Here is a 121,896-nt window from a genome sequence, read left to right as displayed (position 1 = left end):
CTACTTTTGGTGTTTGAAATGACCATGCGTGTCTCTCAAGTGTCCTAGTCCTGCCTCCTCTGGGTGTCATTGCCGAACCCAACAAGCAAGATACGAACTCCACTCCGCCCACACCTTTGAAATCCAATCCCCCTGTCTTCTGTTTCACACCACAAGACACCCACAAAATTCTGCCAACAACCTTCTAAATTTCAAAATATCAATTAATAATTTCCTCCCTTAGCTTCTAGGCATCCTAATAAGAGAATAATAACGGTGTGTCATTCATCATTGGATACTCATTACACATGGGTAAACTCCAATCCCATCAACGCTTGTTGTTTTTGTTCAGCAAAACAGTCGAACTTGTCAATCAGGCTATCAAAGGGATTGTTTAAAAACGTTTTTGACATTGTTTGTGTGGTAAATTAAGTACATATGGATTGGATACCCATCTTGTGATTTTTTGCTTGTACTTTGGTGGTAAAACTATGGTTCCTGATTTGGTACTTTTATTTATTTTTAGTTATTTGATGGAATACTTTGTTTATGTCGGTTATAGATAGTTCACCCCTTTTGATTTGAGTGGAGAATTACAATTAATGGAAGAACGGGTATTGGTCGTTGTCAATATCTTTTCTCCATCAGAAGATAGAAGATAGAAGATAGAAGAGAGAAGAGTGATGAAGAATTGCCCATATCATTCTCTCAATCTTTATTGAGAGGTTTTATAATAATTCTCTTCTTGTAAGTGTCGGTGCGTAGGGTCGTAATAGTAAATTGTAGGTTGACAAGCTAAATAAATTTGATTGTCAACGCGAAGGGTCGTATTTGTTTATGTTGCGAATCAAGTACAGATGGATACCCATCTTCAGCTTCTGCTGCTTGTTCTTTAGCTGTGCATATGGAATTAAAGGTGGCATGGCATTGCCCAAACCCACCTTTTTCTCTTATTTTCCGGCGTGGGATTTTGAGCAGCAATGGAGACAAAAGGGAAAAAAGAAATTAACCGTTGGGTCACGGTCAAAACAAAAAAACAAGGTTAATTCTAATAAAAGTCCTTAAACTAGTGCTAGACTTCAAAATCAATTCTTAAATTCCTAAACATTCTAATTAAATCCTCAAAGTATTAATATTGTGTTAATTAAGTATAAGCAATTTGTTTTTTGGTCAATTTTTCAACTAAACTGACTAATCTATAAATAATAACAGACCAATTTTTATATTCTAAACCAATATGACTGAATTTGAATGAAATAACCAACAAAGCCATATGTCCAATTGAAAAATCGATCAAACTATATAGAATCAAGTCGAATTATCTGAGGGTGTCATTTTATCAATTTAAACTGTATAGAAACTGATTATTATTATTTTTTTGTCAATTTCATGAGTCGAATCATGCCCTCGATATCATGATTAAGAGACGAGATAAACATCACATAAAATAAAGATGTTGGATTAAACTAAATGGTTATAAAAAGTAAAATAAGAAATGGAAAAACAAAGAATGAAGTTGCGGTAAGAAAAAGACTCAAGAGGGTGGGATATTTGAAGCAGAGGAAGAGTGGGGGAATGTGCCATCTCACGTGTTGAAGTTGTAGTAAAGGACATCATCTCCCCCTAAAAGACATTAAACTTTTAGAAGCCAAAACTAGCCGGTGCTGGCTACCACTGTTGGCCTCAATCTTCCCCCCCAAATACAAATCTCCATATTCTATTTAATGGGGTTCTCGTAATGCGTTATGTTTGCTTTTTTGGTTGGTTGGAAGTGTACATTCAACTTTTCAAGGATTTGGATCCTTCATCCTACCACTGCACCTTTCCTATATTACGCTAACTCCCACCCTACTTCGGCTCTGGGGATTCACTTCAACAAGCCCACACTTCCACTTCAAAACGAAGTTTAATAATATAGAGAAAATTATGGCCATTAAGCTTTAACTTCAACTTTAGTTTTGGGTTTGATGTAAGTAAATTGTTATATCATTCACAGTCGGGTGATATGATAGTTTGATGCTGGCTTGGAGCTTTATTTTGTATATGGATTTTGTTATCGAACTTTAAAACGCTTCAATTTTAGTCATTATACTTTAATTTGATTATCAATTTGGTCATTGTTAGTTAATCATTCTTCGTCATCGTACGATATTTACAAGAAAATTCAAACAATGATAAGTATTCTTTTAAGAAGATGAACATACCTCGAAACTAGTATCATCGGAAGGTCCTTGAAGGAGATCAAAGCATTAGATAGCCGAACACTTAGATAGAGTTCCGTTTATTTTAACTGAATTTCATAGGGGGGAAAACAATCATAGGAGAATAAATATGAGTGAAATAGGAAAGCTTTATTATTGGTATGATAGACGAAGATTGACCGAAAATAATCAAATTGATATATAAACTAAAGTTTCACACCATTAACGATTGAATGACTCAATGCTTACATTGAATGTCAAAGTAAAGTTCACTACTAAATTTGAAGTAACTGAAAGTTACTAGTAAAATCAATATACAATCTAATGTCCAGTGATATTTAGTATAGTTCACACAAAAACTAAAAGATGAAAGTTTGTATTACTTAATTCCTTTATTATATTAGTAGGAAGGTATCAGTAGGTAGCATAGTCATGTATGCATATGGTGTATATGGATGAGTATATGTGTGTTGGCATAGAGCTGCAAGGAATTGTTAGTATTATAATGTAATAATATTCATTGGGTTTAGGGTATGGCAGAAAGTAGGTGGAAAAAATAAGAAATGCTGCATCTTTCTATATGATATATGTCAAACACTAGGGTTGCGGTTTGGGGTTTGAAAGCAGCTCTACTCCCCACCTCGACCACAGTGCTCTCCCACTGTCTTTTACTTGCTAACCTTAATCTTCTTAACTTTACTTTTCCATATACGCCTCTATCATGACCCATTAATTTGATATATGTATTCTTGTTGTCTAATGCAGTTGCTGTTTCTATCCTTTCCTATTCCTCTTATCTCTTGTTTTTGGATTCTTTTTTCTGTGTTCGATATTCATTAAAAAAATTAGATTAAATTTAAAACCGAGTCAAATCAGATCTCATTTCAAAAATATTGTTGTCATGATTCTTTCAGACACGGATGAAACTTTAGAGAGGAAAATATAAATAGTGACAATATATGTGCCATAATCTAATTCTCAAATGAGATGATTTGTATTGTGTTTAATGGGAGACACATGGAACACTTGACGTCTTCACGAAGGTTGAACGTTTTTTCCATTACATAGGGAATGCATGAGCGTCTATGGGTGCATACGACACACGAAAAAATGACAAAAGACGAAAAGTGCTCTTTGTGTCTTTCCCAAGTCGTATAAAAAATTACCACTTCTCTGTGAATTTTTCTATGTTACTATTCAAATCACTATCTTTAAAAGAATAATTTTGACAGTAAAATATGTGAGGAATTTTTAATTTTACCCTTATAAGTTATAACGAGGAAGGGAAACAAAAAAATGACAGTCTACCCTACAGTAATCTTGCCACTTTTCGATGTGTAAAAGTTTCGTTGACTATTTGTATCTATTAAGGGATTATACATACTTTACCCGCACAAAAATGTAACCTGGTTTTGTATATAGAAAAATAACCGAGTGGTATAGTAAAAATGGAAGAGTAACATTACTACTCAATTGTTTTTCTTTGTAATTCTTTACCTTCTATGTTTGTTTTATAATTTAAATTATTTTTCAATAATATTATCTATAAAATTTCAGTATGATTTTCTTTAAAAATAGTAAATATTAGAGTAAATACAAGGTAATATATGTTTAAAGATAATTCTCAACCGTTGACATTGAACGATTGTACCCCTACCATCCCTAGTGCTCGAACCCGAGACTTCAAAAAATAATAACAATTTTTTACCACTAAAGTCATTAGGTTCGTGCTACATAGTTAGATGGTATAATAACACTCTTTTGTTTTTCAATAATTTTCCAAAGTGTTGTTGGCCTTTTATGCTCTAATAGTAAATTTTATGTTCCCAAATATTATTCAGTTCAAGTTGAAAATACTTTCAATATAAAAAAAACTATATATATTTTAATAAAATGCCCCTCTTTTTGTTTTTTTTTTTCTTCTTTTGTATGAGTTTTTAAACTATTTTTATTTTTATTTATGATTAAATCGAGAATAAAAAGTCTAGTCAATTTGATCTCTGGTCTAAATCTTTCGAAATATAATTTTATTTTAGTTTATATTATATAAAAAGTTTAATCTCAAATATAGAGAAAGACTCTAAACAATTGAAAATGAAGTCCAAACCTGTTGAATGCAATATTTTCAATATTAATGTACGAATTGATTGTTAGATTTTATTTTTCAAATCAATATTGAATAATAATATTCAATATGACGATTATTCATAAGTTGACAGAACAGATAGACCTGGTTATTATGATCAACTGTCAGTTGATTCTAACATGTCACAAAGGACATGTAAGATGTTATATCAAAAGATCATGGTTTTCTTTAGAGAGGTAAGATTCTATGTTCGAAAATATTCCTTTTAGGCCTTCATTAAATTGATATCTTCTCGAGATATTGATATAGAAAAAGATGCGAAAATAATGCAACAAATAAATTAATAATTTTCTCTAATATTGATAGATATTGGTATGTGTATGTATATCAATTCAATTATTTTTTTAAAACATAAAATTAACTGACCCTATTCTCATATGTAATGGGATAAGGGGAGGTAGAGTAGTAGGTTGTCTCTAACGCCAGATTGAGAGCAGCTTCTGTGGAAGACCTCCATTATGAATTGCCCTCTGTGGGACTCGATCCCACGACCACAATGTTAAGAGCCTTGTGCTCTACTAACCGAGTATATAAGATAAATATACATATATTATACACACATAATTTAATGCCCCAAATTTTAATGTTTATATTCAATCAATTGAATTTGATTTTCTCGATTTGATTTTGATTTTTACAAATTTTATGAGAATATAAATTTGAAAGTAATTGATTTTTAATAAAATTTGTTTTTCAAAATAAGATCGTATATTTTAGACAAAATCAAATATTAATTATAGTTTAGTAATTGAATGATAACAATAATTGATTATCCATTTTGGCAGTGACAGTAAATTCATGCACCCAACCCCACAACCATTCTCCTTCTTCTTCAAACCCTCCACACTTGATTTCTCCATTTCTTTTTCTCCAACGCCGTTACATGCATTAAAGTATTCATCTTCCATGAGATGTCGTGCTAGCTATCTTGTTTAGAGGAATCCTAAAGCTGCTGTCCTTGTTCTCGTACCATTTTCTGCTTGGATTGTCATTATCATCAATATATATCGTACTTCTTGCAGCGGAGATCTGTCTGTTTTTTGTTTAGATGAGGATTTGAAGAGTGATTTCCTTGTTGTTAATGGCAGCTTGTGATTTGGTAGGTGAGAATGGAAGAGGTAGAAGAAACAATATCATCAACATCAACGAAGAAAACCCAGTGAGAAGCAGCGCCATGAGGAAGAGAATTGCTTCTGAGATTGCCGATAACCAGAGGTTCCCTCGCCGGACTCATCTTGATTCTTCCGATAACAACATGGCGTGCTCTTTCATGGCGGCTAATAACCCTAATCCACTCTTCAACTGCTCCACTATGAGTATGGATAATAATACTACTATTATCAATTCTCATAATTTCTCCGCCTTGACGTCAGCCGGGCCACCTGCTCTTTTATCTACAACACCCTCTAATTTTTCTGCTGTCGTCGACACCGTCTCCTCCTCTAGTCCTCGGCCTCCCGCCGTGTGTGTGTTCTCGGGTTTGCCTTTGTTTCCACCAACAGACCGAAATCGAAACGGAAACGCCAACATTTCCGCCGCTGTTACCGCCGCGTCCGCGAATAATTCCGTCCCTGTTTCTTTAACTCCGATCTCGAATTCTATGGATGATAATTCGGCGACGGCGTGGATAGATGGCGTTATACGGGACCTTATCCACACCTCAGCTAATGTTTCCATTCCTCAGCTTATTCACAACGTGCGGGATATTATTTACCCTTGCAACCCGAACCTCGCTGCTCTACTCGAATACAGGCTCCGTTCTTTAATGGATCCACTTGAACGGAGGAGAAAGGAGGCGCCGTCATTGCATCTGCCGGAGGTAACGTTGCCGAGGCACCATGGTCAACAACAAGGCTCCTCTGGGTTGACGCTTACCTTGGATTCCGCCGTAGATAATCTTCCTAATTGCTCCTTCACCGATTCCGGTGCTATGAATCAATACTTCAGTTGGGGAATAACACCAGTTCCGATATCTTCTAACAATGAGATTAGCAGTAGCCCATCGGCAACGACTACACCGCCGGTTCCATCGTTAAACCAACACCACCTTGCCGAGGAGCAGCCGTTGGTACAAGAAAACGCTTCCCCAGTCGAGAAGACAACGACTTCGACGCCGACGTCCACCGTTCAAGCAGTCCAAGCATGCGGCAGTAGAGACCGGAAAGAGGAGCTACGGCAACAGAAGAGAGATGAAGAAGGGTTGCACCTCTTGACGTTGCTACTCCAATGCGCCGAGGCGGTTTCGGATAATAACTTCGAGGATGCAAATAGGATGCTGTTAGAGCTCTCGCAACTGTCGACGCCGTATGGAACGTCGGCTCAGCGCGTGGCAGCGTATTTCTCGGAGGCTATCTCCGCGAGGCTGGTCAGTTCGTGTCTGGGAATATGCGGTGGACTTCCGTCGATTCCGGCGAGCCATACTCAAAAGATGGTGTCAGCTTTTCAGGTGTTCAATGGGATAAGTCCATTCGTTAAGTTCTCCCATTTTACAGCAAATCAAGCCATACAAGAAGCGTTCGAGAGGGAGGAGAGAGTGCACATTATAGATCTTGACATAATGCAAGGCTTGCAATGGCCTGGACTGTTTCACATTCTTGCTTCGAGACATGGCGGGCCACCGCACATCCGTCTCACGGGGCTAGGAGCCTCCTTAGAGGCCCTGGAAGCTACCGGTAAACGTTTATCTGATTTTGCAGACAAACTGGGGATTCCTTTCGAATTTTGCCCGGTAGCTGATAAGGTGGGGAACTTGGAAGCCGACAGGCTCAACATCAGCAAGACGGAGGCAGTGGCGGTTCACTGGTTGCAGCACTCGCTCTACGATATTACTGGTTCTGATACCAATATGCTATGGCTGCTTCAGAGGTGATTAACATTTTACGATTTATATTTGAAGTTTCATAATTACATGATTAATGCACATTCATTATGATTATACACATACATTAAGGCCGGAGGATCATGCATACACACACACACTCATGTCTTCTTCTGGGATCACTCACATAAATAGAAGCTATTTTGTTTGCATGTATTCAATGTCTGAAGCATATAACTGGCCTGTCCTTGTGACAAAATCTCTGTCATTTTAAGCGGTGTTTTGTATATAATTTAGCATAAATTACAACTTTTATTAAACAGTTAATTCATCATGTTATTTACTTATTGAAGATTTTTTTTTGTAATTTAATATATTTTTCCTTATTAAGTAATTAACCACGTAAATAGATTATAGAAATTAAGATTACTTACGAAGTTTTAGTAGGTGACAAAGGCCAGCAGTACCTTGTTATTTTGATATTACATTGAATTTCTCTATGCCTGTGATCTTTTTAAAGTATTTTTCCCGTAATTTTGTATGAAGTTCGTCTACTGTTATTTGTTATGTAATGTCTAACACTAAAATTATGCAATGAAATTAGTATAATTCAATAACTCAATTTAAGAATATTAGAATTTAAAATGCTATAATTTGATTAAAATTAATAATTTGTAATTTAACATAAATTTTGTTTTCAGGTTGTTAATTTAATGATTAAAATTTTAATTATCTTAATTTATAACATTTAAAAATTTAGAATAGCGTTGATGTATATATATATATAATGTAAAGTATTGTAATAATAATAACATTAGCAATTAATCGATGAATATATATGACCTAACAAGAGCTGTTGTGTTGATGATGAATATAATACCAACGTGTGTTTGGGATTCAGATTGGCGCCCAAAGTAGTGACGGTAGTAGAACAAGACTTGAGCCACGGCGGGTCATTCTTGGGAAGGTTTGTGGAAGCCATACATTATTACTCCGCCCTGTTCGATTCACTCGGAGCAAGCTACGGCGAGGAGAGCGAGGAGCGGCACGTGGTGGAGCAGCAGCTACTTTCGAAAGAGATACGAAACGTGCTTGCACTAGGTGGCCCTTCCAGGACCAGCGAGGAGGTCAAGTTCCATAACTGGAGGGAGAAGCTGCAGCAAGCGGGGTTCAAGCCAATCTCCCTTGCCGGTAACGCCGTCACACAGGCCACGTTGCTCTTGGGAATGTTCCCCTCCGACGGTTACACCCTGGTTGAAGACAACGGTGCACTCAAGCTCGGCTGGAAAGACCTTTGTTTGCTTACCGCTTCTGCTTGGAAACCCTTTCATGCGACCACTACCGCCGCTGCTGCCACGACGCTACACCGCTAGCTTGTTTTCTCCTTTTTTTTTTTCCCACTATGTTTCTTCTTAATTTTCTCTGCCCTTTGGCCATTTATATGTTTGTATGTCTTTAACTTGTTAACGGTGCTAATGCTTGAAGGGATCCACTCTGTTGTGCCCCTTTACGTTCACATTTTGTATTATTATTATGAGATTACCATATGGTTTTTCTCTTTTGCTAAATGAATCAGAGAGGTCGTTGTTTGTTTAGTTTAGTAATTAGTAGTAGTATTTATTACTGCTTTCAATTCAAGCTATTAGTGAACGAAAACATATGAGGCTTCCCCTCCACCATTCTAATTTTATTTCACCTACTAAAATTTCTCGAGTGCTTGGAGGATTTTTAACATAATTTTTATCTCATCGAGTTAAATTCAACATGCAACAATGAAGCATCTATTTTTGACATTTCGTTCTTGGAATAATAACTGGAGGTAATTTTATTCGATCTTTAATTGCTTTTATACTTGTGTATGTTTACAAATGGCACATTAGAGTTTGGACTCTTTAATGAATCGGATCCCTAAATTAGAGAAAAAAATTGAAATTTATTTCATTCATTACAAAATTCTTATTATTATTTTCATTAAAAACATCGAACTTTTTACCATTCAAGCATTGATCCTATGCTTTATCATTTCATGATGTAAAATGGAATGCACATGACAACAACTAAATAAATGGAGATAGGCGTTTCAACCTTGTTTTCTTATTTAGAAAAGATGTAGAAAACACCAAAGGTTATAAAATGTTCTAACCTGCTCACTTTGGCTTAAAAATAGGTTCAATTGTCAAACCAGAAACAATCAACGAGTTGAAAAGAAACGATAATTGTAGTCATAATTGTCAAACGAGTAAGATCCATTGGTTAGACAATTGACAATTGATGGAAGATGTAAAAAGTTTATTAAGAAAAAGGGCAGGAAAACATGTGCACACATTCTCTTAACCCGTAGTTCCCAATTATGGCACCCTTTTGACTATTATCTGCATGACAAGTCTCACTACCCCCCTTATTGCTGTTTCAACCTTTCCATCTATAAACCGAAACACATTTAGAACATGATACTATGTGTGGCAAAACGACAACCATGTTTTTGCCAAAATTCAAAAATGCCATTTTACCCATTTCTCCTCTCTTCACTTACAAATATCATTCAATGCGCGGTAATCCGACGAGTGTTAGTTCGGTTGGTATTGTTACTATTGCTACAACCTAGAGAGACAGTAAGGTGAAATATGTTTAAACGTGTAATGTTCTCTAATTGAAGGGTTAATTAGTGAAATAGACAAAAAATAATAATGAAATAGTAAAATCCAAAAAGAAAAAAGAAAAAAATGAAGGGCATAATAGTAATACCACATTCAGTTGCCACCAGCAAGTCAGCAACCATGGATGCATGTATTTTCTTGAACTGAGAATGGCCATTGAAATTGAAAACCCTTGGAACAGATGCAAATCAAGCCCTTCTCTATGTATGTTAATTCACAAAGGCAGATAATGAATGTTCACTCTCTCTGTGTGTATTCTTCAACAATCACTTCAATACCCCAAATCCATCTTCCCCTATCAACTGTAGCCACCCCCAGAGGTTTTGGAGTCCTTTCTTTTATTTACTGAAAGTTTCAGAATACATACATATATATTGCACCCTTCGAGGTCATCGCAGCTACACTTTTTGTTGCTAGCTAATACCCTTCAAAACTCTATAGCTCGGTGTCGGAATTCTCACCGGCCCTCAAATTTTCCAAGGATTCGAAGTGTCAACCCCACCACTGGCTTATTATGGATTTACATTGCATTCATTCAGAAAATGATTTTCACGGTTCAGAAATTTCTTCCAGTAAACCTTATATTTGGGAATTCCCAGCTCAAGCCAAGGTTTCATATTTCCATTATAGTGCAACACTGAAGCTTTCTTGATGCTTTGAATACTAATCCCATAGTCGTGCCCAAGGCCTGATATAATCCACTCGCTGTCAAGAGCGTAGATTAGGTCCTGAAAAGTAAGCATGCTTGCCAGAACAGATGATTCCTCCTTCACGCTCACCTGTTGTCACCGTAAGAAATGAAAGTCAACGCTGTGAGTTTTCCTAGTTTAATTATTGCAGCTCTGCATCGTTCTATGTCAAATGGATTTAGGTTAGAGGTTGAGTACAGTCGTGCAAAATTAATGTCATTTTTAAACAGTGTTGCAAATGTAATTGAACTGATATGAGATATTATCTACGTAACATTCACTGACCTTTTTCACCAACTCCCAGTAGGTTTCAGAAATGCCTAGCTCTCTCCACCTGACCAGATCAATTACGTTCAATCCAGACATCCACGAGCATGAATTTTCGTTGAAGCTGCTTTTTCCCAAATAACTCTTCAGCTGACCCAATCTCACAGAGCAAATTTGGACAGCACCCATCGGTTTCTGTCCCATGTTAAGTTTCCAGAGTGTTGACAAGTCTTGCCGGACAACAACATCATCGTCCAAAACCACTACTTTTTCCAAGTGTTTGAATACCCCGGGAAGAAGATAATGAGAATGAGAAAAAATGGATATGTATTGTGTTCTATTATGCATTGCTGGTGTTTTACCACTGTTGTGAAAGGAAACTCGAAACTCCAGAGGTGAGTTCAGGTGAGATAGAGTTGTTTTATCGGAGTAATCCAGAATAAGCTGTTCAATATTCAACACCTGAACCACAGCATCCTTGAATGTATTCCTGAGGAACCAGTATTTCATTGCATAGTAATTCTGTCCATCAGTCAGCACGTGAAAAACCTGGTTCGTACTGTCCTGAAATATTGCAGGATAACCAGTCAGTCCCGCCGCTAAAATTCTGACGTAGAACAATGAAATGATATCAAAGAAAGACTAAAACACACCTTTGCATGCATAACAGTTGAGTTTATTACAACTGATGATGCAATGACGTTACTTGAGAATATAACATAGTGTTGTAATGTTGGATCATAGAATTTTTCTGTCAGCTCTTTATTGAATGAATCGTCTTTGAAATATTCTACAGTTAGTCTCATATACAGGCAGTGATGGCTCTTGGGCATCGTCTGGACTGCAAGTTGGTAGAGGAAGGCACTCTGCTTCATGTGGAAATTAGCTTCATCCTCGGTTAGGTCAAATATTTGTCTCAATTTCTTGTCAACATTATTACAATCTGCAGTGACTGATTTGGCTCTGGCTATTGTAGCTTCTATTCTTTCCGACTTCTTTTGAATCCTGATACGAACCAAATAAAATAGACTTGGTGCTGAAGCATCAAATATAAACATTCTGGTGATTCAAAAGAACACAAGATTACTGTGACCGCTATTTACTCAACCAATCTACCAAAAGGACTGACTTAGGGGAGAGAGAGAGAGAGCTTTTTTTTTTGGGTGGGGGTTGATGGTGGAAGAAAACTGCATGACAAGCCAGAATGATATTTAGGCCGCTAATTGAGAATTCCTAATAACAATTTCAGTTAAACTGCCTATCGTAAAATCTAGATATGGCACATATGGCATTAAAATATAAGGCAAGATATGGCACCCAATTACTAAAAGATTGATCTAAGTAAGCTACAAGATAGAGCCTCTACTCCTGCATCAGGACAAAAGCAGCATAAAGGAGAGAAAATGAACAAACAGATCTGACTACAAAAGAACAAATTGTCCATATATTGCATCTGTGTAAAACTTAATGTCCATTTTTTACTATTCCCGGATTCAATAAAATGTCCAGTTTCCCTAAATGAAAATACATTTTTCCAATGTTTCCTTTTGGTGAAATACTAACTTAAGGTGGCTCCTCTAGTTTTTCCAGCACTTGAAGGGTAAAAGTTGGGAAGGACAATTACCTCATTCCTAAAGCTTCATTCTATAGTGGAATTTCAAATTGAAATGGAGTACAGCATTTCATTGCAAACTAACATTTCTAGTTAGTAAATGAATCAGTATCCTCATGGTATCAAACCGGGAGTAGTTGGTCTTATTCATGGAATTCTATGTAGTGAATGACGCACCATAACTTACCCTGGAGGAAGATCCGCATCTGTAGTACTTTCACTAAGGACACGCTCTAGTTCTTGAATATTTAGTTTCAGTTCTCGAGACAACTTGTTCTGGGCTGGCATTTTTGCAACACTGGGAAAATATGCCCTGGCTACAAAAAGCTGGTCCTTCAATTTCTTCATTGTGGAATCTTTCATGTCTTCCCTATTTTCTTCTTTCCAAATGCAGTAGCTCCCATATTTCAACTCACATAATCCCACACTTACATCAATGCCACCTTTAATTCCTGCTTTACCACTATCTTTACTAATCTGCGAGAGAGTCAAATTATTTAGAGATGCTATATAGTACTAAAAGAATTTACTAAATAGCATGTAACAAACTTTTGAGAAAATGCATACATTCTTATTGCTGAGTGGTTGCAGCACAACTTGAGGCGGAATTGGAATACCTGTTGAATATTAAAAAAAATGTTCCAACCAAAATTTAATATAAGGAAATGGTTAATTATTAAAGGCACAGTTAAGAAAACCGAGCTCAACCATACCTTTCTTCTTCTGACTTTTACGTGTGGCATTTGTACTGCTGGTTTCATTTTTAGCTTCATGTACAATGTGTTTAAGAATATCCTAAAGTGAAATAAAGAGAGTTAAAAGCGAACATGACTGAACATGACATATAATCATGATCAAACGAACACAAAAGAGGTAATTTTGAGAGCCTAATCAGGAGTCACAAGGCACTTGGAATATGTGTACCTTAATAACATAACACATAAAAGTTCAGCACTATTATTAAGGTGGTTAATTGCTAACTGTAAAAACAGGTTAAGGTATTCACATTAGATTACAAATTAATGGATAAAAGGAGGAGATGCTACTACAAACATGTGTTAATGCGTAAGTGACAAAAATTAGGGGATCAACTACTAAAATGATGTAGACTACAAAATGAGTTTTTATCCAATCTCTTAATCCCAAATAATTAGGGAACATATGATTAACCACAAGTTTTTTAGCACAAACCCAAGAGAATATACCAGAAAATATAGATGTACCCTTAGGCCATATATTTTTATCTTCACACCCAACAGATGCAGAATATGGCAGACACTACTACTAATGGCTGCAAAATTTAAATTTCTCCAAATTATTAGATGAATCAAAATTTCAGACACTAGAAGCAAAGTAAAGAATCTCTACCCAGAGTTAATACGCCAAATCATAGTTTTTGCTCATTATGCTGTTTGATTTGAAAAAAAAAATTCTTATTTCCTGCCCATTGAGCAAAAAGCTCTAAATTGACCCTGAATATTGGGTTTCAAAAAGGTTGGTATGGCCTAACCCATACTTTAAGCATAAGCAAGTCTTAGATAAAATGATAAACTTACAGTTCTTCTGTTGGGATTCCATTTATGGAATTCAGTATATCTTGGTTTTGCCCCAAACCAATACATTTAATTCTTTGTTTCATCTTTGCTTAGATTCTTTTGTTTAGGCATTAATAGTTATCAAAGATAAAAAAAAGAGCCAGTGATTAGTTTGAAATAGAAGTGTAACATGAACAAAAATGAAAGACTCTTCATGAACTTTTTGGCATGTGAAATTTCAATTCAAGTGAGACTTTGAAAGAACTTGGGTGAAGAACAATGATAAGCAATGAAGTTACAGCGTCATAATATGAGATGCAAGCTCTCACCAAAATTAGAAAATACTTTCTCTGCACAATTCAATGACATCATATTGTCTTTCACCTTTATTGAACTCCCATTCATTCTTATTTTCTTTTCGAATAGAGAACCAAACATAAATCTATTTTATTTGAAATATGACTGAAATATTGAGGTTCTTGATCATACGGTTAAAAAGTTTGTTCATTTCATTTTGTCCTTACACAATAAAGATACCAATCAAGTGGTGAAAAAAGGTTCTATTCTACCTTGTCTTATCTGTCTCAAATTAACTGAACAAGGATTTAACTTCATTTTCCATACTCACTTCTCTTAGTATCATTCATGGATTACAGAACACAATATAATAATACCAGTGCTACATCGGTTCCTTGACCATAGCATCTATAGTCTTGATGAAAAAGGAAATTGTGCGAGGACAGGGGATAGGTAAATTTTGAAACTAGAAGTTTAGATGCCTGCATGTATTTTTTGTCTTAAGCCTCAGTAATTGGTAAGAGACTAATTTTCAGTACTTAAGCCAAAAGAAAACATGTCCAAATTTTCTGCAAATCAGTCTCTATAAATGTATATCCCCAAACAATCTACAGCTAGCACAAGAATATAGCAACTTGACCATCATCTTATAATTCTGTAGCAAAAAAAAAAACTCAAGCTTCATCAACACCAATTATATATGCTAAAAATTCAAAGCATCATATTTCAGAAACAATACACACATTAAGGAGCATCATGAAAAACCAACCTTAGGTAGAGTAGGTCCTAATTTTCTCACAAGGTTATCTACATGTCTTGTACGATCCCCCTATAAGAAAATTCAAAGCACTGATTATTACGACTAAATAGTTTCATCGGAAGATAAAAATTGATTAGCTCATTTACTACTTTAACTTGATGTTTCATTATTTTCTGGATTAAATAATGCATTTGCATTAGAATCAGGAAAAATAAACTACTTACCGAAGGTGAATTGTGTGGAAGAGGCACAAACCCTGCAGGCATAGATAAAGCGCAAATGAAAACGAGTAGAACATAGATGAGTGAGTACAATTAGAGATCTGGTTCAAATTGCTAAAGAAAAAGACTGAGTGAAATCTAGATCTACAAATCCGACTCACGATTGCATACAATGACCTAGTAGGAAACAATTCTAAAAGGATAATAGATTTGATAAAAGGCACCTGGAGAGTGAAATCCATTGTGTAGGCCAAGCAAGAATCCAAGGTGAACCAGCATTGATAAGACCACAAGGAAGAGAACGCCAAAGGCCAGACCTCTCCATCGCCGCTTCGCGGGACCAACTCCACCACCACCTTTCATTTCCTTCCTTTCCTCACCTTCAATGCTGCGATGATTCTTGTTGTAATTTGGAAAATTGGACAAAATAACGATATTATTTACGAATTTCAGTGGAGATGCAGAGACATGGCAAGGCAGCTGCTTTTCTTCGTCAATCCAGTTGCCTCCGCTCTCTAACGGCTAACGGAAACCGCTATTATTGAGATTCCTGTATCTGTGGCAGCTTCTCTTGTGATTTGTGGTTGAGATTAAGCCGGTGGTGCTACGGTTGCTGAATCTTCCTCGTCACTCGTCAGTCTCGTGTACGCATCGCATTAGTACCAACTGTAATAATAGGCCCAAATAGGCTCGAGTTTTCAAAATATAAGAGATACTCACTCAGTGCAGCAAAAGAGGGGGGGGGGGTGTTGGCGCAATGTCAATGACAAGTGGCGACGAAACTAGCTGTACGTGGGAGATGTACATTACCACATTTGCCACCATTATCTCCCTTTTATAATCTGTATTTGATGGCGATGTTACCATGTATGTACGACCCTAATTTTAAACTTGTATGTTTGTTAAATAAGGAGAAAGTTGTTGCTTCAACTTATCAGCCCAAATAGATAACTGAATACAAATTAGTTAGAGATTATGACTAATTTATCCTTTAAAAATTTAATTAGAACAAAATTTTACTTGTACTAAGTATCAAAGCACATCTTAGAATATAAACTCCACCCGACATCATCTAGTCAATCAGATTAAATCCTGAAGATGTAGATCTCAGATTACATTTATAATAAACATATACTACGATCTAGCAGTACTAGTAGAAGTAGAGTGGGAACAGTAAGCTGTAAATTGTTTGTTGGTAGAAAATGTCATTCATTGTCCTTTAAACCTAATATGAAGATCTGGTCCATAATCTTCTGCTTCTGGGGATGGCAACGGGTCGGGTTCGGGCTGGGTATTGGTCTCCCATCCACGTTCCCATTTAAAAAAATCGTACCCGTTTCTGCTTAAAAAATCACGGGAATTTAAACGGGATCCCCATCGGGTAATCGGGGAAAATCACGGGGAAACGAGTATCTTCGTTTAGCATAAACGGTTATTTAAACGGGTATCGGGCCGGGTATCAGGCCGGGTATATATATTTAAATTAAATACATAAATATTATATGTATTTTTTAATTTAAATTAAATTTATTAATATTATATATATATAATTATTATTTTTAATATTTATTAGGTCGAGTAATCGGGATAGGGATTACCAAACCCGTCCCCGTTTAGCATAAACGGTTTTTCTCCGTCCCCAAACCCAACCCGTTTAATTCAATTTTTGATTTTTCCCGCCGAGTTCAAGTTTTTTTGCCATCCCTATCTGCTTCTGCTTCTGCTATGTTTATAGGCATAAAGTCCAAGAGAAGAGCCATCAATGTTCAAACCAGCACTTTCATTTAATCTTTACCATAATTATATGTGATGCTACCGTATGCTCTACGTCGTGAGGCCTAACGCATGTTGTTGATTTCTCAATAGTTAAGGGAAATGTTGTTCTTTCTTGAGATTATAAGTTTAAGTAATTGCATTGTAATCGCTCTGAATTATTAAAAAATTATAATCAAATATTACATTCTAATCGCTCGGAACTATTAAAAAATTGACACAATTAACTCTAAAGATAATACTGTTGATTTAAGACATTATGAGAAAAAATATTCAATTTAAAATTATATTGATTATTAAAGAGATTCGGTGCGATTAATCTAAAAACTAATTAATAATAAAAAGATTATTTATGATTATAATCTACCAATAAATAAAAAGGGTAATTACAAATTTTTATCACTTAATTTTCTTTTATCTCCTATTATGAACATTAAAATTTAAAAATAAATACTTATTAATATTTTAATTTGATCTTATTTTGCTTACTCAAGTATTAAATTAGAGATGAGAAAATGGCATGGTAGCCATGTATGTTGACATTGAATGTTATTTGTTCATATTAGATTCAAGTGTCATCCATGTCATTTACACATTTTTAAATTTTACTTTTTTCTCTAAAGATAAAAATTTTATAACTTAATCATTATGTCACGTTAATGCTGAAATCACCATTTTTTAATGTATTTACCGACCACTTAAGACACTAACAAACTCGTCTCAACATATTGTATCATTCTATCAATTTATTTTTTTTAATCACTTTGAAACTCAAAACTCAACCAAAAACCTAAAATTTGTGAAACTTTAAATCACTTCAATCTACACTTTCTAGCATCCAATTAACGTGGAATTAAGATACGCGTAACTTTTCTGGCCAGGTTTTGGGCGTGCTAGCAGCGACTTCACCAGGATGTGGAGAGGCGGGGCTTGCTGAGATACATGCTTTCATTGTCGGACTCCGACTTGCACAAGAGAGTCCTTTGACTCAAGTGATCTTTGAGAAGAATTTGGCTATGCTGTTTAATAAGGTTACTCGCACAGTGACTGATTTGTCTACTTTAAATTTCCATCTTCATGATGCGTGCCAGATTTTGACAAGTAATGTGGATTATGTCGTTCAGCTTATTTCTCGTGATTGTAATAATGTGGTGTAAGAGTTAGCCTCCTAGGTTCTTCGGTTTGGGATTTGTTGTAATTTGACTCGGTTTGTCTCAAGATAATTTCTATGGTTGTATTGACTGATAATAGTTTATGGTAATATATTTTGGGTACTCTTTTTCCCTAATAAGGGTTTTTAATGAGGCATGTTTATTTTAAAAATATATATATATACAATACACTGGGAAAAACTGCCGAGATAATGCATGCGGGAAACGTTAATTCCCAAAATAATCTACTAAGACTATTATTTCCCCAAATGGGGTGTTTGCTACATATAACATGTAAAGGTTGGGATCTCTCGGCGTCATTAGGGAAAGGGTTTAGGTTGTCTCGATGTCTTCAGCTTACATTGGTTCAAAGGATCTCTTGGCGTCTTCAACATAAGAATTTCCATGCATGAAATGGAATGCTCGGTGTCTTATATGCAAATTATACGTTGTTTGGCAGCCATGGCTTGCATTCATTCAAAGGATTTGTCGGCGTCTTTAACACAGAATATCCATGCATGAAATGGATTGCTCACCGTCTTCTAGGTTCGTTCAAAGGATGTCTCGGCGTCCTCATTGATAAAAATTCCAATCAAACTTGGATTTTCTCGACCTCGACGTGAGCAGCTGATGCTGCTGAAGCTGGTGTATGTGGGGCATGTCGACATGAGCAGAGAAGGTGCAGGATCTTGCATGCATGCATGCATTGGGATCTCTCGGCGTCTTCTTCATATTTAATGGGAGATGTCTCGGCGTCTTGTGCATGCAGGATCTCTCAGCGTCTTCTTCAGCCTTGGGGGTGGAGTTCTCGGCGTCTTCTTCATCAGCATTGCATGCACGGGCCGCCAATAATTCAATGCAATGGACGTTTATAAGAGGGTTCGATTATGGAATTCATATGAGTTAGTTTGAACACCAATAATTAAATGTCAATAATTAATCGAATTAATCATAATGTCAAAGAAAAATTTATATAAAAGCGTATATTTTATTAATGCAAAAAGCATTAGGGCCCAAGATAACATTAAACAAAAGTATACATAAAAGCATTAATTTTATAAAGTAGCACTACTAAACAAAAGCATTAAGAAAGGTAACAGGAACTATATTTATTATATAAAAGTGAATCATGCACGCAATAATGTAAACGAAAATGTTGCATGGTGTAGGGGATGAATCGGAAATCACTCCATGATATGCGACATGTGAAGCAATAATGGTGTTGTTAATGCACTGAATATGATTTATAAATAGGAGTCAATGGTGTTTGGGAGAGTGAGTGTGAGTTCGAGGAGAAGTTAGCAGAGAAGAGAAGAAAAACTTATATGTTCGAGAGTTATTTCGGGAAAAAAGGAGAAAAAAAGTTCGAGCAAATGAAGAAATAAATTGAATATTTAGTAAGTTTTATTTATTGCTCCATTATTTTTTATTTTTAAATAGAAATTAATTAGATAAATTTTTTTTATTTTAAAGAATGAACTATATTTATGATTTTGTTATTAAGTAATAACTCGAGTATGTTAGTGGTTGGTGATTATTAATTATCCATTAACATCTCGATAAGTTGGTGGTTGCAGGTTATTAATTATCCATTATAATTATGAATGTAATTTATTCTGAATATCTATATTTTTACGTGTAGAGAAAATGAGCAACAAATTTTTCACGATTGTCCATTTAATGGGCATATGATGGAAAATGAGGTCGGAGTTATTTTTCAGTCTGAAGCACCTATAAATATGATGCTTAAAAGGGACATCACATTTGTAGAGATGAAGGCGAGGATAGAAAGAAAAATTTGTGCTACTATTGATGGTTTGAGGTATAGATTTATAGTATGTCCCAATCCGGTCAGGTATGCTACAATACCAGTTAAAGAAGATGATGATATAATAGCTATGGTTGAATTACATGACTCAACAAATATTCCAATTATTGAGTTATTTGTTGAGTTGTGTAATATATCTAATGTGCCTGGGTCATCGAGAAATGCAGTTGGAACTTCATCTCAAATGGGTTTCGAGAGACAGTTCGATAACCCGACATATAGGTCGATGAACAACTTTGTGGCGATGTTGAAAAGTGCAAATGAAGTTGGTGGAACATCTGGAGCCGCACAGTATGACGCTGAAAACCGATGGGAAGAAATACTTGAAGATTCCGGTGAAGATGAAGAAACTGAGGAACCTCATTTGGCTAAGGATGACGTCATGTTCGATGGTGATGAAACTGATATCAATATTGGTGAATATCTGACACCGTATCAACCTACCCCTCATATGCAGGAGATTGATTATGAAGCAATGAGGGCACCTGAATTCCCAGAGATGCCACATTTAACTTCAGGCTACATGATTGAATCGTCCGATAACTCTGGTGAATTATCAACTTTACATTTGATGTTAATCTTAAACATAAACTCTTTCACGTTATTGTGCGCCAACCCCGTTCTTTCTATTTTATGCCTCCATCTGTATACCAATCAAAATAAAATTATGTAATTATTTTTCATTTACAAAATATTCTTTATTTAATTTAAGATAAAATTACCTTCCGGCAAGAGGAAAGTCAACTGCAGTTCGGCTAATCGGTGTTAACCATGGAATTCTGTACCACGCCCACGATTGTAATAACATCGTGCATCCACTGATTTCAGTCGTATACGCATCATTTACAAGTAATGACGCCTTGCACATCTCGCGATACAAGAACGCCAATATTGCTGATCCCCAGCTATACTGACGGGTCATAAAGAAGTTCTCCAAAAACGGAAGATATTGTATATGGACAAGATTACTGGATTTATCCGGCATCAAGATTCCGCTGATCTACCGTAATATATATGCTCAAGTTGCATATATAATGTCTTGTTCACTACAATGAGGATCGAGCTTAAACTCATTTGACAATCAGGATAATCTCAGTTGTGACCCTTTTGCTATATCTTTGTCTGGTACCTTCCCAAGGTAACGCTCACATATTGCAAACACGTCAAGATCGATATTTCCCACCACTTCCATTCCATTTATAGGAACCCCGAGTTGTAAAGCCACATCCTCCAAAGTGATTGTATATTCACCACATGGAAGATGAAAAGTATGAGTTTCTGGTCTCCACCGTTCAATTAATGCATTTATCAAACCGGAGATCAACCGAAATTCTCTTACAAAAACAACATCATAAAAACCAACTATTTTCAAATTATCAACAATACATTGATCTGGTATCTCACAGTTGATAAGTTGAGGATGAAGGACTTGTTGTTCATCATCCTGCAAATTGTTAATCCATGTAATTAGAATTAATTCACCGTTCTCAAATAAAAAAAATAAGTCGATCATATTACCAGTTCTCCCAAATGACTCGATATATGTCGACCATCTAGCCTCAAAAGAACATTTTCTTCTGCCATGTTTCAACAAATCTAGACAAAAAATTTAAATATTACACTCAAATATTACATTGTTTTATTCAAATAATCAATTGCATGTTATCTACTTTAATAAAAAAATAAAAATAAACATCAAATATAAAACGATCAACCTTTGCAAGTGGAGCTTAAATCGGTTATTACTTCATTTTCGTCTGTCTATTACTCATCAGTCTCACATGAATTTTCAAGCCTTACTTTCTAATTTACTCCAATAACCTTTTCCTAATTACAAATTGGTTCTTAATATTTTAAAACTTTGTAATATAATCTCTAAATTTATAAATTCTTTCAAATTGAACCAATTAAGCATATTAATACTAAATTCCAGCATAGTATACCAACTTTTAATAATTTACATCTTATTCCTTAAATTTCTCAAAGTTTGCAAAATGGTCCCTATAACTTTACAATGGTCCAAAATGGTCCAAAGCTTATTTCAAATTATGTAACAACATATACATCATTATTTCGACGTATGTAATAACATATAATCATAAAATTAGTAAATGTTGAAATGAATATTATTAGATCCATATGAAACACCAAACCTATAAAACAAGAAGAAAATGAGATATAGGGCTTAGTTTAAATTACCTCAAATTTTTGAGGACGATGATGGATATGCCTCACTCTTTTTGCTTCGATGTCCTCCCTCTCACTCACTCTCTTTGCTTGCCAAGCTTTTGTAATGATAATCTAACAATGAAGAAAGACGCTGAGCCGAACACTCTTATAAACATGTTTCCAACACATCTCGTGCATGCATTATTATGAAGAAGACGTCGAGACATCCTCCTACCATGTGAAGAAGACGCCGAGTACTCCACCCCAATTTGAAGAAGACGCCGAGTAATCCTTTAATGATTCACATGCATTCTTCACGATTCAGCAAACGCCTAGGCCCCATACAGCTCTCTGCTCGCCCCGTGATATTTCCCTACTCACCCGTGAATTCCCACAGCCCCACATGCAGAGCTCCCACTGCCAACCAGGGCCACATGCACAGCTCCCACTCTTAACAACACTATAAGACGTCGAGAGATCCGTTAGTGAATCCCATACCTCTGAAGACGTCGAGAAATCTTAGTTTTCTGTAGCAAACACCCCATTTGGGGAAATAATAGCATTACAACATTATTTTGGGAATTAACTTTCCCCATTTGCATTAACCTGACAGTTTAGCCCAATTCACTTATTCTTTTTTTCAATTTCCCCAAGAATATATTTTATTGTCAAGAAATAAAAATAAAATGTGAAATTTTTCACACACAAAGAATCATTTTTAGAGTATTTCATATATTTTATATAAAAAAATGTCCAATCATAATGTTATTAAGTATTTAATGATAAAATGATTAAAATAGAAGTAAATCTAAAGTTAAGTGAGTAAATTAAAAAAATTGATTTTAGTGACTAAAATAAGAATGAAGAGAAAGTTGAGAGATATAGTTTGTAATTTACTCTAATAAAAAAGGGAAAGGGCTGTGGTGGAGACATGTCTCTTCGACTTTGAGATTAATATTTAGGGTAAACTATAAATCTAGTACCTAAATTATTATTTTTATTTTGTTTTAGTATTTAAATTTTCATTTGTTTTAAAACCATATATAATGTTTAGTTTATATTTCATTTTAGTCCCTGTAATTAAAAAATTTAACAGAATTATTGCAACATAGTATTTTTATGAGTAAATGACATCATTCATCACTTAATTATCTTCTTACTCCTATTTTGATCATTAAAGTTTAAAAACTTTCAATTTAACTGCTCAACTTTCAAATTACTCATGATTTAATCACTCTAATTTATTTGATTAATAATTTTTGTGACATGACATTTTTAATATTATTATTTTAATAAATAATTAAAATAAAAAAAATTAAACTTGAAAGTTATAATGATTAAATTAAGAGTAAATTGAATGTTAAGTAATTAAATTAAAAAATTTAAGCTTCAGTGATCAAAATAAGAATGAAAAGATAATTAAGTAATTAATGATGTAATTTACCCATATAAATATCATTGTAGTAGTTCCTTTAAATTTTTAACGTTGAGATACCAAAACGAAACATAAAATAAATATTAGATATAATTTTAGAACAAATAAAAGTTTAGATGTCAAAACAAGATAAAAGTTTAGGTGTCAAAACAAGATAAAAGTTTAGATACTAAACATATAACTTACATTAATATTTAAGTGTAAAATCAAGGGATTGCGGATGGAGAAGAAGCGGTTGTAGATTGAAGGCAGGGATCCAATTTTGAAGTGTGCAAAAGTAAGGGTTCTCTTTCCCTCAACGATTTCTCTTGCTTTTCTCTGAGGTATTCCCTATGTGCAAGCTTTTTCTTCCTTATCAATTCCATATGTTTTCTTGTATGAGATGGGTTTTTTTTATAATTTATTTTTGGTTCTCGAGGCTCCAGCCCAGGTAGATTCCTTGTGTTCTCATCTGTTCAAGCGTCATGGCTTCAAAGCGGATTTTGAAGGAACTCAAGGATTTGCAGAAGGATCCACCTACTTCTTGCAGTGCAGGTATCATCTCAATTTCTATATATTTAATACTTGCTTTTTATTATTTGCAGTTGAGTTTTATGTTCTGTGTTTTGGGTTATTTATGGTCAGGCCACCCTTTAATTTTCCCCAATTGCGTCATTTGTTTTAGCTTATGAATGAATGGATTAAATTCCTAACAAGTTTTTTCTGCAAATTGCTTCGTAATTATATATTTGCACACACAAGCTTGCTTTTATCCGATCTCGGTGCTTATCTCTGAAACTTTCTTCTCATGAATGCTGGTGTATCTGAAAGTTATCTGAAACTTTCTTCGTAATGATTGGGATGCGATGTGCTGCTGTTATTATGGTATAAATGTTTATTTCCATCTGCTTAGAAAATTGAGTGCTTGCGTTGATTCTTGGGTATAGTTAAGTGGCTTTTAAGCCGTGACCCACTCTCAGGTTTGAGGATGTTTCCGGATTACGAGTCATTGCCATTATTTGCGAATCATTATTGTTGAGGGATCTTCAAATTCCTTTAGGGAAGGCTGTGAAGTGCCGTCCCTCTAACAACTGATCGAACCCCCAACAATCGGTACTGTATTTGTGGGGTGTCTGTGCTCAGTTTAAGCCTCGGGATTTGGTCTACTGTACTCCTGAAGAGGGTGTTACAAGTGCCCTTTTGGGTGGTTGAGATAGCCACAGGCGACCCACCAAGGAAACTACATTGTTTTGCACTTGGTGGGGTTTGAACTCTTGTTCTAAGTCAGATAGGAGATTTGTTGGGTAATATGGTACCACTTGTGAATATTATTGTGCGCCTGTAGTAAGTTTGTGAGGATGCATTCTTCCTCTTCTTTTAGTTAATAAAAGGATAGTGGTTAATGGTCATATGTAGGAATGGACCGAAGGGCGGCGGGTGGGGCAATCACCCCCTGAAAATTTAAAATTACCTTATATTTTAGATTTTTTCTATGTATTTTCTATTGAAAATCTGTTTTCATCCCCTGGAACTTTATAAGTTTGTCATCTCCGAAATTTTTAGAAGTTCGTCCCCCTAACATAAATTTTGTGTCCCTCCCTGGTCATATGCATCGATGGATGTTATTTAATAACCTTTGACTGCTTTGCATTGTCTGTAATAGGTCCTGTAGCAGAAGACATGTTTCATTGGCAGGCAACAATTATGGGCCCCTCTGATAGCCCTTATGCAGGAGGTGTATTTTGGTTAATATTCATTTTCCTCCTGATTATCCGTTCAAGCCTCCTAAGGTATTATACCGTACCTCTTCGTGGTATGTTTGAAAAGACAGTTTTTAGTGGTAATATACTCTTTTAATGGTGATGCCAATTTTTTTTGTTTAGGTTGTGTTTAAGACCAAGGTCTTCCATCCTAACATTAACAGCAATGGGAGCATTTGTCTTGATATCCTAAAAGAACAATGGAGCCCTGCACTAACGATTTCCAAGGTTTGACCATGCCCCATTTAACATTATGTGGTAATTCTAGTACGTTATACAACTTGCATTTCTATGAGAAGATAAAATGAAAATGGCACTTTGCAACAGTTTTGTTCTTCAATGGGTAAAATGACTGTCTATTGGTTGTAGGTCAGACTTGTGCTTCAATGAGTCTCGATGCATTCGCATAAACTTGAACCAATCACTGCTTTTATTTTTGTGAGTTTGGTTTTATGTCTGGAGATTGATTGATAAACATCATAATCCATGACCCAAAGACTGACCTTCATCAAATTCAAATGAATCGCACTGGGAATATATATACACCTTATACCACTTTCGATGATGAACTGTTCTATCAGTATCACTAGTCCTTTCTTGCTTTGACTCTGCACCGCTGTTGCTGCTTATTGGAATTTTAAGTAAATTTGGTCAAAATCAATAGAGTTTGTTTCAAAATAGAATTCCTTGTAGAAATACTAACTCGAGTGCAAATCAGGTTCTGCTGTCTATCTGCTCACTGTTGACTGATCCTAACCCTGATGACCCTCTTGTTCCGGAGATCGCTCACATGTATAAGAATGATCGGGCCAAGTATGAAACTACTGCACGCAGCTGGACCCAGAAGTATGCAATGGGTTGATGGTGGTTAGCATGTAATACTCGCGGGTTTTGTACGTCATCGGGTGTTTTATCTTTCTTATATCTTGTTCTGGGAACAGGGATTGTGTTTTCCTAAAGGAATTTGTTATGGTGTTTATACATTTCGACATTGGAGATACAAGAACAGGGCACCTTGCATTCCAAGTAAAACAAAACTTGTTATGATCGTGCTGAATGTTCTGGCTATTGTTATGAAAGCATTTTGTGCCAATTTAAATTTATAATTTCCGTTCTTACAAGAATGGAAATGGACAATCTCTCTCTATCTGTATACGTCTTCTTCTGCTGCTGCTGGCAATGCCAGGTGACATCAATGAGCAACAGGTCTGTGTATGAATGAATGATGTAGTTTTTGGTTGTGGTTATGGTTGCATGGCACTAATCTGAAATGCGAAAGGTTTTTGGGTAAATCTAAAATCTTCATATGGAATTGTACGCATAAAAGTTTGGATCATGGAAGCAGGATTAGTGATGAAGTTTGAGTTCTAAAATAAGACTCTAATAACTCAAAATTTTAGTAATTAGTGGATTGATTTTTAAGTTTTAGTTGAACCTTCTAACTCTATATGGTATATGCATGCCACATAAAAAATTTGAAGATATATTGTATATAGTTATAGAAAAATCGTTTAAATTAAAATCAGTTAGTATAATAGCATTGTAAACATTTAAAATTAAATTCAAATAAAAACTCGAATAACTTGATTCGAAACAAAAAAATTCAAATAAAAATTAAAGTTATAAAATATGATTTTTAAACAATCAAATACTCGTAGTCATACCTAAACAGGATGGTGCGGTGCAATTTATATGAATATGAGAATATGGAGGCCAAGTAATTGTATTGTAATGTTCAGCTGTCACACTTTTACTTTTGCATTTAGTGCAACAGCTGGTTGTACCCATGTCCCAACCAACGCCAACTGCCCCCATCTACGTCGTGCCAGCTTATCCCGATATTCTTTCCCATGTGAAACATTTCGGCTAATCAATCAATTTTGTGAATGGAAGTTGAACAACATGAACCCCACCCACATGGATCCCTATTCCTACGTTACCACATTGCTTTAGCCCTTTCTCAACATTCAACAAAACGACACCAATGGTGTGGAACCATACCTTGTTTTCTATATATAACTTATCAATGGAGTGGAAGCAAACACACACACTCTTCACCAAATTTTAGATACACATCGCAACTGGTTTTGATCAAAACAAATATATATTAATAGATCAAATGAATACAACAAAGAAAAAAAAATGGATTCCAATGATGTCAATGGCCCTTGTCATGGCCATTGCTGATGTCGAATGCTAATTTAACGCCCCTTTGGGTTCATGATCTGTGAGAAAACAGCACTTGGTGTTAACCCATCGGAGTCTGTACTAGCGAGACTTTGACCGCCGATGCTCATACTCATACTCATTCCGCTACTCCTCGAATCGGTTATGTTACCATCGAAACCGGGGGATGTGTTACAATCTTTCTTGACTTTACATGTTATGTCATCGTATGTCCCTTCCTCGATGTCCATTCCACTGATTCCCTTGCCACTCTCTTCCGCACTCTCTTGTAGTTGCAAGGCGAACTCCAAGTTCCACAGCACATCGCCCATCGACGGTCTATCGATCCCCTGATCAGACACGCACTTCATCGCTGTCTCAGCAAACTTTTTGAAGCATTCTGGTGCTATCTTTCCTTTAAGATAAGGATCAATGATTTGATCAAGGATGCCTTTCTTGTGACAATGTGGTGCCCATTCTGCAAGGCTCACTTGCTCCTTTGGCAGCGTGGGATTCAATGCCGGACGAGCGCAAAGGATCTCGAACAGGACGACCCCGAATGAGTAGACATCGGATTTATCGGTTAGCTGTTGCCGCCTGAAATATTCGGGATCCAAATAGCCAAAGCTACCCTTCACGACGGTGCTCACATGAGTATGATCCAATGTAGGGCCTGTTTTCGACAAGCCGAAATCGGAAACTTTTGCTACCCACTTCTCATCGAGCAGAATGTTTGTTGTCTTGACATCACGGTGAATGATCGTGTATTTGGCACCGGTGTGGAGATAGTGCAAACCGCGAGCAGCCCCGATGCATATTTCGAGCCTCTGCTTCCATGGAAGAGGGGGCTTTTGTGTTTTGTAGAGATGTTCACGCAATGTTCCATAGGCCATATAATCATAAACTAGGATCATCTCACCTTTCTCTTCACAGTAACCGATCAACGAAACAAGGTGGCGATGGCGGAGCTTGGAAAGCATTTCAATCTCGGTCTGGAACTCATGTACACCTTGATCCGATAGCGGATTGCCCCGTTTGATTGCGACTTTAGTAGTCCCACCATCAATTTCACCCTTGTAAACTTTGCCAAAACCTCCCAACCCAAGGAGCAAAGCATCATCAAAGTTGTTTGTGGCAGCCTTGATCTCCGCAAACGAGAAGTGGCGGCAAAGGTTCGAAGGCAGGGAGGAAGCATAGCTCCCCGTGGTAGTTGTCTTTGCTGAACCTGCTGAGTGTGAATTTCCATACAATGAAAGAGGAAGCCATCCTGAAGGACCATCACTTGTGCTTGTGTCCTTCCCATGCCTACGACGCAAAGCAATGAAAACACAGAAACCGATTACAAGCATCAGGACCACCCCACCACAAACTCCACCGGCAATAATCACCGTCTCATTCTTAGAACGACCTGTATCAGATGGTAAAGCCAACGAAGGATTCACTGTGTCCTGTTTCGGACCAGGGATAGGATTAGGCCCTGCAAGGTTGTTGTTCGGATCATTTATCTTGAATATCTCCACACCATTTAAGATTGCATCATAATACTGAGGCTTGTTAGTCTTGTCCGGATGCAGCGCAAGCCAAAGATCCTTCTGAGAATTCCCACCGGGAACAACCACAACGTAATCTTTATACATCGGAACATCGACTTGTTCCGCCATGCCAATCACGTCAACCCCTTGCTCGGCAGTTTGATTATTGAGGAAAACATCAAACACTCTCTGATTGATCTTAGTAATATTATCAGTAAATTCACAGAAATGTAACCTCACCAAGTAAGAGAATCCAGAATCAATGCTGAATAACCATGTCAAATTGTAGTTTTCGTTTATTTGAGCATTCGGCCCCATCGATCTAGCCGTCGTGTAAACACCCGTCGGAGCGATATATGTCGGCATGGTCCCGTAATCAACGGTGACATTCGGATCAGCAGATGCAGAAACACCAAAGGCAGCACCAAAAAGGTACGGTTGATCATCGTACCAAGACCGGAAAAGACCCGTATCACCGGAAGGCGAGATATCGTTTCCGCCAACATTCAACCTATAAACGTTCTCCAGAGCCGTGGTGTTATCAATGGTGAACGGAGCTTGTTGACCAACGACCGGCACCCCATCGGGATTACTGTAAATATCAGGCATTGACAATACCTCGATTCCATTCACAAACGCATACTCGTTACTGGAAGAGGGACTAAACGTTAAGTTCAAAAAATCACCGTCGACATTAACGGAGTACTCCTTGACAACGAAAGCATAATTCAAAGCTTCACTCGTTTGAGCGGCGCTGAAATTCTTGAGCAGAGTAAAGGAACCGCTAGTGACTGAAAACAAACCATTGGTTGCATTTTGGCCGTCGTATGAATTAGCGTAGAAATATAATCTTACAAATTTCCGGCCGGCGATCACCGGGAAACTGTAGGTGAAGTTGGAGCGGAAAACGCGGGCCGTCAAGTACGGAACTTCAGGTACCGCGGGATCTTGCGTGGCGGCTCGAGAAATGACTGAGTTACTGGTTCCAACAAGGAACTTGGACCCGATATCCGGCGTCCACTTTCGATTATCGTTGTCGGGTAGCTCGGCTTTTTCGCCGCAGTTTAGGAGGATTTTCTCGGTTGGTACATAGTCAGCAGCTGAGATGAGTTGAAATAGAAGCAACAAGGAGGCGAAAACGGCGACTTGCGTCGGAAAAGGTGGATTACCAGCTGAGTTCCTCATGGACTCAGTGAGTCTAAACTAAGTTCAGAGAAGGAGAAGATTTGATCTTTGAGAACAAATGAAAAAAAAAGAATCAAATTGAAACCCAGAATTCCTCAGCTAAAAGAGATTTGAGATTCAAAGGACAAAAGGTAGCTATTTGAGAAACGAGAGATAGAAATGGAAGACGATGGCTATAGAGAAGAGAGAGAATAATGGAGGCTTGAGGTTGAAGGAGAAGAAGCATAACCGACCGCCCTTTCTACTTAATCAATTTGATTAAAAATATTTATATTTATTAGTTGCATTCTATAATTGATTGCAAATTCAACGTTCAATTAGTAGCTGTATCTGTAGCTGTAGCTGTAGCTGTAGCCTGTAAGCTTAGCTTAGAAAGAAAGAAAAAGCCTTGAATGATATCTTCACAATCTTTTCTAAAAAAAGATAATATACCTTTTTAGTTTTTATATTTAATATGATTCTTAAATTGATAAAATAAAATTAATTTGATTTTTTAATTATTGAAATCAAATATTAACTATAATAACAATTTTTCTTCTATGAACAAAATTAAAATAGAGAAAAGTATGTTTTCTATTTTTTAAAATTCATTGTATGTTACCTGTCATTAATGATCATTCTTAAAGAATTATATTAAAGAAAAAAGTACATTAAAATAAAGCAGGAATATATAAAATTAATGAATAAATAAGCATGACATGGAGACAATGAGGAGAGGTTTCGATATTGACGCTAGTAATACGAGTGATGATGGGATCACAGATAGACGACGCGTCTTCTTTATTTGGGTGTTTTCATTTCGTCGCTAAAATACAAACGTGGCGGTGCGTTTATTAGAGCTCGGCTGGAGATTTTGAATTTTGGGTCTAATGGAATATTGCATGTGGGAAGAGCGGCCCACGTCCACCTGAGCTAGCTTGCAGCTCATTATCTAATATTATAATAATAATAATTTTAATCTGTAAAATTTATAATTTTTTTATAAATTTAATATTTAATTATATTTGATTTTTTTATAATTCTAACCTCTCCTATCTTTTTCTTACATCACGTTTTTTTATATCATCGATGATAACATTAGTTCTAAACTAATGATCGATCGTCATTTTTTTTCTTTTTCCTTTCTCGGGATTTTCCTTGACTTTTGTAGTATTTTTAATTTTGTAAATTAACTTTATTTTATTTTTTATGAAAATATAGATGATTTTATTTATTTTTATAATATTTTTTTGTTTATGAATACAATATGACGTCGATTTTTTTAAATTAACAGTTATTTTGTTGATCTATTATGTTTTGGATCATTGAGTTGATTAAAGATATATCATAGTTAAGAGTGATAGTCAATTTGTCAACATGCCATTATTATTATATTTATTTTTATGTTAAATTTATTTAGGGATGGTCAAAACCCGATTTGAGTTTTAATGTTTTTTAATTTTAAAATATTTAAGTCAATTTTTGAGCTCGAATCAGATTTAAATTTTATCAATTTGGAAAATCAAATTCAACAAATTTATTATTTAATCCATGATTTTTTTTAATTTCTTCTTTCATTTTATGCTAATTGTAATCAAATTCGAACCACATGCTTCTAAATTACTGGAAAATGCCTATGTAGCAACATTTTTGCAAGAGTTATTTCACGTAGTTGGTTGCCTTGTGGATGAAGCATATGTTGAAATTCTTGCTTATTTGCTTAAAATGCAATTTTGCTCGAAACAGTTCGTATAGATAGTGTTCTTGTCTTGGCAACTGAGGATCGTATTGATTTGTCGAGAGGAAGCCATTGTCAGAAGCCGCCAATGGCCGAAAACATAATCAATCAGCTCATGCAATATACATATATATAAATACAAAACTTAAATGCCATATAATGCAGGTTCAAAACCTGCGACCTTCGGGTTATTAGCACCACACTCTAATCAACTGAGCTAACAGGACATTTGATTATTTTGGTCGAATGCATTGAATGGTTCAATTCGGAGACATTAAACAAGAAACAATTTGCAACAAATAATTAAGAAACACGTGATGTAAAGGAGAAACCATGGAAATGAAACAAAAATAACAGCCACTGGGAAAAAATCAAAGCATGGGTTTGTAACAGCGTTATCGGTACGTTAAGAAATTAACAAGACCTAATTCTACCACTACCATCCTCCCTACCCTTTGGAATGATACATCTAAAAGGGTCATGATGAAGCACAAGCATATACAGATAAAGAAGACGAGCCTCTGTTTTTCAGAAGAACGGGAGGTATGGAAGCAACTAATATGTGAAACATTCGGGTTATGATTTTGGCACAATCATACCTCGAACACCTAGTTATCCCAACCTATTGAAGATAAATATTTATTAAACTAATATTTAAAATTAAATCCACAAGCAAAGATAAACAGAGTGAAGCTTCTGAGACGGTCAACCTTACACCTTCACCGCGTGAATGACAGGATCTTTGGATTCCACTAACAGAATTTCCAATGGTTGTTGCAGTTTACACATGTTACATAGGTTGTCATAGGTTCATCTGCACTCCTTGTCTGCATTTGATAGTAAGTGGTCTTGCGTTGACCACAACGCCCACACTTGAACTGATCTGTCGTAGCCTTTGGTGCGCCGCCACGCTCACAATCAAATAGAGCCTTATCTTTAATTTCTTTATTTTCACGTTGCCTCTCATCACTGGCCATTTCTTCTGGGGTCATAGTAACGAGTCTTTCTGGCTTCACTTCGCCCAGAAGAACCTTCCTCCTAAAATCTGGATTCTTTGGATCCTTCATGTTGAACATTATGGATCTGTACTTAAAATTTTGGGCACCATTTGATTTCCCCATCTTCTCAAACATCACAGATTCAACTGATACAGCAACCCGGATAGGGTCAGCAGTACTCACTTGATCCAACATGTCCTCATCAGCCTCGCTGGCAACTTTAGACAAAGCCTCTACAAGAATCTCCCGAAATTTGTCACGCAAAGGATCATTACATTTGACAATTGATGTCAACTTCGGAGGACAGGCAGGCGACTGAAATGGTTTCTTAACTTTTGATGCTTGTCTATCATCCTTATAAATTGTTTCAAGCTTACCTCGATCTCTCTTCTCAGCCATTGCAGTATCTCCATTTGCCTCCTTTTTCTCAACTTTGACAGACTTTACTGAATCACCTTTAGATTTCTCAACCTTTACAGATTCTGTACCGGAGAGCTTTTCAGACTTCACAGCACTTGGCTTCTGAAGTTTCTCGACCTGAACAGCACTAGTAGTGCCATTTTCTTACTCTTGGTAGTCTCCTCGATAACAATTTTTTTCCACAACTCAAGCAAGTCAGAAGCCACGGTCTTGATTTTCTCTCTAGGATGCTTGGTGAGAGGACGCAGCTTTTTCCCAACCTATAATATATATGGGAATTCAGTTCTATTTTCTTTTTTAAATGTATTCACCAACATGCATGAAGCGGCAGCAGATGCTAATGACTTGGGTAAGACCAACTAACAGGTTGAACTATGCCACTGTTATTATAAAGTTGTCATCAGTTCTGACTAGAAATACAAGGATTTCCTTCAACGTAATTGGGTAACATCTCAAGAAGTTATAACTAAAGCAACCACTACCAGCAATGATAGTTGTAATTGCAGGGAATCCTATGGATTGGACATGTACCGAAATTGCCTTTTTTTATGTTAGCATGAGAACAAACATAATACATGTTTGCATGATAACTCTACATAAGAAAACTAAATTAAATAACATGCCCTGCTTCAATAATTAAAAAGTTACAAAATACAGAAAAGCTTTTAACATGCTTGGTTTAGAAGAAAATGAGATGCTAAAAATGTGGATGGAAGATGAAGGAAAGAAATGCCTTAACTTACTTTGAAGCAAAGAAAAGTGATTAAAAAGAAAACAAAATGTGATGGATGGTTATTACCCACCAAACAAATAAATAAAATAGGGGTAGGGTAAATGAGGAAGGTATAAGATATATACAAATGTGTGTGTGTTTCCTACACTATTTCTCTCAATTTTCTATTTATCCAACTCCCTATCACTCCTTCTAGTTAGCAGTCAAAGTTCATACAATAACAGGGGAGCCATCGGCAAAAACATAATACATTTAAGTATTCCTATATTTATCAGTAGATGCAGTTCATTTTAACTGTCCTAAGAACCTAAAGGGAAGCATTCTCAGACTCTAAATTGTATTTGCAAAACCAAAATTCTGGAATCTTTACTTCACCTAATAGAGATTATTATACTTCAATGGAAATCAATTTATCAAGTACTATATAGAATTAATAATTAATCTTATCTATCTATATGTCTATTATATTATACACATTCTTTGCTTCCATTTAAAGAAAAAAAAAGTTCATTTCTCAACTAAACGAATCACAAAAACTTTCGTAAAAGGAATATAATTTTCCTCCTAATCGTCACTCAGAAAATTCGACACAGAGACAAATTGAAAATCCATACACGAGATTACTAATTAATCAGAAACTAAAAGATAACAGGGGAGAGGGAAGAGAGAAACGCACCTGAGAAGAAACAAGAGTATCGTAAGTGACGGGGAAATCCTTGAGCTGGTTCAAGGCGTCAACGCATCTGAAAACCTCAGGGGAGTTGGGGGAAACGGCGTCGGAGGCGGCCAAATCGGCGGCTTTCTTTGCGGCGTCGAACAAATGCAGCAGCTCCTTCTCCATCTTATTTAACCTAAAAGATAAAATATCCAGAAGATTTCCTCTCCTTCACCTTTCTTTTTTGGCAAGGATGTTCTGGAAGAGAGAGAGAGGGGGAGAAGAAAATGAAAAGAGAGATTTAGTTTTGGACCGAATTGCAATACGGATAGGGAAGGGGTGATTTTGGAAATAGGGAAGTAGCAGTTGTACCACACGGATTAAACGGTTACTGTTGTAATTGATAAATGATCAATGATCTTTGATCGGTTAGGGAATGGACGGTCTGTGATGTGTGATCTACTGATCTAACGATCAATGGTCTTCGTTTTCTTCCGTCGGGCATTTGGGCTTCGTTTGAGCCTCCTCTGTTGGCCCATTTATAATACTAATAGATTTATATAGGGACGGGAATGGGTCGGGTTTTTGGTTCACCCGACCCAACCCGAGAACAAAAATCTTTCACCCGAGATCCGACCCGATTCGACCAAAACAAGATTCCATCCGACCTGAACCCGACCCGATATATAACTTAAAAATCCGATCCGACCTAACTCAACCCAAAATAATAAAAAAATAATTTTTATTCAATAAAACAGTGACTTAATTGAAAAAAATAATATATAGAGATGTATTATTGTAATTATTCCTAAATATAAGGTAAAATTATATATTTTTGGGTCAGGTCAGATATTTTTCACCCTAAACCCGAACCGACTCGACCCGAACATCACATTAAAAAAAATTCAGCCCAATCCGACCAAAACTTGATTTATTTTTTAAAAAAAACCTGTCGGGTTCGGATCCCATGTCGATCCCTTGATTTATATAAATTTAATACTTATTTTATATCGAATCGCATTCAAACACTGCAAACTTCTATTCCAAGTTATCGATTGCAAGAACTGGTAGTTTTCCAGCATTTTTCGTTGTTTCATTGTGGGTTAAACTACAGGAAAGATGAGAGAAAAGTTTGCAGTGTTAATGTGTGTATGCGTTCTGTTATTGGGGAATTGTTTGTGCAGCTTTGTAGTGGAGAGGAACAGCTTGAAAGTGACATCGCCAAGCTCCATCGAAGGCGTCTACACGTCTTCGATTGGGAGTTTTGGGATTCCTCTGCACGGCGGAACATTGGTCGGCACTGTTGTTTATCTCTAACCGAACAAACGCGGATGCAGGCCCTTTGATGAACTTGATATCTACTTCAAATCAACCCATGGTGCACTCCCCATTGTTCTTCTTGTTGATCGAGAGGTACTGGTATTATCTTTGCTTTTCTCTAACTTGATTCTAACTGTTCCCTGCTTAGTAATAATGTTGTTTGCTGTTGTGGCAGATTGCTTCTTCGCCTTGAAAGCATGGCATGCTCAGCAAGCTGGAGCTGCTGCTGTTCTTGTCGCCGACTACATCGATATGCCCTTGATTACCATGGGTACACCGGAAGAAGAGTATGTTGATGTCGAATTCGCGCAGTACATCACCATTCCATCAGCCCTCATTAGTAAATCACTAGGAGACCGGATCAAGGAGGCCCTTAGTAATCAGACATCGTTGAAATAAAACTCGACTGGATGGAGCTCTTCTCCATCCTGATGAGCGGGTCAAGTACGAGTTTTGTACTAATAGCGATTATGAATGCGGGCCAACGTGCGACAGCCAGCTCGAATTCGTCAAGAACTCCAAAGGAGCTGCTCAAATACTCGAGCAGAAAGGGTACACTCATTGTTGATAAAATACACTGTAAAACTACACGTTTAGCACTGACTGAAAATATAAACAGTAATTAAAAGGAACAGATTCGTAAACCGTGTTGTGGTATAACTACTGCCTTAGAAACGAATTCCCCGAGGTTAACACGGTCGCTCCGAATTCCGTACACCTGAAATCGGAGTGGACTGCCGGTGGTATTGCTCTTCTTATCGGAAGTACACAAAGAGAATATTTAGAAACACTTGGAGAGTGAATTTTAAATGTTGAGAGTGAATTGAGAATCTGAATATAGCTCGCTATTTATAGGCTATAAATAGGTTAAAATCGTCCATAAAATTTCAGGATTAAATCTCTTCTTTGTAACAGCTGAAACGTCTAGATGAACCTGACTCAGAAATAATCCAGATTCATTGCATCATTATTCATATGTTATAACTCCCGAATTATCATGTAACCCCTAGAATTAAATCAAATAACTCATGATATTAACAGTTTATCTCCTTTGTACAAAGCTGAAAATCAGTCCTCAGCAGCCTATAATACCAGTTGAAATCTTTCATATTTTTTCATCTGGAATTAAATCAAATAACTTCTGATATTAACAGTTTGTCCCCTTTTACAAAGTTGAAAATCAGTCCTTAGCAGCCTATAAATACCAGTTGAAATTTTTCACATTTTCTATTTATTTCTTTCAAAGAGAAATTCCTCAAGAATTTTCTCTAAAAAATTAGTATCCGCGCGGACGAGACGAGTCCCCTTGTTCTCTTTCACTCAACAAGGAAGTGGAAAATTTAAACCATAAATAGTCATTCCAATAGTATTTCTAATACTATGTGGAATTGAGTATTACCAACACTCGTTTCACCCCTCATTATGTGAGTCTTGCCCTCGACCTTTTGTTTCCAGCAAACAGTGCAAGTTGCAATGTATCAATCACGGCAGGTACTGTGCTCTGGATCTCGGCCATGACCCCGACAGAGGATATGGTGGTAAAGATGTGATGGTTCAAAATCTTCGCCAAGCTTGCTTTTTCAAAGTTGCTAATGAAAGTGGAAATCCATGGCTTTGGTGGGACTATGTTACGGACTTTGTGATCCACTGCCAGTCGAAAGAGAAGCCTACCAAAGAATGTGCAGATAAAGTTATACAATCTCTCGGTATTGATCTCGCTAAAATAGACGACTGTATCGGTGACACCGTGGCTGATGTGGAGAATCAGGTTCTTGAAGCTGAACTAGACGCAAAGGTTAAGCTATTTCTTTAACTCTTACAAGTGAAAAGTAATTAGTCCTCATATCTTTGTTGTATGTTTTAGCATTCAGAATCTTTATCTTATTCTGTAACCTCGGTTTCAGACCGGCAGAGGTATCCGTGAAGACGTTACTATGCTGCCAACACTTCTGATAAATGACAGACAATATCGAGGTTCATAGATGTATTGACCGCCGATGTCGTCCTTAATATGATTGCATGAATTACATTGCGTAACCGTGCTTTTTCCGATGGATTCAGGGAAGTTGGACAAAGGAGCTGTTCTCAAGGCAATTTGCAGGTTTTCAAGATACCATCGAGCCAGCAACATGTTTAAGTAAAGGTTTTCATCTATTGCACTCGAGAGCATTTTATCGCGGATTTGGCACACACCATGCCCTCCTTTTCTTGCCGATGAATCAAATGAAAGAGTTACTCAAGTGCCGTAGTGTTTGTGCTAAAATGATTACAGAAACGATTCTTTGCTAGCAGTTACTTAAATAATGATGAATTCGTGTTTGTATTTTAAATGAACAGTCTCGCCGGTATACAAACTACTCGGTGCTCGGAAAACAACGGCGGGTGCTGGGGGGACAACATTGCTAACATTACTGCATGCAGAATATGTCAGTTTTGTTACATTATATGTTCAAATCATCTATTTTTGCCAATGCCCTTGTTTTGCTTGTAGGATACCTTCCGCGGAAGAGTGTGCAAGTGTCCCGTCGTTAACGGTGTTAAGTATTTCGGCGACGGCTACACGCTTTGCGAAAGAAAATCTATTTCCTTGGCAAGGAAGGAACTCGATTTCCAAGCACATAGTCGATGGTAGATCATTGTTTGGCCGATAATTCTCGGATTCGCCATCGCTGGAGCTGCTGTGTATGCCAAATTACAAATACACAATCCTGGTAAGAACACTGCTACTGTGATGTACCGATGTCGGTATTTTCCTTCTTCCTCCATGATTTAAAGGTTGTAATTGCTACGGTGATATTCATTTGATGCAGAGGCCGATGGATTTCAAGATTTGGGGGATGATGGAATATTACACGAAAATGATAAAGCATAAGAAGGATTTACGTTTAGAAAAATAAAATATTAGAAATTATGGATGGAAATTAAAAAAAAATATTAGTAATTATTATATTTGATTTTTGTTCAAAGTTATCAAAAATAATATATCATATTAAAATTATTACTACATAATGACCATAAAACTATTATTAAAAAAATTCAAAAAAATAAAGTTAAACAAAATTATAATATAAAATAAATACTTATAAGGTCCAAAAATAATTTTAATTTATCAAACAATCCCAGGTTAAAGAAACAAAAATCCATTACAAATGAAATAAAAAGAACAAGAATACACAACCATTTAGTACCGGAAAAAGCCGCAACCTCTCACCAGTCCTCTAGGGTACGGCTGGTGCAAATTCCTCTAATAAAATTTTCAAAGTAGAACAATCTGTGCAGAGAGCATTGTTAAATCTTATTTCATTTAAACAAAAACATTTCTAAAGAGCAAATCATGCGAATTCTCCATAGGCAATACTCATGCACGGCTCATATATGTTCCAGTTCTGGTATCCACCAGTATTTCTTCACCGATGTTTACGAATAGAGGAACGTTGACCACAGCACCGGTATCGAGAGTTGCCGGCTTAGATCCACCTGTTTCAAAATGATTACATTAGGCCAGACAAAACCCAAACCCATATTTACTCGGTCGCAAACGTGAGTGTCAAATATGGGATTGTGTTGAACATAAGTTACAGACAAAGTACTTGAAAGCAAAAAATGAAGAGTCCGAACAACATAGTGAAAAAAGGGTGCATATACCTACATTACTTTCAGTTCAAGATACAAGTTCAGGCATTTGCTCACCCATTGCATTTCCAAAGTTAAGGTTGGTTAAAATTTACAGTTTAGATCAGTAACATAATGGAGTAGGAGATATGACCTAGAAGAGAAGCTATATTACATTACCTGAAGCTGTGTCGCCTTTGAGACCGGGATCAACATCAACCACTTTAAGCTGAACCGTGATTGGGAGCTCAAAATCAATAACCTGCAACAAAGTGGATATGTTAATAATGCTAATCTTTGCTACTAATTACCAGATGCCACAATCTGCACAAATACATGAATATGATGCTAATAAGTACACATACAACACAGGTGGCTACAATAACACTTTCTTGAGTACAGATTTCATAAATACCTTTCCGTCCCAAAAGAGCAAATAGCAGTCCATACCCTCTTTCAACCACTTTGTCTTGTCGCCTACCTCTGCTTCACTTAGACGGATTTCTTCAAACGTGGTCTGTAAGAAGTAACAATCATTATAAGACTGAAAGGAAATGAAATATGACCTTTCGGTGCAATTATTCAACAGAAAATAGTAATTATTTAATCTTCCAAGAACTAGACTATTAGGAGCACGGACTCATCTCTATTGAGTATATATAAGAATATAGAGGAAATACCAGGTCCATGAAAACATATTGGGAGCCATCTTTGTATGTGTACTGCTTTTGTTCCTTGAAAACATCTGCCTCCTCAATCTGTAAAAACAAGTGCATACTTCAGGCACGAAAATTAAAAATTCAAACTGAAATAAAGGAGCAATGCCGGCAGTAGATAAGAATCTTTCCTGGTGCAACTTATTTGTAAGCTTTTCCTCGAATAAACAAGGTTATTTTATCTTTAAAAATGAAATAACTTGCTCTATGAGAAGCACCAAAACCGATTCTCATCCCCTAAATGCTAACAGAACCAAGCCGAGTATAGAATTAAAAATAGAAGATTACCGTACTTCCGGCTCGAAACGTCTTCTCCACGGTGTTGCCGGTGATATAATTGCGCATTTTGGTCCTTACAAATGCAGCACCTTTTCCAGGTTTCACATGAAGAAACTCTAGAAATGGACCAAAATCCCACAACCACAATTTCATATCAGAAACACAATCAACCACATTTCATACAAATTGAACTACTCTAATAGTATTAAATTGCGGCTGCTAACGTCGACGACACCGAACCACATCCGCAACATAGAATCATAGTTATTTTTAGGAAATAAATCACTGCGCAACGTTGGCAACATCCACAACTGCGAGACCGCAGGTACGATGACTCTAACTCAGTGTGCTTTCATTAACAAAGCATATGTTACCGGACATAATAGCAGAAGCAAGTACCTAAAACTTTCCATGGAGCTCCATCAACTTCAAGGTTCGTACCCACTTTGATATCGTTACTAGTCAAAGCGTGAATCCCTGAAACCAAAAAGGAAAAACACATTATTATAAAAAGGGTGCTTCAAAAAAGTAAAAAATGAAGAGGGGAAGTGGCGAAGGTACTGAGGATTCTGCGAGGGGAGTGGGTTAAATGAAGTGGGTAAGTGGAAAAAGTAGTGACAGTTCTGGGAAAAGAGTGGGTTTTGTGGGGAAAACGCATTGGGAGATGAAATGCTCTTGAAGATGAAGTCTTGAAGATTGGAGTGGGTGATGAGACAGTGAAGGTTGCAGTTCCCGCCATCGCCATGGACATGGACATATGGGAAAATGCGAGAGAAAAGGGGAAAATTTTCTCGAGCCAAAGCTCAAAATTGATAGAAAATGCAGAATATCGACGGCTTTATCTTCCATCCCCTGCTTGCTTTGGTGGTTATGTAAGGGAAAGGATTGGGCTGTTTTCCTCTTTTAACGGTTGATGTTTCCGTTTATTTGGGCTAAAATATCGAAACTTCCTCTTCTGTCTTGCTGCCCAAGCATGTTTTCTTGGGTCTAGAACTTTATATGGGTCGGTTTAGATTGGACGATGATTTGATTTTAAATCCTATATAAAAAAATTTAAAAATATTTTTTAAGATATTTAAAAATTAAATTAAAAATAATAAACATATTAAAAATATAAATTATTCTTTTAATTAATTGGGGATAATTTCAAGGTATTATATTTTTAATGAACGTTCAAATACCTCTACAAATGTCGTGCTCGAATTCAAAATCTCTAAGTATAATAATATCTTTTAACTCACCATATTAAATTAAATTATTTTTTAGATAACGTTGATTTGATTCTAAATTTTATATAAAAAATAATTTTATTTGTGATTAATACCTTATAAGCTAATATATATTCGAAAGACTCTCAACCATTTGAAAATAAATGCTCAAACACCTCTACAAATGTCGTGATCGAACTGAGATCTATAAGGATAATAATCATCCATTGACTATATATATATATATATATATATATTGAAAATTAAGGAAGTTATATTCCAATAGTCAGAATTACAACAGGTTTGATACAATCAGGTTTATCGTAATAAAATCAAAACGGATTAGGTCTCGACAATGTCTATTGAGCTAGAGAGTGTGCAGCTCTATTAGCGGCTCTATTGACAGAGAAAACCGTTCCTGTTGCGATCCAATATCTCATGGGCTTCGTTGAGTAACAATTCGATGGTGTTAACATCCTCCTTCCTATTTGCAAGTCTGTTCACAATGGAAATCGCGTCACCCTCTATAATAGCATCGTTCCATCCGTTTTCCATGGCGAATCTGATCCCATAAGTGAATGCCAAAACCTCTGTTGATTCAGCTGTAAAAGGCGGGTCAATTTTCCTGGCCATCCGCCCGACCACCATTCCATTAGCATCACGCGCCGCCACTCCAATAGCCACAATACCGCTCTGGGAGCTGAAGGATTTTACATTGTGGCCTTAGCACTAGTCTGGGGAAAATTATCATAATGACCAAGCTTGGCCTCCGAGAATTCAGCGTAAAGGCCCCAAGCAGAAATTACCACATCTTTGTCATCTTGAAGAACCTCGTCGTGAATCCATTTATTCCTGCGATTCCAGACGTTCCAAAGGAGAACTAATAACTTTGTGAAGCCTACCAGGTCCAGTTTTGAAACTATCCATTCGAACCAGTTCTTGCACGAGTTACCTTGCCATTCAATGATTGTAGTTGCAGGTCCCGAATAGTGTAATATTGCTCTCGTCTTGAGACGATCCTTGAGGGCGTGCAACGTTGTTTCAAGCTCTCGATGGCACATAGGGCACACACCATCTGAAATATGTGCATTTTTTAGCTTTTCTCCCGTTGGCAAAGCCTCATGGCAGATTCTCCATCCGAAAATTTGGATTTTCGGAAGTGTAGGGAGTTTAGGTAGAATTTTCCAAATCTTGCCGGTGTCCCTGGGGAGATTCTTACGTAGCAACAACCAGTTATAGTCAAATTTTGCCGAATAGCACCATGTGCTGTGATGACTCCATATGATCCGATCTGAGGGGACAGGGGCGATGAGAGTACCAAGAACCTTATTCGCATCCTGTGGGGCGAGACTCTCTTTCACTTTTTGAGCATTCCATTGTGGCACGTTAGGGAGCATGAAGTCCGTGCATCTCAGGGGCAGCTCAGGGTTATCGAAGTAAGCACTAGACCAACTGATAGGCGAGGCATCTCCCCACTTATCTTCGAACATTCTCACTGTTCCATTGAATCCGATCCTCCAGAAGAAGGTCTTTGAAAGCTTCCTTAGCTTTGAAGATACTTAGCCAGGCATAGGAAGCTCTGTCACCTAGTTTGGCTACCATAAGAGAGCAATCGGAAAGTACTTAGCTTTTAGGACACTAAAAGCTAAGGAGTTTGGGTCCTGAATGAAAGTATACTTCAAATTACTTTTTTTAGTTTCATTTTAATTGTTTTAATATATAGCGGGATTATTAAATAAATACATATGTACAGATATCATATAGTTTTATTAACAACGGGATAATTTTAAAAAGGACAATATTTATATAAATATATAAGACTTGCTCCCTTATTAGGGATGGCAAACGGGTACAGTTTCGTGGATTCGGCACTGCACTCGCTCCAATTACGGCGGGGATGGATATAATTTTAGCGGGTAGTGGGCGGGTGTGGATTTAGAAAGGGATACATGTCGCAGGTAGTGGGCGGGTAATGGGTTTGAGACATTACCCGCCCCGCATCCGCTCCGCATTCGCCCGCCCGCCCACTTTCTATTATATATGTAGAATGATGATTGTAATACTGGAGTATCAGATGTCACAAATATTGCCTGAAATTTTAGAATGTTATGCCAAAGAACAAAAATATTATGTGTTTGTCATTTATGTTTCTAAACTTTAATTATGTCTTTTATTATGGTGTTTTATGTATTTTAAGATTTATATTAACATATAACTCAGATAATTCTTGGATTATTTTATTATGTTTCTTAATGGACATGTTTTTTTATGTTTGTTGCTTATATATAACTTAAGTTTGTTTTCAGGCGGATCTAGACGAGTACATCACTAGTGGATAGTGAGTGTGAGGATGGATTTGAGAATGTACTCGCGTGGGCGGGTATAGATTTGAAAATTTGCACCCATCATGGGTGGTGAACGGGTGATGGATTGAAAAATATTAGATAGGTATGAGGAAAGGGGTATCCGCACCCGACCCGCCCGTTTGCCATCCCTATCCCTATCCCTATCCCTATCCCTTATCTACAAAAACAGCATTCTCTCTATTTCATTATCTAGACATGGGGATACATACGTGGAAGAACCACATCTTTAATCTTCTATATGTTGGTGTTGATTTTAAGAGAAAAATGGGGGAAATGAAGAAAAAAATCATATTATAAACAATCAAAATCCTTCCACACTAGCCCTTCCAAGGGTTGCCGACGACAATCTCCGGTTTTCTTGCCGTTCAAGTTCCTCTAATGAAAGGGTAGAGGAACAAGCCCGAGGTGGAAGAGTTGATGGAAAAACAGCTGCTCTTGTAGGAGAAACAGAGAACCGGGATCCAGATGGTGGTGACGGGGAGAAACCGAATTTAGGTGCAGTAGCAGGAGTAATGATACTGTTAAGACTCGGCCACCTCGACATATGTTTTCCGGAAATCGCTGCGGGCTCTTGCAGAGGGAACCGGCATGAATATTTCATGTCTTGGATGACTTTGAGATTCTCAACCATGGTTCTCATGGTAGGCCTCTCCGATGGGTCCTTTTGGAGACATCTTTGTGCAATGTCGGCCACTGTGCGTGCAGCTTTCATAGGAAACCGACCTTTCAGCAGAGGATCCATTATGAGTGATAATCTACAATCGTCAGCCAGAAACGGTCGGCTCCACTTCACTAGGTTCCTCTCTTCCCTCTGATGACGGCTATCGAGATTCTTCCGGCCGGTAAGTAATTCAAGTAGGACAATGCCGAAACTCCAAACATTGCTCTTTGGTGTTAGCCATCCTCTTTCCAGGGTCTCTACCGAGAGATTTGCCACAGCCTGCACCAATGGAGAGAATCAACGACAAATAACTCAACTTTTATGGCATCAGAGAGATCGACGAAAATCTAGTGAACTCAGCACAAATGATTAGTATTTAAAAGATCGATTACGAGGTAAAATGACTTACCAGTGAATTAGCAGAGATCTCTTCTGTCTCTAGGATATGACCAACACACCCGTATCCAGAAAGCTTTGCACTGAAATCTTTGTTAATCTGTATATTGGCAGTTGAAAATTCATTGTACATTGCCTGCACATGGTAGAACGTTTCCATTACGTTTCGGTTGTTATGCATGGATAAAAGTGGATCAGTAATCGGGAAAACAGAAGTCCAAAAGTTACTAACACACAAACTAATGTAGCAAGAACAGGAAAATGGCTTCATAAGATCCCAAAAGGATTAAATCAAGAAAGCCAGAACTTATTTCTCAAAGAACTGCCATCCCCATTTGTGTATGATCAAAGTTCAACCATAGGGGCACATGATACAATATCATTTAGTTTTATTCTCTCGAGAATTAGATGCACACAACGATTTCAAAACTACCTGAAATGGTCCTTCCTCGTGCAAGAAGGTAAGGCCCTGTGCAGAACATAAAGCAATCTTCATCCGGGTGTTCCAATCAAGTGGTGCTCCATCTGATCTCCCATATAGAAGCCTGTCTAAGCTTCCATGAAACAGCCTCTCGTAGACCAAAATTCTTTGTTCTGAACTATCACGTGCATGGAATCCAAGCAATTTACAGAGGTTTGGATGCTGCAACGATGCGAGAGTGTTTACTTCATTTATAAAATCCCTTAAACCCTACAAGAAAAAAGGAAAGAAAAATGTTAAACCGGAATAAAAGTAATCAATTATTTTTGCAGCATAACAACCACAATATTCACACTCGTTTAAATTCTAGACGGTAATAGTTGAAGTATTAAAACAGCATGTAGAGAAAAATATAATATAAAGGACCAGCAACAACACAAATGTCTTGCACTAAATACATCAACGTTAAAAGATCGTGAAAATTATGCAAACTAATCTAAATTACCAATTTCCTTCTTTTAAATCGGTAACCATGATTCAATATGCAGAAGAGTGTTAAAGGGATACAAATGCAAAGAGGTTCACGATACAGAGTGTGCCATAAACCATGAAGTTCCATTAGTAGAAATTTTCCCGTACCTGAGTGGATGGGTGAAGGCGAGTAACAGTGGCTTCAAACTTCTTTGAGCTTGATGCATCATCTCCAAAAGAAGCCATATACATAACAGAAGAAAGACCCTCTGACGTGCATCGATCAGAAGAGAAAAGATGGCAAGCAGCTGAAATTTCTTCATAGGAGAAGTTTCGTAGTGCTCCGGAGGGAGGCAGGGGCAGTGGTCCAGAAGCAAACAGAGGGCCACTGGCATTCCCTGCTTTAAAGCTTCCCATCGTCTTCAGTGAAGTACTGTGTGGACATGGAAGCGGCAGCGGTTGCGGGCTTGATGACCGCTGCTCCTTCACTACTCCAGCAGAACTCTTCAACTCTTCTTGTTCTTCAAATTCAACCGATGCAAGAGCATCTCGCTCAGCAGCATCAAGACTTGACGGAGCAGATAATGTACGTGCACGTGCCCTGCTGCTGGTTGCCTTATTATCAGAATGAATAGGTTTTACCCTGGTTTTAAAACTCGGGGGTGCAGATTGCAGTGATCGTTTTTGAACTTTGGGCTCAGGAAGTGCGGTCGGCATATGCTCCTTATGAGCAATAGGTTTAACAAAGACTGACTGCTCAGACTTTGTCTTCTTACTTTTCAAAACCGTAAAACAACCCATCTTATATACAAACTACAGAAACTATCTTAAGTCTTGTATGTTTCTGCAAGAACGAAAATACGAAAACACGCAAAATCATTAGGAAACTTTCAACCGGTGAGAACACAAATCATACCAATAAATAGGCATAAGATATCTATTACAAACAGGGTAAGATTAGAACAAATAGGGATTGAACTAACTCATCATCTTATCCTATCAATCAGATGAACAACTCATATCCACCAACAAAATTAACAAAATTCCGAAATTTCCTGCTCCTAGAATACATGTTCGAAACGATATCTAAACAAAGATTGCACCACATTTTGATTCTAGCCACATCAAAGCAAACCCCATATCTTCGATGCAATAACCGCTTAGATTCTACAGCTGTGGAGTCCGACTACTAACACCTTGTTCGAACAAAGGAGGTTCAAGTTTGCAATAAACAACTACATGGACTAAGTGCAACAGATTACACTAATTCATCAAGGCAGAAAACTCAATAAACTCTAAAATAATTCAGTGAACAAGCTAACAGCACAATTTAAGTAGATAAAGAATTGCAGGGAAAATTCCTAAGGCTACAAAAATATCCAAAGCTCCACAAATCACCGTATAGACAACTGGGCAACATAAATTTTACACCTGGGTTAATAAAACTAAACCCAGATCCAAAATAATCCAAAAGAAAGAAAACTAAAAGAACAAATTCCACATCTACCGAATCAGCTATGCATGATTAATATAAAGCCAAGAGCACACATTTAAAAAAACACACGCAATTTTCAAGCAAAACTCAACCTTGGAATCATGAATGAAACTTGAACAGCAATAAGATATTAAAAAAAGGGTGTTAAGAACCGAACCTTATGAAAGCAGGTCATGCAAGCAAAACAATAAGAAGGGTAAAACGGAGAACGACGAAGAGCCAGAAATCCAGTTTGGGTTTCTTGGTTGATTGATGGGGGGAAACACCACCTATGCGAGTCAATAAAAACTAACGGAGAAAGCTGTTTTTAAGTGTGTTTCTTCTTCTTTCCAGGGAAAGATGGAAAAGTAGGCAGCTGATGAGACAACAATATTATTTGCATTTACCGTTATTATTTAAGAGAAAGAAAAGGAAACAAAAATGGAGCAGAACGAATACTGGTCTAACTCAAATCAAACCAGGCCAAACCAAAACATGCATTTAGTTAACAATGAAAACTTATTTTATTCAATCTCTTTTACCTGAAATGTGTGTTTTTTCTTACACTTTTGTCCTCCATTTTATATGCTATTATATTTAATAGATTCATATAATTACGATTAGAGTTATTGCACAAATAAATACACTGATAATTAAAATATATTCAGATTACAAATTATAAACACACAAATTGATAATCGTAATATATCGGACCTCGACCGGAATATTATTGGGCATGATCCACATCATACTAAGAACTAAGGATGAGTGTAGATCGAGTTAGATCAGATTTTTTTTATCGCCTTGACTTGCCATTAGAGAAGTATCTCTCCCAAATATAATACAAATTCATTGATCAATTAATTTAAATGAAATACTATAAGAATTTATTATAATAACGATCATTTCAATCTAATTTACTTCATTCAGGAACAAATATTTAAGGATGATGGTGATTTAAATTAAAATATAATAAGTATTAATAATAATTAAAGATTCGGGTGGGTAAAGTGTAAATTTAAGTGTGAAGGTTGATTTTCAACAATGTGCACCTCAATTGAGGTGGCGGTCAAAGTTGGAAAATTGGATTTTATTTTTAAATAAAAATAAATAAATAAAAGAAGCATGTGTGTTTTTTTTCGGATGCGGTCAAACTACGTGAGCTATCGAGAAATGGACTTGATAACAGATTTCCGTCGTCCGATTGAATATAACACGAAGATATGGTCGGTCAAGATCGAACTGTAAGCTTTGGTGGGACCTATATCCAATCAACAAACATCAAACTTGTCCTTTTCTTGTGGGTGGGCTCCACGTGGACCCACTTGTCGGCCCTTTTCACTGTTTATACTTCGTCACTGATGTTGGATTGGGCCGAATTTTATATTGAAAATAAATAATTTAATATATTATGAGAAGAAGAAATCAAATTGAAAATTGATTAATAATTAGTGAACTTTGAAAACTGATTAAATATTTCACATCGATATGGAATAATTTAATTACTTAAAGTATGAAATAGGAGTAGGGTAAACTACATAAGAGTTCACTTTTGTTTCACTGTCTTCTAATTTTGGCCATTCAGCGCTCAATGATGCGTTTTGGTCATTTACGTTAACAATTTGGTGTTCTGGCTTAACTATGGCACATTAATAAAAGGAGCTAGTTTTTAATTTGATCCATAAAATTTAGATAAAGTTATAGTTAAACTATTTTACCTAAAATTTAAGAATTAAATTAGAAATTAATATTTTTTTATAACATGTCATGTCCTTTGTGATAAATTATATGTATATCTAATTTTTATCAATAAGATGACTGAAGTGGCAATGGTGACGGTGGAATCAAGAACGATGATTAAGGTTTTTATAAAATATAGTTAAAATATTATATCTAAATTTTAAGGATTAAACTAAAAATTAGTATTGTTTTATAAAGTTTCATGTCCTTAGTGATAATATTGTTTTTAATCGATCATATAAGCAACTAAATTATAATAATTAACATTGAATGGCCAAAATATAAAAATGAACCAGAAATGGCATCTACTATAATTTACCCATACGATAATTAAGTCTAGTGATAGTACAATAATGCTTCCTGCTGTTTATTAAAAAATAATAAATATAATAAATTTATCTTTGAAGTTGATATTTTGGTGTATGCATTTGCCGATAAGTGCTTCAAATACATTCAACTATTTTCCACCCAAAAAAATATTATTTTTATTTATGTGATGCAGGTGTTATTATTAAAAAAACATTTAATAAATGTAAATTATTTTTTTAGATATAATGAATTCACCCATAATATAATTTAGAAATTTCGTATTAATATGATGTATATTTTAAAATTTTAAGATATATGTTTAAGTATACTATAATATAAAAATAAATATTTTAAACTTCAAATGGATAATTTAAAGTATAGAGCATTTAAATTAAGTTGGAATTTCATAAATTTATAATTTTATTAAATTAAATTAAATTATATACTATAATTTTAGTTGCAAGATAGTAATGAATGTAAAGCTTCTGGCAGTTGGGCAGATAGATTCACCAAGCTTCTCATATGTACATTTGAAAGGCCGAGTTAAGACTGGTCCCACAGACGGGCACTGTCATTGTCAGTTGTCACATTGAACAAGGGATGAATGTTGTATGTTGTTTTAGGTTTGGGTTGGTGGAACTCATCTATTATATCATAAATTGCATTCAAGGCTTATGCCTTTGTGTACTCATTTATCTCATTTAGGAGTTAACGTTCGATCGAGTAAGTCAAAAAAATTTCAAGTTATTTGAGTTGACGAGATATATTTTATAACTCGGAGTTAACTTGAAATTTTCGAGCCGAGATAAGTTTATAAAATTCGATTCGAGTCAAATTTTCAAGTTTCTATTTAAATTTAATTATAAATATTTACAATATTATGACATCGTTTGATTCTTATTTAAATGATATTTTATAATCATATATATATATATATATATTTGTATTTTTTTCTTATGTGATTTACATAAACCATACAAAGTCGAGAGACTTGACTAAAGTTTCGACTCAAACTTAAAAATCAATCTACTAATTAGTAAAACATTTTGAGTTATTCGAGTTGTAATTTACAACTCGATTTGAACTTGAAATTTTTCGAGTCGAGTTGAGTTTATGAAATTACAACTCGAAGTAAATTCAAGTCGAAAAAATTGACTTTTCGAATCGATTCAATTTTTACTTACCCCTAATCTCCTTAGATCCAAGTAGTGATGGGTATCGAACTTGGACCTTACATGTATTGATCCGACCCTGTAAGATTGATTTTGAAAAAAATGAAATTCGAATCAGGTCAGATGGAGTTTTTTGAAAGATAAATTCAAGTTAGATCGTATTCGAATTAAAGAGAAAAATTCTTAGATCTAATACAAGATAGTAGTATAATTTTTCTTTATCTATTTAAGAACGGACAATACGTAAATCCCAAAAATAGGCAATCTGTAAATTTCTATGTAAATCTCATTTGGGCATTAGATTTGCCCTAATCTCCTTAGATCCAAGTAGTGATGGGTATCGAACTTGGACCTTACATGTATTGATCCGACCCTGTAAGATTGATTTTGAAAAAAAATGGAATTCGAATCAGGTCAGATGGAGTTTTTTGAAAGATAAATTCAAGTTTGATCGTATTCGAATTAAAGAGAAAAATTCTTAGATCTAATACAAGATAGTAGTATATTTTTTCTTTATCTATTTAAGAACGGACAATACGTAAATCCCAAAAATAAGCAATCTGTAAATTTCTATGTAAATCTCATTTGGGCATTAGATTTGCCCTAATCTCCTTAGATCTAAGTAGTGATGGGTATCGAACTTGGACCTTACATGTATTGATCCGACCCTATAAGATTGATTTTGAAAAAAAAATGGAATTCGAATCAGGTCAGATGGAGTTTTTTGAAAGATAAATTCAAGTTTGATCGTATTCGAATTAAAGAGAAAAATTCTTAGATCTAATACAAGATAGTAGTATAATTTTTCTTTATCTATTTAAGAACGGACAATATGTAAACCCAAAAATGGACAACCTGTAAATTTCTATATAAATCTCATTTGAATCTTAGGTATGCACTTGACCTTGACTAGGAGAGTCGCCCCTACGTAAGTTTTGATGTACCAAAAAATGTGATATAAATATGTCATTAGGGTTTGGTACGAGTTTACCCCAAAATTAAATCGAGTGAAACCTCTCTAAATACTGGTAGATTCGGATTACAGGTAGAAACATATAATACTCAATCAAATTTGGGTGGTCAAAAATTCAACCCTGCCATACTCATCCCTACATCTAATTAGCATTATTTTAACGCCCAATTAGCAACTAAATTCAAAGAAACACTTGATTAATACTTAATAGCTTTGATTATAATATTAGATCGATTTAAAATATAATTCATATGTTAAGAACGTAGGATATAAATACCAAAAATGAATCAGTATCCTAACGTTAGTTTGCAATATATATGCGACGAATATTTAATCGAGTCAAAAAAATTAAAATTACTCGAGTTTATAAATCTTATTTTGTAATTTAAATTTCATTTAAATGTTTTTTTAATTACGATTCAAATCAAATCGAATAAAAAATTTAATATTTTCGAAAACGCAATATTAAGTAATGATAGTCAATAAAATTTTGGATTGCTGTTAAATTTTTAAAAATCGTGTTATTATTTGTTAGAGTGATATTAAATTTATTGTTTAATATTTGCATGGGCGTCAATATATGAGGTGGCTCCGTCACTGGTGTGTAGCAGTGATAAAACGTAGTACCATCATTAATATATAAAGATTAAGATATATATAACATATGGATATAGTGATCATAAAGTACATATTGCTGAAACACACCAACACAACTTAATTAACCGTCGATAGAGCTAGCTATTTCATCAAACTGAGCCGAAAACTACGTCGTACTTGTTCATCCAGCATCATCCACCTCACTGCACCCTGCAACAGAAAATACAATACATAAATCAGCACTATAAACTTAATTTAAAACACCCTTTTTTGCATGTGTAAACCAGATGCAAAAATCATTAGTAACGTGATTACTTGTTGCAGTCGATGGAGGGGCTGATCTTGTACGGAATATGGAGATTACACTTGTCGGGGAGGGTCGCCGCGTTACCGAGGTTGAAGTTCGAGTACTGGAACCCGCTGATCGCCGATTTAATGCACTTGCACACGCTTTGGCGGTCCGCCGAGGTTTGAGCCTGGGCGTAGAGTGTGTTCACCCCATTACAGCATGTAGCAGTGGGCTGGCCACCGTTTTGCACGTAGGAAATGCATGGCATCAGGCGGTTCACTACGTCGCTGCATGTGATTGCCGCGTCGGCTGCCTCGGGGGCGCTCGTCATCGCCATGCACACGATGAGCAGCAATGATGCCAACTTTAGGACGTTTGAACTAGTCATGTTAACTCGGTTGCTAAAGAAAGTATAGGGTGTTTTTGAGTTGATTTGTGTACACTCAAAGGACTGAGGTGGGGTTTGTTTATATAGAGAAATTGGTGTTTGAGAATAAATAGTATGCATATTTGGTTTATAATTGGTGGTTGGGTTTCATTTACTGGGGTGGTTGAAAATGGTTGGGGGAATTAAATGGAGTTTGGGAAAACAATTCAACGTGGTGAATGGTGATGGTGTCAAAGGAATTAATTATCTTTTTCATTATAAAATTACTCTTAAACTTGGATATTTAGATCATAAGTTCGAGCAAAATATAATATTATAATCATTTCAAACTATTTAAAATAAATTTGCTCATACAATTATTATTAGAGACAGAAGCATAATCTTATATTAAAATGATAAACTTATAAAATTTAGAATGTACGAATTTATAAAATTTAAGAAAGATAAAAATAAAATTACGAGCCCACAACCGAGGTTAGCCCATGAAGAGCAGCCCAAGTGGTGTTTTGGACCTTCTAGAAGCCACAAAGACTTAGGTGGCATTTAAATATGTATAGATAATGCCCACTTGTTTTTGGTAGGTAAAGATTAATCTCGACCGTCGATGTAATTAGATCTTAGCCGTTCATTGAGGGGAGCTTTAGCTATAAATAGAGGCCTCCCCTCCTCATTTGTACTCACTCCTTCACTTTGAGAAATCATAAGAGCATTCTTCTCTCAAAGCTTTCTTATCTTTCTTCTTGTGCTAGTTCTCTTGTCTAGCTTCCGTCGAGGTTCTAAGCATCCTTGCTTAGGATATTTTCAGGCTTACTTAGCCGCAATCACTAAGAAAGCGACTAAGGCCGCACGTTCCAAGGCGTCGAAGTTCTAAGGGCGTGACAAGTGGTATCAGAGCCAGTTTTACAAGAGATGGCACAACACAACCAAGACGAGGTCCCCACAAGCGAAGTGATGGAGACTCGTGCTGCAGTGGCAAAGAAACGAGGGAGCTCGAAGGATATCGTGGCCTCGTTTGAGCAAAGGGTCGGTAGATTAGAAGACCGATATAATGAAGTCCAAGAGACTCAAGACTCAGTTGAATCTCGCTTAGAGAAGGTGGAGTCCGTAGAGGATATACTCCGTGAAGAAACTCAAGCACTCATCAGCGAGTTAACGGATAACGTAGACGACCGTACCAGAGGCCTCGAGAGCATGTACTTGGCCATGAGGGCCGAAATAATGCAGGAGGTAAAGGAGCTCAAGAGCGAGCTGCTCGTCTACAAGGCTGCCGTGCTGAATGGAGTGACTGGGGAGGCGCAAGCACCAAGACCCAGGATCGACATCCCTAAGCCGAAGGAGTTCAAAGGGAGTCGGACTGCCCAAGACGTGGAGAATTTCATCTGGGGCATGGAGCAATTCTTCCGTGGCATGGGTATCGGGGATGATACCACCAAGGTAAATGTTGCTTCCAATTATCTTACCGATGTTGCTATGTTATGGTGGCGTCGTAGGTGTTCCGAGATTACAAAACCAGTCGGGACGTGGGAGGAGTTCGTGGGAGAACTCAAGGAGCATTTCTATCCGAAGAATGCTGTGCTCGAGGCTCGAGCAAAATTGAAACAATTAAAGCATGACCGATCCATCTTGGAGTATGTCAAAAACTTCACAGAGATCAAGATGCAAATCCCGGACTTGGGCGAGTCCGAAGGTTACTTTGCATTTATGGATGGATTACAACGTTGGGCCAACATGGAGATCCAAAGGAGGGGAGTGACCGAACTCTCCAAGGCATTAGATGCAGCCGAGGCTATTGCCCCGTTTGAAGTAAAAAGGACCGACTCTCTCCAATCCAGGTCAAAACCCAAAGGTAATAGTGGGGGAGAAAAGGCCAAAGGAAACTCTCACAAGCCAACGGGAAATCATGGGAAGCCAAATGATCGACCCAAAAAGCTCTTCAATCCTTGGGAGAAAAAGGGGGAATTATCATGCTTTTCTTGTGGAGGAAATCATATGAAACGAGATTGTCCTCAACTTGTGAAAGTCGCTGCCATCAAGGAGAATGATGGGGTGGAGAGTGAGACTCTCAAACTTGGCTCCATCCTTAGCACCATGGAGGTCAAGAAAGGCCGCAAGAAGAAGGGATTGATGTACGTAGACATCACCGTCGCAGGCCAAAAGATGAGCGCACTGGTGGACACAGGTGCCTCAGAATTGTTCATGTCCGAACAAATTGCCAAGAGACTTGGCCTTCATGTAGAGAAGGCAACGGGATCCATCAAAACCGTGAATGCCGAGGAAGTTCCAATTGCGGGGATCGCAAAGGGAATCGAGCTAACCGTCGGAGGTTGGTCCGGAAAGGAAAAACCATCAAGGTAATTCCTCTCGATGACTTCGATTTTGTTCTTGGGTTAAGTTTTTTGGACCGAATAAATGCTTTCCCAGTGCCTTTTGCCGATTGCTTGTGCATCCTGGATCCAAAGCAACAATGCATTGTTCCAGTGAGCCGAGGGCCTGGAATCGAGGCCAAGATGTTGTCCGCAATCCAATTCTCAAAGGGGGTGCGTAAAGAGGAACCCACCTTTGTGGCTTCATTGGTGGAAACTGAACCCACAATGACCGAGGAAGTCCCAAGAGAAGTGGGACAAGTATTGGTGGAATTCAAAGATGTGATGCCTGCTGAGTTGCCCAAGAAGTTACCTCCAAAGAGGGAGGTGGATCACAAGATTGAATTGGTGGAGAATGCAAAGCCACCTGCTCGGGCCCCTTACCGAATGGCTCCGCCCGAGTTAGAGGAGATGCGTAAACAACTGAAGGATCTCCTCGATGCCGGATACATCCGACCATCCAAGTCCCCCTATGGTGCACCGGTGCTATTTCAAAAAAAAACACGATGGTTCTCTATGGATGTGCATAGATTACCGAGCTTTAAACAAGCTCACGGTAAAGAACAAGTATCCCATTCCCCTCATTGCGGACTTGTTCGATCAACTTGGTGGTGCAAGGTGGTTCACCAAGCTAGATTTACGATCAGGCTATTACCAAGTCAGGATAGCCGAAGGAGATGAACCGAAGACAGCTTGTGTGACCAGGTACGGTTCTTACGAATACCTTGTGATGCCATTTGGCCTCACGAATGCTCCGGCCACCTTCTGCACATTGATGAACAAGGTACTACAACCCTTTCTAGATCATTTCGTTGTAGTTTACCTTGACGATATTGTGGTGTACAGTAAGACCTTAGAGGAACACATCGAACATTTGAGAAGAGTGTTCCAAGTCTTACGAGATAACGAGCTCTATGTTAAAGAGGAAAAGTGCTCGTTCGCTCAGAAGGAGGTTCCATTCTTAGGCCATGTCGTTGGAGGAGGCAAGCTCCAGATGGACAAAGACAAGATCCGAGCGATTGATGAGTGGAAGCCACCCACCAAGGTAACTGAATTACGAGCATTCTTGGGGTTAGCCAACTACTACCGACGGTTCGTGAAGGGCTATTCCAAGATCGCAACACCCTTGACTGAGCTACTCAAGAAGGACAAGGTGTGGGAATGGAGCACAAAATGTCAAGATGCTTTTAAAAAGCTCAAGGAGGCCATGGTGAATGAGCCCGTGTTGGTGTTGCCAAACTACACCAAGCCTTTTGTAGTCTTCACTGATGCATCCGATGTTGCCATTGGTGGAGTCCTCATGCAAGAGGGACATCCGGTTGCATACGAGAGCCGGAAGCTCAACGAGACCGAGAAGAGGTACTCGGTTCATGAAAAGGAGATGACAGCAGTTGTACACTGCTTACGCACTTGGCGACATTACTTGCTTGGGTCCAAGTTCGTGGTGTTCACAGACAATGTTGCCAACAGTTACTTCCTCACCCAAAAGAAGCTTTCTCCCAAGCAAGCTCGTTGGCAAGAGTTTCTTGCCGAGTTTGACTTTTCCTTGGAGTACAAGCCCGGGAAGGTGAACTGTGTTGCAGATGGCTTAAGCCGGAGGTATGCCATCGAGACTGTGGAAAGTACTCTCCTCAAGAGAATCAAGGAAGGATTACCCCATGATCCTGTGGCTGAACGAATCATCGAGGGAGCCAAGGAGGGGCGAACCCGAGAGTTTTGGCTCGAAGGAGAATTGTTGTACCACCGAGGCCATCGTCTCTTTGTGCCTCGATATGGGAAGTTACGCAAGGAGCTCATAAAGGAATGCCATGATTCCAAGTGGGCGGGACACCCGGGAGTTGATCGGACTATGGCCCTACTTTCGGAGCAATACTATTGGCCGCATATGGCTGAAGATGTGCAGGCCTATGTGAAGACTTGTCTTGTATGCCAACAAGACAAGATTGAGGCAAAGAAACCGGCGGGACTGCTGCAACCATTGCCCATTCCGGAACGCCCATGGGAAAGTATTTCCATGGATTTTATAATTGGCTTGCCCAAAACTGATGGACTTTCAAGTATCATGGTTGTGGTTGACAGGTTTTCGAAGTATGCGACGTTCATACCTGCATCTAAGGTGTGTCCAGCTGTAGAAGCCGCTCGACTTTTCCTTAAGCACGTGGTGAAGTACTGGGGAATGCCGAAAACCATCATTAGTGACCGGGACACACGGTTCACTGGGAGGTTCTGGACGGAGTTGTTCAAACTGATGGGATCAAGCTTGAACTTTTCCACCGCAGTTCATCCACAAACCGATGGGCAAACTGAGCGAGTGAATGCTCTGTTAGAGATCTATTTGAGGCACTATGTGAGTGCCAACCAACGAGACTGGCCAAAGCTGTTGGATGTGGCCCAATTTTCCTACAACTTGCAACGGAGCGAGGCGACAAACCAAAGTCCGTTCGAGATCGTGACTGGGCAACAACCATTGACACCCAACACGGTTGTTACCAAATATGAGGGGCCCAATCCATCAGCACACAACGTTGCCAAGGAGTGGCACGAGCAACACGACTTAGCCCGAGCTTGTTTGAACAAGGCAGGAAAACGAACCAAGAAGTGGGCAGACCGAAAGCGGAGAGACGTGAACTTTGAAGTTGGTGACCTTGTCCTTGCAAAATTGGCCAACGTTTTGCGCCATGCGGACGTGCACAAGGGGCTTGTTCGAAGATACGAGGGTCCCTTTCGAGTCGTGAAGCGAGTAGGCACCATGGCCTACAAATTGGAGTTGCCTCCAACCATTCGAGCGTATCCCGTCATCCATGTTAGCCTGCTCAAACCATACCATCAGGATACTGAGGGATCCAGATCGAGGCAAGTCACACCGAGCGCCAGTCGGAGTAGCGATCTCCTATGACAAGGAGATCCAAGATATACAGGCGGAGAGAGTTATTAGACGGCCAGGACACCGCCCAAGGCATGAGTACTTCGTTTTGTGGAAGGGACAACCCGAGTGCGAAGGGAGTTGGGAGCATGCCGAGGGACTCTGGCAATTCAAAACCGGAATAGATCAATTTCATGCCAGACGAGTGACGAGGGCGTCACCAGAACGAGTGGGGGAGAATGTCACGGACTACGAGCCCACAACCGAGGTTAGCCCATGAAGAGCAGCCCAAGTGGTGTTTTGGACCTTCTAGAAGCCACAAAGACTTAGGTGGCATTTAAATATGTATAGATAATGCCCACTTGTTTTTGGTAGGTAAAGATTAATCTCGACCGTCGATGTAATTAGATCTTAGCCGTTCATTGAGGGGAGCTTTAGCTATAAATAGAGGCCTCCCCTCCTCATTTGTACTCACTCCTTCACTTTGAGAAATCATAAGAGCATTCTTCTCTCAAAGCTTTCTTATCTTTCTTCTTGTGCTAGTTCTCTTGTCTAGCTTCCGTCGAGGTTCTAAGCATCCTTGCTTAGGATATTTTCAGGCTTACTTAGCCGCAATCACTAAGAAAGCGACTAAGGCCGCACGTTCCGAGGCGTCGAAGTTCTAAGGGCGTGACAATAAGTTCGAGCAAAATATAATATTATAATCATTTCAAACTATTTAAAATAAATTTGCTCATACAATTATTATTAGAGACAGAAGCATAATCTTATATTAAAATGATAAACTTATAAAATTTAGAATGTACAAATTTATAAAATTTAAGAAAGATAAAAATAAAATTTTAATTAAAATTTTTTAATTTATATGAGAATTTAAAATTTTACTCTGTTTTAATGATAAAAGTATTATATTTTTTTAGAAAAAATAATATTTTTCCCTAATTGGTTTACTGCTTCCTCCCTGCTTTCTCACCTACTTGGTCTGCCTTGTTTTAATAAAACAATCCGATTCAATTACCTTATCTAACCACAAGGTTATATTAAGAAAGGAGCACCTTCCTTGAACCACCGACTCGAATAAAATGTTTTCTATATATTAATTTTAATTTTAAATTTTATTATAATTGTAATGATTGAAAATTATTTAATAATTAAGTTTATTAAAATAAAAATATATAAATTAAAATTTGTTTTTTATCTCTATAAATAGATGCTAAAGATTATTAATAATTAAATTAAATTTTATTATAATTTCAATAATCGAATACTTTTTCTAGATTCAATGCATGATTCCCAAGATTGCATTGCAGCCGCTGGTTCTTCTATTTTTATTTAATTATCTATAATTAATTAATTAAAATTGAATATTATAATCATAGATATTTTAAACACCTTTATCAGTCAGATTACACATGTAAGATTTGAATAATACAAACACTTTATTTAATTTATTCATTCATTAATATATTTTAATTTATAAAGATGTTACTGTCCTAAATACTATATGGTTAAAATTTGCTCAAAGTCCATGTACTCTTCATACATTTAGAATTTAGTTCTTTCACTTTTATTTTCAATTATTTAATCTCTTTACTTCTCATTTTTAAAAAGTCAAATTTATTGTATATATACATAGAGAGGTCAACTATACAATTATTCACGTGTTGGTTGAATAGAATATTTATCATTTTAAAATCAGCTTGACCCGAATCCAAAATTTAGAAGAAAAAAAAACCAACCCTATAAGATTAGATTGAATCAAATCAATATCTATCAAATTTAGATCAAATAATCATCTTTAATTACTATAATAAAATAATCTTATTATAAAATCTTACATTAGCGAAGGTGATATTATTACATAAACTGAACACGCCACTGAACATGAGAACATCCGATACATAGACGATATAGCGAACAACAGAGAGAGAGAGATAAACAACCAATTAACAAAGAGACTAAATTTTGGAGGCCTAACCATCCCAAAATGTTTATTTTACACACACACATATATATAAAGTATCTCCTGCAAGCTGCAAATTACTTCATCCATCTCATCTCACCCTGCAAAAAGTTCACAAACACGCATATAAATCATTTAATTAATCTCTAAACCGAATCGAAATTAAACAAATTAGATCCCGACACCAATTATAAGTAGAAGGGTACCTGTTGCAATTAGTAGAGAGGCTGATCTTGAAAGGAATTCTAACACCGCATTTAGCAGGAAGGCTCTCAGCCAACCTATAATTGACACCAGAGATTCTCCTCGCGGTGTTTTGCAAGCATCGGCACACGGTTCGTCGGTCACGGGTGGTTCTAGCTCGCCTGTTTAGGTAATGAACTCCATTGCAGCAACCTCTCGATGGCCTTCTTCCACCTCGGTTCTGCAAGTACCCAATGCATCCGGCCGCAAGTCCCACCACGTCTCCGCATGTTAGGGCGGTTGTGGCCATTGGTTCAACCACTAACATGAACAAGATTAGACCACAAACGAGCTTGAGACCAGCCATGGAGGGTTCAAATGAAAAACAATTGGAGATGGGTATTGATTCTTTTAGGAAGGTGAGTGAGTTGATTAGGGTTAAGGCATTGGGTTTATATAGATGAGGTGTAGGAGCTTGGAAAGAGAGAATGTAGATGAGTAGGGTTTGGTAATAGCGGGTTTTCATTGAACTTAAACTGTTTATGCATGCAGATTTTACTTCAGTTGACACTATTTAGTGAGTAATGCAATGGTGGAGGTTTATACTAGACATATACCTTGACACATAGATCATCCTAATTGTTTATCTTGTACATATATGCAAAAATAATAAAACGAAAATGTTAGGTGTGGGACATTAAAATATTTAAGAAAGAGCATTTACTTTAATCGTGTTTCCTCTACCCTAGGATGAAGTCCTATATACAGCTGGTGTTGACGTACTTATCCGGTTATGGCACAGCTTGTATTGCCTTGCCTCTACGGCATGTTAGATGCAAAAGAGTGATTGGTGAAGGAAGTCCAGTTCGTAGAGCACCGACATGCCCATACCTTACAAAGACTATGACGTGTGGTTCTATGCCGACATGGTAATGATGTTTAATGGTTCTTTAGACTAATTTTCTAATTTCCATTCGTATATTTATAAGGGTTTTAAGAAAAATATATATATTTAAAAAGTGAATTTTAAAAAATGAATTATACGTGACTCGACGTTTAAGTTGAGGACGGTTTATTTTTTTAATTATATATCATAGTTAATTTTAATGAACCGTTAAAGTAAATAATTGATTCTTTAGAGTAATTTTTTTTATTTTTTCCCTAAAGCATTATTTTAAACGATGAATTAGTATCATTCTCTCTGTTTTTTTTATTTAGATATAAAGAAACATTCTCCTCGTTTTCATTTTTCCCTTTTTCATATATTTTTAAAACGTTTATTTTCGTGTATATATATATATATATATATGTCTTTATGACATGTTTGTTTATATGCTTTTATGACACGATTTTATATATCGTTATAATAGTTTGACGTTACGTATTATCACAAAGCACTTTCTAATAATGACTCAGGAGAGATCTAAGGTCTTGTATAGTTACTCCTTTTGCAATAGTTTTTCGATGCATCCAAAATCTTTCATAGAATAATATGTCAAATTGATTTTCTCAATCTTCATGCCTTCATCAATGTTGTGTCTAAGTTCAAATAGAGCATAGAGATCATTTATAGTTGCTAAGGTATTTTAGAAGATTAGACATATATTCAAGGGAAGGTTTTAATTTTTATTTTTCTTCATGTTTGAGAAAAACTAACTTTTATTTAAAAAATTAAGTAAATTATTACTAAATTATGCTAAAATAATCATTAAATTTATGGAATTGTTATAAAATGATCTTTAATCTTAACAAAATTTATGGTTATTTTGTAACATATAATGATTAATTTTATAACAATCCATAAATTTAATAATCATTTTACAAATTCTACAACTTTTCTAACTTCGCCTTTCTAAATAATACAACTTCAAAGGATCTACCAAACTCACATTTCAGACAGCAACTCCAGGAAAAACCAAAACTGGGAACATGCATGCATAACGAACACAAACCAGCATGATTTTTTTATTTATTAATTCAGCCAGGAGTACTTCACTCTGGATCTTGTGGTCCTTCACTCATCTCCGACATGTCAACTAATTTCGCCAACTTGCTTAATATGTTTTCTTCTATACCGGAGCTACCGACGACGTCTTTCTTTCCTTTGTCATTCGGAGTACGACCCCACAAAGATTTACGTGCAGCCGGGAATCCTATAATACAATAGCTTCATGCATAAGACATTTCTCTACCCAAAATCCCATACTCCGAGTTGTGCTCCGGTGACAGTGTAGACACACCAGAGGGTTTTTATTGGTGCAGTACTAACATGGGAAAAGCTCTTCCATTTCACTGGCACAAAACATAGGCTATTAAGGTTTCAGGGTTTAGCAATTCCAATCAGCATTCTCTTTCTCCTAAACATCATCATGCCCATCATGATCAAATAAACGAGTTTATGCATCGTCTTTACAATCACATCTCCAACCGTAAAACATAACTCGGAATCAAACAAAAACAATCAGACATGACCTTAAGTCTACTTCCAGTAGGAGAAAATACGTACGTAAGTCCAAGCAGATTCGATCACGAGAGATTTTTAAGCTAACAAGTGGTAACTTGCTCATATCTTAACGATGCAAATTCATATTTAAACAGACATGAAACATACCAAAAAGAAAAAGTGAAGTTGCAGTATGATGTATTAAGAGTAAGTGACTGCCGGTTGATGATTCAGCTGAGTTTGGTTGCAGGTTGTCAAAGCTGTTACGTTTTCTGTTTTGGGTACCAGTATTTTGTTTTCTGTTACGTTTTCAGCCTATTGCTTCATGATTGGGTCATAGAAACATTTGGACTATATAAATTGAAGAAGAGTAAGGGGCCTAGGTCTAGTATCTTGTTGCCGACATTTTCTTTCAGCCGTCTCTTTTCCTTCCTTTATACGTTTCATCTTCTAATAGTGTTTATATCTGGATGTTTGATACAATGGATTGATTGACTGTATTGAGTGTTGTGCATTGGAATTATAATCACAGATAAGTTCGGTGTATCATTTCATGTGCTGAATATAATTGCTGATCAAGGTTATTCATTTTTTACCCTCTCGTGTTATCTTCTTCTAACCTCTCAACAGCACCCCTCGGTCCATCTCTTCTTGTTGCTCTCTGGTGGCCACACTATTGGATTGTTATAGTGCTCCATCTTTAGGAATAGAATATACAATGCAATCAGTATCGAGCCTACTGCTAGACGACAAAGAGTGACTTGCCCACGTGACGAACTTATGAAATTTTAAGAGAAAAAATAGTTAATCAATAGAAAATAAAATAGACCATCAATAAAAAACCCTAAATTATAGGAGATCAATTTAAATTTTTCAGAGGAATTATCATCTCCACCAACTTTTTCCTCGATCTATCTCTGACTAATCTTGCTCCGGCCAAATTCGACACTGCATCCTTCAAGAAATTAGTGAAGCAAAGGGGTTTACTCACCTCAGATCAAGCACTTTTAATGGTGGATCGACTGATAGATTAGTGAAGTTTTACAGTTCAAATCTCGATGTTTTCTAGGATGATTTTGCAAAGTCTATAATACCTTTAAATGGTGCAATGGTGCCTTATGCATTGTTTGATTCATTCTATTCGATTCAATTCGATCAAGCGCTCATCTCTAGTCAAAGCTGAATTATGAAACCTGCAAGTAGCTTTAGAATGTTTGTTTTTTAGCAGCCTCGTGTGTGTTCGAAGTTCAAAAAGAAGTGAATATTGGGCGTAGCTTGCTTGAACACCCAACCCTTAAATGCGATATTAGTAAAAGATAACAAATTAATGCAATCTTTCCATTTCCATGCAGTTCCCACGTATGTCTCTCTATCGAGAACCCCATCAAGATTAAGTAGATTTATTATCGAGATAATTAATATAACGATAATAAAAGAAGTTTTAGAAGAAAAAAAAAAAGAATTTATTATCGTGTCATAGAGAAATTATTATCTTCTCTATTATCTTAGTAAAGATTTTATCGATATCAATGTCTTTAATCATTCCATCCAACAACTATCTTTTTTAATCCAATCCTTTAATAAAATTATATAAGTTTTTTATGGATGATACAATTACTTCATCCTTTATTTGTAAAATATATTTTTAAATAATATTTATTCCGTCATTCTAAATAATATAATCCATACATTTTGATTAAATAAATTAATATAATATTTTTAATAATATATATTTCATAAATATTATTATAATAATTATATTGAGACAGATTACATATTAAATTCGATTTTACTTTTTGTTTTATTTATAAAATATAATTTTAAAAATTCAAATTTGATATAATTAAAGTTTTTCCATCTATTTTAATTTTAAGTTAATCTAATTAAATGAGATATAATTTATTAGTTTGATATCGTATACCAAATAGCAATTCTATCTTAGGTGCATGTTGAATCATTTTAGCGGTCAAATCCTAAAGAACGTAGTCAGGTAAGGTTAGCAAAGGAATTAAGGAAGCAAATTAAGTTGAATAATGAATAAGGAACTGAAATTATAAAGCACGAGCTTATCCATAAAACGTATAGTGAACAAGGTCAGGCCCGTGCACCTTTTCTTGCCGGCCAACCGCCGGCAGCAGCGGCCAAAGAAGACCGTTGGAGATAAAAGTAATACACGAAACCTTGAACAGCGTTTTTTATGTAACTAGAAATCTTTGTGCAGTCACATAAATAAACATTAGCAGACAAGGGTGAATGTTCGTCGGGCGTTTTGAATGGCGAAGACCAACTTCTTTGAGCTGGTAAACAAAAGGTAGCTGTTATATATGGAACAATTCCAAACCCATGCAGCTGTCTAGCTATAAATATCAACACCCACCAACCCAGCAATCACAGCAAAACCTCGAAGCTATCGAAAATTAAGCAAATCTAAAGCCTACTTACGTACTTCTCATGGCTTCTCCCACTAACTTCCTTCTTCATGCATTTCTCTTGTTGGCTCTTGCAACCACTTCCTTTTCCTTATCACCCAAATTTTACGATAAAATTTGTCCCCAAGCTTTGCCTGCCATCAAGAAAGTAGTTGATGCTGCCGTCCACCGTGAGCGACGGATGGGAGCCTCTTTACTTCGTCTGCACTTCCACGACTGCTTCGTTAATGTAACTTGATTCGTTTCACGCCCTTTTTATGTTTATTTTATGTGATCATGAACTCATTGTATTGTATTGTATTGCAGGGCTGTGATGGTTCACTTCTTCTGGATTCTACACCTGCTTTCGAAACCGAGAAAAATGCACGTGGGAATTTGAATTCTGTGAGAGGGTTTGAAGTTGTGGACCAAATAAAGGCTGAAGTGGATAGAGCTTGTGGACGACCGACTGTCTCTTGTGCTGATATCTTAGCTGTGGCAGCTCGCGACTCAGTAGTTGCGGTAAAGTCCGAATCTTTTATCAATCGAATTATAGAAAAAAGAAAAATGCAGTGTTTAATTTGTAAATGTAAATGATAATGGTTGCAGCTTGGTGGTCCGACATGGAAGGTTCGGTTGGGTAGGAAAGACTCAACCACAGCTAATAGAGCCTTAGCAGACAGCGTGCTTCCATCGGCTTCAATGGATCTCCCTGCATTAATCAACAACTTCAAGAACCAGGGCTTGAACCAAAGAGATCTTGTAGCTCTCTCCGGCGGTCACACTCTTGGATTGTCACAATGTTCCATCTTCAGGAATAGAATATACAATGCAACCAATATCGACCCTGCCTTTGCCAAACAACGTAGAGCCACTTGCCCACGCACCGGAGGTAACACTAATCTCGCTCCTTTTGATTCAACACCCGCCAAGTTCGACACTGCGTACTTCAAGAACCTGGTGAAGCAAAGGGGTTTACTCACCTCGGATCAAGCACTTTCAATGGTGGATCCACCGATAAACTTGTAAAGACTTACAGCTCGAATCCTGATGCTTTTTGGGATGATTTTGCAAAGTCTATGATTAAGATGGGGAACATTAAACCTTTAACCGGAAGTCAAGGACAAATTCGTGTCGATTGCAGGAAGGCAAATTGATTAAAGCAACAACAATGAATTGTTCTTTTTATTGTATAAATTGAATTTATAAAAGCGTCTGGTTTATTAAGTTGTATTTTATGAAAATTAAGGCACATACAAGAAATGTCAAATTATGTGCCTTTTGTATTGTTTGATTCGTTCAATTCATTGTAATCATTTCAAGTTTCTTAAGCAAAGAATAAAAGTTCTTTTTAATAGTGTTTTCATATTTGTTTTATAGTTGAAACTTTATGATTGTCCATCTCAATAATATTATCTTAAAGCTTAGAATATGATTTTTTTATTAAAATTTATTTTAAAATAAATGGTTGTTTTAACTCCTATATTATAACTAAATTATTAGTTTGGAACCTCTATAGTTTTAAATATTATAGTATGTAGGTCACACTGAAAATTTAATTATAGTACAAGTTATGGTAATTAGTTTTTATTTTATATTGGAGGACAATACATTTCTAAAGAGGAAGGTAAAATTTTAAAATTGAACTAATCAAATTGCTAAATATTCATTCGCATCAGCTGCTACTTGTTACTGTTAATTTAACCTTCTCCAAAAACCAAGGTGAGGGGCAAGGCAAAGGACGTAACTTTTTTTTTTAAATAAATAAACAAGTACAAATTTTATTTAAGATGAAGCCGGCAGCAGCCAAAGCTGAACTTTGAAGCCTCCAAGTAGCTTTAGAATCTTTGTTTTTAGCAGCCTTGAGTGTGTTTAAACTTAAAAAATAACAAATTCATGCAGTTCCTACGTATAAATTGCAACGCCCACCAACGCTGAACTCACATATAATTAATAAAGAACTTTTTTAAAAATAAGAATTTATTATTGTATTTTAAAGAAATTATTGTCTTAGAAATGATTTCATCGCTATCGGTATAGTTAACCAACAAGTTTAAGATTCATTCCCTCAATGATTCAAAAACTATTTTTCTATCCAACCCTTTGATTAAAGGATCATTCAGGTTCCTTTTGAAAGATACATCACCCCATTCTTTATTCATAAAATATAATCTTAAATTATCCAACTAAACACTATAATTTATATATTTTAATCAAATGAATTAAATAAATCAATATAACAATCTCGGTAACATACCAAACAACCTTATTTTCTGTTAAAGCTAACATTACAGTGTGTGCACGGACCCTAAAGATTATACATACATTCAAACAAAAAAGCGTGGTTCATAGATGAAGTCAACAAAAGTCTAGAGGCAGAGAGAGAGAATACAATAACAGAAGCGGAAGCCCCCAGCAGCCAATGTCCAAAGTAATAATTTAATTAGCACATTGTTTCACTGATGATAAAGTTAACTCTTTTCATCCTATTAGCAGTACGAGAAAACCATAATATATGCATTGCTCTCTTTATCGAATCATATACTTAGAGGAGATTGGAGCAGCAGCAGCCTCGTGCTGTTAAACTTTTGCAGTCCAATCATTGATTTGCAAAACCCAAAATTTATGCACTTCTTCCATTTCTATGAAGCTTCGTCGCACGTCTCTGTCTATAAATTACACCCCCAAGAATCACAACACAAACCCCACCCAGCTTCAAGCAAATTTAACCCTACTCCTCATCCTCAAGGCTCACTTCCTTGTTTATGCATTTCTTTGGTTGGGTCTTGCAGCCACTGCTTTTTCCTTACCCCCAAAATTTTATGACAAAGTTTGTCCCCAAGCTTTGCCAGCCATCAGGAAAGTTGTTGAGGCTGCTGTCCACCGTGAGCGGCGGATAGGAGCCTCTTTGCTTCGTCTGCACTTCCACGACTGCTTCGTTAACGTATGTTCATTCATTTTAGAAAAGAGTTGTACATGGTATCAGTTCATACAAGTATTTTCTAAGCTGCATGTACCTTGTGATCTAGAACTAATCATTATTGCATTGATTGCAGGGCTGTGACGGTTCACTTCTTCTGGATTGGACACCCGCTTTTGTTACCAAGAAAAATGCACGTGGAAATTTGGACTCTGTGAGAGGGTTTGAAGTTGTAGATCAACGGGTGAAGTGGATATAGAGTCTGTGGACGCCCTGTGGTCTCTAGTGCTGGTATCTTAGCCGTAGCAGCCCGAGATTCAGTAGTTGAGGTAATATCCAAATCATTTATCAATTGAATTATAGAAAAATGCTGTGTTTGATTTGTAAATGATGAAACTACGATGGTTGTAGCTTGGAGGCCCGACATGGAAGGTTCGTTTGGGAAGGAGAGACTCAACCACTGCCAGAATAGATTTAGCAAACACCTCGCTTCCATCTGTTGAAAAGTCAAGATAAGTGGCCAAATTAATGGCCAAACTATTTGGTGCAAATTGTTGAAAAAAAATTGTTAGGCACCGAAAGTATGGATTGAAAAACAATTCCACCTAAAATGTTGAAAATGTGGATGGTAAAACTATGCAATTAGTCATTGTAATTTAGGGTATTTACAAATTAGTCCTTAAAGCTTCAACTATAAATACCCTAGCTCATTTAGCTTCAAAATCATCCCAAAGCATTATAGCTTTCTTCTAATACTAGAGAGATTTTAGAGAGTTTCTTGAGAGTTGTTTTCTCCTTTTTATCTAGAGAGAATTATCATTGTTTTCTCCTTGGTAGATCGAGAGAGGTTGTAATTCCTATTTTCTCATAGTAAAATTCTTCTACCGTTGCCCGTGGTTTTTACCCTAAATATTTTAGGGGTTTTCCACGTAAATTTTGTGTCTCTTTTATCTTCATTTTATTTTCTCAAATTATCAGTTGCGATTTTGCTCTATCCGATAGCCGTCTTCCGCAACAATTGGTATCATAGCTAGATTAGAGTGTGTAATATCTACTTATTGTCTTTGTGGTTGCCACCAAAAGGTGGATCCTCCAACATAAGAAAGTAAGAAGTTATTACCCATTCTTTGAAGGTTCCAGAGAACTATTCACGATAGTGAAATAGTGGGAGCTATCCGTAAAAGAAGCTATGGCAACGAAATTTGATATTGAAAAGTTCAATGAGAGAAATTTCTCATTGTGGAAATTAAAGATGAAGGCCATCCTGAGGAAAGACGGGTGTCTAGCGGCTATCAGTGAAAGGCCGGTGGATTTTGCAGATGACATCAAATGGAACGAGATGGACGGGAATGCTATGGCAAACTTTCATCTAGCATTAGCAAATGAAGTATTGTCAAGCATCGAGGAGAAGAAGACAGCTAAGGAGATATGGGATCATCTCACCAAATTGTACGAGGCCACATCGCTGCACAATAAAATTTTCCTTAAAAGGAAATTGTACACTCTCCGTATGCCAGAATCTACTTCAGTGACGGAGCACTTAAATACACTGAACACCTTATTTTCTCAGCTTACATCCTTAAGCTGTAAAATAGGAGAACAAGAACGTGCTGAACTTCTACTTCAAAGTTTACCGGATTCATACGATCAACTCATCATCAACTTGACAAACAGTAATGTCACCAGTTTAGTCTTCGATGATGTTGCAGCTGCTGTTCTACAAGAAGAAAATCGGCGCAAGAACAAGGAAGACAGACAAGTAAATCTGCAACAAGCAGAAGCGTTGACAACGATGAGAGGAAGATCAACAGAACGTGGCCAAAGCAGCAGTCACAAACATGGTAGATCGAAGTCGAGGAGCAAGAAGAAGTTAAACTGTTACAACTGTGGAAAGAAGGGTCACTTGAAGAAGGATTGTTGGAGTCTAAATAAAAACTCCAATTCACAAGGCAATACCGCAAACACTTCAGATGATGGAGATGCTTTATGCTGTGAAGCATCAACCACCGTAGAAGGAAGAAAACGATTTGCAGATATATGGCTCATTGATTCGGGAGCAACATATCACATGACCTCAAGAAGAGAATGGTTCCATCATTATGAACCTGTCTCAGGAGGATCTGTTTATAGTTGCAATGATCATGCCTTAGAGATCGTTGGCGTGGGAACCGTCAAATTGAAGATGTATGACGGAACAATTAAAGTTGTTCGAGATGTGCGGCACGTGAAAGGCCTGAAGAAAAATTTATTATCCTACAGATTGTTGGATAATAATGCAAGCAAGATTGAAACTCGGAAAGGAATCATTAAGGTGTTCCGTGGAGCGCTTGTGGTACTGAAAGGTGAAAAGATAGCTACAAACTTGTACATGCTGAAGGGAGAGACTTTGGTAGAAGCAGAAGCCTCTATTGCCTCATGTAGTTCAGATTCGGCAATGCTATGGCATCAGAAACTTCGACACATGTCAGAACAAGGAATGAAAGTCCTTATGGAGCAAAAGCTACTTCCAGGCTTAACAAAGGCATCACTTCTTTTGTGTGAGCATTGCATAACAAGTAAGCAGCACCGGTTGAAATTCAACACATCAAATTCTAGAGGCAAAAGTGTTCTAGAATTGGTTCACTCTGACGTATGGCAAGCACCAGTTACATCCCTAAGCGGAGCAAAATACTTTGTCTCATTTATTGATGACTACTCCAGGAGATGTTGGGTGTACCCTATTAAGAAGAAATCAGATGTGTTTTTCACTTTCAAAAACTTCAAAGCGCGGGTGGAACTTGATTCTGGAAATAAGATCAAGTGTTTCAGAACAGATAATGGAGGAGAATACACAAGCGAAGAATTTGATGACTTTTGCAGGAAATAAGGCATCAAAAGACAGTTCACAGTGGTGAACACTCCTCAACAAAATGGAGTGGCAGAGCGGATGAACAGAACCTTGTTAGAAAGAACAAGAGCAATGTTGAAGGATGCAGGCCTAGAAAAATCATTCTAGGCAGAAGCAGTCAATACCGCCTGTTATTTGGTGAATCAAGCTCCATCAACTGCAATAGAGCTGAAGACACCAATGGAGATGTGGACTGGTAAACCAGCTGATTATTCAAACCTCCATGTATTTGGAAGTATTGTGTATGTGATGTACAACTCCTAAGAAATTTCAAAGCTGGATCCAAAATCCAGGAAATGCAAATTCTTGGGGTATGCTGATGGTGTAAAGGGGTATCGCTTGTGGGACCCTACTGCCCGCAAAGTGATCATTAGCAGGGATGTTATCTTTGTAGAAGATAAGTTACAAAGAAAAGAAGATCATGATAGCGCTGAAAAGTCAGAGACTACACAGATACATGTGGAAAATGAGGTTGAACAAGGAGATTCTTCTGAAGCAGAACCAACACATGATGAACAAGAACTAGGGAGTTCTGAAACTCCAACAACTCGTCAATCAGATCGTGTGAGAAGACGTCTCAATTGGCACTCAGATTATGTTATAGAAGGTAATATTGCATACTGCCTTTTAACAGAGGACGGTGAGCCATCAACATACCAGGAGGCAATAAACAGCTCAGATGCTTCACTGTGGATGATGGCGATGCAAGAAGAAATCGAAGCCCTTCATAAAAATAATACATGGGACCTTGTGCCACTACCACAAGGAAGGAAGCCAATTGGTAACAAATGGGTCTTCAAAATCAAGCGAAATGGTGACGATCAAGTGGAGAGGTATCGTGCAAGATTGGTGGTCAAAGGATATGCTCAGAAAAAAAAGTATCGATTTCAATGAAATATTTTCTCCTGTGGTTCGACTAACAACAGTTCGAGTAGTTTTGGAAATGTGTGCTACATTGAACTTACATCTAGAGCAGCTAGATGTTAAAACAGCTTTTCTTCATGGAAATCTTGAAGAAGAAATTTATATGCTCCAGCCTGAAGGTTTTGAAGAAAAAGAAAAGAATAACTTGGTTTGCAGGTTGAACAAATCTCTGTACGGTCTAAAGCAGGCGCCGAGGTGTTGGTATAAGAGATTTGATTCCTTCATTATGTGCCTTGGATACAACAGACTTAATGCAGACCCTTGTGCTTATTTCAAGAGGTCTGGTGATAACGATTTTGTTATATTGTTGTTGTATGTGGATGACATGTTGGTTGCAGGACCCAAAAAAGATCATATTGAAGAATTGAAGGTACAACTGGCTAGGGAATTTGAAATGAAGGACTTGGGATCAGCAAACAAGATTCTAGGGATGCAAATTCACCGAGACAGAAGTAATAGGAAGATTTGGCTTTCACAAAAGAATTACTTGAAGAATATATTGTCACGATTCAGCATGCAAGATTGTAAGCCAATTTCTACCCCTCTTCTTATTAACTTCAAATTATCCTCCAGTATGAGTCCTAGCAGTGAAGAAGAGAGGATGGAGATGTCTCGAGTACCGTATGCATCAGTAATAGGAAGTTTAATGTTCGCTATGATATGCACAAGACCAGACATTGCACAAGCAGTGGGAGTGATTAGTCGGTACATGGCAAATCCAGGCAAAGAGCATTGGAATACAGTAAAGAGGATCCTGAGATACATCAAAGGGACTTCAAATGTTGCATTATGTTACGGATGATCAAACTTACTAGTCAATGGGTATGTAGATTCTGACTTTGCAGGCGATTTGGATAAAAGCAAATCTACTACATGATATGTGTTTAAAGTTGCTGGTGGAGCTGTAAGCTGGATTTCAAAATTGCAGTCAGTTGTGGCTACATCCACAACAGAAGCAGAATATGTAGCAGCTACACAAGCCAGTAAAGAAGCAATTTGGTTGAAGATGCTATTGGAGGAGCTTGGGCACAATCAATAGTATGTCTCTCTGTTTTGTGACAGTCAAAGTGCCTTGCATCTAGCAAGGAATCCAGCATTTCATTCAAGGACAAAGCACATACGAGCAATACCATTTCATTCGTGAAAAGGTGGAAGAAGGGACGGTAGATATGCAGAAGATCCATACCAAAGACAACATAGCAGATTTCATGACTAAGGCGATCAGTACTGATAAATTTACTTGGTGTCGATCCTCCTGTGGCCTGTCAGAGATGTAAGCAACATGAAGGTACAAGGTAGAAAGAATGGTGTGAAGATATGATTGTTCCAATCAAATCTTCAAGTGGGAGATTGTTGAAAAGTCAAGATAAGTGGCCAAATTAATGGCCAAACTATTTAGTGCAAATTGTTGAAAAAAAATTGTTAGGCACCGAAAGTATGGATTGAAAAACAATTCCACCTAAAATGTTGAAAATGTGGATGGTAAAACTATGCAATTAGTCATTGTAATTTAGGGTATTTACAAATTAGTCCTTAAAGCTTCAACTATAAATACCCTAGCTCATTTAGCTTCAAAACCATCCCAAAGCATTATAGCTTTCTTTCAATACTAGAGATATTTTAGAGAGTTTCTTGAGAATTGTTTTCTCCTTTTTATCTAGAGAGAATTATCATTGTTTTCTCCTTGGTAGATCGAGAGAGGTTGTAATTCCTATTTTCTCATAGTGAAATTCTTCTACCGTTGCCCATGGTTTTTACCCTAAATATTTTAGGAGTTTTCCACGTAAATTTTGTCTCTTTTATCTTCATTTTATTTTCTCAAATTATCAGTTGCGATTTTGCTCTATCCGATAGCCGTCTTCCGCAACACCATCGGCATCAATGGATCTCCCTGACTTGATCAACAACTTCAAGAAGCAGGGCTTGAACAAGAGAGATCTCGTAGCTCTCTCCGGTGGTCACACCATCGGATTCTCACAATGTTTTATCTTTAGGAACAAAATCTATAATGCAACCAACATTGATCCTGCTTTTGCCAAAGACCGTAGAGCCACATGTCCACGCACCGGAGGGAACACGAACCAAGCTCCTTTCGACTCAACGCCTGCTCATTTTGACACGACATACTTCAAAAACTTGGTGAAGCTAAGGGGTCTACTCACCTCGGATCAAGCACTTTTCAATGGTGGCTCCACTGATAAACTCGTAAAGAGTTACAGCTTGAACCCTAATGCTTTCTGGGTTAATTTTGGAAAGTCTTTGATTAGGATGGGAAACATTAAGCCTTGACTGGAAAGCAAGGACAAATTCGTGTTAACTGTAGGAAGTTGAATTATTGAAGCTCTAAAAGTTTATTTTCACTTAATTATTGCTAAACTTGTCTTTGTTGTTAAATAAGAGATCTTACACTTCTATAATAATAATAAAAAGCACCCATAGAAGATCAAATATCATGGGTCTTGTTATTTGATTCGCAGTATAATAAGAAATTTTCCATTTTAAATGATACAGATCCTAAAAGTGAATGAACCCCACATGTATTCCCCATGGAAACTAATTTTAATACTCTCTTCCCCATGAAAGAAGAGAAGATACAAAATCCAATTGGACAATATTGTGTATTTTTCTATCATATTTTTTGAACCTATTATTTAAATGATAAATCACCAAAGTGAATGTACATCTGGGGGAGGAAAGGAACCCCCAATATGGGTTGGCCTTGCAACTGTAGACCTTCCAACAGCTTCTCCTCCAGAACTTTCTTGCTTAATACCCCATTCCTTCCTGCCAAACCAACAACAATATCCCAACATGAATCAGACTAACACCCAATTTACAGATTTTACAAACTCATATAGTAAACAAAGAGAATCTACAAACCAAAACATGTCCCTAGCCCCCCTACATGTGTATGTGAACTTGCATTTGGAAATTGCTCGACATATCGGTTCAAAATCTTTAATAATAAACAGTTCTGCCTATTACATTCTACCTCAGATTTGAATGTCTATGTTTTGAACCTGAGCAAATGATATACACACTTAAGAACATATGCATCAAACCATCCAGAAACTATTGCTGCATTTCTCAAATGTTTTTTTCCTTAAGTATTAACAAATCAAACCAAAGACGCAGGACAGTTTGGTCACATATTCCTAGAAGACTAGTAATTTCCGTAGTACAACATTTCCACCGCACAGCTTACCCAAACCCAAGAGAGAAGGTAGAGCTAAAAGATATAAAAATCAAATTCCTAAAAGTCTAATAACTTCCTGCAGTACAATTCTTCCGGTCAATTACAGATAAGTTTAAAATGCCAAGACGTTGTCTACTTAAAGTCAATAATTCGATGAATCAACAAGAAATGGACAACATTCAAGGTTTTTGGCTTTCATCTACAACTCTGTGAAACCTTAGCAATTAATGGTAATATATAAGTTAGATGAACTCACTTGGGCCAACAATTCAAAGTAGACAGCTCAAATGGATGTGTACAAGCAGCTCCACTAGGAATTCCATAACTACTTTCACTCACATCCTCCTGAGGCTTAATAGGAAAATGAGTATCACCGTCAGAAAATGGTGGAAAGAAAGCATTCTGAAGACATGGATCCTGATCACTTGGACCATTTACAGGATTGAATGCCCCAGCAAGCTGGCTGTTACCAAGAAAAACCTGCTGAGGAGATTGTGTACCAGCAAGTAAAGGGTCCTCATTCAAAAACAATGATTCCATAGTGTTCTGCGTATAAGGGTGGGCAAAGTTTTCCTTATTTGATATATTATGCTCCAAGGGTAAAAGCCAGCTTGCAGGACCAGTACCACCCACCAAACCCAGACCATCCTCAAGGAGAGAACTATTCCAAATCTGCCATGTCCCCGTATCATTTGCATTTGTAACATCCACAGGGTAAGAGCGAAGATCTTGGGCCTTTGGGGTAGTCGGGAACCTATTTGAATTGTTATGCCTTTCATCAGCAGATCGTAATCTTGACAAGGGGCACTCAATAGGCGAGGGCTTGTTAACTTCGGAAGAAGCGGATATTATTCATAGCTCGAGGCCTTTCCATACCTATACTGATATCCCTTCCATAGCCAGCACCTGAGTCCAACTGAAAATTATCAAGCAACTCTGAAACAGGCCCAAGCAAGGATACGGGATCAGGGACATAACATGGGTCTTCAAAAAACTCTGGTTCTTCTGGAATAAATTCATGAAGCCCTTCAGAAGTACTAGAATATGCTGGTCCAACAGCAGGTGAGAAACCTAAACTACTGCTGGGGACTCCATTTTGATATGTAGAAATAAATGGTGATGGCAGTGCAAAATTGATAGGACTATCAAATGTTTGCATTGTTGAAGAATGGCCAGGAAATGGTGGGCTAGCTTCTGCTTGAATCTTTGAATTTGGTCTGGTAATAACATTTTCATTTGAAACTGGAGCAACAGAGGGTGAATTAGTGAATAACTGTTGCCAAGATTTTTTTGGTGCTGCCCTTGGTAGGGGTCCAGAAAGCACCTGCAGTGAGCAGCCCAATGTAACACTGTCATCTTCAAGAAAAATTGTTATAACGCACTGAAGTGCAAAAAATCCCAAAGAACACCCGATTCTAGAGAATTGGAAAATGCTTATCTGGAAAAAAAAAAGATGGGTGGGAGGATTTTAAGCATAAACTCAGTTAGAATATTTGACTAACATGGAAATCAAGAAAAAAATTCATTTAGCACTGAAGATAACTGGTGCCTGCCCTTAATAGCAATAGTAATTTATACTAGTTGCAAGCAATATGGATTCTACTAATTTACGAAACCAATGAACTCAACAAACAGAATCAAGAACTTACAGGGTAGCTGCTTTTAGCATTCTTATCATCTCCATTGATACTAGGCTTCTCAGATACACACTCAGGTGCACAAAAATCTCTCCTATGGTCAGAAGTACTTGCATGGTCAACAAAATTGGTAGTTTTCTTTTCCTTTGTAATAGTAGCAGGAGTATTAGCACTCTTTCCAAAGAAACTACTTCCACTAAAAGCCTTAGACGATGAAAAAAATGTACCCCTCACACGATCAAAGTATCTAGTACCAGAATTTACTCGACTAAAGTTATTTGAAGAAGTATATTTCAGCCCATGTCCTGTTTCTAGCGTACGTGCCTTGACATTATCCAGCCCAGACTTCTGATGTTCCCAGTTATCAATCTCACTCTTCTTATCAATGTCACGTTTCCGTTCAGTTTCCATACTGGTTCTCTTTTCAACTTCTTCAACATCAGAATTGCTCTTACTAGATGCCTTATCTTTCTCTTTCCTTCTATATTGACGCTTCTTTTCAGCCTCCTTTTTCATCTCTTTCTCCCTAACAGGTGTAGATAATTTGCTACAATTTTTTTCAGTCTCCAGTTTTTCATCCCTCAGTTTCCTTTGTTCCTCCACCAATCTTGCAACCTCCTCTCTTTGCTTTCTCTCTTCTTCCTCCAAAAGCTCCTTTTCTAATCTAGCCTGTCTCTTTTCTTCAGCTTTTCGGCGAGCTTTCTCTCCTCTTCTCTCTTGGAAGCTTGTCCCATTTTCACCCCTCTTAGTCAACATCCTCCGGTGGTGTGAATCAAATGAACCATCATCCCTCGATGAACTAAACCTAAAAATCTTTCTAAAAAGCCACCTAATGCTCAAGAAGAAGGATGTCAACAGCTTGCATGAAAAAATAACAATGCCTGAATAAAACTTCTCCGTCAAACAATCCTCGTCTCCACCAAAAACTCCAGTGCCATTCCTCCGCCAATAGCTAGGCTTCCCCGAAACAGACCTAGCAACCCAGTTGCCATTTTCCAACTGTCCAGGCATCCACACATTTTCAGACCACCCCTTACCATTCAAGATTCTCCCGCCTTTTCCTACGAGATCCTTAATAATACCAGAATTTGAGATTCTCATACCAGGCGGTGCAGGCAAGTCTAAAACAGGTCTCTTCGAAATATGGCCACAATAAGAGCACATAAACCGACCACCACCAGGGTTCTGATCCCTATAAGGAGTCAGGCAGTTCCGACACCTTCGTGTTGCAGTCTTCCGAAGCTTCTGCAATTCTATAGCCTCAAACCTCTTGCGCTCCCTGAGACGTTGATTCCTTTTAACCCGCCAAGCAGATATCTGAGGCGTCAAAATCTCATACCAAAAAAGAGTAACCAGAAGCACAAATACACAAGCCAACCTAGGGGAGGTAATCTCAAATCGAAAATCTGGCGGCAAAAGCTGAGAAAGAGCCCATAAACCTATGAGAGGTATAACTAACCAAGGCAGCATGGCAGCAACCCGTCGAGACCACTTCTGAATCACACACAGTATACACATTATCTTCTAACCCCCACCTATTTTCCCCGTCTATACAATCAACCCAAAATAAAACCTAAAAGTCAGACCTCCAATCCCTGCAATTTCCTTTTCAAAAGACAATGTCCCAAAATCGAAAACCCTAACTTCTCATCCGAAACGAAAATAACTATTAAACGCAGCCGTTCCTTGGTGCTTCAAGAACCCTACACAGCATTTACAATCGCAAATCCTTAAAATAGAAAACAAAACAAAACCTAGACCCGCATAATGGTTCAATCGTCAAACAATTATATACATTTAAAATACAACGAAATCCCCAGAAATGGATCGATTTAAGGTCCCCCTTCCCCAAAAAAAGGTTCCTTTGCAAATACTCAATAGACTACGTGAGGTATTCGAGGAACTTACAGAATCAGGTGTCCCTTCCGGAGCCTAATCGGGTCGGCGCCGTGAATTGATGCCTTTTTTTTTCTCTTACCGACAAAGAAACGGTAAGAATCTTTTTTTGTTTTTTGAGAGATGAAAATTTTGTACGAAAGAAAGGGATAAGAGAGAAGAAGAAAATGGGGACGAAAAGAACATTAATTTTTATAGTATAAGCAATCCTTTATGAACCAGTTTTACCGAACCGGTTTTTTGTAAACTCGGATTCTTTGAAAGGTTCGGTTTAATTATACTTACTTCTTTTAGAGAAAAAAGAATTAGGATATGCTTACTTAATATAAAATATTTTTTAATTTTACATAACTTAATTGTTAGATAAATAAAAATGAACAATTAAAATTATTTTTATTTTTTTTCAATGAATATTCTTTTATTTTTTACTGTTAATATCATCTGTATATTTTTATTCACCAAATAATTCTAAATTAATTTTTTTTAATTTTACATTAAATAATTAAATTATATCTCATATTTTAATTTTCCTTTTTTAATCTTATCATGAAAACATGTGTAAATAAATTTAGTTACCTTTTTTAATTCACGATAAATGTGTTTAAATAAATTAAATGAGATAAATAAAAAATTATTTTCTCAACTAAGACGAAACGAACCATGCGTGTGAAAGACGTTGAGGTCACTTGGCATTTTTAGGAAGATGCCAAAAAGACATATTATTTCAACCTTTAAATTTTCTAATAAAATAATTTTTTCAAATTCAACCTTTAAACGATAAATTCAAATAAAATAATATTTTTCATTATATTTAATTTTTGCAACTTAATTGTTAAATATTTTTATTTCTGATATTATTTCAATTTGATAATTTTCTAAATTTTATACATAAATTTAATTTTTTTTTTATTCTTATGATGTATTTAAATATCATATATAGATGTGTTGTAAATAAGTTTTGTTTTTAATTTTCTAATGATCTAATATTCTTAGTAATCTAGACGGTGAAGAAGAACGTTAAATATTTATCATAATATAATTAGACATTCACACTTTAAATAAGTAAAAAAATTAAAAAATAGAAAGAAAATATTTATTAATGATGAGTGAATGATTTTTTTCATAGGGATGGAGCCTATTTATAGACTTTTAAAAACTTAAAAATTAAATAGAATATAAAAAATTGAATTAGATTAGGATGTTGAATAAATAAATATTAAATGAGATTTTTGAATCTAAAATTCCCAAGGTTGACACTGAGGATCGGATCATCCGAACTCGATGAGTTTTGATCTTATTTAATTATATTGGATTGTATTTTTTAAGAAACAAGTTTATATTAGATCGGATCGGGATTTTTAGAATATAAGTTTGAGTTGGATTGAATTCAGATTTAGAATGGAAGATACTCGATATGACCTAGAAAATAATATAATTATATTTTATATATTTAAAGATAATTACAATAATACTCTTATCTATATTGATTTCTTCTAATTAGATATTTATTTTATCGAATAAAATTAAGAATATTTTTATAAATATATTTGTGTCGGATTATGATTTTATCTCAAAGACGAATAGATTTTTGGTCGGATAAAATTATCTTAAATACGACTTGGATCAAATTTTAAGTAAAATATATATATTTTTTCAATCGAGTCATACAGACAAAAAAAAACCTGACTTAATCCGAACCATGTCCGTCCCTAGGTTACACCGTCCTCTGTCTCTAGGCCGATATGAACTTATTCTGGATCAGTATTTGACATTTTGGAAGGTTACCAAACTAGGAATTTGTTATGGGCTTCGTTTGATTGAGGTTGACACTTTTGGGTTAGATTTCACTTGTGGGTCTTCAAGGCCTAAATGCTTCTTTATTGGGTCAATCATCAACTTTATTAAGTTTACGGATAAGAAGAGATATAATGAAAGAATTAGTTTATTGTATAAATGGTCGATTTGGCTCATATTTTCTATTTTGAAATATTTTAATTTTTAATGTTTAATTTTTTTGTCTAAATAATTCATGTTAGATGAAATTTGTTAATTAACTAATGGTCAACGTAAATTGTTAGCGCGATATTTTTATATGTGTTTAATTAATGGTGTGGCATGTGTCACGTCATTACTTTGGGTAACATGACACATGACATGTCAGGTAACATATGAGCAATTTAAACACATGTAAAAATATCACGTTGACAATATGTATTGATTATTAGTTGATTAACAATTTCCATTCAATGTGGGTTATTTTGACCAAAAATTAAAACGATAAAAACTATAATACTTCAAGATATTGGAGGCTAAAATGCTTTAGTTCGAACATTAACAACATACGTATATACGTAAATTGTAGATTTAATATGTAATTTATTTTCAACCTTTTTTAAAACCTAATTTTCTCTCGTAGTTTTCTCTCATTGGTAAGCCGTTTATATCTTTTTTTTTGTTTTTAATGATCGATGACGACATCAACTTTAATGTTGATTGCCGACCGTCAATATTTTTTATTGTCCTTTTATTTTCTCTTGTTTTTATTTTAAATAATTCTGCTTGTATGACACGTTTTTCTCTGCCTTTATGGTACGTTTAATTTTCTTCTACCTTTTGACACGTTTTTCGGCCGTTTGACCATTGGTTTCACTTATATTTTTCTAAGGGTTGATTAGACAGCGCCACGACTGATCAAGATAGTATTTATCTGTTATATTGTTGATCTTCCTTGCTTTAAACTCTCGGATTGAATTTGGATACCCATTATACGTTCGTGGATAGCTTTTCATGTCGCTTGAGTGTGATTTGTGGTTTATCGGTAGTCTTTTAGTAGTTTGATCTCTTTTTGTGATTCGTTTGCCGATGTGATCAGATCTATTTGTATCTACCTTTATTTGAGTTTTCTTAGTTAAATTTTAATTTTTCCTTGTATGATCCTTATGTAATATTAAGTTTCTAGTTTTGCTTCAATGACTATAGGAAATTGTCCTAATTACGTGTTTAATTTACGATTATGATTATAAATCTTTATTTTAATTTAAGATATTTCATATTTTGAATAAATTTAGTGATTTTATTCATTTCTTATTTTAAGTTTGTGCAGTTCAATCATAATTTTGATAAAATTGGATATATGAATTAAATGCAACAAAAAAAACACCCAAGGCTTATTGAAATTAATAAAATAATATTTAAATGAAATAAATATTTGGGAAAGAGACAAATGTGTGTTGGGTTGAAAAAGACCTTCACTTACCTATCAATTATCAACGCATTTATAAAAGTTATTGGATAAATTATTAACAAAGCATTTACAAAAAAGTATTGAATAAATTATTGGATTTTTGCTTCAATTATTGTCTAATGACGTATTGCTATAAATAAGTATTTTTTTTAAAAAATAATTAAATGTATGCATGTTTTATGCCCATTAGTTACAGTACAAATTAATAATACACTAATATAAAAAATAAATAATTTATTCATACCGTCACTACGAGAATCTCATTGATGACAAATTAACAACACATTATACATGGTTCCAGAAACAAATAAACCTTACGTACCATTAGAGAATAAAAAATTTAATTTAAAAATACACATCGGGTTTACATAGCTATTCGAATCCGAAATTTTAAAAAGAATAATTTTTCTTTTGTTATTGAATATACTTGATGAGATCATTAAAATAATATTTGAAAAACATAAGTTCGAATACGTGTATTATCTTCTTATGTATGAAGTGATATAAGATTTGAATAGTTCAAGTATTAAATTAAAAATGAATAAACTGATTTTATTATTTAAGGATAAATTATAGATTTCATAAGTTTCTAAGGGTTGCAAACGGTTAATTCGGTCATTGACTAAACCGAATTTCTATTAATCGAATTAATTAAACTTTTTTAACCGTTAATCGAATCAAACTTCTTTTTGAAAAATATTATCCGACCCGAATAAAGTTCGGTTATTTCGGCCGGTTAATCAAATTAACAAAAAAAATTATAATTTTTAATTTGATTAATTTAAATATAATATAAATATTTTTAATTTGGGTTAAACTTTTAATTAGGTATTGATAATTTAAAGAGTTTAGTGTGATTAAAAAATAACTGAGTCTTACTTTTTAATGAGTTTGAGTTTAAAATATTTATTTAATATATATAATATACTTCATATTTAACAATTTCAGTTAATTCGGTTAATTAACCGATTTCGAACGGAATTAACCGTTAACCGAATATTGAAAAAATGTTAACCGTTCCCCGACCGAACTAGTTCGGTGGGTGATCAAATTAATCGAACTAATTTAATTTGATCGGTTAATTGGTTAAAACCGAAAAATGGACACCCCTGCAAGTTTCTTTTCACTCATATTTTGGTCACTAATTTTTTAAAATAATTTACTCACTAATTTTTTATTTTTTTTCACTCCGCTGTTAAATACTTAATAACGTTATGAGTATACATTTTCTTTTAAAAATTATGAAATTACCCCCAAAATTTTCTTCATTTTTGTGAAAAAATCTAGTTTCGAACTCCCCTATTATTTTCCGATAATGAAGCATATTGTTCTAAATTTCAACGATGAGATAGTGGAGAAGGAGGAAGCAAGTTGTATACTTTGATTCAACGTTGATCGGGTTGTGGATATTATAAACCATAGTGGTTTAGGATTTTTTGAGTTATGTGTTGAATTTTGTTAACTTTAAAGTGATTTTGGTAAAATCTAAATTAATAGAATAGTAGGGGATGATTAGACAAATTCATTGATATCTTGAAGACAACATAGGTGATAACTACAATATCGATATGAGACATTGATAAAACTGTAAAACTTTAATCTACGAACAAAGAATATAAAATTAAAAAAAAAGAGAAACTGATGTCAACAAAATACAGTCCATATCAACACATATAGATTTTATGTTATTATTTTATTTCTGATTAAATATTCGTGTAATAAAAATATAAGTAAATTGAAAATTTAGTAAATAATTTTTTTTAAAATTTAGTGAAAAATTATGAGTAGAAAAGGTGAAATTATGAATTATAGTTTATCCTTGTTTAACACATCGAGTATTAATTTCGTATAATCAATACAAAATAATGGAGCTTGAAATGACATTATTTATGAAAATAATTGTTGACATCATTGTCCTAATTTAATATATATTGTCAACCGAATTGGTTAATGTATTATTTGAAAAGGCCATAACTTTTTCCCTTTTAATCAATTTTTTATCATTAAGTTAAGCATGCGTGTCGGCCCTTAATTTAAAAGAAAATTATTAAATCTAAGGTGAAAATAGAAAATAAAGCGTTACTTTACATTTATTCTAAAATATATACATGAAAATGATATATAATTATATTACAGCTGCCGCGGTCGACCGGAGGTTCCAGGCTTAGAATAATAGTACTCTATTAATGGTTATGAAACATTCACCGTTTCCGGTTCATATATGATATCGAAAAGTTTCGGTCTGAGCTTATCTTCCCAAAGATCACCGCTCGGACCAAGGTTGACCTCCCGCCGCCGTATCTCCACCACCACTAAATTTTCCGTCAACTGATGAACATTCACGATGAGGATAAAATTACTATCTTGCCCTTCCAAATACACCCCTCTCTCTTTCCTTTTCCTAACCTTCACGTTCTCGATTCTCCGGAACTCTTCTTCGATTCTCAATATTATCCTCTCCGGTTTCTCCTCCGACACAAACTGCTCTCTTCGTACGGAGAAGTCGAACTCTTTGAACAAACCGGAGAGGTCGAAACCGGTCGAGAATGAGATTAAATGGAAGGCGTTTAAGCAGTTGGTGGCGCTCTGGGTACTATCTCCTTTCAATTCGAAATCCTCGGCGTGGAATTTAGTCTCTTTGTAACCTTTCTTGAACCAAGGATCGTTGATGATTTCGTCGACGGTGATCCTTGTTTCAGGATTAATGTCCAAAAGCCGGCATATAAATCGTCGGAGATCAGGAGACGTCCATTTCGGGAACCGGAATTCGCCTTTATAAATACGACGGTACATCGCCATCAGATTGGGCTCGTTGAACGGTAGATATCCGGCGTGGAGAACATACAAAACGATGCCGCATGACCATACGTCGATTTTGGCGCCGTCGTATCCTTTCTTCGCCAGAATCTCCGGCGCCACGTACGCTGGTGTACCGCATAAAGTATGGAGGAGGCCGTCGGGTCGGATCTGATCCGTGAACGCGCTGAGTCCGAAATCCGTAATTTTCAAGTTCCAATTCTCGTCGAGGAGGAGATTCTCCGGTTTCAAATCGCGGTGGTAAACGCCTCTCGAGTGGCAGAACCTGACGGCGGAGATCAACTGCTGGAAATACCGACGACTGAGATCTTCGCTGAAACGACCCCTCGAAACCCTCGTGAACAACTCCCCGCCTTTGGCGAATTCCATGACGAAATAAATCTTGGCCTTGGTAGCCAACACCTCTATGAGTTTGACGATGTTCGGGTGGCGCAACCTGCGCATGATAGCTATCTCCCTCTTAACCTGCGCCATGAACCCGCCTTTGTAAACTTTCTTCTTGCTGACGACCTTGATCGCCACGCTCTGCCCGGTGTCGACGTTGCGCGCGTGGTAAACTTTTGCGAATGCACCACATCCAAGCAGCTTCCCGATCTCGTATTTTCCGAACAGGGTTATCTCCGATGAGATTTCCGACAACTCGCTTGCTCCACTGGAGCTCGCCGCGTCTTCAACCTCGGGCATTTTCTTGATTCAAAGACTGAAACTTGTTCTTACTCTTAAAGTGTTAACAAAAACAAATGAAGGAAAGAGAGAAACTTGAACTGCAAATTTCGATTTATGAGAGAATTGGATAATGGGTGAGACTTGATTTTCTTTCAGTGGGAAGCCATTTTTGAAGCTACTTATCCATGGCCGAATGGCTTGCTATTGATTGTCCTTTCGGTGACGTAGTCATAGTTTTGAATATTCTTGAGGGCTAAAATAATTATAATAATAAATGTTATCAATTCATACTACGAATTTTATAAAATGGTTAATTGAAGTAATTTAATAAATTTATTTGTTATATTTAATAATTTTATAAATTAAATATTGTTTGTTTTTATTACATTATAAATTTATAATCACTTCAATTATTTAAAAAATGTAAAAAATAATAAAAAATATATTATAAAATTGTGGAAAATATCTGTGACTCAAAATGACCATACATTTGTCGAGAAAACATAGTTAATGTAGCAAGTAGTACCATAGTACCAATCATCTAATCTTGTGTTTTTATAAAAATAATTTATAAAAGAATTAATAAATTTAATAGAATAAATAATATTTTTTTTAAATAATGTTAAATTTCATATTATAAATTGAATAAGATTTTTTTATTAAGATAAAATGATTATAAGATAATATATGTTCTAATTACTCTCAGTTATTTGATAATGAACGCCTAATCATTCTTACAGTCGGTGCTTGAACTCATAACCTCTAAAAACAACAATAATTCTTTTAACCACTGAGGTAAGTCAGTTTGTGCGAATAAATTTAATTGTGATGATTCAATCTATAACGAGTTTATATGATAATCAATTTAAATTAAATTTATCACGTAGTTTCAGTTTTTAAAGAGAAAATTATTCTTTTTAGAGGTCGTGAGTATAAGTAACTGTATTTGGAGAGTATATGTTTTATTAATGATAAAAATAAATCCTAAATATATATTATCTTATAATAACCCGATACTATTAAAAAATAAAAACATATATTAATCTAAATTAATTGATATAATTAAATTAAAGAATAATGTGTTGTATATGTGTCTAATGCGAAAAGATGATAAATTCATGGATAACGTGCAATGTTTTCGATGGTCCAAATGCAAAAATGTTCATTCTATAAATATGGAAATCCGTACTTTTGTCTTTCTTGGTGAGGTGGACATACTTCACATATATATTTTTGTATTAATTTTATGGTATATTTGAAATTTGTAGTTAAATTTTCTAAAATTTTATTTATAGTTGTTTATTAAATGAAAATTTGTAAAAAATATTTTTTATATAAAATATTTATGTTTAATTGCATTATAAATATGATAAAATTTAAAATTAATAAATACAAAATAAAAATATAATAAAAATACTACATCATTTTGAAAATATATAAAGTTACATCTATCAATTTAACAATTTAAGTATAAAATTGTATAAATTAAATTAAAGTATAAATATTTATTTTATTTTATTAGTAAACTATTTAAATTTTCTTGGCTTAAAGATTGTCTTTGGGGATGACGTGAGGACAAATTGTAGCCACCCAGGTTTCACCGTTCCTTTTCCGCGGGAATTCACATTGGTCGTCGCTGTTACGTGTCAAATGTTTTGAAAATGATATTTATTTTCCATTAATTATGATATAATATATAATTATTAAGTAATTCAATTAATTCGATTAACCTTGATTTCATCGATATTATTATGATACAATATATAAAAACTACGGTAAATTCATAAATGGTCCCCTGATTATAGGATATTATTTTGTCGAGTCTCTCAATTATTAAAATTTGCAAAATGGTCATTGGACTATAGAAAGTTATTTTGTTGAGTCCATCAACTTTTAAAATTTATAAAATAGTCACTAACTATTCATTATATTCCAAACTCGTCCTTTTCCGTTAAAAAATAGTGGCAATCTTAGCTGTACGTTAACCTGCTGACTGAGATATGATAAAATTTGATCTCATAATCTTAAACGACTATCATATCTCAGTCGCATGTTAACGTTCAAGTTAGACGACTGTTAATTTTTTAATGGAAAATGATGAGTTTGGAACATAATGAATAGTCGGGTGATCATTTTGTAACTTTTAATAGTAGAGCCGGACGTTAATCTGGTGACTGAGATATAATAAAATTTGATCTCATAATCTTAAACGACTATCATATCTCAATCGCATGTTAACGTCCAAGTCAGACGACTGTTAATTTTTTAATGGAAAATGATGAGTTTTGAACATAATGAATAGTCGGTGAACATTTTGTAACTTTTAATAGTAGAGGAACTCAACAAAGTAACTTCCTATAGTCAATGGGTCATTTTATAACTTTTAATAGTTGAGGGACTTAACAAAATAGTATCCTATAATTGGAGGACAATTTGTATACTTTACCCTTAAAACTATATAAATCTTTTAATTTTTTTCTGATTTATAAGTGGAAAGGGTTATGCGTAACCTAATTTTATTAAAGCAAAAGACGACGACCCGTAGCCCAATAACTCCACCTTTTATATAAAGCTTCTTCTTAATGCAATTTGAACACTTTTTGTTGTTGTTCATATTATAAACATTTAAAATCACATGTGAATTAAAATAAATTATTATGATTTATGGTTCACTTTTTAGACTCCATAATTATTTTTACAGTAAAAACTGCTAATTTTATTAAAAAAATATTTAAAATTACAATGAAGATTTACAATTATAATTGTAAACTAAACATTTAATAGAAAATTTTTCTATAATCATTAACACAATAAACTAGTCACTTAAAATTACATAAGGACTATACAAGGAAAAAGTTAAAAAACCTAACCAAATAAACTCGAATGAAAGCTAGATATGAACAAATTTGATTGCATCGACAATCGAACCATAAAAAGAGATCAAACTATTAAAAGACCATCGATAAATTGCTAATTAGAGTCGAGCGACGTGAGAAAACTATCCATTAACACAAATAGCGTATCCAAATCTAATTTGAGAGTCCGAAGAAGGAAAGAACATCATGATAACAAATAAATATCATTTTGATCAGCTGTGACGATGTCAAATCTATCCCTGATAAAAAGGCTAAACGAAAAAAAAGCAAACGACCGTAAACATTCCCAAAGACAAAAGAAGAAGTGCATAAAGATAAGAAAAAATGAGTCATAAAAGAAGAAGAAAAATGCTATAAAAGAAAAAAAATCATAAACGTAGAATTATTAAAAACTAGAAAAAATCAAAGGTAAATCAAACATGTAATATGATAAAATAAGAAATACCGATAACAACATCCAACACTAAGACTGATATTAGACTCCATAATTAGAATTAAATATAATTCACATATCAAATATATTTAAAATATTAAAAAAATATTGAATGCTTAAATATATTTGATCTTATATATTTTTATATATTATATCAATAATAATAATAACCGAATTAAACTCAATTGACTTTTAGTAGTGCATTTGATATATCTTCACTTAAAATGCAAGTTTTAGGCCTAGATTTGATCCTTTCCTCTCTTTAGAGGCTGTCTAGAGTCGAAGAAAATTTATATTTGTCGAGTCTATGATAATTCAAATAATAAGGCTCTCCTCTTTAATTAAGAAAATATGAATGTTTCTATATGCAGGTAAAATTGTGGGTAATTGAAATCAACTTTAGATAAGTTGCCGGCAATAACTATTTTATGATCAAATTAACAGAAAATTAAAGTATAGGGATTAAAATAAAAAATTATAATCAGTTGTCTCTCCTCTTTGGCTCTTTCTTGGTAGTTTCCTCGAACAGTTGGGGGGCATGGGCAAAACCCATAAACAGTTGAACCGCATTCATTACTGTACTATATTGGCTATTCACATGCACAATTTTACAGCCACAAAAACGATGACATTTCAGCTCTGTGGTGCCAAGTTCAGAATTCATATAATTGTCTTTTTGAGGACAAAATATTCAGAGATTGAGATTGATTGATTCAGTAGCACGTGGTGTAGACATGGGCATGGGGCATCTCAGGTAATGATTAATGTTGTTCACGTATGGGTTTAAGGTTTAAGATTTAGAGTTAAAAGATAAGATTTGTTAATTCGAATAACTCGAAATTTTTGATTCGACTCTATCGAACGCTTATCTCTAATTATAATCAACGAGAGAATGATTATTAGCCGATTTTTGGACGAAGGAGATACTAAATTTTCATGAGGAAAAAGAATGAGGGTAGGCTGATTATATGCGAGTTCACATTCTTTTCTAGTCTTAATTGAACTTTTTTTATTGGGTTTAACCACCAATTTTCGGTTTATTGATCGATTATTTAAGATTGAGGTTAGTAAAGGTTTATTATGAGGATGATCCTCTCAATCTAATTTACTCCATTTACAAACGTTATATTTCGAACTTTTAACATCCCACTATAGTAGATTTAATTGTCAGACTTTAGATTTAACAAAAGCTAGATATATTTAGTTATCAGACCTTAAATTTCACTTTGGTAAGTTGCATGTAACTGTCTGAGGTCTTGTCCAAACACTTTAATTAACTTGAAGGCAATGTACTAATTTAGGTATGCATTGTTTCTTGTCTAATACTATACTATGTCAAGGTTTAAACGCCATGTGTCGGTGACTAGCACGTTTCTAGCTATCCTTTGCCCAATGTTTTCGGACCCACTCATCATATAATTATTAACTTGAATCAAATTTTAAATTAGAGGAAGATCTTTTAACTGCGGATTAGATCATATTTAGGTTAGCCTAAAATTCGGGTGTCTTATCCCATCACCTCATAAATGCATCAAGATATATATAATTCATTATATATTTGCGTTTAAAGATTAAAAAAAAATCTACCAACAACCGGTTGGTCTAGTGGGATGAGGTACTAGATCCTTTAAGCAAAGTCAGGGTTCGAATTTTGACGCTTGCGAATGGAGCAAATTGGGTTGGGAGGATCGTCCTCGCTTCTGCAGTACACAATTTAAATTAGTCGATCAATAAATCAGATACCAGTGATTAATTTAAAAAAATAACATTGAAAAAGAAATTTATACTTTAAAATTTTTATTATTTTTTTATATCTCAGAGTTGGTGTCTAATATAATAATAAAAAAACATCGTATAAGTTTTACTTTACATCTTTTATTTACTGTTTATGTATTACTCTTACTATCCTATAACATTTGGAAATTTATAATATATTTAATGTCTATTTTACATTCTTTAACTAGAAAATCATGTGAACTAAGAAGGATCAAAATTGCAATTATCTCAAAAAGCTGAGAAAGGCACAAATTTACCCATCGGGTCGGGTTATTAAATAGATTAGTAACTTCCAAAACGAGGTAGTTCTGGGAATAACAAATTCTTTTTAATTATTTGGGGTTTATTCTCAATCACCTTTTCATTGTCTTCTCAACCACTTGAATAAAATTCAACTGATATTATTAGAAAAATTAATGGTGAGTGAATGGGACTTATTTTAGGTTGAGATTTGGAGAATTTGTGTCGTGTCTAAATTTAAGTCATATGTTAAATAAATTATATATGAATTTTTATTTATATAAATTACTATTAGTAGTTCAAAAAATTTGAAAATTTTTAATGCTTTTGAAATCTTAGGCATTAAAAGTGATGGACTGATAATAAATTCTCCGAATGTCTTAAAGCTGACATCTGTCCATACCCCACACGGCTGACGTCCGTGAAAGAAACAGCTTCCGGCCAACAATGGCGCATTATTATGCGTGCAATTATTGGAGTTTGGTGTGCTTGGTTTTATTTCAAGTAAGGTCCAGTGTTCGTGGATATAAAATGTGTGTATTACCATTGGTAGGTGGCTCTAAGGAAACTCGCATGGCTAAACAGTTAGATGGATATGAGTTGAGTCGGGTTTTTGGTAAATCTGATTTTATTAAAAAAAATATACACCATACATTAAAAATTTGATCCGGCTCGAGTTTAAGATGATTTCATCTGACTTGAAATTTGACCCGAAACTTGATGTCATTTGAGATAATTTGACCCGAAACACACACACACACACATATATATATATATATATATATATATATATATATATATATATATATATATATATATATATATATATATATATATAATATTAAATTTATTCAATAAAATAAGATTCTAATTAAAAAAATAGTTTAGAGTGGAGTACTATTACAATTATACCTAAACATGGTCTGCTCGCCATTTTTCGTATGCGAGTAAGGTGAACTCATTCAGGCGGTCATTTTCAACATTCAAAATTTCTGGAGTAAGCAGTAGGTCCTTCCAAAGGCTGTTATTAGTCGTATCAACCAGTTGTGTTTTCGCTTTTTTCTGGAAGAATAATGATGAGGTTGCTAAGGGTGTGCGAGTTAGCTGTAAGGCCGTTTGCTGCCTTAAATTGGAGGGAGACTTAGGTCTCAAGGATTTGGAAGTGTGGAACAAAGCATGTGTGATTGTGCTTATTAAAGATGTTTTGAGGAAGGAGGGTTCTTTGTGGATTGCTTGGCTGTATGAGTATGTTATTAAAGGGTCTACATTATGGAGCGTAAATGTGGTTAGTGGGAGCAGTTGGGATTGGAGAAGGATGTTGAAGTTGAGATCAACCGTGTTACCGGGATAAATAAAGCACATTTATCCAATTATATCTAAATATATAAGGCATAATTATACTATTTTCGAGCCGGATTAGATCGAATATTTTTCACCTTAAATCCGAACTTGATCTGATTCGAACATATCATATGAAAAATCTGACTCGACTTAAACCCAATTCTTTTAAAAATACCCTACTTAATAAGATAAGATCAAGTCTCGTGCCCATCATGTTGAACAAGATTTTTGAGGTGGGAAACTGAAGCATCTTATCCCTAAATATTCTGTTATTTATGTTAAATGTTTTAGGGTAGCATTTTGTGATTATAAAACAATATAAGTCGAATATAATCTCCCTCATGATTGAGTTTTCGATCATATCATATGAGACGATGATAATTCAAACATGTTGCTAAAGGTCGAGATAATTAGTGAATTAATCATTAGATTTTTTTAAAGTAGGACTATGATATATTCATTTGTCAAAAGTATTATCAACATCTTGTCAAATACACACTGAACAAATACAATTATGACTATTATAAGTAAAATATAACGGTGATCGATTAGTGATAACCTGATAAGCAATTTGAGGCAATAACGTACAGAAATGGATCACTCCAACGTCTCTGAGCACTAAACATAGAGGAGAAAACTTGAAGAATATCCAAAGCGAAATAATGAAAAACCGAACTCCCTTTAACTGCAATCCCATCCAATACAGATATCCGACCACCAAAGGAACGTCGTATACAAACGAACGAAGAAACCAGACATCGGGAAAGCAACCAACTAAGAAATTATGTAGAATCACAAACCTAGAAGAAGATCAATAAAAAAACCTGCACCGAAAATCTAAAAGCATTGGCAGCCATGATACTCTTTACTAGGGAAAGGGCCAAGTGAAAACATTAATATAAATATGTTAAAATATAATTGAAAACTAGTAAAATTATATAACAATTTACTAGAAAAGAAAAAAAAATTATAAGGGGATGGTCGTGAAAAGCCACCACCGCTTAATGATTTTCTATCTAAATCAGAAGGGTGAATCATATATCGTCAATTTGATCACTCTATTTTTTATTATATCAATCGTCGTAAATTATCACCTCATTTGTTGTACATCAACATTAGTGTGGTGAACGTGAATCAACGTACGACTCAAAAAAATTAACCATGATAAAAAAATAAAGTATGCAAACGTGCTCTTAGAATCTAAGCCAAAATTGTAATAAAAGGAAGAGACCAACCCCGAGCATGGTGTACCGCTGGAAAGCAAAATGTAAGAAAACTATTGCCAAAGTCGAGCAAAAATCAATAAGGGGCGAGAAAAGAAGACATGCAAAAGTGACATGCAAGCACAATACCATATATAGAATGGTAGGAAATGAGTGAGGGACGATGTTACCAGCCCATTACAGCACGAGATGAACACATGCAAACCTAGTCCAATTACTACAATCACATTGAAATCGAGTTGTTTCTCCCTTTGAGAATAAATCTTGCATATTTGATGTCCTTCGGGCTTGGTTTAGAAGGATTTTTGCCGGTGAATATGGTGATGTTGGAGAGAACCGACACCAAAACGTGTTAGATCTTCAACTTCGAAAATTGATTTCATCGAAAGAGAAATCGGCAAAAGTCAATGTCATGAAATAAAGTCAATGCTATCCAGCTTATAAACACGCAATGGCCGTGCAACCAAGAAGCTTCATGCTGCTCAATATTCTTTCCTTTTTATACACAGCTTCCCACTAGATCCTTAACATTTCACAGTTTCGTCCCAACAACGATGAGATCGAATAAAATCGGGTGCTTCGTCACGATTGTGATATTCATATACGCCGTGCTTGTATCTCGAGCCGTCTCAGCCAGGGTCCGATTCACGGCCGTGGAAGGTTCTTTCAAGCTTCCTGTCTCGGATAATGTTGTTCTTACCAGCCAAAATTTCCATTTTCCGGCATCGGCTGCCGGTTATTAAAGGTCTCGAGATTTTGACATCGATGTCGGCAAAGCACTGTTGCGGCTCCAAGGGAAACGGGGTTCCGAGTATCGACCATTGGTGCTAAATCTTCTAACAAGGCACCTTGCTACCTTCTGGCCCTAGCAAACGGAAAAACAGCTTGAGCTAATTGTTTTCTTTTCTCATAGCTTCACAGTTGTATACACTACATTCATTGTATTAATTCTTATTTTACTTTTAAAACACTTCATCAAGGTATTCGATCAGAATATTATGCAGTAATCAATGAGGAAAATGTTCAAATACAATTCATTGTGTTCATACTTTCTTTTAGTTAATAAGATTTTTTAGAAAGCAATACTGCAGCAAAATGAAAATGTTAGCAACGAAGATGAGTATAATTTATCTTATTGAAATTGATCAATAAAAAAATGTTGGTAAAATAAACTGCTACAAAACGAGGCATTAGCATTGACTGGAAAAATATATATTGAAATATATAATTAAAGAACCGATTAACCGTGTCGTGGTATTAACCACTGTCTTAGAAACGAATTCGCCCCGATGTGTGTAATCGCTGCAGTAGGCGGACCGTCCCCCGAGGTTAACACAGTCACTCCGAATTCCGTACACCCGAAACCGGAGTGGACTTGGTGATATTGCTCTTCTCTCAACTCAAACAACACTCAAAAGAGAGGAGTGTTTCAAAGCAAATGATTGCTTGGGATATCTCAAAGTGAATGAAATTACCCTCTATTTATAAGCTAAATAATGAAGGTAAAATAGTCACTTCCAAATCACAATTTAATTCTATTAAACATAGAATTAAAAACCATTAAAAGACTGTTACAAATTGAGCATTACCAACATTCCCCCACTAATGCGAAAGAATTCTTTCGTAAAGATGAGAGCAATGAAGTTAAAACACGAGAAGAGTAATAGCGAGATCAGTTGCTTAAGCACTAGTGAACGTATCTGGAACTAGTACATAGTGATGATGAGCAATCATTCTCTTAGATAAGTGAAACTAGTATGGAACTTTCTAAGATGGGGTAAACTCATAACACACAACTAGGGGTGCACAAAAAATCCGAATATCCGATTTTGCGAAAAAAATATCCGAAACCGGATTTGGGAAAAACCGTTTTTTTTAACCAGATCGGATTTTTTTAAACCGATTATTTTAACCGGTTTGGAGAGAAAAACCTAGACCGGTTTTTTTACCAGATAAAAAACCGGTTTGAAAAAAACCGGTTTTTATCCGGAAAAAAAACTGGTCTGGGTTTAAAAAACTAGCCGTTAATATAGCTGTTGGGGGGTTTTGTGATCGTTTTTGACCGTTTTTTTCTTTAAAAAATTACCATTTTACCACCCTAAACATGTATAAATAGGTTGGGGATGTATTTGGTTGATTACAACTTTCTCAAATCTTATTACACAACACTTAAACATCTCTCAAATCTTATTTTTGTAATTTTTTGTTCATCATGAGTAACACGGCTGAATCTTCCGTCGGGGGAAACCTTGAAGTCGTGAGAGTGATCGAACACACTCGAAACAAAGATATTTGGGATCACTACGATTTATGTGAGATGTCAAATGGCTCGAGGAGGGCGCGTTGTAAACTTTGTCTAAAGTTTCTTGCATCGGAAGGAAACACAACGTTGAAGAACCATTTGACAAAATCATGCAAGGCACTTCGCTCAAGATCGGATCCTAGTAAATCGAATCTTACACCGCAAGGTGGTGTTTTTGTTTACGACAACGAAAAATTACGAGAAGCGTTTACAAAGTTCGTGATTACAAAAGCATTGTCGTTCGACCACTTTGATGATGAAGATTTCACGACAACAATTCAACAACTAATGCAACCACGTTATACTCAAGTAAGTCGTACTACCCTTAGAAGAGATGCTATAAAAATGTGGCGTACAGCGAGGGAAAAAATGATTTTAGGATTCCAAGAACACCGTTATGGTGTGTCGCTTACATGTGACGTTTGGAGTTCCCCTCATAATACCGGAAATTCTTTTTTAGCCGTTACGTCACATTGGTTAGATCAAGATAATTGACAAATGATGAAAATAACAATCGCGTTTGAATTATTTGGTGAGCCGCATACCGGTGCTAATTTATTTACACTTTTAAAAAGGGTAATTTGTCTTTATAAATTAGAAAATAAAGTTTTTTCTATATCCTTTGTAATGCATCGAATAATACAAACGCGGTTCCAAGATTGAAAATATTACTTTCACCGATTTTAAACGGTGCATTTTTTCATACCCGTTGCGTTGCACACATAATTAATTTATCCGTGCAAGCCGGTTTGGAGGTTATTGAGCCGATTAGATTAGAATTTAAAACAATGATAAAATCGGTTCTTTGTAACAACAACAAAAGACTAAATGATTATAAACAATTTTGTAAGTCCGTTAATAAAAAAGCTTTGGGTCCTAATTTGGATTGTCCAACTCGTTGGAACTCAACTTGGATGATGATACATACTGCCTTAAGGCAAAGGGAAACATTGCAAACATTTCACGATCGGCTTTTCGAGAGGGGTCATGTCCCAAACATTTATCCGGATTCGAGTTGGGAAACTATAGCCAAAATAACCGATTTGCTTGAGGTTTTTAAAAATGCAACAACTTTTTTATCCGGTGTTTATTACCCTACTAGCCCGTTGGTTCTTAATCAAATATTTTTGTTGGCTACCCGACTAAATGACTTTGAAATTGAAACCGAAGTTTTTCAAGAAATTGGCTTTGCAATGAAGGAAAAACTTTTAAAATATTTTAAGGAGATTCCCCCCATTTTTACTTGTGCCGCCGCTTTAAACCCAACGTTAAATGTTGGTGGGGTTGAAACACTAATTGAACAAATTGCGTTTGCTTTTAATCAACCGATGATGAACCCAACTTTGTCCAAAACCAAATAAATTATTTTAACAAATGTTTTCGAGACATGTTTGCAATTTATTTAACTAAATACGGATCAAGTAGTGTAATACACGATCAAATGAGAATGAATGTGGAATCATCTAGTAGACGTCCAAGTAACATAAATTTGAATCTTTTTAACACTCTTGTAAATTCTCAATCCAAACGATCACGTACTACCACCCCAAGTAGCGAGTTGGGAAATTACATGTCATGCGATTTTCTATCAAAAATGACATTTGAAGAGTTTGAAAGTTTGGATATTTTGGCTTGGTGGAAAGAAAAGGAAGCATAATTTCCGATTCTAGCCGCCATGGCCCGTGATTTACTAACCGTCCAAGCTTCTACGGTAGCTTCGGAATCCGCTTTTTCTGTTAGTGGCAGGGTTATATCGCAACGGAGATCAAGACTCCCGAGTCGGTGGAAGTATGCATTAGTTTAAAGGATTATTTGGATGGAGCGGCTCGTAAGCAACATATCACCACCCTAGAAGATGCAATTGATGCCGATTTGGAAGCAAACTTACACATTGAAGAAGTCGAACTTGGAATATCCCCTCCAAACGAAGAAGGCGAAGATGATGAAGAAGAGATGGCAATGTAGTTTATTTTTAAACTTTATTTCAATTATCGTAAACTTTGTTTCAATTATCGAACTTGAAGTTTTTAAGTATTTGAATTTATCGAACTTGGAAGTTTTTAAGTATTTGAATTTATCAAACTTGGAAGTATTTAAGTATTCAATTATGTTGAGTTAATTAAGTATTTCAATTAAGTATATCGAATATACTTAGAAAATCATTTGGAAAATCTTAAAATTCATTTAACTTAATTTTTTATATCGAAATATCAAAATGTTTTCAACAAATTATCGTAAACTTTGTTGCAATTGATGACGATGTAATTTTAATAATATTAAAATCGATTTTTTTATAACCGGTTTTTTAAAAAAACCGGTTTTTTTAAAATCGAAACCGGTTACACCGGTTAGGATATCCGGCCCTCCAAACCGGTTAGAAACCGAACCGGTTTTTTTATAAACCGGTTTTTTTTCTATGGGAAAAAACCGGATCGGATAAAAACCGATCCGGATCGAATTGAAATCCGACAAATGTGCAACCCTACACACAACTAACCCCTTCATCCACCTGAGTCCTCGATGTGTAAGATATATATATACAAAAGTATATATTTGGCCATCTTACCTCAGGATTCTACTAAGTGTGCTAGAAAAATGGCCCAACATTTTTCATAGAAGGTGGCTAACCCTTCTCACTTACATAGGTTATTTCATCAAGTTTATCACGATATAAACCACCCTTAACAGGGATATGAAAAAATTAAGAGCTTTTACAATAACTCAACCTCACAAAGGGTATGATGACTTTTTCAAGTTCATTATTAATGAACCACCCAAACTCTGGGCTAAGAAGTCATTAAGAATAAATATTCATCCTCAATAATCGGTAAATTCAATAAGTCCTTCTCACTAGAACCATCCAAATACTTGGATTTGAATTTATTAAGAGTTTAACAAACTCAACCTTTCTGTCGGTAAGTTCATTATTTCCTTCTCATTTAGGAATACCCACTCACTCTGGGTTATGAACTTATTAAGAATAGATATTCAGCCAAAATCGGTAATTTCATCAAGTCTTTCTCACTAAGACCACCTAAATCCTGGGCTATGAATTTATTAAGAGCAATTAAACTCATCCTGGGCATGCACATTATTCATCATAGGGATAGGCAGTAGGAATGTGCACTATGAGTATTTCCATGGTTTCGTTTGACCACATGGAACTTAGATAACTAAGTTGGGTATCCACCATGAATTCCTCAACCAATGGGCTTTAGACCCATCCCCCTCAACGAATCTAGGACCAAAGATCTGCTAGGTTCATTTCCGACTTCACATACTCTAAAGAGAGCACTCCATTCTTTATTAAATGTCTAACTGATTCATGCCTTATGCGAATGTGTCTTTTATTACCATTGTACACATATCACAGCTTACGATTCACACAACAAAGAAATCGGAGGAGTCGGTTTTTCCCACAACAGAATATCTACTAACAAGCTTCTGAGCCACTCGGCTTCTTGCCCAGCTAGCTCAAGAGTTATAAACTCTAACTCCATGGTAGAACGAGCAATACAAGTATGCTTTGATGATTTCCACGAGATTACTGCTCCACCTAAAGTAAAAACATACCCACTCGTAGAGCTTACCTCATCATTATCAGAAATCCAATTGGCATCACAATATCCTTCCAGTGCAGGATAGCCAACAAACTCAAGTTTCCAATCCAAAGTACCCTTAAGATACTTCAGTAAACGTCTAAGAGCAATCCAATGTTCACCACTCGGATTATGAGTATATATACTTAGTCTACTCAAAGCATAAGCAATATCAGGCCGAGTATAGTTCATTAAGAACATTAAGCTTCCGATGAATTTATCATATTCTGTTTGGGAAACGATACTTCCTTTATTCTTAAAGAGATATATGCTAGTGTCACAAGGGTTCGAACAGGGACGACATCAGAACTGTTAAATTTCTTTAACACTTTCTCAAGATAGTGTGCTTGACATAAAGAAAATCCATTTCCAGTAATTTTGACTCCTAAGATTACATCAACTTCTCCCAGATCCGTCATCTCAAATTTAGTGGACAAGAAATTGTTTGTTTTGTTAATGGACTCAATGTTAGAACTGAAAATCAACAAGTCATCAACATACAAAACTTATGATGACGTAATCAGTACCAAACATCCTCGAATACACACAAGGATCCGAACCATTCACAACAAAACCAAAACTAAGTATAGTTTTTTTTTGAAATTTCTTGTACCATTGTTCCCATATAGATCTCCTCATCTAGATCTCCATTCAAAAATGTAGTCTTAACATCCATTTGATGTACTTGCAACTTATGAATAGAGGCTAGTGCAAATAATGCACAGATCGTTGAGATGTTCATGAGGGGAGAGTAAGAATCAAAGTAGTCTAAAATAAACTTTTGAGTGAACCCTTTGACAACTAGCCTTGCCTTTTACCATTGGATCAAACCATCTGGTCTCATTTTCTTTCGGAAGATTCATTTGTTACAGATTGGTTTAAATCCTCTAGACAAGTCAACTAATTCTCAAGTATGATTAGACATTATCGATTCTAGTTCATCATTAATAGCGCCTTTCTAGAACTAGCATCGATAGATCTTATAGCTTTTTTTAGGATCCTCATATAATATTTAAGCTATATGATCATAAAGAAAGTCTAAATCGTTTATCTCAGAAATAAAGGAAGTGATAAAATTTGGTCCAAATAGCCTTTTACTTCTTCTAGTCTCGAAATTAATTTCTTGAGAAGACCTAGTAGGAATACTAGAATAAGTTGATAGAATATTTTCTATTTGAGTTTATGCATTTAATCTACATTTTAAGACACCCCCACATTTCTAACATTTTAGGATATCCATAAGTGTCTTGTAAAACGTGTAAACAAATACTCAATCATACTAGAGTAAAGTTTGTTATGAGTTTTAGCCATAAAACTATATTTTAACAAACTCAAGTTTTGTTTACACATAATTATATTCTCAAAGTTTTGAGAAGTTACAAATCATTAAGATTAAAATGCATAAACCAATATGAAATTCTTTATGACTTTTCCTCATTCAAAATGAATTTCGATTTTTTCCTAACATCAGGAAAAAAGGATCTCAAGTTTAAAACAAGAGATTTTAGCACAACTGAAATAGATAATCTCTTTTCTTTCCTCTACTTAGGAAAATCACTTAAAGAGATTTAATAGCTACAACACACTTTTAGTAGCAATAGATTATATCATATACTCATTCATGATATTCAACATATTAGCCTTAAAGAGATCATCATATATTTTATTTACTATGACTAAATTTGGTATTCACTCAATCAAATTAATCTCTACTCTTTTAACTTCTGCACTAAGTTTTAAGAGTTTTTATCTTGTCATAGTATTTTATAAATTGGAATAGTGAGCATAGTAATGAACAATGCACCATGTAGGTTTCTATGAAAGAGAGGTGGTGCACTAGGCACGCTTAAGTACCAAGTCTTCATAGAACCAATCCTAGACATGCACTTTCATACTCATCACACTTCTTTCCAATAAATCATTTTTGAATTTTCTCTTTCTTTAAATAAGATCTCTTTAAAGAATTATGCTTGATAATTTTACTCACAATAGTATATTATTAAGCACATATATTTTGGGCTTGCACTACTACCTTATCCTTAGTAGCACTACCTTAGTCTTTACTAGTGGTTTATCTCATTTCGTAGTATTTCCACTAAGTTTTAAAGACTAACTCAAAGGCACATCTATACTAATTCATGCATCATTATAAGCATCAATTAATAAGTAGTAAGTCTAAATAGTCTGACCTCGCAGGTAGAATCATAATTTCCAAATAGACTTGTTCATCCTCACCATGCATGCTACTTCGGCCTTTGCATTAGGACTCAAAATCTATCATGACAATCACTTCATCTGAACCATCATCTCTTTTGAATCTTCTGAATTCAAATGAATATTACATATGGTTAGTCACAAAAATATTTTACTAACAGTAATAAAAAAAATTACTGATAGTAATAAGATTCATATCTTTGAGAGTTTGGTTCTTCAGTAGATTGTGGAAATCAAATCGAATTTAACAACTATTCGATTTTGGAGAATCTTCTCGTCCAACATCATCATCTTCGTGATTCTTCAAAATTGCAACGTTCTGTTATCTTTAATAATTTCTCAAAAGAAATTATTAGTACGACAAGAGAGTTGACATTTATTTTTTAACTTACTATTCATAAACTGAATAGTTTCATAGCTCAACTCATTGTACATGAACCAACCATATTAAAATTCTTAAACACATAATAAAGAATTAAATAAGGCAGGCCATGGAAACATGAAACAATTCACTAAGAATAAAACGACCATCTACCACCTTTATACAATATTGTTAAAGCTTAATAAATTGTCATTAAAGCTTAATAAACAATTCAATTGCTTGCTATAATAGAACCATTAAAAACTCTATTCAAAGCTTACTGTTTTTTTTCATGATTTTTCATTATTCAAATATTAATCCATTTATCACCCAAATGAATTGTCAATAAAAATTACAACTAATGCATATTCAACCGATGCATCATAAACACAACACAAATGTGTAAAAATTTTAAATGAAATCTTAATCTACATTTAAAAGTTTCTTTTGTTGTTTCATCATAAACACATAAATGTTAAGACATAATAATAATGCCATAAAACAACCAATAACTCCAAATCAAAAGTTATAACCACATAATGATTATAATACATTTCCATTCATATTAATACACATTAACCAAAAAGAAATGTGCATATTTACGTGTAACTGCACAAATTAATGCATGTAAATGCATTGACATGGCATTTAATCGTTTCAAGTAATAATTGCATTTTTTAATCTGAACATTATTTAGATATTGTATTACTTACAAACGTTTAAAAACGATTAAAAATACTAACATTTATATAGCTATTAACTAATATTTATATAGCTATTTAATAAATCGTTCAATCTACTATTGAAACTTAAAACATTTAGATCATATAATGACTACAATCAACATTCATGTATAAGATTAAATGTCATGAAAATCCCATCAATAAATGTGTAATCATGCATAACTTTAAAGTATTTTAACCAACAAATTTTAAAGTCATAACCGTTACAATTGATTTAAATAACCATAAAACTACTTCAAATGTTACAATTTAATAGCATATTAATGATTTTTTTTAAATCAAAAATTCAAAATCCTTCCTTATCATTACAAAAACCGTTATGGCTAAAACAAATAAATCAATTGCATTTTATAATTAATCCACTAAGATAACATCTCCAACTAATGAAACGGTTATTAATTTTTCCACAAAATTAATCATCCAAAGAATTTATTATTTCAATTAAGCATGCAATAAATTTTACCATTGTCATAAAGCTAAAAACAATTCAAAGAATATGAATTGTCTACTCAAATATTTTACTAGTTAACCGAATCAAATAATTATTTGATATTTGTAACCTTCCTAAAGCACTAGTAATTATAATTGCATCACCGACTCAAATTCTTAATTCTGCCATTTTAACAACACAAAATGGTCATTAACAATTCAACAGAAAGCTATTAGTTTAGAAGAAAAACCGTTTGTTTTCTATTAAACATGCAATCATTCATCATCAGTCAAGCAATACCAATTACTCAAAGAATTACTCACTGTTTCATAGTCTTCACACTAAAGTTTAAACCCGACATACTTCTTTAGCAATTTTGTAGCCATGTAAAACATATAAAACAGTTTAGCTTCCAGTAAAAAGATAGATCAAACCTGAACTCGGATTAAAAATCCTTGTATCGATGATCAAACATGCAAATATTCTTTCAATAGCAGTAGAATTCATTTCTAAATTGTTGGTAAAATAGACTGCTGCAAAACGAGGCATTAGCATTGACTGGAAAAATATATATTGAAATATATAATTAAAGAACCGATTAACCGTGTCGTGGTATTAACCACTGCCTTAGAAACGAATTCGCCCCGATGTGTGTAATCGCTGCAGTAGGCGGACCGTCCCCCGAGGTTAACACAGTCACTCCGAATTCCGTACACCCGAAACCGGAGTGGACTTGGTGGTATTGCTATTCTCTCAACTCAAACAACACTCAAAAGAGAGGAGTGTTTCAAAGCAAATGATTGCTTGGGATATCTCAAAGTGAATGAAATTACCCTCTATTTATAAGCTAAATAATGAGGGTAAAATAGTCACTTCCAAATCACAATTTAATTCTATTAAACATAGAATTAAAAACCATTAAAAGACTGTTACAAATTGAGCATTACCAACAAAAAATATTTTCAAAACAAACATAAAACTGGAAAATTTCTTATTATACTCTTAAAATGAATAATTGTTACATGAATACTGTGAATCAAATAACAAGACCCATGATCTTTTATAGAAGTGTAAGATCTCTGTTGCGGAAGACGGCTATCGGATAGAGCAAAATCGCAACTGATAATTTGAGAAAATAAATATGAAGATAAAAGAGACACAAAATTTACGTGGAAAACCCCTGAATAATATAGGGTAAAAACCACGGGCAACGGTAGAAGAATTTCACTATGAGAAAATAAGAATTACAACTTCTCTCAATCTACCAAGGAGAAAACAATGATAATTCTCACTTGATAAAAATGAGAAAACAACTCTCAAGAAACTCTCTAAATTCTCTCTAGTATTGGAAGAAAGCTAGAATGCTTTGGGATGGTTTTGAAGCTAAATGAGCTAGGGTATTTATAGTTGAAGCTTTAAGGACTAATTTGTAAATACCCTAAATTACAATGACTAATTGCATAGTTTTACCAACCATATTTTCAACATTTTAGGTGGAATTGTTTTTCAATCCAAACTTTCGGTGCCTAACAATTTTTTTTCAATAATTTGCACCAAATAGTTTGGCCATTAATTTGGCTTTTCAACAATCTCCCACTTGAAGATTTTATTGGAACAATCATATCTTCACACCATTCTTTCTACCTTGTACCTTCATGTTGCTTACATCTCTGACAGGCCACAAGAGGATCGACACCAAGTAAATTTATGAGTACTGATCGCCTTAGTCATGAAATCTGCTATGTTGTCTTTGGTATGGATCTTCTGCATATCTACCGTCCCTTCTTCCACCTTTTCACGAATGAAATGGTATTGAACTCGTATGTGCTTTGTCCTTGAATGAAATGTTGGATTCCTTGCTAGATGCAAGGCACTTTTACTGTCACAAAATAGAGAGACATACTCTTGATTGTGCCCAAGCTCCTCCAATAGCATCTTCAACCAAATTGCTTCTTTACTGGCTTGTGCAGCTGCTACATATTCTGCTTCTGTTGTGGATGTAGCCACAACTGACTGCAATTTTGAAATCCAGCTTACAGCTCCACCAGCAACTTTAAACACATATCCTGTAGTAGATTTGCTTTTATCCAAATCGCCTGCAAAGTCAGAATCTACATACCCATTGATTAGTAAGTTTGATCCTCCGTAACATAATGCAACATTTGAAGTCCCTTTGATGTATCTCAGGATCCTCTTTACTGTATTCCAATGCTCTTTGCCTGGATTTTCCATGTACCAACTAACCATTCCCACTGCTTGTGCAATGTCTGGTCTTGTGCATATCATAGCGAACATTAAACTTCCCACTGCTGATGCATACGGTACTCGAGACATCTCCATCCTCTCTTCTTCACTGGTAGGACTCATACTGGAGGATAATTTGAAGTTAATAGGAAGAGGGGTAGAAATTAGCTTACAATCTTGCATGCTGAATCGTGACAGGATCTTCTTCAAGTAATTCTTTTGTGAAAGCCAAATCTTCCTATTACTTCTGTCTCGGTGAATTTGCATCCCTAGAATCTTGTTTGTTGATCCCAAGTCCTTCATTTCGAATTCCCTAGCCAGTTGTGCCTTCAATTCTTCAATATGATCTTTGTTGGGTCCTGCAACCAACATGTCATCCACATACAACAACAATATAACAAAATCGTTATCACCAGACCTCTTAAAATAAGCACAAGGGTCTGCATTAAGTCTGTTGTATCCAAGGCACATAATGAAGGAATCAAATCTCTTATACCAACACCTCGGCGCCTGCTTTAGACCGTACAGAGATTTGTTCAACATGCAAACCAAATTCTTCTTTTCTTTTTCTTCAAAACCTTCAGGCTGGAGCATATAAATTTCTTCTTCAAGATTTCTATGAAGAAAAGTTGTTTTAACATCTAGCTGCTCTAGATGTAAGTTCAATGTAGCACACATTGCCAAAACTACTAGAACTATTGTTAGTCGAACCACAGGAGAAAATATTTCATTGAAATCAATACCTTCTTTCTGAGCATATCCTTTGACCACCAATCTTGCACGATTCCTCTCCACTTGATCGTCAACATTTCGCTTGATTTTGAAGACCCATTTGTTACCAATTGGCTTCCTTCCTTGTGGTAGTGGTACAAGGTCTCATGTATTATTTTTATGAAGGGCTTCGATTTCTTCTTGCATCGCCATCATCCACAGTGAAGCATCTGAGTTATTTATTGCCTCCTGGTATGTTTATGGCTCACCGTCCTCTGTTAAAAGGCAGTATGCAATATTACCTTCTATAACATAATCTGAGTGCCAATTGGGACGTCTTCTCACACGATCTGATTGACGAGTTGTTGGAGTTTCAGAACTCCCTGGTTCTTGTTCATCATGTGCTAGTTCTACTTCAGAAGAATCTCCTTGTTCAACCTCATTTTCCACATGTATCTGTGTAGTCTCTGACTTTTCAGCGCTATCATCATCTTCTTTTCTTTGTAACTTATCTTCTACAAAGATAACATCCCTGCTAATACCCCTTTACACCATCAACATACCCCAAGAATTTGCATTTCCTGGATTTTGGATCCAGCTTTGAAATTTCTTGGGGGTTGTACATCACGTACACAATACTTCCAAATACATAGAGGTTTGAATAATCAGTTGGTTTACCAGTCCACATCTCCATTGGTGTCTTCAGCTCTATTGCAGTTGATGGAGCTCGATTCACCAAATAACAAGCGTATTGACTGCTTCTGCCCAGAATGATTTTTCTAGGCCTGCATCCCTTAACATTGCTCTTGTTCTTTCTAACAAGGTTCTGTTCATCCGCTCTGCCACTCCATTTTGTTGAGGAGTGTTCGCTACTGTGAACTGTCTTTTGATGCCTTCTTTCCTACAAAAGTCATCAAATTCTTCGCTTGTGTATTCTCCTCCATTATCTGTTCTGAAACACTTGATCTTATTTCCAGAATCAAGTTCCACCCGCGCTTTGAAGTTTTTGAAAGTGGAAAACACATCTGACTTCTTCTTAATAGGGTACACCCAACATCTTCTGGAGTAGTCATCAATAAATGAGACAAAGTATTTTGCTCCGCCTAGGGATGTAACTGGTGCTTGCCATACGTCAGAGTGAACCAATTCTAGAACACTTTTGCCTATAGAATTTGATGTGTTGAATTTCAACCGGTGCTGCTTACTTGTTATGCAATGCTCACACAAAGGAAGTGATACCTTTGTTAAGCCTGGAAGTAGCTTTTGCTCCATAAGGACTTTCATTCCTTGTTCTGACATGTGTCCAAGTTTCTGATGCCATAGCATTGCCGAATCTGAACTACATGAGGCAACAGAGGCTTCTGCTTCTACCAAAGTCTCTCCCTTCAGCATGTACAAGTTTGCAGCTATCTTTTCACCTTTCAGCACCACAAGCGCTCCACGGAACACCTTCATGATTCCTTTCCGTGTTTCAATCTTGTTTGCATTATTATCCTACGGATCAACAATCCGTAGGATAATAAATTTTTCTTCAGGCTTTTCACGTGCCGCACATCTCGAACAACTTTAATTGTTTCGTCATACATCTTCAATTTGATGGTTCCCACGCCAACGATCTCTAAGGCATGATCATTGTAACTATAAACAGATCCTCCTGAGACAGGTTCATAATGATGGAACCATTCTCTTCTTGAGGTTATGTGATATGTTGATGCTTCACAGCATAGAGCATCTCCATCATCTGAAGTGTTTGCGGTATTGCCTTGTGGATTGGAGTTTTTATTTAGACTCCAACAATCCTTCTTCAAGTGACCCTTCTTTCCACAGTTGTAACACTTTAAATTCTTCTTGCTCCTCGACTTCGATCTACCATGTTTGTGACTGCTGCTTTGGCCACGTTCTGTTGATCTCCCTCTCATCGTTGTCAACGCTTCTGCTTGTTGCAGATTTACTTGTCTGTCTTCATTGTTCTTGCGCCGATTTTCTTCTTGTAGAACAACAGCTGCAACATCATCGAATACTAAACTTGTGACATTACTGTTTGTCAAGTTGATGATGAGTTGATCGTATGAATCCGGTAGACTTTGAAGTAGAAGTTCAGCACGTTCTTGTTCTCCTATTTTACAGCTTAAGGATGTAAGCTGAGAAAATAAGGTGTTCAGTGTATTTAAGTGCTCTGTCACTGAAGTAGATTCTGGCATACGGAGAGTGTACAATTTCCTCTTAAGGAAAATTTTATTGTGCAGCGATGTAGCCTCGTACAATTTGGTGAGATGATCCCATATCTCCTTAGCTGTCTTCTTCTCCTCGATGCTTGACAATACTTCATCTGCTAATGCTAGATGAAAGTTTGCCATAGCATTTCCGTCCATTTCGATCCATTTGTTGTCATCTGTAAAATCCATCGGCCTTTCACTGATAGCCGCTAGACACCCGTCTTTCCTCAGGATGGCCTTCATCTTTAATTTCCACAATGAGAAATTTCTCCCATTGAACTTTTCAATATCAAATTTCGTTGCCATAGCTTCTTTTACGGATAGCTCCCACTATTTCACTATCGTGAATAGTTCTCTGGAACCTTCAAAGAATGGGTAATAACTTCTTACTTTCTTATGTTGGAGGATTCACCTTTTGGTGACAACCACAAAGACAATAAGTAGATATTACACACTCTAATCTAGCTCTGATACCAATTGTTGCGGAAGACGGCTATCGGATAGAGTAAAATCGCAACTGATAATTTGAGAAAATAAATATGAAGATAAAAGAGACACAAAATTTACGTGGAAAACCCCTGAATAATATAGGGTAAAAACCACGGGCAACGGTAGAAGAATTTCACTATGAGAAAATAAGAATTACAACTTCTCTCAATCTACCAAGGAGAAAACAATGATAATTCTCACTTGATAAAAAGGAGAAAACAACTCTCAAGAAACTCTCTAAATTCTCTCTAGTATTGGAAGAAAGCTAGAATGCTTTGGGATGGTTTTGAAGCTAAATGAGCTAGGGTATTTATAGTTGAAGCTTTAAGAACTAATTTGTAAATACCCTAAATTACAATGACTAATTGCATAGTTTTACCATCCACATTTTCAACATTTTAGGTGGAATTGTTTTTCAATCCAAACTTTCGGTGCCTAACAATTTTCTTTCAACAATTTGCACCAAATAGTTTGGCCATTAATTTGGCCACTTATCTTGACTTTTCAACAATCTCTTATTTAACAACAAAGACAAGTTTAGCAATAATTAAGTGAAAATAAACTTTAAGAGCTTCAATAATTCACCTTCCTATAGTTGACACGAATCTGTCCTTTTCCAGTCAAAGGCTTAATGTTTCCCATCCTAATCATAGACTTTCCAAAATCAACCCAGAAAGCATTAGGGTTCAAGCTGTAACTCTTTATGAGTTTATCAGTGGAGCCACCATTGAAAAGTGCTAGATCCGAGGTGAGTAGACCCCTTTGCTTCACCAAGTTTTTGAAGTATGTCGTGTCAAAATGAGCAGCCGTTGAGTCGAAAGGAGCGTATTCGTGTTCCCTCCGGTGCATGGACATGTGTCTCTACGGTCTTTGGTAAAAGCAGGATCAATGTTGGTTGCATTATAGATTCTGTTCCTAAAGATAAAACATTGTGAGAATCCTATGGTGTGACCACCGGAGAGAGCTACGAGATCTCTCTTGTTCAAGCCCTGCTTCTTAAAGTTGTTGATCAAGTCAGGGAGATCCATTGATGCCGATGGAAGCGAGGTGTTTGCTAAATCTATTCTGGCAGTGGTTGAGTCTCTCCTTCCCAAACGAACCTTCCATGTCGGGCCTCCAAGCTACAACCATCGTAGTTTTCATCATTTACAAATCAAACACAGCATTTTTCTATAATTCAATTGATAAATGATTTGGATATTACCGCAACTACCGAATCTCGGGCTGCTACGGCTAAGATATCAGCACAAGAGACCACAGGGCGTCCACAGACTCTATCCACTTCACCCTTAATTTGATCTACAACTTCAAACCCTCTCACAGAGTTCAAATTTCCACGTGCATTTTTCTCGGTAACAAAAGCAGGCGTCGAATACAGAAGAAGTGAACCGTCACAGCCCTGCAATCAATGCAATAATGATTAGTTCTAGATCACAAGGTACGTGCAGCTTAGAAAATACTTGTATGAACTAATATTATGTACAACTCTTTTCTAAAATGAATGAACATACGTTAACGAAGCAGTCGTGGAAGTGCAGACGAAGAAAAGAGGCTCCCATTCTCCGCTCACGGTGGATAGAAGCCTCAATAACTTTCCTGATGGCAGGCAAAGCTTGGGGACAAACTTTGTCATAAAATTTGGGGGACAATGAAAATGCAGTGGTTGCGAGACCCAACCAAAGAAATGCATGAACAAGGAAGTGAGCCATGAGGATGAGGAGTAGGTTTAAATTTGCTTGAAGCTGGGTGGGGTTTGTGTTGTGATTCTTGGGGGTGTAATTTATAGACAGAGACGTGCGTCGGAACTTCATAGAAATGGGAGAAGTGCATGAATTTTGGGTTTTGCAAATCAATGATTGGACTGCAAAAGTTTAACAGCACGAGGCTGCTGCTGCTCCAATCTCCTCTTAAGTATATGATTGGATAAAGAGAGCAATGCATGCATATTTGGTGGTCTGCTCGTACTGCTAATACGATGAAAAGAGTTAATTTATCAACAGTGAAACACTGTGCTAATTAAATTATTACTTTGGACATTGGCAGCTGGTGGCTTCCGTTTCTGTTATTGTATTTCTCTCTCTCTAAATTCACTGCTTTAAACTTTTGTTGACTTCATCTATGAACCACGCTTTTTTGTCTGAATGTAAGTATAATCTTTAGGGTCCGCGCACAGACTGTAATGTTAGCTTTAATAGAAAATAAGGTTATTTGGTATTTTACCGAGATAGTTATATTGATTTATTTAATTCATTTGAATAAAATATAGTATAAATTATAGTGTTTAGTTGGATAATTTAAGATTATATTTTATAAATAAAGTATGAAGTAATGTATCATCCAAAAGAAACCTGTGTGATCCTTTAATCAAAGGGTTGGACAGAAAAATAAATGTTCATTCATCGAGGGAATGAACCTTAGCTTGTTGGTTAATGACATCGATAATGATAAAATCATTTTTAAAACAACAATTTCTTTAAAATACATTAATAAATTCTTATTTTTTAAAAACCTTTTTATTATCATTATTAATTATCTGTTTTGCAGACGTCTTATTTCTTAAATAAATTTGCTTATCTGGATAGGGATTTTGATGAGGTTTGTGTTGTGAGTCCAGCGTTGGCTCGCAATTTATACGTAGGAACTGCATGCAAATAGAACAATTAATTGCATGAATTTGTTATTTTTAAAGTTTAAACACACACGAGGCTGCTAAAAACAAACATTCTAAAGCTACTTGGAGGCTTCATACTTCAGCTTTGGCTGCTGCCGGCTTCATCTTTTCTTTTCCAACACTTTTTCTTCTTTATTTTAATTATCTACAATGAACTATTCATTATATATTTACATGCATTCTTATCTTAAATAAAATTTGCACTTATTTATTTTTAAAAAAGTTACGTCCTTTGCCTGTTCCTTTAGCTTTGCCTTGCCCCTCACCTTGGTTTTTGGACAAGGCTAAATTAACAGTAACAATTAGCAACTGATACGAATGAATATTTATCAATTTGGCATGTTCAATTTTAAAATTTTACCTTCCTCTTTAGAAATGCATTGTCCTCCAATATAAGTAGTTTGCATATTAAGGAATGTGGGATTAGTGTTTGAGGATATAAAATAAAAACTAATTACCATTCTTAAAAACTTATACTAATTATCAGTATGACCTATATGCTATAATTTAAACTATACAGGTTCCAAACTAATAATTTAGTTAAAGTATAGGAGTTAAAAAAACTATTTATTTTCAAATAAACTTTAATAAAAAAAATCATATATTAACCTTTTAAGATAATATTATTGAGATGGATAATGATAAAGTTTCAACTATAAAACAAATATGAAAACAATATTAAAACGAACTTTTATTCTTTGCTTAAGAAACTTGAGATGATTACAATGAATTAAACGAATCAAACAATACAAAAGACACATAATTTGACATTTATTGTATGTGCCTTAATTTTCATAAAATACAACTTAATAAACCAGACACTTTTATAAATTCAATTTATACAATAAAAAGAACAATTCATTGTTGCTGCTTTAATCAATTTGCCTTCCTGCAATCGACACGAATTTGTCCTTGACTTCCGGTTAAAGGTTTAATGTTCCCCATCTTAATCATAGACTTTGCAAAATCATCCCAAAAAGCATCAGGATTCGAGCTGTAAGTCTTTACAAGTTTATCAGTGGATCCACCATTGAAAAGTGCTTGATCCGAGGTGAGTAAACCCCTTTGCTTCACCAGGTTCTTGAAGTACGCAGTGTCGAACTTGGCGGGTGTTGAATCAAAAGGAGCGAGATTAGTGTTACCTCCGGTGCGTGGGCAAGTGGCTCTACGTTGTTTGGCAAAGGCAGGGTCGATATTGGTTGCATTGTATATTCTATTCCTGAAGATGGAACATTGTGACAATCCAATAGTGTGGCCGCCAGAGAGAGCTACAAGATCTCTTTGGTTCAAGCCCTGGTTCTTGAAGTTGTTGATTAATGCAGGGAGATCCATTGAAGCCGATGGAAGCAAGATGTCTGCTAAGGCTCTATTAGCTGTGGTTGAGTCTCTCCTACCCAACCGAACCTTCCATGTCGGACCACCAAGCTGCAACCATTATCATTTACATTTACAAATCAAACACTGCATTTTTCTTTTTTCTATAATTCGATTGATAAAAGATTCGGACTTTACCGCAACTACTGAGTCGCGAGCTGCCACAGCTAATATATCAGCACAAGAGACAGTCGGGCGTCCACAAGCTCTATCCACTTCAGCCTTTATTTGGTCCACAACTTCAAACCCTCTCACAGAATTCAAATTCCCACGTGCATTTTTCTCGGTTTCGAAAGCAGGTGCAGAATCCAGAAGAAGTGAACCATCACATCCCTGCGATACAATACAATACAACGAGTTCAGGATCACATAAAATAAACATAAAAAGGGCGTGAAACGAATCAAGTTACATTAACGAAGCAGTCGTGGAAGTGCAGACGAAGTAAAGAGGCTCCCATCCGCCGCTCGCGGTGGACGGCAGCATCAACTACTTTCTTGATGGCAGGCAAAGCTTGGGGACAAATTTTGTCGTAAAATTTGGGTGATAAGGAAAAGGAAGTGGTTGCAAGAGCCAACAAGAGAAATGCATGAAGAAGGAAGTTAGTGGGGGAAGCCATGAGAAGTACGTAAGTAGGCTTTAGATTTGCTTAATTTTCGATAGCTTCAAGGTTTTGTTGTGATTGCTGGGGTGGTGGGTGTCGATATTTATAGCTAGACAGCTGCACGGGTTTGGAATTGTTCCATATATAACAGCTACCTTTTGTTTACCAGCTCAAAGGAGTTGGTATTCGCCATTCAAACTGGCGACACCCGAGGAACATTCACCCTTGTCTGCTTTCGAACAAAACAAAAACTTTGTCTGCTAATGTTGTTTATGTGACTGCACAAAGATTTCTAGTTATCTAAAGAACTCTAGCTGTTCAAGGTTTCGTGTATTACTTTTATCTCCAGCGGTCTTCTTTGGCCGCTGCGGCCGGCGGTTGGGCGGCAAGCAAAGGTTCACTGGCCTGACCTTGTTCACTATACGTTTTATGGATAAGCTCGTCCTTTATAAATTCAGTTCCTTATTCAACTTTGCTTCCTTTGCTAACCTTACCCGACTATGTTGTTTAGGATTTGACCGCTAAAATGATTCAACATGCACCTAAGACTGTGAAGAGTATATAGAATTGTTATTTGGTATATGATATTAGATTTTTTAATTCAAAATCAAAATAAGAAATCTTATTTTATTTAATCAGATTAACTTAAGAATAGATAGATAATTTAAATAGTCAGATCTAAATTTGATTTTATAAAGTTATTTAAAAAAAAAAAAATCAGATTTAATTTGTGCATGCATCTATCCGTCCAAAATATTTATCATAATAACATTTATATGTAATATATGTTAGGTTTAAGTATTTTGTTTCATTTTCAATTTACTTCTTCTCACCTTTTGTAACATCCCAAAAACCGGCTTAGTAACTAAAACGTAAAATTTGAAACTTTATGATCAATTTCGGAAATTTTAAAATTGAGGGACTTAATTGGAGTATTTTGGTGTTGAATTTAGTAGCGAAGTTTGGAAATTTAAAGGGCATAATAGTCATTTAGCAAGGAAATGAATTTAAAATTCAATTGTGGTGTATTATATATACACTTGAGAATAAGGAAAGAATATCTAAAGTATTCTTCATCCTTCTTCTTCCTCTCAACGTGAGTTCCATAGCTAAGACATTGAACGAAATCAATTTTCGGACGAGTCAGCGAGATAAGAGTTATAAGTGTTGCTTTGACTAGTGAGGCCAAGGTGAGTGCATGCTATTAGACATTATAGTGTTTTGTGCAAATAAGACTTGAGATGACTCTATTTCAGATGTTTGATTTCATGATTTCTTGAATGCAAGTGTATTAGTGATATGATGACTTTGTGTACATGATTATATGCATATGTCTATATGTTAAGTGCATTGTTATACATGAGCAATAGGAACATGTGATCTAAGCTATGTGAATATATGTTTGTGTGGAAACCTATATAAATTGATATAAATGATGTATGTGATTAAATGAAAAAGTGAGATAAACTAAAGAACATTGATTTATGTGACTACATGAGAAATGATATAAGTTATATGACTACGAGATATGTGATTACATGTATATGTGATATATGTTATGAGACATGATCTATGTGATTGATTGACTATGTGAAATAAGAGAATAAATGATATAAATGGTAAAGCTTATAGTATGTGTTATGAGAGCTAGGGGTATAAGTGGCATGCCAAGAGTCGAGGGTTCTACGTGGTCCTTCAGGATATATATGTGGTCCTTCGAGACAATTCTATATGGTCCTTCGGGACAATTTTACGCGGTCATTCGGGACATTTTATATGGCACTCAGTGCAAATTATACAAGCTATGGTGACAAAATTTGTGCACAACCTCAATGTACTCACATACCTTAAGTTCTCATAAGTGTACATGGGCTATTAAAAGAGATAATATAAATAAAGTGTATGTGATGTTATGTGTGTTGCTTTGTGAACTGTATTATATGAGGTGTATAAATGTTAAGTTCAAGATTATATGATAAAAGGAATTAATTATAATAAAATATGATAATGATAGGAATGTTAATGATGATATATGTTCATGTATGTATTTGTTATATGAAAGGTTATATGATTTTGCATGATATTATCGTATGAAATGTTTTGTATTGTTGTATATTTAAGTTTCCATTATGCGTTTTATATGTCTCACTAAGTCATCGACTTAGCGTGTGAATGTTTCACACGTAGGTTCTGAGAAGATGAAGGAGCAAAGATAGGCAAGTCAGGTCAATCTCCTCTCCAAAGACCAGATCGAAAAAGAATGTAATTATACATATTTTGTTATAGTAAAGGTAGTTGGCATGTAATTAAAGATTTGAATAAGATATGCTCTGATCGGTTTTGTAAAATCATATGATTGTAATTAATGTAAAATATTCAGTTTTCTTGAAATGTGAATTTGAATTTTCAACTATCTTGTAAGTGTAAACGTTTTGAAAAATCAATGTGACACATCGGATTCGTATCCGGGTCGGGTACGGGTTGAGGGTGTTACACCTTTCCTCCCACTTCTTCTCTCTTTATCTTCGACTTTGGCATTCCTTTTGATTGAAGCACCACATTTTAGATTGTGAGAAAGGAGAGGACAACAAGTAATGTCAAAGTCGACTAATTTATCGTGTCGATAGTTAAGAAAGTTAAATGGTTTGAGGTGATTTTGAGATTCATGTGACAATTTTAAATAAAACTAAATCAAAAAGTTGTATAGGAATGACAAAGGGTTGCTCCGATGGTCATACTCGAATGAAGTCACCGATAATGATGGTTCGCGATAACATTAACGATACATAAAACTTTTAATTTGAGCTTTTTAGACTTTGATCCATAAAAAATGATAAGTTGTTTAATAATGATGATAGTCGAAGAAAATCGTCAAAGTGATGACGATGACAATATACCACGTTAGGGTTCATGTTTAAGAGAGAAACAAACATTCTTTATAAGATGAAATGAGGCCTCCAACTTATGTGTTTTAAGTAAGTGAAACTAGTCTCATTCCCCAGTGCTAAGAACTTTGATCTCCAGGATTGAATCGATCTCTAGGGGCAGATGCAAATAGGAGTGAGAGTAAATGAGTGTTCATCTTGAAATTTGAATTTTTATTTCGATTAATTATCGATTTTTTTGATTGTGTCCACCTTAAAATTTTATTGGTGCTTACCTTCAAATAAAAATTTTATGTAATCAATATATGTGTTACCCCTAAAAAAATATTTTTAGATACATCATTAAAACTCCATGATAAATTCTGCACGATTTTGTGATGTTAATCTTGGAATAACACTAACCATTTAGAACTAGGGATGGGTATGGGTCGGGTTTGGGTCAACCCGACCCGACTCAAAAAAGTTACATCCTTAACCCGACTAAACCCGACTCGAAATATATATACCCTCCACTCGACCCGACCCGAAATAATAATAAAATATCATTTTTATTCCATAAAAATAGTGATTTAATTGAAAAAATAATATATAGAGTGGTATTATTGCAATTATTTATAAATATATAAGGTAAAATTATTTTTTTCCAGGTCGGGTCGGATATTTTTTACCCTAAACCCGAATATTGCATTTAAAAAACTCGAACCGAACCCGATTTTTTTAAAAAAACCCGACCCGGTTGAGTCAGATCAGATCGAAACCCGTCGAATTCAGGTCCATGTCGATCCCTATTTAGAACCCAATTCTACAAACTAGACATTTTGGTTCTTGGAAGGCTTGAATTCCCGTTAGGAGTACTTCAACTTACTAGAAGTGAGGTAAAGAGCAATATTGTTATGTTGGACTTCAAATGTGTAGGAGGAAGATGTGTTTCTTTGGAACCAAGTTAACCGACTCGATACATCCGGTCTTTGTCCTTAAGAGTACGTTTGGTTCACGGAATGTAAGATTACCAGTGAGAATAAAAGATTACCATGGAATGAGATTACTGAGAATGTTGTATTTTGTGTTTGATTGGTTTAGCAGGAATGTAATATTACCGTGTTTGGTTAAAGGAATAAAAGATTATTGGAATGTATATTTGACCAAATCGTCCTTATTATATATATATATTTTTAACAAGTTCAAAAATATTTATATATTTTATTTAAAAAAATTTAAATTCATAAAATTTATATATATATATATATATATATATAATTGAAAATATAAAAAGGTTTAATGAAAGGGTAAAATTTTATTTTAACCCCTGAACTTCATATAAAATTTTAATTATAGATTTTTTTCGTAAATCTAAAATAATTTAAGGATAAATTTGTAATTTAACATTCGTAGAATTTTTATTATTCAATGACAGAAGAAGAATATTTTTGAAAGAAATTTTTTTAAGGGCATTTTAGTCTAAAACACCGGTAATCCAACAATACCTAAGGGAATGGAGGTAATGACATTCCCGGTAATATACCCCAAAAAATTCACTATTGGTAATAAAACATTACCGGTAATGAGATTCCCGACCAACAAAACGAGGGAATGTGGATTCCATTCCAATAGGAATCCCACATTCCCCGAACCAAACAGAAAGGATTTCATCAGTTGGGAAATTGAAACTCTTCCATTTTATATTTTTATTAATATTAAATTTATTATGAGCTCTATTATTTAATATCTATTAATTAAATCTAAACAATATACATATTTACATGAAATAATCATGTCAATTTAAAATACGAACCAAACTATCTTAATGGCTAAAAAGATGGTTGTTATCCTTAGAGGTCTCATATTCGAGCACTAATGACCGTAAGAGTGTTGAACTTTTATTGTTAAATTGTTAAGAATCTTTAAAATAGATTCTACCTTATAATCTATATATATAGATGATAATATATATATATATATATAGATGATAATATATATATATATAGATGATAAAATATAAATATAGAAGTTTATTAATAACCATTAAACGCCATACTAATATAATAATATTCGCATATATCATATCATTATTATTGACATCTTCTTCTTTTTTTTCTCTAAGTTGTGAGTTCAATACCTATTAGGAATAAAAGTGTCATTCCTCTCCTATAAATAAGAATTGTTAAAAAAAATAAAGTAATATGAAGTCATTTACATGTTCATAATATATCTTGCAACATATGTAATTGTTTGATGCAATAGTAAAATATATTATTTTTTAAACATAAAATTTATATTTAAATCATTAAAATAATATTATTAGAATAAATAATTCCAAAACATAAAATATATTAAAAAATAATGCATCTTTTGAAGATGATGTTTGCTAACTCATCTCTCATTAATGGGGATGATTAGATTCTCCATTATTGGAATTAAAATTAGGTAGTCGAAACAATTATATTATTTAAAACTCAAATCACTATCCTTGCCCCCATCACTTTGTGTTTCGCTTCTCTTATTAGTTGTAGCCTTGTAGGGTTGCACCATCTTCGTATTGGAAAGCTTGTTTGCCTATTCATACGGATGAATGTATATTTTAAATTAAGAGTATAAACTTTTTTTAAAAATATATTAAAATATTAAATATATGAAATTATAAAATTTAAGAGAATATAAAATTATATTATTAATATAAAATATAAAAAAATTATATAAATTATATGTGAATTTAAAATTTTTAAGAGATACGACTGTCCTAAATACTCTATCGATCTATTTTGAACCGATATTTTATGGGTGCATATGGAAGCAAAGAAACGTGGAAATCCTACTACGTAAAACATAGAAACAAGGTGTCATGTGGTGCAGACATTGATGTTGAAACCCTAATTTGGCCTGAATATATATTTTTAAAGAGTTTTAACGTGTGAAGTCACACACAATTGTTGTCGTCGTCGTGGCCGAAATGATTGGTTATGTCTATTATTCTTTAACAATTGATTCCCTCCCATGCACCTGTCCCGACTTCTGAACCAGATTCATTTCATAAAGCCGAGGCTTTGGTTTCTCAGCTTTGTAAATGGATTCAACCAAATTACTCTGTTTAATAATTAGATGATAAGGTTTTTGTTGCCTTAACGATAAGATTCAATCCTTGTAATCTCAGTTTTATTATATGTTAGTGTTGTACTATTCAATTTCTTTTTATTAAAAAACATAAAATATTTAAATTATAATAAAGATTTACGATTATAACTATAAGCTAAACGTATAATAAAGACATTTTTCTATAATTACTAACCCAGGAAAATTAGTCACTTAATATCATAAAAGGATCATACAAGAAAATGGTTAAAAACATAACCAAATAAACTCGAACAAAAGGTAGATATAAATGGATCCGACTATATCGGCAAACAAACCACAAAAGACGATCTAGCTATTGAAAAACTATTGACAAACCGTAAATCAGATTCAAGCTACGTGAAAAGACTATATGCAAACGCAAATCATGTATCTAAATCCAATCCGAGAGTCAAAAGCTTTAATAAGCACCATCTTGATCAGTTGTAGCGATGTTAAAACTAACCCTGAGAAAAAAGATAAATGAAATCGGAGAATGTTTGACGTGCTTTGTTGTTGTGGTGGTGGTGCTTGGGTGAACTGGTTTTAGTTGTTTTCTACCTAGCAGAGAAAAAAAAACAGTCAAACGACTGAAAATATATTATAAAGACAGAGTTATTAAAAAGTAAAATAAATAAATAAATATATGCTATAATAAAATAAAAGAAAAATAATGAATACCGATGGTTAACGATCAACACCAAGGCTGATGTCATCACCGATCACAAAAATGAAAAAAAAAACGTAAACGGAAAGAAAGAAAATTAGAGCATACCCTTAGATGAACACTTAAAATAAAAGTTAAAATGAAAGATCTATAATGACGAACAAAAAAAATCAAGTCTGTGTGAAATTTTATTTTTCTCTTTAAACGTTGATAAAGAATAAAAAATTCAATTACAATAAAAGAAAATTTATATGCAAATGTACTTTACCTGATTTTTTAAATCAATTTATTTATATTTGTTTGTGATGCAGTAACGGTAATTTCTGAATTTAAAATTAACCCCCTAACAAATCAACATTTTATTCTCCCCTTAATCTAAAATTTCTTACCAGGTCCATAGTTAAAGGTCTGATTTTCAGTTTTAACTTTGTTTATTGGTTAAAGACAACATTTATGAATAACAAAAAAAGGTTTAGTTCTGCCTCCGCTCCCTGTACTCTTTGAAAATTTAAAATTTAGCTACTCCTACTTGATTCACATGCTCGGTATACTATGAGGGGGTATCAACTAGGGATGGGTATAGGTTGGGTTTCGGCCACCGACTCGATAAGATGTGAAAAATATATACTTTCTACTTGAACTCAACCCGAATTTTTGAGATAAAATCCAAAATTGATCCGATCCGACCCAAAATAATAGTAAAAATATTATTTTTATTCAATAAAAATAGTGATTTAATTAAAAATAATAATATATAAAGAGATATTATTATAATTATTTCTAAATATATTAATAAATAAACCACAATAAAATATCTGAAAAAGAACGTCGAAAAGTCCAAAACTTACGGGAACTACGACAAACTTAGACCCGGGTAAAAGGCATCATTTATGCCATCTGAATAAACGAACGGCTAATTTAAACCCAAGGTCATAATTGTAATATAATGGTAAAAACAGAGGCATTTTTATAATATTTTTCGTCCCAAAAACAAACTAACATAACAGCTCGAAAGTCCACGTCAGCAGAGACTCTCGTTCTTCTCCTTTCTCCGCCTATATAAAGTTTTCCCTCTCATTCCTTTCCTTCCAGAAATAGACACTAGAGATCGCAAAGGCGAAAACTAACGATGCACGGTTTTATCATTCAATCGAGGAGGGTATTATCGGAAGCCAAATATTATCCACGGTGGTCGCAACTAGCTCGACGCTGCTTCTCTCAGGTGGCTCATAAGACGGAGCTCGATAAAAACAATGTCATTTCGGTTCCTAAATTGCCTCCCTTCGATTACTCTCCGACTCCTTACACCGGTCCCTCCGCCGCCGATATCCTTTCCAAACGCAAGGAGTATCTCAGCCCTTCCATGTTTTACTTTTACGACAAACGGCCGGTGAGTTTTTTTATTTTTAACATTTTGAGATACAAAAGAAATTAAATGAATTTTTTTCATAGAAGCGATAATCTTGACGTTCGATATACTGTTAAGTATAGTGTAATTCGTTGAACTATGACGTTTGTTTGAGTAGAATTGAACTGTTCTTTCGAATTGCAATGATGTTTTTCTATGCAAATCATGTTTTTCATGAATTTTGATTTGAAGATTTTATTAATTAACGATCTAACAATAATTCAAAAGATCATTATTCAATACTGCACTTATTTAGATCTGTTTGGTTGCTTCTCAGATTCATTGAACTGTATGAAGTAAATATAGTTGATTATTTGTCAATCATTTAAATTTCTTGTTCTTTTAGGTGAATATGGTTGATGGGAGGATGCAGTATTTGTTCGATGAGGACGGGCGAAGGTATCTAGACGCATTCGGAGGGATCGCCACAGTGAGTTGCGGCCACTGCCATCCCGATGTGGTGGACGCAATCGTAAACCAAACAAAGCGCTTGCAACACTC

At 35.5% G+C, this 121,896-nt stretch overlaps 13 protein-coding genes and 5 pseudogenes across 14 annotated transcripts in view; 6 read left to right on the top strand and 12 right to left on the bottom strand.

Moving 5' to 3' along the window:
• Nucleotides 1-5,366: 5,366 nt before the first annotated feature.
• Nucleotides 5,367-8,517, top strand: LOC120198690 (protein SCARECROW-like). The gene is made up of 2 exons (XM_039199969.1): nt 5,367-7,191; nt 8,046-8,517. Exons 1-2 carry the CDS (start codon nt 5,408-5,410, stop codon nt 8,515-8,517), a joined length of 2,256 nt encoding a protein of 751 aa, XP_039055900.1. The 5' UTR covers nt 5,367-5,407.
• Nucleotides 8,518-9,813: 1,296 nt separating this feature from the next.
• LOC120198689 (probable galacturonosyltransferase 7) lies at nt 9,814-15,861 on the bottom strand. Its single transcript, XM_039199968.1, has 9 exons — nt 15,407-15,861; nt 15,186-15,217; nt 14,971-15,030; nt 13,083-13,164; nt 12,937-12,986; nt 12,557-12,846; nt 11,411-11,762; nt 10,776-11,321; nt 9,814-10,580 (listed from the first exon to the last, which is right to left on the bottom strand). Exons 1-9 carry the CDS (start codon nt 15,543-15,545, stop codon nt 10,314-10,316), a joined length of 1,818 nt encoding a protein of 605 aa, XP_039055899.1. The 5' UTR covers nt 15,546-15,861; the 3' UTR covers nt 9,814-10,313.
• Nucleotides 15,862-21,015: 5,154 nt separating this feature from the next.
• Nucleotides 21,016-22,539, bottom strand: LOC120197659 (serine/threonine-protein phosphatase 7 long form homolog). Its single transcript, XM_039199101.1, has 4 exons — nt 22,485-22,539; nt 22,339-22,394; nt 22,134-22,235; nt 21,016-21,378 (listed from the first exon to the last, which is right to left on the bottom strand). The coding sequence occupies exons 1-4, from the start codon at nt 22,537-22,539 to the stop codon at nt 21,016-21,018; spliced, it is 576 nt and encodes a 191-aa protein (XP_039055032.1).
• Nucleotides 22,540-23,735: 1,196 nt separating this feature from the next.
• Nucleotides 23,736-26,524, top strand: LOC120198688 (annotated as a pseudogene).
• A 741-nt stretch (nt 26,525-27,265) lies between these two features.
• On the bottom strand, nt 27,266-30,251 carry LOC120198686 (receptor-like protein kinase FERONIA). The gene has a single exon (XM_039199966.1). The coding sequence runs from the start codon at nt 30,158-30,160 to the stop codon at nt 27,479-27,481; it is 2,682 nt and encodes an 893-aa protein (XP_039055897.1). The 5' UTR covers nt 30,161-30,251; the 3' UTR covers nt 27,266-27,478.
• Nucleotides 30,252-32,500: 2,249 nt separating this feature from the next.
• LOC120198657 lies at nt 32,501-39,052 on the bottom strand (annotated as a pseudogene).
• LOC120197647 lies at nt 35,727-38,661 on the top strand (annotated as a pseudogene).
• A 75-nt stretch (nt 39,053-39,127) lies between the features above and the next one.
• On the bottom strand, nt 39,128-41,451 carry LOC120198670 (elongation factor P-like). Its single transcript, XM_039199965.1, has 7 exons — nt 41,172-41,451; nt 41,010-41,087; nt 40,620-40,726; nt 40,296-40,373; nt 40,031-40,132; nt 39,796-39,877; nt 39,128-39,480 (listed from the first exon to the last, which is right to left on the bottom strand). Exons 1-7 carry the CDS (start codon nt 41,365-41,367, stop codon nt 39,362-39,364), a joined length of 762 nt encoding a protein of 253 aa, XP_039055896.1. The 5' UTR covers nt 41,368-41,451; the 3' UTR covers nt 39,128-39,361.
• Nucleotides 41,452-44,342: 2,891 nt separating this feature from the next.
• Nucleotides 44,343-47,943, bottom strand: LOC120198641 (probable serine/threonine-protein kinase PBL1). Of its 2 annotated transcripts, XM_039199948.1 has the most exons (5): nt 47,786-47,943; nt 46,302-46,977; nt 45,675-45,932; nt 45,255-45,377; nt 44,486-45,124 (listed from the first exon to the last, which is right to left on the bottom strand). In XM_039199948.1, the coding sequence occupies exons 2-5, from the start codon at nt 46,932-46,934 to the stop codon at nt 44,486-44,488; spliced, it is 1,653 nt and encodes a 550-aa protein (XP_039055879.1). In that variant the 5' UTR covers nt 46,935-46,977; nt 47,786-47,943. The 2 variants fall into 2 exon arrangements, with proteins under 2 accessions (XP_039055886.1, XP_039055879.1); XM_039199955.1 differs by lacking the exon at nt 47,786-47,943 and having other exon boundaries at nt 44,343-45,124; nt 46,302-46,934.
• A 4,469-nt stretch (nt 47,944-52,412) lies between these two features.
• On the bottom strand, nt 52,413-53,142 carry LOC120197363 (non-specific lipid-transfer protein 3-like). The gene is made up of 2 exons (XM_039198914.1): nt 52,714-53,142; nt 52,413-52,608 (listed from the first exon to the last, which is right to left on the bottom strand). The coding sequence occupies exons 1-2, from the start codon at nt 53,073-53,075 to the stop codon at nt 52,599-52,601; spliced, it is 372 nt and encodes a 123-aa protein (XP_039054845.1). The 5' UTR covers nt 53,076-53,142; the 3' UTR covers nt 52,413-52,598.
• A 7,167-nt stretch (nt 53,143-60,309) lies between these two features.
• Nucleotides 60,310-60,957, bottom strand: LOC120197353 (non-specific lipid-transfer protein P3-like). Its single transcript, XM_039198910.1, has 2 exons — nt 60,471-60,957; nt 60,310-60,365 (listed from the first exon to the last, which is right to left on the bottom strand). The coding sequence occupies exons 1-2, from the start codon at nt 60,812-60,814 to the stop codon at nt 60,356-60,358; spliced, it is 354 nt and encodes a 117-aa protein (XP_039054841.1). The 5' UTR covers nt 60,815-60,957; the 3' UTR covers nt 60,310-60,355.
• A 4,372-nt stretch (nt 60,958-65,329) lies between these two features.
• On the top strand, nt 65,330-66,491 carry LOC120198621 (annotated as a pseudogene).
• A 7,367-nt stretch (nt 66,492-73,858) lies between these two features.
• Nucleotides 73,859-74,500, top strand: LOC120198629 (annotated as a pseudogene).
• On the bottom strand, nt 74,450-78,925 carry LOC120198611 (stress response protein nst1-like). The gene is given in 5 exon segments (XM_039199922.1): nt 74,450-74,813; nt 75,482-76,071; nt 76,073-76,549; nt 76,875-78,565; nt 78,771-78,925. Coding segments are annotated over 4 exon segments (2,694 nt in total). The 5' UTR covers nt 78,381-78,565; nt 78,771-78,925; the 3' UTR covers nt 74,450-74,692.
• Nucleotides 78,926-84,166: 5,241 nt separating this feature from the next.
• On the bottom strand, nt 84,167-85,639 carry LOC120198600 (CBL-interacting serine/threonine-protein kinase 14-like). Its single transcript, XM_039199911.1, has one exon. The coding sequence runs from the start codon at nt 85,501-85,503 to the stop codon at nt 84,193-84,195; it is 1,311 nt and encodes a 436-aa protein (XP_039055842.1). The 5' UTR covers nt 85,504-85,639; the 3' UTR covers nt 84,167-84,192.
• Nucleotides 85,640-109,256: 23,617 nt separating this feature from the next.
• Nucleotides 109,257-110,392, bottom strand: LOC120197630 (peroxidase 70-like). Its single transcript, XM_039199087.1, has 4 exons — nt 110,195-110,392; nt 109,888-110,082; nt 109,652-109,804; nt 109,257-109,544 (listed from the first exon to the last, which is right to left on the bottom strand). The coding sequence occupies exons 1-4, from the start codon at nt 110,390-110,392 to the stop codon at nt 109,257-109,259; spliced, it is 834 nt and encodes a 277-aa protein (XP_039055018.1).
• A 1,815-nt stretch (nt 110,393-112,207) lies between these two features.
• LOC120198590 (peroxidase 70-like) lies at nt 112,208-113,379 on the bottom strand. Its single transcript, XM_039199903.1, has 3 exons — nt 113,139-113,379; nt 112,867-113,061; nt 112,208-112,779 (listed from the first exon to the last, which is right to left on the bottom strand). Exons 1-3 carry the CDS (start codon nt 113,343-113,345, stop codon nt 112,231-112,233), a joined length of 951 nt encoding a protein of 316 aa, XP_039055834.1. The 5' UTR covers nt 113,346-113,379; the 3' UTR covers nt 112,208-112,230.
• Nucleotides 113,380-121,074: 7,695 nt separating this feature from the next.
• Nucleotides 121,075-121,896, top strand: part of LOC120198581 (alanine--glyoxylate aminotransferase 2 homolog 3, mitochondrial-like) — a 3,059-nt gene continuing 2,237 nt past the window's right edge. Inside the window, exons 1-2 of the mRNA XM_039199892.1 lie at nt 121,075-121,377; nt 121,742-121,896. The exon at nt 121,742-121,896 is cut by the window's right edge and continues 76 nt beyond it. Of these exons, the coding sequence (XP_039055823.1) occupies nt 121,117-121,377; nt 121,742-121,896 (416 nt within the window). The 5' untranslated portion in view covers nt 121,075-121,116. The remainder of the gene's footprint in view (nt 121,378-121,741) is intronic.

This window comes from Hibiscus syriacus, unplaced genomic scaffold, assembly GCF_006381635.1.
Source record: "Hibiscus syriacus cultivar Baekdansim isolate YM2019G1 unplaced genomic scaffold, ASM638163v2 tig00004779_pilon, whole genome shotgun sequence".
In the NCBI taxonomy this organism is placed as follows: domain Eukaryota; kingdom Viridiplantae; phylum Streptophyta; class Magnoliopsida; order Malvales; family Malvaceae; genus Hibiscus; species Hibiscus syriacus.
This window is presented reverse-complemented; position numbering and strand designations above follow the sequence as displayed.

Bases quoted from the DNA above. Each gene is read 5' to 3' on its own strand.
- LOC120197659 (XM_039199101.1), bottom strand. From the start codon at position 22,539: ATGTGGCCCTGGTTGGCAGTGGGAGCTCTGCATGTGGGGCTGTGGGAA. The intron at 22,395-22,484 runs GTGAGTAGGGAA...GAATCATTAAAG, and splicing joins GGGGCTGTGGGAATTCACGG to GATTACTCGGCGTCTTCTTC. The intron at 21,379-22,133 runs GTAATTTAAACT...AACAATTTGCAG, and splicing joins ATCGTCCTCAAAAATTTGAG to GATGATGAACAACAAGTCCT.
- LOC120197363 (XM_039198914.1), bottom strand. From the start codon at position 53,075: ATGACTAGTTCAAACGTCCTAAAGTTGGCATCATTGCTGCTCATCGTG.
- LOC120198600 (XM_039199911.1), bottom strand. From the start codon at position 85,503: ATGCCCGAGGTTGAAGACGCGGCGAGCTCCAGTGGAGCAAGCGAGTTG.
- LOC120198590 (XM_039199903.1), bottom strand. From the start codon at position 113,345: ATGGCTTCCCCCACTAACTTCCTTCTTCATGCATTTCTCTTGTTGGCT. The intron at 113,062-113,138 runs GTAACTTGATTC...ATTGTATCGCAG, and splicing joins TCCACGACTGCTTCGTTAAT to GGATGTGATGGTTCACTTCT. The intron at 112,780-112,866 runs GTAAAGTCCGAA...TAATGGTTGCAG, and splicing joins CTCGCGACTCAGTAGTTGCG to CTTGGTGGTCCGACATGGAA.
- LOC120197353 (XM_039198910.1), bottom strand. From the start codon at position 60,814: ATGGCTGGTCTCAAGCTCGTTTGTGGTCTAATCTTGTTCATGTTAGTG.
- LOC120198686 (XM_039199966.1), bottom strand. From the start codon at position 30,160: ATGAGGAACTCAGCTGGTAATCCACCTTTTCCGACGCAAGTCGCCGTT.
- LOC120198689 (XM_039199968.1), bottom strand. From the start codon at position 15,545: ATGAAAGGTGGTGGTGGAGTTGGTCCCGCGAAGCGGCGATGGAGAGGT. The intron at 15,218-15,406 runs GTGCCTTTTATC...CTATGCCTGCAG, and splicing joins CAATGGATTTCACTCTCCAG to GGTTTGTGCCTCTTCCACAC. The intron at 11,763-12,556 runs GTAAGTTATGGT...GGTTCGTATCAG, and splicing joins GATGCGGATCTTCCTCCAGG to GATTCAAAAGAAGTCGGAAA.
- LOC120198670 (XM_039199965.1), bottom strand. From the start codon at position 41,367: ATGTCCATGTCCATGGCGATGGCGGGAACTGCAACCTTCACTGTCTCA. The intron at 41,088-41,171 runs GTACCTTCGCCA...TTTTGGTTTCAG, and splicing joins CTCCCCTCGCAGAATCCTCA to GGATTCACGCTTTGACTAGT. The intron at 40,374-40,619 runs GTAATCTTCTAT...TTGTTTTTACAG, and splicing joins CGTTTCGAGCCGGAAGTACG to ATTGAGGAGGCAGATGTTTT.
- LOC120197630 (XM_039199087.1), bottom strand. From the start codon at position 110,392: ATGGCTCACTTCCTTGTTCATGCATTTCTTTGGTTGGGTCTCGCAACC. The intron at 110,083-110,194 runs GTATGTTCATTC...CATTGATTGCAG, and splicing joins TCCACGACTGCTTCGTTAAC to GGCTGTGACGGTTCACTTCT. The intron at 109,545-109,651 runs GTAGCTCTCTCC...CAAAGACCGTAG, and splicing joins GCTTGAACAAGAGAGATCTC to AGACACATGTCCATGCACCG.
- LOC120198641 (XM_039199948.1), bottom strand. From the start codon at position 46,934: ATGGGTTGTTTTACGGTTTTGAAAAGTAAGAAGACAAAGTCTGAGCAG. The intron at 45,378-45,674 runs GTAGTTTTGAAA...TACCATGTGCAG, and splicing joins ACGAGGAAGGACCATTTCAG to GCAATGTACAATGAATTTTC. The intron at 45,125-45,254 runs GTAAGTCATTTT...CCATTGGTGCAG, and splicing joins AGATCTCTGCTAATTCACTG to GCTGTGGCAAATCTCTCGGT.
- LOC120198690 (XM_039199969.1), top strand. From the start codon at position 5,408: ATGGCAGCTTGTGATTTGGTAGGTGAGAATGGAAGAGGTAGAAGAAAC. The intron at 7,192-8,045 runs GTGATTAACATT...TTTGGGATTCAG, and splicing joins ATGCTATGGCTGCTTCAGAG to ATTGGCGCCCAAAGTAGTGA.